At 42.4% G+C, this 144,179-nt stretch overlaps 2 protein-coding genes across 5 annotated transcripts; both read right to left on the reverse strand.

The window, feature by feature from the left end:
* Positions 1 to 17,332: 17,332 nt before the first annotated feature.
* ifih1 (interferon induced with helicase C domain 1) lies at positions 17,333 to 37,244 on the reverse strand. Of its 2 annotated transcripts, none has more exons than XM_020461263.2 (16): positions 36,630 to 37,244; positions 34,521 to 34,695; positions 34,185 to 34,361; positions 31,017 to 31,088; positions 27,985 to 28,205; positions 26,874 to 27,084; positions 25,544 to 25,761; positions 24,342 to 24,443; positions 24,095 to 24,218; positions 20,930 to 21,145; positions 20,565 to 20,821; positions 20,171 to 20,320; positions 19,752 to 19,913; positions 19,417 to 19,610; positions 19,074 to 19,167; positions 17,333 to 18,478 (listed from the first exon to the last, which is right to left on the reverse strand). In XM_020461263.2, the coding sequence occupies exons 1-16, from the start codon at positions 37,062 to 37,064 to the stop codon at positions 18,284 to 18,286; spliced, it is 3,003 nt and encodes a 1,000-aa protein (XP_020316852.1). In that variant the 5' UTR covers positions 37,065 to 37,244; the 3' UTR covers positions 17,333 to 18,283. The 2 variants fall into 2 exon arrangements, with proteins under 2 accessions (XP_020316852.1, XP_020316853.1); XM_020461264.2 differs by having other exon boundaries at positions 36,851 to 37,243.
* Positions 37,245 to 45,370: 8,126 nt separating this feature from the next.
* Positions 45,371 to 94,934, reverse strand: LOC109871161 (potassium voltage-gated channel subfamily H member 7). 3 transcript variants are annotated; one of them, XM_031806289.1, is made up of 17 exons: positions 94,548 to 94,934; positions 93,870 to 94,100; positions 83,749 to 83,904; positions 79,968 to 80,423; positions 79,733 to 79,753; positions 79,004 to 79,218; positions 75,199 to 75,624; positions 61,557 to 61,956; positions 61,220 to 61,419; positions 59,939 to 60,191; positions 52,652 to 52,857; positions 50,651 to 50,747; positions 50,276 to 50,500; positions 49,338 to 49,391; positions 48,728 to 48,884; positions 47,257 to 47,440; positions 45,371 to 47,052 (listed from the first exon to the last, which is right to left on the reverse strand). In XM_031806289.1, exons 1-17 carry the CDS (start codon positions 94,621 to 94,623, stop codon positions 46,795 to 46,797), a joined length of 3,615 nt encoding a protein of 1,204 aa, XP_031662149.1. In that variant the 5' UTR covers positions 94,624 to 94,934; the 3' UTR covers positions 45,371 to 46,794. The 3 variants fall into 3 exon arrangements, with proteins under 3 accessions (XP_031662149.1, XP_031662150.1, XP_031662151.1); XM_031806290.1 differs by lacking the exon at positions 49,338 to 49,391; XM_031806291.1 differs by lacking the exons at positions 49,338 to 49,391; positions 79,733 to 79,753 and having other exon boundaries at positions 94,548 to 94,923.
* Positions 94,935 to 144,179: the final 49,245 nt, after the last annotated feature.

Below are 144,179 nucleotides of genomic sequence, written 5' to 3' on the forward strand. Positions count from 1 at the left end.
TGCGCAATGGAAAATGCATTCTCTGGAGTGATGATTCACACTTCACCATCTGGCGTATCTGGGTTTGGCAGATGCCAGGAGCCCACTACCTGCCCCAATACATAGTGCCAACTGTAAAGTTTGGTGGTGGAGGAATAATTGTCTGTTTTTCATGGTTTGGGTTAGGCCCCTTAGTTTCAGTGAAGGAAAATCTTAACGCTACAGCATACAATGACATTCTAGACGATTCTGTGCTTCCAATTTTTGACAACAGTTTGGGGAAGACCCTTTCCTGTTTCAGCAGGACAATAACCCTGTGCACTAAGCGAGGTCCATATAGACATGGTTTGTTGAGATCGGTGTGGAAGAATGTGTCTGACCTGCAAAGATCCCTGACCTCAACCCCATTGAACACCTTTGGGATGAATTGGAACGCCGACTACGAGCCAGGCCTAATCACCCAACATCAGTGCCCGACCTCACTAATGCTCTTGTGGCTGAATGGAAGCAAGTCCCTGCAGCAATGTTCAAACATCTAGTGGAAAGCCTTCCCAGAAGCCTTCCCATATTAATGCCCATGATTTTGGAATGAGATGTTTGACGAGTAGGCGTCCACATACTTTTGGCAATGTAGCGTACCATGTGAACAATCATATACCATGTAAGCAATCATATAAAGTGTCTTCAGAAAGTGTTCACACCCCTTGACTTTTTCCACAAAATGAGGAATTCAAATTGATTTAATTGTCATTTTTTGTCAATTTGAAGAAAAATACTAACATTTGTAAATTCATGAAAAATAAAACACTAATGTATCTTGATTAGACAAGTATTCAACCCCCTGAGTCAATGCATGTTAAAATCACCTTTGTTAGTGATTACAGCTGTCAGTCTTTCTGTGTAAGTCTCTAAGAGCTTTCCACACCTGGATTGTGCAACATTTTCCCGTTATTCTTTTCAACATTCTCCAAGCTCTGTCTAATTGTTTGTTAATAGACAGCTATTTTCAAGTCTTACCATAGATTTTCAAGTCAATTTAAGTCCAAACTGTAACTAGGCCACTCAGAAACAATCACTGTCTTCTTGGTAAGCAACTCCAATGTAGATTTGGCCTTGTGTTTTAGGATATTGTTCTGCTGAAAGGTGAATTCATCTCCCAGTGTGTTGGAAAGCAGACTGAACCAGGTTTTCCTCTAGGATTTTGCCTGTGCTGAGCTCCATTCCATTTATTTTTTACCCTGAGAAACTCCTCAGTCCTTAACGATTACAAGCATACCCATAACATGATGCAGCCACCACTATGCTTGAAAATATGGAGAGTGGTACTCAGTAATGTGTTGTTTTGTATTTGCCCCAAATATAACACTTTGTATTCAGGACAAAAAGATAATTGCTTTGCAAATGGTTTTGGCAGTCTTACTTTAGTGCCTTGTTACAAACAGGATGCATGTCTTGGAATATTTTTATTCTGTACAAGCTTCCTTCTTTTCAATTAGGTTAGTATTGTGGAGTAACTACAATGTTGTTGTTCCATCCTCAGTTTTCTCCTATCACAGCCACTGTGTAACTGTTTTAAAGTCACAATAGGCCTCAATATGAAATCCCTGAGCGGTTTCCTTACTCTCCGGCAACTGAGTTAGGAAGGACTTCTGTATCTTTGTAGGGACTGGGTGCATTGATACACCACCCATAGTGTAATTAATAACTTCACCATGCTCAAAGGGGTATCCAATGTCTGCTTTCATTTTTTCAACCATCTACCAATACGTGCCCTTTTTTTTGCGAGGCATTGGAAAACCTCCCTGGTCTTTGTGATTGAATCTGTGTTTGAGATTCACTGCTTGACTGAGGGACCTTGCAGATAATTGTATGTGTGGGGTACAGAAATGAGGAAGACATTCAAAAATAAGGTTAAACACTATTTTTGCACATAGAGTGAGTCCATGCAACGTATTATGTGACTTGTTAGGCAAATTATTTCAGCTTTTCATTTGTAATTCATTTGTAAAAATGTCTGCCTTTCTAAAGGCACTTGGTACATTATACTTATACCAATGTTTAAATTACAATACAGTTGAATTACATTTCTCATACAATTGAAAATAAAAACAAGATTAACATTACACAACTAATTCAGTGCAATAAATAGTTTAACCGATACCTCTGAAATCATTTATATGAAAATACTATACAATACAAACAATGCATTGGCTTTCAGTACATACTGGCGAATTCAATGGTCACATTTTTCTTGTGATCAACAAAATCATTTAATATCAAATAGTCAATACAAGCAACACAATGTTAATTACAGCATATAACTTGTAAAATAACTTCAGAATATCAATATAACTTCAGAATATCAATAAGAACATAATTAAAGAAAAGCGGTCAAACATTTTATTGTAGCAATTATACTATTTACGGTGCATTTGGAAAATATTCAGACCCCTTGTCTTGTACCACATTTTGTTATGCTACAGCCTTATTCTAAAATGTATTAGATCGTTTTGTCCCCTCAACACAATAATGACAAAGCAAAAACAGGTTTGTAGATTTTTTTGCAAATGTATTAAAAATATAAAAACTGATATATCACATGTACATACAGTTGAAGTTGGAAGTTTACATACACTTAGGTTGGAGTCATTAAAACATGTTTTTCAACCAATCCACACATTTCTCATTAACAAACTATAGTTTTGGACATCTACTTTGTGCATGACACAAGTAATTTTTCCAACAATTGTTAACAGACAGATTATTTAACTTAACTGTATCACAATTCCAGTGGATCACAAGTTGACATAGTTGACTGTGCCTTTAAACAGCTTGGAAAATTTCAGAAAATTATGTCATGGCTTTAGAAGCTTCTGATAGGCTAATTGACATCATTTGAGTCAATTGGAGGTGGACCTGTGGATGTATTTCAAAGTCTTTCTTCAATCTCAGTGCCTCTTTGCTTGACATCATGGGAAAATCAAAAGAAATCAGCCAAGACCAAAAAAAAATATCGTAGACCTCCACAAGTCTGGTTCATCCTTGGGAGCAGATTTCCAAATGCCTGAAGGTACCACATTCATAGTACACAAGTATAAACACCATGGGACCACTCAGCCATCATACCACTCAGGAAGGAGACGCGTTCTGTCTCCTAGAGATGAACATACTTTGGTGCGAAAAGTACAAATCAATCCCAGAACAACAGCAAAGGACCTTGTGAAGATGCTGGAGGAAACAGGTAGAAAAGTATCTTTATCCACAGTAAAACAAGTCCTATATCGACATAACCTGAAACGCCGCTCAGCAAGGAAGAAGCCACTGCTCCAAAACCGTCTTAAAAAATCCAGACAACGGTTTGCAACTGCACATGGGGACAAATATGATACTTTTTGGAGAAATGTCCTCTGGTTTGATGAAACAAAAATAGAACTGTTTGGCAACATCATGTTGTGGGGGTGTTTTGCTGCAGGAGGGACTGGTGCACTTCACAAAATAGATGGCTTCATAAGGAAGTAAAATTATATGGATATATTGATGCAACATCTCAAGACATCAGTCAGGAAGTTAAAGCTTGGTCACAAATGGGTCTTCCAAATGGACAATAACCCCAAGTATACTTCCAAAGTTGTGGCAAAATGGCTTAAGGACAACGAAGTCAAGGTATTGGAGTGGCAAAGCCCTGACCTCAATCCTATAGAAAATCTGTGAGCAGAACTGAAAAAGCGTGTGCGAGCAAGGAGGCCTACAAACCTGACTCAGTTACACCAGCTCTGTCAGGAGGAATGGGACGAAATTCACCCAACTTATTGTGGGAAGCTTGTAGAAGGCATCCCAAAACTTTTGACCCAAGTTAAACAATTTAAAGGCAATGCTACCAAATACTAATTGAGTGTATGTAAACTTCTGACCCACTGAGAATGTGATGAAAGAAATAAAAGCTGAAATAAATCATTCTCTCTACTATTATTCTGACATTTCACATTCTTAAAATAAAGTGGTGATCCTAACTGACCTAAAACAGGGAATTTTTACTAGGATTAAATGTGGAAAAAAGTCAAGGGGTCTGAATACTTTCCGAAGGAACTGTATATGTTTAGTTTTTTTGCTGAATAGGTGGGGCTCAAAACAGGTGGAGCTCTGCCCCACCTAACCTGAATGACGGGTCGCCGCTGCTGGTGAACCATTCTTGATACAGAGAAACCGTAATCCATGCCTCAATTGTCTCAAGGTTTAAAAATCCTTCTTTAACCTGTCTCCTCCCCTTCATCTACACTGACTGAAGTGAATGTAACACGTGACATCAATAAGGGATCATAGCGTTCACCTGGATTCACTTTCTCCTGGATTCACCTGGTCAGTCTATGTCAATGAAAGAGCAGGTGTTCTTAATGTTTTGTACACTCAGTGAAGGGTATGCAACATATCATAGATACAGTTAGGTCATATTCAAAACCACTCAGTGAAGGGTATGCAAAATGTCTTATAAACTGTCAAATGTGTGTAATGAAAGTTGTAACATAGTTTGCATGCAACATACAGTAGTAACTCCCCCAAATATTATTACACGTACTATAGTTAGCCCTATGACTATCAAACATAGGCATACTGTAGTTCAGAACCAATGAAGAATATTTGACACTCCTCACGCGGACTCCAAGTGCAACTCATCATCCCCACCACCTTCCTCAGGTTGTCCTCCCCAAACCAATATTTACCATTGCCTCAAAGTCAACGTGCTGGTCAACCAGGGCTTTGGAGATCTGTTCAGATTGCTGGAAGTGAACATTGTCTACAAGAAAAACAAACTGTTTGTAATACCTTATTGAACAAGGAAATATATGCATCTGTCAAATACCATTAAAACCAATCAGGAGATCAGGAGCATTCACCTGTTAATGGCTATACCGAGTACTATATTCTATACATTAAAAATTAAGAATACAGCATTGTGTGTGAGTGAATGACTGAGTAGCATGTAAAATATTTAACTGAATCAAAGACACATACCATCAGCTGTCCCATGAACCAGGAGATCGTCCACTGATTTGAAATTGTTACTGTAGAATTCTGTAGAATATAATATATTTTTTAATGTAGACAGTTACAGTTGACATACAATAGATTATTTGATGACTAAGAGAGACATTGTGATGTTTCGGATGTCTTTACCTTCAGCATTCTTCTCCGGTTTACTAATATAGCATTCAGTATACACAAGTCTGGGAAAGGAATATCCAGCTAGCGACTGTACTCATATAAGGTGAAACAAACATTGCCTTTTGAACTTTTTGCATTACTAAATGCATGTTTTTATAGTATTAGACCGGTTGTATGATTATACTCCCTGATACATACCATAATATGCCCACTTAGCTACAGGGGCAACTGCTATTCGACACTTAACTCCACTTCCAGCACCCTGTAACATAGACGCTGGGAGTCGGAAAGCAAGTGCAGGTGGTGAGTTTAATAATAAACGGAACATTGAACAATGTAACAAACACAAGCAGGTATAGACATGAAACACATAAACAATACTGACTGGGGAAAGAACCTAAGGGAGTGTCAGATATAGGAGTGGTAATAAGTGAGATAATGGAGTCCAGGTGTGCCTGATGACGTGCAGGTGCGTGTAAAGCCAAGAGTTTCTAATGATGGATCCCAGGACCGGTGGTTAGTATACCGGCAACATCGAACGCCGGAGGGGGGGAGTGAGAGTAGATGTGGCAGTACCCCCCCCCCCCCCCCCCCCCCCCCCCCCCGACCAGAGGAACGGCCCCGAGGACAAGGAGAGGGTTGGTCCGGGCGGCGAAGGTGGCCATCACGGATGATGTTGAGATCCAGAATGTCTTTCACCGGAACCCAACACCTCTCCTCCGGGCCATACACCTCCCAGTCCACCAGATATTGGATATTAGTAAAGATCTGACGGCTTAGGCCGGACCCCCCTCGAAGTCCAGGATGGGTGGAGAAGTGTCGTGGGGGACAGCACCAGCTAGGGAACCAAGAAGGTGAGGTACAAAAGTCAATGGGAAGCTGAAACCTATATGTGACCTCGTTGATCCTCCGGTCAGCTTCTTGCAGGGCAGGCGGAGTGGGAGGTTCCTGATAGGAAGCCAGACACGGTCCCGAGGGTGGTACACGGGGGTTTACCTGTGGTGGAGGTCTGCCTGCTCCTTTTGACGGTGGATGACATGCTGGAGTCTCACGTGAGAGATGCTCCAAAACCCAGAATACACTGGAAGGGGGTCAACCCAGTGGAGGTGTGATGTAGCAAGTTCTGGGCATACTCCGCCCATGGTAGGAATCGAGCCCACTCTCCCTGCCGGTCCTGACAGTGACTCCTCAGGAACCTCCCCAGCTCCTGGTTCCTCCTCTCCACCTGCTCGTTGGACTGAGGCCTATACCTGGAAGTGAGGCTGACCGTGACCCCAAGATTTTCCATAAAGGCTCTACATACCTGTGATGTGAATTGGGGGTCACTGTTTGAGACAATGTCCTCCGGGAAGGCCATAATGCCAGAAGACCTGTTGGAATAGTAGTAGGGAGACCAGAAAGAGGGATTAAACAACAGGATTTTGAAAATCTATCCACAACCACCAAAATGGTGGTGAAACCGTCAGAGGAGGGGAGATCAGTAACAAAGTCAATGAATAGATGGGACCATGGACGCTGAGGCATTGGAAGGAGATTCCCTGTTGGAGTGTTCTGGGGGAATTTGGTTTGGGCACATACGGAACAGGAGTTGACGTAACCAGTGACGTCCTGCGCCAAGGTGGGCCACCAGTACTTCTCAGAGATGGATTGGGAAGTGCGAGAAATGCCTGGATGTCAAGTGACAACAGCTGTGTGTGCCCAGGACAGCAGCCGATCCCTTATCCCTTTGGGAACTTAGATGCGCTCAGGAGGACAGTTAGTGGGTGTGGGCTCCCTCTCCAGAGTTTGGCGAATGTCCACATCTACGTCCCAGACCACAGGAGCTACGACTCGGGAGGAGGGGATTATAGGTGCATTCTGGACAAGACCCTCTCCCGAATTGTAGAGACGGAACAGAGCATTGGCCTTGGTGTTTAAAAAAAATCTGGGCGATAGGTCAGCGTGAAGTCAAACCTTGTGAATCCGCGCCTTGCTTGGCGCGGATTCAGCCTCCTCGCTGTCCGTATGTACTCCAGGTTCCGATGGTCGGTAAGGATGCCGAATGGTTCCTTGGCGCCATCCAGCCAGTGTCTCCACTCCTCTAATGCCAACTTCACTGCCAGGAGTTCTCGATCACTGACGTCGTAATTCCTCTCTACAGGGGACAGTTTCTTAAGAGTTATATGCACACGGATACAATTTCTGTGGAGGACCCTGTTGTTGAGACAGAACTGCCCCCACACCCACCTCTGAAGTGTCCACCTCCACCACAAAGGAGATCGTGGGATCTGGGTGTATACGAGTCGGAAAGCAAGTTCAGGTGGTGAGTTGAATAATAATAAACGGAACAACATAACAAACACGAGTAGCGTGTAGACATGAAACACATCAACAATACTGACTGGGGAAACAACCTAAGGGAGTGCCAGATATAGGGGAGGTAATAAGTGAGGTCATGATTGATGCCAGGTGTGCGTAATGATGGATGCCAGGTGTGTGTAAATCCCAGGACCGGTGGTTAGTATTCCCAGCGACGTCGAACGCCGGAGGGCAGGAGCAGGAGTAGACGTGACACACCCAAAGCCATCCACGTGACAAAGCCACCATATGACTGAAAAGCTGATTATTTCAAACCACATCAGTTAATTGAATTGAACAAATATTTACAACAACATTTTTTTATCAGAAATATATATATAATCTAAGAGAATAGCCAATTTACGCAACCCAATATGGCTATTCGTTCATGGTCTATATAGCCCCGTCAATGAATTTCCTAGTTACAAAAAAACTAAACATATTTATTTGATCTGCTCTAGCTACAGTATTATGTCATTCAAGTGTTGATCTCATCAGAATCAAAAACCGATGAGAGCAGATTACATTAATGAGACCTTTTTCAAGAGCAACAGATAGCCCACTTTGGGGTATTCCAATTTGCATGAATTATCAGAAATGAATACATTGCTGAACTTGTAAATTGTTTTTACATACTGTTAAACAGATGTTATACTTGACACACTGAAGTCTCTGTAGTTCAATGGCATTTTACCCCACGGCCGTTATTTAATCATCCACCTTCAACGTTCCAAGACGTTGGTAGATTGAATGCATTATTTTGTCCCCTTGGTAACTGCTTCCCCATCCATCGAAACTGGCCACTATGATCCCCTCTGTACTGGAGAGGTACGAACCCCCAGTTCAGTCTGTAGCGATAATCTGCCTTCTGACTACAGGGGCCTCCATATCTGCAAGGGAAATCAGTATATAACTTGACCAATTACAATTATTGTAATATAATGTACTGGATCTGGAGGCAGTAAAGTGAAGTGGAATGGATAATCAACTCTCTGCAAATCCTGTAAGATGCTTAGGCCTCTGTCTCAGCCTCCAGTATTTATGCTGCAGTAGTTTATGTGTCGGGGGGCTGGGGTCAGTTTGTTATATCTGGAGTACTTCTCCTGTCCTATTCGGTGTCCTGTGTGAATCTAAGTGTGCGTTCTCTAATTCTCTCCTTCTCTCTTTCTTTCTCTCTCTCGGAGGACCTGAGCCCTAGGACCATGCCCCAGGACTACCTGACATGATGACTCCTTGCTGTCCCCAGTCCACCTGGCCATGCTGCTGTTCCAGTTTCAACTGACCTGAGCCCTAGGACCATGCCCCAGGACTACCTGACATGATGACTCCTTGCTGTCCCCAGTCTACCTGGCCATGCTGCTGCTCCAGTTTCAACTTCCACCTGACTGTGCTGCTGCTCTAGTTTCAACTGTTCTGCCTTATTATTATTCGACCATGCTGGTCATTTATGAACATTGAACATCTTGACCATGTTCTGTTATAATCTCCACCCGGCACAGCCAGAAGAGGACTGGCCACCCCACATAGCCTGGTTCCTCTCTAGGTTTCTTCCTAGGTATTGGCCTTTCTAGGGAGTTTTTCCTAGCCACCGTGCTTCTCCACCTGCATTGCTTGCTGTTTGGGGTTTTAGGCTGGGTTTCTGTACAGCACTTTGAGATATCAGCTGATGTACGAAGGGCTATATAAATAAATTTGATTTGATTTGATTTGATTTGATTTGTACTTACATATCAATTAGAAGAGGTTACTTTTTGTTTTTGGGGGAAATTAGGGCGTAACATAATTTTATACCAAAGATCTGTTGGCAAAAAGGTAGTGAAACATGAGGCCAATAGAGATACATTTGATTTAGCGTGGTATGATTTGATCTGCCGGTCTGTAAAACTTCAGTCCCACCAAATTCTGCTACCCTCAGGGTCCCACACTGCATGGTCGGCATTTGGAATTATTTTTATCATGTCTTCAAGATCTTTGTTGTCACGAAGAACCAGGAGCTTTAAAACAAAACTTCTTTATCAATTAAAAGTCATATCAGAAGTTGGCCCGTTTGTGGTGAAGATGCATGAACCTGAGTATTGGTCAGTTACAAAGAGTATTTTCATAATAGTGGTACTTTGTTGCATACCTTCACCTGAGCCTCTATCGTTCCTGAGTGTGAACAAAGGTGTTCCAGGTCCTGATAAGAAACAATCAGCACACACAATACACTAAAACATCACGTAGGCTAATTGTTCAGGTACTAATTGACCTGGAGGTCAGAGGTCAGAACTGAGACTGTGGCCTATAGGCCCTGGTCAAAAGTAGTGCACTGCATAGGGAATAGGGTGTTATCTAGGACACTCATTGTGTTATTCATTGATATTGACCAGCACAGTTATTTTTCTGCATTGATCACGGATGGGTTAGTGCTCAGGGTGTGAATGGGGAATGGGGTAACTGACCATAGCAGTCTATGCGGTAGTAAGAGGCATCGTAGCTGAAGTAGGCTGAGTTGTACTGACACCTGTCCTTATACAGGCCGCAAGTGAGGCACTGGGGAGCAGAGTGGCTCCTTCCGATCATAACCCTCACAAACAAACAAACACAGGTTCATATAAGTTAACATCTCCATCTGAACGATGAACAATTGAACATACTTTCATGGTTTATTTGGTATTCAGGATCATGCATTTAGAGAAACCACTTGAAATGAAATATCCATGGGGGGGTTATGAGAAACACATTAAAGACAATGTGGTCAAAGTGATAGATAAATAGTAGGTTTACTCTATTTTGTTATCTAATTAAGTGAAATGGATTTGCATCTGTACTTACATAGCGCCTTGGGTGAGTTTTGAAATGTAGATGACCTCCCATTTGCCTGAGGTATATGGGTGTTGCCTTTCCCTTTGGAATGATATACACTTTCATACTGTAGGTATTGAATTCTGATATTGCTAACATTTACAGTAGACTGGAATCAATCATTAAAATCTACACATTTGAACAAATACCACCCCTGGCAGGTAGCCTTGATGGATTTGTTGTGTCCACCACAAACAGCTTTGCCTTAGAATTTGTTGAACCAGCCTTGACAGGAGATAACACGAATAACAAAAATGATGAGCATTCTTTCAGGATACAGTACATATACAGTGGGGCAAAAAAGTATTGTGTACCTAAGTGTACCTATGATAAAAATTACAGGCCTCTCTCATCTTTTTAAGTGGGAGAACTTGCACAATTGGTGGCTGACTAAATACTTTTTGCCCCACTGTACTTCAAATAGTGTATTTACTCTGTACAATGTACAACACACACATAATGTGTGATCACGGTATACTGTATATTTGACATATTACCTGCTGTCTTTGGTATATATATCATTCTTATGACATTCATACCATGTTTTAAAAAGGGCACATATTACAACATCCCACCTTAGGGTATGGGACAACCACCGTTCTGAGGTATTGTCCATATCCATACAAAAAGAAGTTGATTGTGTCATTAAAATCAACATAAGACAGACACTTTCCAGTTGGTGACCACCATATTGCCTCAATTTATGAGAAAACTTCCTCTGAAAAAAAGTGGAAGATATCACGTTACTCAAAAGCCTTGTGTGTGATGAAACCCACCTTGTCCATTCCCTCTAACATGTGTCAATGCTACTCAGTACTCACCCTCATATGCCCAGTCAGGGCAACCGTTAAGGATCTGATGATCTTTTCCATTATGGGTGACTTGCATGGCTCCAGCAGTGGTGTTGGGTTTCAAATAAATGTTGTAATTCCAGACGTAAGCCTGGCAGAGAGACCGATAGTCAAGTTAATGTCAGCATTCCATTCTCTTTAGTTTACACTAGAGACAGCCTACTGGGACTTCCTCTTCAGTGGTTTCCTATTCCAGATTATTTTGGTTGGTGCAGCGCTAACCCCACTGTGCTTTTGCATGTTTATCACTCAGGGCCATTGCCCATACTTGAAATGGGAGAGAGAGCACATCTGGTGTTTGGGTGAAAGTTAAAGACAAGATGTGCCTTTGGCATCAGGCCTTTGGCACAATTTGATATATTGATATATGTTCTAGGGGGGAAAAAAGATGGAAACATCAGGGCCTCGTTTCCCAGAGCCTTCATTAGTAACTTTGCTCTTAAACACCTTCCCACATCTAAGAGTGATCCAGACCACCACTCATAGAGCAGCCAAAGGACATTGTTAGATGTTTTTCTTCTTCCCTTTTTTAACTACTTAATTCACAGAAGATCTCCGCTAAACATAGGATCAAGATGTTTAGGCTAGGTATCTGTTTGACCGTGACCGCAGAATCAGAATGAAGTTGACTACAGATACAAAGTTCCCAAAGCTATTTGCAAATGTTACAAACAACAACGAAACGTTTATGGGCTAAGAACTTTTGTGAAAGAGCACAGTTTGAAATATATGGAAAATAGAAATCAAACCGGATGGACATCCGAAATAGATGGGGGAGGTTGAGGGTAGAAGAAGGACAGGAGTAAAAACAAACAGAATATAACTATTGTAAAACAGACTGTGTCCATTAAATGTATATAGTATATGTATGCTGGAAGTAGAGGCCTAAGCATTGTTGTTCACTATATATATAAATTTGGCCAAAAATATATGGAGGATTGGAAATTATGCAGACAATCACATTGATGGATGCTACAATCTATCTGCAATATTAAAGCTGATCTACCACCTAAAAAAATAAGAATAACTAACATCACACAGAAATTCCCATCAAAATCCGTCTGTTGAAACTAGAGATATGTTGTTGTTTTTTGTTGTTGCATGGGCTGCGTCTCAATCCACCACATCCGCTGACATGGCCCTGAGAGGTGGCAGAGCTAGAGCAGTGTTTGTCAGATCATGAGACATCCTGAAAATCGGTCTCCTCACAAAAACGTCTGTTGCGTCCGAACGGTTTGGTCTAACAAAACTATTATGACCCCTCTATTGAAAGATGAGACACTCACTAACAGGATGATGTTCTCCGTTTGGCTTAAGGTCTCGGTGCCAGTCTATATGGAGATAGTTTAGTGCCTTAATTAAGGGGATAAATACATGCAAAAACATTTTAAAATAGTTTCCTGATCTTTCTCATGGCTCTCAGATATACAGTACCAGTCAAAAGTTTGGACACTCCTACTCATTCAAGTGTTTATTTTATTTGTACTATTTTCTACATTGTAGAATAATAGCGAAGACATCAACGAAATTACACATATGTGATCATGTAGTAACCAAAAAAGTTCTTGACAAATTAAAATATATTTTATATTTGAGATTCTTCAAAGTAGCCACCATTTGCCTTGATGACAGCTTTGCACACTCTTGGCATTCTCTCAACCAGCTTCATGAGGTAGTCACCTGGAATGCATCTCAATTAACCGGTGTGCCTTGTTAAAAGGTGTGCCTTTCCTTCTTAATGTGTTTGATGCATTTAACACGTTTGAGCCAATCAGTTATGTTGCGTTGTGACAAGTTAGGAGTTCGCTGCAGCTAGCAACTGGAATGAGCTGCAACACTCAAACTGGACAGTTGTATCTCAATCTATTCATTCAAAGAATCAATCATGGACACTCTTACTGACAGTTGTGGCTGCTTTGCGTGATAATATTGTTATCTCTAAACCTTCTTGCCCTTTGTGCTGTTGTCTGTGCCCAATAATGTTTGTACCATGTTTTGTGCTGCTACCATGTTGTGTTGCTACATTGTTGTTGTCATGTTGTGTTGCTACCATGCTGTGTTGTCATGTGTCGCTGCCTTGCTATGTTATTGTCATAGGTCTCTCTTTATGTAGTGTTGTGTTGTCTCTCTTGTCGGGATGTGTGTCTTGTCCTATACTTATATTTTATTTATGCTTTTAGCCCCCGTCCCTGCTGGAGGCCTTTTTCCTTTTGGTGCGCCGTCATTGTAAATAAGAATTTGTTCTTAACTGACTTGCCTAGTTAAATAAAGGTTAAATAAAAATAAATAAATAATTTGGTAAAAGACCATATTATGCCAAAAACAGCTCAAATATGCAGAGGGAAATAACAGTCATAAAGGTCAGTCAATACGGAACATTTCAAGAACTTTTAAGGATTCTTCAAGTGCAGCCGCAAAAACCATCAAGTGCTATGATGAAACTGGCTCTCCCGAGGACGGCCACAGCAAAGGAAGACCCAGAGTTACATCTGCTGCAGATGATAAATTCATTAGAGTTACCAGCCTCAGATTGCTACCCAAATAAATGCTTCACAAAGTTCTAGTAACAGACACATCTCAACATTAACTGTTCAGAGGAGACTGTGTGAATCAGGCCTTCATGGAAGAATTTCTGGAAAGAAACCACTACTAAAGGAAACCAATAATAATAAGAGACATGTTTGGGACAACAAACACAAGCAATGGACATTAGACCGATGGAAATCTGTCCTTTGGTCTGATGAGTCCAAATATGAGATTCTTTGTGAGACGCAGAGTAGGTGAACGGATGATCTCTGCATGTGTGGTTCCCACCGTGAAGCATGGAGGAGGAGGTGTGATGGGCTGGGGATGCTTTGCTGGTGACACTGTCTGTCTGTGATTTATTTAGAATTCAGGGCACACTTAACCAGCATGTCTACCACAGCATTCGATACATCATGCAGCGATACGCCACCTCATCTGGTTTGAGCTTAGTGGGATTATCATTTGTTTTTCAACAGGACATTTACCCAAAACACTCCTCCATGCTGTGTAAGGCATGTGTCGATACTGATAGGATCGAAAGAAAGGCAGTGCTGCTCTCGGATCAGCTTTCTCATATAAACAGGTAAACATATTGAGTATATGCTTAGTGGAGAACTTCTGTGCATAAAGTGACACTTTAGGGAAAAAAAACTAATCTAAAGATGTACTTAGCTGTTCTACGAGTGGTCTGAAGCCAGCCGGTAAATAGTGTGTGTTTTCAAGTAATACATTAGTAATTATGGTTTTGTGAAACAACTCTGAGATTTAACAATGCTCATACGAAGGTTCTAACGATGAACTTAGCCTCAATATGCTTTTGGAAAAGCCCTGGGCCCGGTTTCCCGATAGCAATGGACTTTATGCTTACGAGTGTTAACGATGCATCGTTCCTGACCAAAAGTATGTGGACACCTGCTCGTCGAACATCTCATTCCAAAATCATGGGCATTAATATGGAGTTGGTCCCCCCCTTTGATGCTATAACAGCTTCCAATATTCTGGGAAGGCTTTCCACTAGATGTTGGAACATTGCTGCGGGGGACTTGCTTCTATTCAGCTACTAAGAGCATTAGTGAGGTCGGGCACTGATGTTGGGTGATTAGGCCTGTCTCGCAGTCCATGTTCCAATTCATCCCAAAGCTGTTCGATGGGATTGAGGTCAGGGCTCTGTGCAGGCCAGTCAAGTTCTTCCATCTCAAAAAATATTTCTGTATACACCTCACTTTGTGCAGGGGGGCATTGTCATGCTGAAACAGGAAATGGTCTTCCCCAAACTGATGCCACAAAGTTAGAAGCACAGAATCGTCTAGAATATAATTGTAGGCTGTAGCGTTAAGATTTCCCTTCACTGGAACTAAGGGGACTAGCCCAAACCCTGAAAAACAACCCTAGACCACTATTTCTACTCCACCAAACTTTCCAGTTGGCACTATGCATTGGGGCAGGTAGCGTCCTCCTAGCATCTGCCAAACTCAGATTCATTCGTCGGACTGCCAGATGGTGAACTGTGATTCATCACTCCAGAGAATGCGTTTCCACTGCTCCAGAGTCCAATGGCGATGAGCTTTACACCACTCCGGCTTATTTATTTTAATGCATTCATTAATGGCTTTCATTTGAATCATAATTGTATCCTTCACTTGTTTGTAACAATTGCAAAGACTTTGGCAACTTTGTATTTGTAGTCAACTTCGGTGTGAAGTCATCGGCGGCCACAGTGAGACAGATTAATTTATTCATTCAATGTTTAGCGGAGATCTAAAGTGACGTGGAAAAGCAAAAAAGCATCTAACGACTGATTTAGCCTGTTCTATGAGTGGTCGGAGGCAGTCGCTAAATAACAAGCGTTTTCAAGTGCAACTTTAATAACGATCGTTTTGGAAAACAGCTCTGAGATTTATTGATGCTCCTACGAAAGTTCTAAAGATGAATTTAGCCTTAATATGTAGGCCTAATCATATTAATAAGGCAATATACAAACTTACCAAGATATATTGATAGCATGTCAGTGAGTTCTCCAAGACTATATTATAGGCTACTTTATAATTCACACAGAGCTTTTTGCAACGTTGTTTCGCCCTCACCTTTAATAACATTGCTGCAGCAAAGTGCTTTGGGCGGTACTGGGGGTTGCTGTTGTCATCACGTTAATAACCGTCCCCATGGCAATATATCTAAATAGTAAGTTGCTTTATCTTATCATTCATGGATGATTTCAACATTTAATTATATGAGAATGGTTTTCTATGGTGTCTATTGTGATTATTGTGCTTATTATGCTTTTTTTTGCTGACCAATGACCCTTCAAATGGATGATTATTCAACTTCACCAAGTTCAATTTAGTCAGTCATAATGAATAATCAACAGAAATATGATTTTACATTTCAAATGAGTTTGTTGATTCACTGCAACTTCCAGTATGAGCATTCATGAATTAGTCTTGTTTTTAGAATTCTAGAATTCTTTACATTTCATACATCACTAAATCCAAAGATGAGATAGGATGGGGTTTATTGAACCACCAATGTGAACATTGCAAATTCAAGTCGGCCTACTACATGCAATATAGTATACTGATAACCATGTGTTGCCACCAAGTGATTGCTATTGCCTCTGTGGATGCAGTACAATTTCCACTGATTTGTTGAAGATATGTTTATGTTAAATCTGACACACTGTAGACAGATATCCACAAGTTCATTTATTTTCATGTTAGGAAAGGACTGAAGCGCCACGAGGCCTTTTACCCTGGCAGATTATTTCAATGACACCATTAGGTATAAAATCTATAATTTGCGATTGATATCAGGTATTTACTTGTTTTGTTTATTCAATTGCTTCCAATCGAGTATGCATGCATTCCTTGTCATTGTCAGTTTTGTTTTTGAAGTGACCCCGTTTTGATCATGTGTCTCTTAAAAAGTAACATTTCTGTCTTATTCTCCTATAGATAATGAATACCTGCATAAAACGAGACAAGGCAACATGATGCTTCACAATGCTGAAACTGGATTTCTTTATATATATTATCAACAAAACATTTGTGAGGTATTTTTCAAGGTCATTTTGATGAGGCTTCCCGTTAAATGAATTTAAAAACACAATTTGTATGTATTTCTAATGTGAATTTGTTTTACTGACCGTAGTAGCACCGATTCTGTATAGGCATTCATCCGCTAGTGGAATGACAAGTCAACTTCATCGCACACTCTCTGGATGTCAAATATTTAACATAACGAAGAAAAATCCAAACTTAAGCACAAAAAAATATATATACAGTATATGTTACTCCTTCCAATTAAAGTTGCACTTGGCATCCTTTATTAATCTGGAAATTGTAAGGCATACTAGTCAGGGATGCCTCCTCGAAGTCAGCAGCCCAAATAACTTTCAAAGGGCGCTGAATTTGCCAAGATTTACGGGGTGGCTTTTCCATTCACCACATATCATAAGTAGTCCAGTTATTATCAGTGAACATGGGCAACCGTTGGAATTATATAGAATATATTCGCAAGTTGTGGAGTTCTAGTCATTTTGTGAATAAATAAACATTAATTTGTATGTCTGCAAAGTATATACAGTTTATTCCATGCAGGGGTGTGCCAAGTGACAGAGAGGCTTGAAAGCAAACACACACATTGAGGCAAATTGCCTGCTCAATTTATTGTCTCATACACTTCACACATGGCAGACATTTGTATTATGGAAATATTTTGAAAGCTATGAATTTAGGATTAAACTAAACAACGAAGAAGAAAAAAGTAATCACGTGGACACCCATATTCTTTCCTTTTATTACTCCCTGAACTATCAAGTCACAGTAGCCAGGGCAACACATCACCACATCACCACGACCCCTGGACAGGTCACACCTGTGACATTGGGCAAAGTGAATTTACCGACAATACACACACAAAAAAAACCCACACCTGTCTAGTGTGTTAGATCTAAACACAAACGTGTGCTGACCGGTGCGGACCATACAGTCCGGGAAAACACCAGCGGATCCCAAGGGAGAGGAAGTGTATCGAGAAGTTCAATTTCATCTTTAGTTTGACCCATTCATGATGTATGCGGTGTCTGACACAACAGCTCGTCTAGGAGCACAGATTAGAAATGTTTTTAAAAGAAAATGTTTGCACACAATATTCAACTAGTAATCTCTCTTCCTGCTGAACCCGTTTTCCCCAATCAGTGATTAAGCATGGAGATGTCTAGGGCACATAGTAATGTCATGTTTTCTCCACAATCTTTTTTTTCAATCAGAAAAGCACATTATTCATTTGATTCAACATTTACTGATAGCCATTGACAATAAATTGAATACAATGATTCATTCATGACAATTAAAAGCAGCAGCTTGTAAGACACCTGAACCCCCCCCCCCCGTATCATACTGCATCAATGACGGCTTTCGCAATTAAAAAGATATGAGCAAAGTCACATTGTAAAAGCTTGTGCAACTTCCAAGTGAAAATGTAAGGCTGATTTATTCAATCCAACTACCACGGATACACGGAGCTGCATGCAATTTGTTTTGATTCTTACTCTTCGAAAAAAAACAATCCTTGTCGTAACCATATTATTACATTGATTCTTCATCCTCTGAGCTTTCGGCCACAGATCGAGCGTGTTCAGCATAGTCAAAGGCAGGTAACTGGATACCCAGCTCGCTCCACTTGTTGACGTTCTTCCTCTTTTCATCATACGTCACCAGGAAGTTCTTGACGTGAAGACAGGGACACTCGATTCCACGGTAGAGCATCATTGAACCCCACCTCTGCAGGAAGAAATCGACGTGAGTGGACAGTTGGCTTTGTAACATGCACTTACAGTGGATATAGATTGAAATGTTTGAATATCTATTCAGGGATTGACATTAAGGGTTGCCCTATTTCCTTGGGCAAATGAACTAAGCAGTCACGCAAGTTGAGCCTGCTCTGAAAACAACCAAACAGAAAGAATTCTAGCAGCCTAAAACTGGGAAACTTGGGTTTCTCCCAATTGTTTAAGTGTTCTAGCAGCCTAAAACTGGGAAACTTGGGTTTCTCCCAATTGTTTAAGTGAAAGACAGACACTTTATGGCAGTCGGACAAGTTGAGCCTGCTCTGAGAATCTTTTACTGATAACAACCAAAATACAATAATTCCAGTACTGATCTTTCTGATTCCTCCCATATGTGTAGGTGTAAGCAAATGCATGTAAAAAGCAAATGTACATTTTTAGGCAAATCTTCAGGCAACCGAAGAAAAAAAATACTCCTTACTTGCTAGATTGGCAAGTGCCTTTCAAACTTTAACGTCAATTGTTGTCTATTATAGGTCAACACCAACGTCTTTCTCTCTTTACAGAATTTGGACAGGGCATAGGCCTACCTGTCCACAGTCTTTGCATGCTATGAAACAATTGGTCTCGTAGTCCAGTAGCCTTTTAACAAGTGAGGTGTTTTCTCTTTGAATGAAAAGTTCCCTGCAAAAGAGAGAGAACAGACATGGTTTCAATAATAACTGACATCTGTGGTTGAGGGGCTGTATGCAGACTCAGGGCAAGCATTTTAAAATGTGAACATAGGGGTTTGGGGTATATCTTTTAGTTTTCTAATGCTAGAACGTGTGTACTATACATCTTTACCAACAACCGTGTACTGTATAGTAGGCTACAAACTTGCACAGGTTGGGTTACTTTGACAAGAGGGAAGCTGTTTGCAGCAGAACATACTTAAATTGGGGTGTTACGTTGACTCTGTGCATATTTTCAATGATTTCAACATCTTCCCCAGAGCAGACTGGTTTGTTGCAGCTTCTACAACTGAACTTCACTTTGGACGGGCTCTCCTTTTTCATTCCTTTCTGCTTCTTCTTGGTTGTTCGCACTCTTTCCTCCATGATCGCCTGAATCTGGAATTCTTTAATCTTGCAACAAACAATTAAAACGCAATTAGTATATCATTTCTTTTTTTTTTGACGTTACTCAACTAGGTTTAAGAAATCAAAATCTTAAAATATATTTCATTTAATATCAATCTGGCAGTTAAGAGTTGAGAGGAGACTTACCCTCTTTTCATATTCCTCTTGATCTAATTTCTTGACTTTATCGATAGCTTTGCTCATCATCTTCTCACGGTACTCGTTGACACTCTCTCGTTCAGCGACCCCAGAACCCTCCCCTGCCACTAAGGTATAACTACTGTCCTCAGCTCTGCCTCTGCCTCGGGCCTACAAGACACAAACACAGTAAACATGTTCTCATTAAACCATGGCAGTGAGTGCTTGAAGTCAGGCTAACAGCATGATAACGCGGATTGAGTTATACAGTGAGTACACGTCTGCTAACCAGTGAATACTATTTATTTGGCGCATACCAAAAGAGTTAGCAGACGATACAGAATCTAAGTTCATAGTTCTCAGTTAATAATGACACTGTGGATATTGACATGTTTTTGGCAAAGCCAGTTAACCTTTAAATCACTGACCTGAATCATAGCGATCTCATTGGTCACAAGCTCATATCGTATCACAAAGTTACATGCTGCTATGTCCAGACCCTCTTCAGCCACTGTTGTTGCAATCAGCAAGTTGATCTCCGCATTCTGAAACTTGTTCAAAACATCCCTTTGTTCTGCCTGAGAAACACAAACGTGGGCAAAATATATTATTCAATACAATGTAATTAAGCACAACTTTACACAGAAGAGGATGTATGACACTGTGCATTAGTCAAACAAAGATGAACTAATTTGATGTAATACTACTGTCATCCACTTAAGTACATTTTCACAGTGAATGTTTTCAAAGTGATCTATTTAAGTATAAAAAGCAGACTTGGCTGACAGCCAGCCTTTGTAAAATGTGAAACCGTGCACTCACAGCGGTCATTGGTTTCACGACACTCTGGCCTCCTCCTCCAATCACATGGCAAGCTTTTACTCCGACCTCCTCGAACTTGGAGTTTTCCTGAACCCATTGAGCTAATGCGATGGCACTGCGACGGGTTTTCGTGAAAATGATCCCTCTAGCCTTTTCTCTAGATGTAAACTCATGCAGGATTTTGGTTCTCAGCTTAGCTAGGCTATTATTTTCATACTGGGGAAGCTTAGCCAACTCCTGCAGTTTCACTTTGCTATCTGCAAGAAAGTAGATTTTGAAGAAAGCCGTGAAAAATAAACTCCCAGATATCTATGTAGTTTAGTACATTACAAAGTACTAAAAACATTAGATGTACAATAAGCTACCTTTAAAGAGTGTGAAAAGGAATCGCTCTGTATCAGTCTTAATGATGGCCTCCTCGTCCTCTGGGGCCACTTTCTTCTTCAGCTCCTCGTCAAAGTATTTGTCCAGGAAGCTGAAGGCATCCCACATGCGGATGGTTTTGCCTAGGTACAGGGCCTCGTTGTACTGCCGTAGATGCTCAGCACAAACTCGCACCTTTTGATTCTCCTCTTTTGCAGCTGTAGGAAAACATCGATAGTTGCTTAGGAACGTACACTGAACAAAAAGACACTGCTCAAAAAAATTAAAGGGAACACTTAAACAACACAATGTAACTCCAAGTCAATCACACTTCTGTGAAATCAAACTGTCCACTTAGGAAGCAACAATGATTGACAATACATTTCACATGCTGTTGTGGAATAGACAACAGGTGGAAATTATAGGCAATTAGCAAGACACCCCCAATAAAGGAGTGGTTCTGCAGGTGGTGACCACAGACCACTTCTCAGTTCCTATGCTTCATGGCTGATGATTTGGTCACTTTTGAATGCTGGCGGTGCCTTCAATCTAGTGGTAGCATGAGACGGAGTCTTACAACCCACACAAGTGGCTCAGGTAGTGCAGCTCATCCAGGATGGCACATCAATGCGAGCTGTGGCAAGAAGGTTTGCTGTGTCTGTCAGCGTAGTGTCCAGAGCATGGAGGCGCTACCAGGAGACAGGCCAGTACATCAGGAGATGTGGAGGAGGCCGTAGGAGGGCAACAACCCAGCAGCAGGACCGCTACCTCTGCCTTTGTGCAAGGAGGAGCACTGCCAGAGCCCTGCAAAATGATCTCCAGGAGGCCACAAATGTGCATGTGTCTGCTCAAACGGTCAGAAACAGACTCCATGAGGGTGGTATGAGGGCCCGACGTCCACAGGTGGGGGTTGTGCTTACAGCCCAACACCGTGCAGGACGTTTGGCATTTGCCAGAGAACACCAAGAGTGGCAAATTCGCCACTGGGGCCCTGTGCTCTTCACAGATGAAAGCAGGTTCACACTGAGCACATGTGACAGACATGACAGAGTCTGGAGACACCGTGGAGAACGTTCTGCTGCCTGCAACATCCTCCAGCATGACCGGTTTGGCGGTGGGTCAGTCAAGGTGTGGGGTGGCATTTCTTTGGGGGGGCCGCACAGCCCTCCATGTGCTCGCCAGAGGTAGCCTGACTGCCATTAGGTACCGAGATGAGATCCTCAGACCCCTTGTGAGACCATATGCTGGTGCGGTTGGCCCTGGGTTCCTCCTAATGCAAGACAATGCTAGACCTTATGTGGCTGGAGTGTGTCAGCAGTTCCTGCAAGAGGAAGGCATTGAAGCTATGGACTGGCCCGCCCGTTCCCCAGACCTGAATCCAATTGAGCACATCTGGGACATCATGTCTCGCTCCATCCACCAACGCCACGTTGCACCACAGACTGTCCAGGAGTTGGCGGATGCTTTAGTCCAGATCTGGGAGGAGATCCCTCAGGAGACCATCCGCCACCTCATTAGGAGCATGCCCAGGTGTTGTAGGAAGGTCATACAGGCACGTGGAGGCCACACACACTACTGAGCCTCATTTTGACTTGTTTTAAGGACATTACATCAAAGTTGGATCAGCCTGTAGTGTGGTTTTCCACTTTAATTTTGAGTGTGACTCCAAATCCAGACCTCCATGGGTTGATACATTTGATTTCCATTGATAATTTGTGTGATTTTGTTGTCAGCACATTCAACTATGTAGAGAAAAAAGTATTTAATAAGAATATTTCATTCATTCAGATCTAGGATGTGTTATTTTAGTGCCCCCTAAAAAATGTTGAGCAGTGTATAAATTCAACATGCAACAAATTCAAATATTTTACTGAGTTACAGTTCATATAAGCAAATCAGTCAATTTAAATAAATAAATTAGGCCCACATCTATAGATTTCACGACTGGGAATACAGATATGTATCTGTTAGTCACAGATACCTTAAAAAAGGTTGTGGATCAGAAATCTAGTCAGTATCTGGTGTGACCACCCTTTGCCTCATGTAGTGCGACACATCTCCTTCACATAGAGTTGATCAGGCTGTTGATTGTGGCCTGTGGAATGTTGTCCCACTCCTCTTCATTGGCTGTGCGAAGTTTCTGGATATTCTGGGAACTGGAACACACTGTCGTACAAGTCGATCCAGAGCATCCCAAACACGCTCAATGTGTAACATGTCTTGTGAGCATGCTGGGCATGGAAGAACAACAACATTTTATGCTTCCAGGAATTGTGTCCTTGCGACATGGGATGTGGATTATCATGATGAAACATGAGTTATTGACGGTGGATGAATGGCACGACAATGGGCCTCAGGATCTCGTTACGACACAGAACTGCAGTCAGGTCAAGACCCTGGTGAGGACGATGAGCCAGCAGATGAGATTCCCCGAGATGGTTTCTGACAGTTTGTGCAAAAATTATTTGGTTGTACAAACTCAGTTTCATCAGCTGTCCGGGTGGCTGGTTTCAAACGCAGGTAAAGAAGCCCGCTGTGGAGGTCCTGGACTGGCATAGTTACACGTGGTCGGTGGTTGTGAGATCGGTTGGACGTACTGACAAATTCTCTAAAACAACGTTTTATGGTAGAGAAATTAACATTGAATTCTCTGGCAACAGCTCTGGTGGACATTCCTGCAGTCAACATGCCAATTGTCTTGCTCCCTCAAAACTTGAGACATCTGTGGCATTGTGTTATATGACAAAAATGCTAATTTTAAGTGACCTTTTTATTGCCCACAGCACAAGGTGCACCTGTGTAATAATCATGCTGTTTAATCCGCTTCTTGATATGCCACACCTGTCAGGTGGAAGGACTGTCTTGGCATCGGAGAAATGCTCACTAACAGGGATGTAAACAAACGAGTGCACAAAATTCGAGAGAAATACGCTTTTTGTGCGTCTGGAAAGTTTCTGGGATCTTTTATTTCAGCTCATGAAACATGGGACCAACACTTTACATGCTGCATTTATATTTTTGTTCAGTATACTGTTGGGGTATAATAGGGTGTCTATTTATTCAGCTCTGACACTTGGTATAGAGAACGGTTGAAATATATTTAGATTACGCCTCTTATTAGTAGCCCTCCAGTACAAAAGAATATGAAAATAAATGTGTTCCCTCACCATTTTGTTCTTTCTGGACCACCCACTGCTCATAGTTCTGGGTGCCTAGGTCACAGGTAGGGTTCAGTTCAGCATGGATGTGAATGGCATTCATGACTCCTTTGAGAACATCGCCAAAGGGATCCTGACAAGAGATAATTAAACAGATGTAAGCACATAAATACATTTACACACTTCAAAAACTCAGGATAATGTATATATATTATTTCATGAAAATCCACAATTTTTTTATTTTTTTAAAGAGTACCTCTTTTCTCTCTTCGGCAGTGGCAATTTTTTTGTGCGGTTCTTTTTTGTTTTCCCCAAGGTTCCCCGTCATTATTTTGTATGCGTCCAAGTTTGCGCAGATCTACAAAAGACAGAACATGAATTGAACCAATGAGCAAAAACATCAAAACAAATACCATGAGGTTTTATTAGAAACCATCTGTCCTCTGTAATACAGTCACAAAGCTTAGCAATGCAATACTGTACTTCCAAAGTAGTGTTCTATTAATCAATCACACAGTATATTCAGTGGTGGAAAAAGTACCCAATTGTCATACTTAAGTAAAAGTAAAGATACCTTAGTAGAAAAGCACATATGTTTAGTGAGTCCGCCAGATCAGAGGCAGTAGGGATGACCGGGGATGGTCTCTTAATAAGTGAATGGATTGGACCATTTTCCTGTCCTGCTAAGCGTTCAAAATGTAAAGAGTACTTTTGGCTGCCAGGGAAAATGTACGGAGTAAAAAGCACAAGAATGGAGTAGAAGTTGTCAAAAATATAAATAGTAAAGTATAGACACCCCCAAAAAACAACTTAAGTAAAAAATACTTTAAAGTACTACTTAAGTACTTTACACCACTGAGTATATTCAAATAAAATAACAATAACATTACTTTGCATCACCACTTCAGTGTGACCCATTGAGAGTTAAAACCAAAAGCTGTTTCCAATTCTTTCCTGTGTGGTGAAAAAAGGTTTTATTTATTTTTGAACGCTCGGCAAGTCATTAAGAACAAATTCTTATTTACAATGACGGCCTACCCCGACCAAACGAGGACGACGCTAGGCCAATTGCGCGCCGCGCTATGGGACTCCCAATCACGGCCTGGTTGTGATCCAGCCTGGATTCGAACCAGGGTGTCTGTAGTGACGCCTCTTGCACCGAGATGCAGTGCCTTAGACCGCTGCGCCACTCAGGAGCCCAACGTAGGCATGGTTAAAAAAGGCATGGTGAGGTTTACGGCTGCCTGGAGTGCGGAGGCCATGTGGAACATTGGAAGCAGCTTGGCTGAGCAGGGGTGAGCACTGAATGAGGGAGGGACAAAAGGCGGGTGGGGCTTGACAGGGAGGGAGGAAAGTGCCTAATGAAAAGAGGAAGGGCAAGAATGAGAATGATGAGGGTGTGTGTCTAGAGAGAGAATGAGAAAGAGGTGTAGCCTAGTAGTAGTGTATGGTATTTACTCGTAGAATGTGCTCTTCTGCTTTATCAATTTTCTTGGCTCCCCCGACGCCGGGTGAGGCGGTCAAGCCTAGGATCTGTGGGATGGCCACTGTATCCTTCTGCTCTTTCTTTAACTTAGCGTTCTTGTGCTTCTGCTTGAGGTAGCGGATCATGATGTGGTTATAGACTCCTCCCTTCTGTGTGTGGTGGCACTCATCGATCACAATCAGTGACAAATCTACACGGCGGAAACAAGGAGCAAATACACTCAATGTGATTGTTGGAAGACAAAATGAAACATATTGGTTTAACGTAAGAACGTGTCATATAATGGATATAGGAGACAGCTGGTGTACATTTCAAATTGCAAACGTTCCTGCTGTTACTCATTCAACCACCTAAAACCATCTGACCCTCATAGACCGTAGAAAAGCTTCCACCCAGGCCAGATTGGTCTGCTGATCACTTTGTCTCCTCCTCCATTACATTGTGCCGTGGGTCTGGTTACATTGCTGTAGGGCTCCTAGGAACAATAGTTGGCTGTAGCTTTACTACCTGATTTCAACATTCCCTTTGTTTGATCTCCCATAATGCTAGTGCTGTAAATATACTTAAGTGGCTTATTGACACCCACAAATTACACCCTCCCTGGTCTGGCTCTATGTCTGAGGCCCTCCCACACTAACCACTACTTTTCTAGGAAGTCTACGATGCATTTTCCACCACACTGCCTGACTGCTGTGTCGCTAGAGTCCATTTCTCAGAAAGGTTTAAATGTGTATTTCACAGCACTGGGAGACATGTGACGAGGTATGAACATCCACAAATACAACTTCAAAACAGAAGTGCTATAATTCCCTTCCCCAGAGGGCATAAGAGTCTGGAGTGGAACATTCAGTCTGATGCAGTGACAGAGGCTCTCATGTGAATTTGATCAGCCACACACTGATGGCTTGAACAGACGTGTGGCCTGGAAAGCACCAGAAGAATAAAAAAAACTAACCCTCTCAGGCGTTTCAACAAACAGCATATGTTACACCGAGGGAAATTCCACCTTGGACTGGCGAGTGCCAGCAAGAGCAAGCAGGAGAGCCGGAAGCAACTGACTGACAAGAACCTGTCAAATTAATTCTCAGAGGAGACACGTCCTGTTTACTTTCCAATTCGAAACCTCGCTAATGTCCATAGCTGTGGCCAGCAAACTGACTTTGGACTAAGGCGGAGATAAAAACCCACGGTCAAAGTTTTACATAAACATGCCCAGCTTACTGCAGATACGTTCCCCATTAACATTACTCCCATCCCAGATTTAGTGATTAGGAAACTCAATTCAAGAAAATGATGCCAAACCTGAAAGTTGAATCCCATCGTCATCTCCACTGTGAGACCTTTCCAAGTAGTTCTCCAGAAGCTGGGCTGTACAGATGACAATATCGTTTTTCTGGACAATGTCTGTGAAGGAGATTTTGAGCTGGGAGTCCCCACTGACCCTCTCAACTTTGTATTTGTTTTTAAGGAACTTCCAGAACTCTGTGGAGTAATGCTGCTCGACCAGGGGCACCTGAAGGAGAACATATCATTATTAGAAAGACTAGAGGTTACTCACATTCAATATGCGAGGGTCTGCCTCTAAAAAGAAAGCTATACTGTATTTCTCACTGTCAGTATGCACTTAGCTGGTGCATATGCACAGTTCTTTATGTTTGAAAGTACAACAACTTATGAACAGAGTTCATTTTTAAAAATGACTGACAAATTGGACGTGTGTTACAATAATGCGTGCAAACAAGATTACATATTCAGTGTTTTTGAGTTTGTGGAGGTACTCACTTTCCTGCCAAAAATAGCACTAGAAAAGTGATTTCTACTTCAATGAAGATGCATATCATGTTGTGTGTTTTATTGAATTCATTTCTCAAATTGGATCGGGATGTACATTTTAGATGCTGAGAAAAAGAACACTAAGTAACTCCATAACACAGTCACACTTGTAGGGGTGTGCGTCGTTTATATGCAGTGCTCGACTTGGGCAGGAGCTTACTGGAGCTGAGTACGGGGACCTACATTTTTCTACTGCTGGGCTTCATGCACCTCATATAATATTAGCTCAAAAGTATTGTGAAGCTCCCGCACTTAAATATTAACAGTACCGGCATCCAAAATGAGTACCAGCATACCCTACATGTGAACCGTGCTAGATGTGATATGACAATGGTCTTTCCAATATAGAAAAAGAACATGGGAATGTCTGTGCCAAACTGAAATGTTGTAAAGTGGTGTATTCTATTACTCTTAAAGGTCATTATTTGTGAAGAGTAGAGACTGTGTCATGCCCAGTACTGTACTGTGCTAGCAGCTTTCTTTGTGATCTCTATAGGCCTAGCTACAGTAGGTTACAATACACACACATACAGTACAGACAGGTTGTGTGCATGGGACATTGTATGGGAAACTGGAGTACCTTGTTCACCAAGACGACCACTTTCCCTGGTCGGCCCTCTTTCCTCCTGCTGTCCAGATGTTCTTTGGTAATATAGACAGCAACTCTGGTTTTACCACTTCCTGTCGGGAGGCATATGATGATGTTTTTTCCCTCCAAGGCGGGCCTGGCCACGTCCATCTGATAATCTCGAAGAACAATGACAGCTTTTGGGGGGCTTTCAGCAGCAGGGGCAATGCAGCCTGTTAGAGCAGAGGACCGAGGTTCATATCAAAATTGTTGTCCACATCAGCACCCTGAAAATCCTTCTTTATCTCACCTACACCAACATTGATTGAAGTGGATTTAACAAGTGACATATAAAAGGGGATCATAGCTTTCACCTGGATAGTCTATGTTATGGGAAAAGCAGGTGTGCTTCCATGTATAACTACAAGGAAAACATTTTAATCTCTCTACGCATACATTGTATGTTAGAGGTCTCGTCTCAACTAGCATTATTAAATTGGACTCCGGCAGCAACAAAAACCAACGGAGAGATATGGTGTCCTAAACTCAACAGGAAATAGGACAGTGAACGTTGTGGTCTCCTGGTCTTTTATCAGCAAATCCCAGACTTATTAGAGAGGAGATTCCACCATGGTTAATGCCATGTCAATAAGATATGAATCCCACACAGAGTGTTTTTCCGCCTGATGGAGAAAGCAGAATACAATATACTGTATTTTAATGAAGTACTCCCAATGTCTTCTTTAAGCCGCAGAACACACATGCAACTGGTTTATGGAAACGCACCAGATCCCCATATGTATTGGATCTGCTCACATCAGGCATTCTGCCCAACTTCCAGATTAGCTAAATAAATAAAAAATCCCCAACATGTGGCTGAATATGGTGACTCACGGTCTCGATAGCAGAGTAATGCAAGCAAGATTGAGAGTAACTCAAACTAAAGGCAATACAAACAGGCACACAGTGGTGTCATCAGAGGCTGGTTTGAGTGACAGGAGCTGTCCGCGTCGGTGTGTTAGGCTTCAACAGGCCGAGGCCTCCTGCTAGCTCACCTGCCACGTAACATTGACGTCCCATGACTCATCACTCCGCATCATCATCATGATGTCACAGACCCCTTGTGGCGGAATCATGGCATAAATATCAATTGGCTGATTTATAAAAAGCCTATTAAAGTGAACTAATCAGTCACCTTTTTTTATGTGAGGTGAGAAAACTAAAAGTGTTGCCTCTAAAAGGGCAAATTCCTTCATACTTAAATTGATTTCAAGCGTGTGAAACATGTGGCAACCCAAGGCATCACTGTCTAACATACAGTACCAGTACCTACTCATTCCAGGGTTTTTCTTTATTTGACCATTTCTTACATTGTAGAATAATAGTGATGACATCAAAACTATGAAATAAATATGGAACCAAAAAAAGTGTTAAATCAAAATATATTTTAGATTATTCAAAGTAGCCACCCTTTGCCTTGATGATATTGCCTTGGCATATTACTGAATCATAACCATGTAACAACATCCAACTCTTCCTTTAGTCCCTATATGGACTCTAAATAGCATGTGTTTGCAATTGGGAGCTTTGGCTATGCTCCGTCCTCTTTAACCTGTGTGGCTTGTCATGATACACGTGGAACATACTCTCTGAGCCAAAAAGGATAGGCTCTAGGGAACTCTTCCATTCAAACTTGTCTCTCATTCCATTTCTCTCTCACCCAAACTATGGATTCTCCTCCAAATGGAAAAACCAATAGAAAGTTCCTTTCATTCTATCATATTCAAAAGGTTAACTAAATTACAAGCAACAATGCTTATTATACCTTTACTAGAATTACAAATGAATCTAATTATTTTTAGGGATCTGTATTATTCATCAGCGCAGCACCTGGTTCTGAAATGCGATTGGTCGAGGTCCTGACAGATATTATGGAATGTTTTAAACCCATAAAACGATGAAGAGAGCTTTCAGAGAATGTCACGAGGACATGATGCAACATAAGACTAACATCACAGCAGGTTGAGAAGAAACAACAACTTTTCAGGAAATTTGACTGAGTGAGGAACTTGAGGTAAACGTATGAACGAAATAGCAGACCGGATTTCATTGCACATTTGGCCTTCATTTGAGCAAGCTTTGCAAGCGCCCTCTCCTTCTCCTATATAGTTCCAGCATTCAATCACTCATTCCCAAAAGTGTTCAACTGATTCCACCATTATCATTTCAAGATTAATGCTAAAGGACAAAGTACAAGTGCTGCTAACTTAGTCCAAAACTGCAGACTAGAGTGAGGGATGGCCCTTCAAGTGTGACTTTGATGGTTCCCCATTTTGTACATGGTGGAGGAGTACAGTAGGACAATATTTGTGATTGACTGATGACTCGCAATAGTTCAAACTGTTTTAAAAAGAGCTTATGCTATGAATCTAACATGTAATCCAACTGCATTATTTTCTAAGGTAATGTCAGATACAGTTTCTAACTTTTGGTCAAAGAATGATTAGGGGTTGAGCTATTTTCCAAAAATTGCTGCATATGTGTCACGCCCTGGTCTTAGTATTTTGTGTTTATATATTTATTTGGTCAGGCCAGGGTGTGACATGGGTTTATTTTGTGTTGTGTTTTTGTATTGGGGTTTTAGTAGGTGTTGGGATTGTGGCTGAGTAGGGTTGTCTATGGCTGCCTGAGGCGGTTCTCAATCAGAGTCAGGTGATTATCGTTGTCTCTGATTGGGAACCATATTTAGGTAGCCCGGGTTTCACTGTGTGTGTGTGTGTGTGTGTGTGTGTGTGTGTGTGTGTGTGTGTGTGTGTGTGTGTGTGTGTGTGTGTGTGTGTGTGTGTGTGTGTGTGTGTGTGTGTGTGTGTTAGCACAAGATAACCTAAACAGTCTTTCACGTTTGTTGTTTTGTTTGTTTGTTTTTTCTTCTTCATTAAATATGTATCTAACTTACCACGCTGCATTTTGGTCTGACTCTCTTTCAACGGAAGAAAGCCGTAACAATATGAAACAGAACAGGACAAGGGTGAATTAAATATTACCTGACATTGAGAGATCCAAGCTATTTTCCGGTTTCCCATTTTCCATTGGTTCTTCTGTGCCACTATATAGGTCTAAAAATATCAAACAATAATTATTTACACAACTGGCGTGTTAATAATTTTCAAAGGTTAAAGTCATCCATCTCAATGTGAAAATTTCAGCTTAATGTGTTAACATTTGTTTACCCAGATTTTGTACTGCACAAAATATAAATGCAACATGTAAAGTATTGGTCACATGTTTAATGAGCTGAAATAAAAGATCCCAGATATTTTCTATACGCACAAAAAGCTTATTTGTCTCTAATTTTGTTCACAAATTGGTTTACATCCCTGTTAATAAGCATTTCTCCTTTACCAAGATAATCTATCCACCTGACAGATGCGGCATATCAAGAAGCTGATTAAACAGTATGATGATTACACAGGTGCACATTGTGCTGGGGACAATAAAAGGCCACTCTAAAATGTGCAGTTTTGTCACACAACACAATGACACGGATGTCTCAAGTTGAGGGAGCATGCTGACTGCAGGAATGTCCACCAGAGCTGTTTCCAGAGAATTTAATGTTAATTTCTCTAACATAAGCCGCCTCCAACATCATTTTAGAGAATTTGGCAGTATGTCCAACTGGCCTCACAAGCACATGTAACCATGCCAGCCCAGGACCGCCACATCTGGCTTCTTCACCTGCAGTATCGTCTGAGACCAGCAACCTGGACAGCTGATGAAACTGAGAAGTATTTCTGTCTGTAATAAAGCCCTTTTGTGGGGAAAAATCTCTTTCTGATTGGCTGGGCCTGGCTCCCAAGTGGGTGGGCCTATGCCCTTGCAGGCACACCCATGGCTGCACCCTAGCCCAGTCATGTGAAATCCATAAATTAGGGCATAATTTATTTATTTCAATTGATTGATTTCCTTCTATGAACTATAACTCAGTAAAATTGTTGCATGTTGTGTTTATATTTTTGTTCAGTATAAATACTGTACAGTTGAAGTCGGAAGTTTACATACACCGTAGCCAAATACATCTGAACTCAAGTTTTTCACAATTCCTGACACTTAATCCTAGTAAAAATTCCCCGTCTTAGGTCAGTTAGGATCACCACTTTATTTTAAGAATGTGAAATGTTAGAATAATAGTAGTTTGTAAAACAAGAAATGTGTGGAGTGGTTGAAAAACGAGTTTTAATGACTCCAACCTAAGCGTATGTACAGTGCCTTGCGAAAGTATTCGGCCCCCTTGAACTTTGCGACCTTTTGCCACATTTCAGGCTTCAAACATGAAGATATAAAACTGTATTTTTTGTGTGAAGAATCAACAACAAGTGGGACACAATCATGAAGTGGAACGACATTTATTGGATATTTCAAACTTTTTTAACAAATCAAAAACTGAAAAATTGGGCGTGCAAAATTATTCAGCCCACTTAAGTTAATACTTTGTAGCGCCACCTTTTGCTGCGATTACAGCTGTAAGTCGCTTGGGGTATGTCTCTATCAGTTTTGCACATCGAGAGACCAATTTTTTTTCCCATTCCTCCTTGCAAAACAGCTCGAGCTCAGTGAGGTTGGATGGAGAGCATTTGTGAACAGCAGTTTTCAGTTCTTTCCACAGATTCTCGATTGGATTCAGGTCTGGACTTTGACTTGGCCATTCTAACACCTGGATATGTTTATTTTTGAACCATTCCATTGTAGATTTTGCTTTATATTTTGGATCATTGTCTTGTTGGAAGACAAATCTCCGTCCCAGTCTCAGGACTTTTGCAGACTCCATCAGGTTTTCTTCCAGAATGGTCCTGTATTTGGCTCCATCCATCTTCCCATCAATTTTAACCATCTTCCCTGTCCCTGCTGAAGAAAAGCAGGCCCAAACCATGATGCTGCCACCACCACCATGTATGACAGTGGGGATAGTGTGTTCAGGGTGATGAGCTGTGTTGCTTTTACGCCAAACATAACGTTTTGCATTGTTGCCAAAAAGTTCAATTTTGGTTTCATCTGACCAGAGCACCTTCTTCCACATGTTTGCTGTGTCTCCCAGGTGGCTTGTGGCAAACTTTAAACGACACTTTTTATGGATATCTTTAAGAAATGGCTTTCTTCTTGCCACTCTTCCATAAAGGCCAGATTTGTACAATATACGACTGATTGTTGTCCTATGGACAGAGTCTCCCACCTCAGCTGTAGATCTCTGCAGTTCATCCAGAGTGATCATGGGCCTCTTGGCTGCATCTCTGATCAGTCTTCTCCTTGTATGAGCTGAAAGTTTAGAGGGACGGCCAGGTCTTGGTAGATTTGCAGTGGTCTGATACTCCTTCCATTTCAATATTATCGCTTGCACAGTGCTCCTTGGGATGTTTAAAGCTTGGGAAATCTTTTTGTATCCAAATCCGGCTTTAAACTTCTTCACAACAGTATCTCGGACCTGCCTGGTGTGTTCCTTGTTCTTCATGATGCTCTCTGCGCTTTTAACGGACCTCTGAGACTATCACAGTGCAGGTGCATTTATACGGAGACTTGATTACACACAGGTGGATTGTATTTATCATCATTAGTCATTTAGGTCAACATTGGATCATTCAGAGATCCTCACTGAACTTCTGGAGAGTTTGCTGCACTGACACACAATTTTTCAGTTTTTGATTTGTTAAAAAAGTTTGAAATATCCAATAAATGTCATTCCACTTCATGATTGTGTCCCACTTGTTGTTGATTCTTCACAAAAAAATACAGTTTTATATCTTTATGTTTGAAGCCTGAAATGTGGCAAAAGGTCGCAAAGTTCAAGGGGGCCGAATACTTTCGCACGGCACTGTAAACTTCCGACTTCAACTGAATTTAATGCTTTGAACTAGTACTGCTTCAGTGTTTCAAAAATGTGTCTCCAATGCACCTTCCTCTAGCACTCTACTTATTTATCCTTAAAGGTTGAATATCCAACCGGGGCCCATGTTCATAAAGCGTCTCAGAGGAGGAGTGCTGACCTATGAACAGGCGTGTCGCCCGTGTCCATTAATTACAATCTAAAATGCAAAACTGACCCCAGATCAGCACTCCTACTATGAGACGCTTTATGAACAAAAGGCCCAGCACTACAACCTTGACTCTCATGATCAATGCTGTAAAGGTCAGTAAAAGGGTATGACTGTGTTATATTGCACCTGCAATTTCTGAGTCAGCCTCTGAAGGTTCATCCAGATGTATGCTGGTCACACTGCTATCCAATGTCTCCTGCTCTGGGAGAAAAGATTTCCCCACTGCTTCTACAGGACCCTCCTCCACCATGGGATCCACATTCCCTGGAGCTTCATTCACAGCCATCAGGACACCTGGCTCATCTGGTGTATTGGTCATGTTATAAATTATAACATGATGAGAAAAAGACGTGGATAGGCTAGTCAATATTTACAACTTATTCAAAGCTACTATTCAAGTTCAAAGGAGCATGGCTTAGGCTAGCATGAAGGACAATGTATGGGCAATCTATACATTCTTACCTATAAAGTTATCACCAGGTGACTCCCCTGTCAATTCTTTATACAGGTCCTTGTGTTCAGTGTCCTGTAAGGCCTTCAAGAAGGTGGAGAACCATCCGGGCGGGAATCTCACGATTCTCCTGAGCAGTTCACGAGCACCACCCATATTTCCTCGGTTTTGACATTCAGCTAAAATCTAAAACAGAAATAGAATGGGTTAAAAATAGGCTAATGTAAGCGTTATGTACTCACATCAAAGCTGCAGTGCAGTTAGTGGTATTAGTCTGCCCTCATCTGGTCCAGAGATATATTACATAAATACACTAAGCGGACAGTTTATTAGGTACACCCATCTAGTACCGGGATGTATTCCCCTTTGCCCCCAGAACAGCGTTAATTCTTCGGGACAGTAAAACATTGCTGAATTGTCATCAAGGGATGTAACGTGTGCTAGGAAAACATTCCCCACACCATTACGCCACCAGTCTGTACCATTGACACCAGGCAGGATGGGGCCATGGACTCCTGCTGCTTAGGCCAAATCCTGACTGCCATCAGCATGACGCAACAGGAACCGGGTTTCCTTGGACCAGGCAATCTTTTTCCACTCCTCAACTGTCCAGTGTTGGTGATAGCTGCCCACGCTTCTTGTTTTTAGTCGACTCCGGTGTGGTCGTCTGCTGCAATAGCCCACCCGTGATAAGGCCCGAAGCGTTGTGCATTCAGAGATGCCGTTCTGTACACCGTTGTACACTGCACCATTATTTGCCTGTTTGGGGCCCGCATGTCATCTTGACGATTTTTTGCCATTCTCTTTCTGGCACTGACAAATATACCACGCTCAAAAAGGATTTTCTCTGATTGTCTATGCTATTAAAATGTGGGTGAAAATGGAAACAAATAATACATTCTGAGTTTTTGGGAGGCGAAGGACACGGTCTATCAGTGTCCTAGCTAGCTGTGTACCAGTGTCCTCCTGGTGGGAGCGAAGGACACTGTGTGTTAGCTAGCTAGATAGTTATCTCTAGAAGGACACTGGTACACAGCAGGAGGGTAGTGGGGGCAACACCGGTAGCTCAACAAGGTCTCACTGCAGAATTAGACATTCATCCACATTCTCCAAAAGTCAAATTTCGAAGTGTTTTTCTTGCTCCTGCTCCTCTGTATCATTTAATTTCTCCCAAAGGTCAAATAGATTTAAAAAAAATACCAAAACACTAATATAAAAATTAAAACCAGTGTCCACGACTGGGATCGAACACGAAACCTTCTGATCCAGAGTAATGGGATTGTTGCTCCTGCTGCACTCTATCGTTTCCATTTCTCAAAATGTAAAATTTTAAGGGTTAAATTGAGGCACTCATTCCGAATGGTTAAGGTAAGGGTCAAGGTCTGGGATAGGGTTAAAATATTCAGTTTCGGGCACTCATTCCAAATGGTTAAGATATGGGGTTGGGATAGGGTTAAAACAAACCTTTGGACCAGAGCCATGGGATTATGTCCATCCACCACCCCCAGCCATAACACTCTTGTTACAGAATCCCCCTGCATGTTTTGCTGTTGTTTATGTGTGACTGGAGCTGCGCTGACTGACTCCCACCAAACCTCACCCTTTCTCGCCTTCACATGAGAGATTAATATCACCTCCAGCTCATGGCTTCAGCCAGTCAGACCAATAGCCATATGTCTCACCCCTGTGCACGCTCTAGCCATGCAGTCTCTCTAGGCCCGGATTGGCTTTGCAGATCATACTTTACAAATATCTATTCGGGCCTGTGTATTTATCTCGTGTATAGCATATTTATTATATATCTGTTTCTGTTCATTCTGTTCACAGCTAGTTAAAAACGCAGATCATACTGTTATTTCCTTTTTGACCCACATTTTAAATCGCACAGACAATCAGGGGATATCCAGAATATTGCCATGCAGGAATGCCCTGATTGCGAGCCGAAATTGCACCCTTCTTGTACATTTAGGTCATCATTAATAATCTGATTTAATAAGAGTTAAAAAATAAATTAAAAAACGTTTTTTTATTTAACCAGGCAAGTCAGTTATGAACAAATTCCTATTTACAATGACGGCCTACCCCGGCCAAACCCGGATGACGCACATACAACTACTTACAATTTCACGGTCCTCTATGGTGAGAATACCTTTCGAAAAACAGTCCCAGCAAACATCAGTAGTCTTCATCCCCAAAAGACTTGGCGACAGAAGTTCAATTAGTCTGACGCAGTTGTCATTCTCTGCCTCCAGAGCAGGACATGGAGGGCTATCCTCCACGTAGGTGGCAGCATGTTTACAACCCCCAGCTGACAGTGCATCCACAAACTCCCTGAACCAACCTTTCGGAAGTGGCCGGATCCTGATGATTGTATCAATAAGTAGATCCACTGCCTTTAGATTGCTCTCTTTTCTCGCCTTAGTTCGGATCAAGTCCTTGTTGTCATTGTCTAAGAAGTTCAGGTGATCCAGTACAAACTCGATTTCAATGAGTTTCCGCAGCCTAGGCCTGAGGTCCTCAATCAGACTGATGTTGGCATCTTTGTCAGCGGCCATCGATGAGGTTGATCAGAGATATGCACGAAATGCCTGGTCACATCGAAGTCCCGAGTCACGTAGAAAAGCACACGGAAGAGTACAGTGCAAATAGTTAAATCAACATGAGTCAATCGAGATTCTATTCCCGTCAATGCAAGCACTTTCAGTTTCGTTTCTCCCTCTTCAATCTGGTTTCCACCAGTTACCACAGCCACAAAGTCTAAATATTAATGAAAACTAAAATTAGCTATTTGGTCTTATTTTAAGGTTAGAGTTAGGCATAAGTTATGCAGTGTGGTTAGGTTTAAAATAACATTTTAAGAAGATACATTGTAGAAATAGGCGAGGTTTATTTAATTTTTTAAATATATTTTTTATTAACAACAAATCAATACAGGAAGTACATGTGGGAGCACAAGTATATATGAATAATATACAATGGACAATTGGGCTAGGAGCGGGGCTAGGGGGTACAATATCACATTACACCTTAAGGGACATACATACACTTATAATTGTAACCGTTTTTTTGTTAGTAGAGTATTTAATTGTCTTAAAATACAGTTCAATTTCTTTTTGTAAGGTACGAATTTTTTTTTTGTAAGGTAAGAAAATGTGTTTTTTTGTTTGTAAATTTACACTTGTGAATATGAAATTTGGCCAAAAGAATTATGAAATTAATTACATAAAAATGTTTCAGCTTATTTCTATCGTAGGTAAAGATTCCAAGCAGTACATCCCTCCATAGGCGAGGTTTATTACTTTGTGGCTGTGGAAACAAGTGACGACACTGCAGTCTCGAGGAAGCACTGCCATATAATTGCCTAACACTAGAGCAATGTATTGATAAAAAAACGAGCTGTTGACTACTAAACTTCCAATAAATGGAACGATTGAGGAACACCGGTGTGAATCCACCTATGGATTCAGGGACCAATCAAAATACAAAACAAACCAGCCCGGTCTCAGAGCGTTTCGTATTATTCTATTCATAAATCTCAGACACTCGATTTAGTATGATATGTTTGGTATGGTTAAGTAAAAATGATGGGTGGGTGTATATCGCAAACATCTAGCAACCCAAAGGTTTTGAGTTACATTTTATCATGGACAACTTTAGAATTTTAGCTAATTCAACTACTTACTACTTTTTAGCTACTTTGTGCCTACTTAGCATGTTAGCTAACCCTAACCCTAACCTTAACCCTTCCCCTAACCTTAACTCTTTAACCTAACTCCTAAACCCCTAGCCTAGCTAATGTTAGCGAGCTAACTAACGTTAGCCACCTAGCTAGAATTTGTAACATATCATACGTTTTGCAAATTCTTAACATATTGTACGTTTTGCAAATTCATAACATATCATACAAATTGTCATTTGTAACACATCATAAGAAACGGGTGATGAACATCGTCGAGCACAGTGAATGTCTCCAGGGCTCGGTCTCCGTTGTGAAGTAAGACCTTCATGAACTTTAGCATTACTTTCTGTGATCGGTTGGGACTCTCCAAGTATACCTTGGTCTTAGGGACACTCACCATGAGCCTGCTTTTCTGGTTTTCCTGTATGGTGTCATGAAAGATCGTTAGGTGCTGCTCTTTACATGTCTTGCAAGGTCGTCTGAGGGTGCAAGCATCAGCTTTGTGGGATCGTTCAGCTTTTTTTTCTCCATTCTTTACTTCTCCACTTGAAAATCTGTCCTGTGTTACGCTTCTTGAACTCTTTACATGAGTTGAGAAAGGGTTCTTGGGGACAGTATGGCTTGGGTTTGGATTTCTCCTTGGATTGAGCAGGCTCCTTGGTGTTTGGATCTCCACTTGCGTTGAAAAAGATTTAAGCAGATTTCTCCTTCTGTCTCGTGAAGTCATGGTGGTCTTTCTTGAATGGCTTAAGCATATCACATTGATAGAGGGCTGCGGCTCTGCTTAATATGCGCCTAGCCTGGGATTTCTTCTGCAACCAGGCTGACAAGTTGTGCTGGGTGTACGTCTGGTCCGTGCCAGTCCTGAGGATGCCACGATCGAAGCAGTACTCAATGAATTCATCCTGGTAGCTCTGTGGCTTCTTGCTCAAGAGCCGGTCGATGTTGGATCCACATCTGAGCTCATAGCCGTTCTGCCCCTCAAGGGTCCTGAGCATGCCTACCAGAGTGGATAGACAGTACTGACCATACTTGTCCTGTAGGTCTCGTGTTGTCCATGTAGGCCTTAGTGAGCTGGACTGCACTCTGTAATTTCAGGTGGGCCATGAGTACTTGATACTTATATATGATGAGGCAATCAGCTTATCCATGCCAGGTGGTGGAGCAGGCTCCGGGGAGGGTGCCATCTGTCCCGGGGCAGGATAATGTGCATCTGGACTGGGATACGGCTAAACCTGGATGGAAGCCTGGTGTTGCTGGAACTGGATACGGCATGCTTTGTCCCGCAGGTAAGTAGGGTTTACCTGGAACAGGGTATGGTGTAAAACCTGGTGCAGGATGTGTCGATGGTGCTGACGGAGTTGGCAGCATCGCGGACTAGCTCTTAGAAAACTTTGCGGTATTTTGTTTTTTTATGTACTATTTTTTACATTATTAGTCCAGAAAATGTTTTGTGTCATTAAATACAGCTGGGAAGAACTATTGGATATTAGAGCGGCGGTAACTCCCAGGACTACCAGCATTATGACCGGGAATACGACTTCCCTGGAGCAGATCCTTTGTTCACTCTTCCGAGAGCAATTGAACTCATTCAGGAGGCCGACCCAAAACATCACCGGTGGAGGAGAGGCACTCGTGGCGGCCTGCTGGTTCGAATTATTTGGCGCGTACACCACCCACCGCTTCCGAGTATATTACTCGCTAATGTTCATTCTTTGGATAAGAAAGCTGATGACCTTAGAGCAAGGATTTCTTTCCAGAGAGATATTGAGGCTTGTAACATACTTTGTTTCACGGAAACATGGCTCTCTCGGGATACTCTGTCAGAGTCAGTAAAGCCAGCAGGACTCTCAGTACTTCGCGCAGACAGGAATAAATATCTCTCCGGGAAGCAGAAGGGTGGGGGGGTGTGGTTCAAGATGAACAACTCATGGTATAATTCTAGGAACAAACCGGAACTAAAGTCATTTTGTTCACCCAACCTAGAATACCTCACAATTAAATGCCGACCATATTATCTCCCAAGAGAATTCTCCTCCTCCTCGCGCTACTAAGACTCTCGACCATTGTTATTCAAACTTCCGGGATGCTAACAAGGCCCTCCCCCGCCCTCCTTTCAGCAAACCTAAACACGACTCCATCTTGCTCCTCCAGTCCTATAGGCAGAAACTCAAAACAGGAAGTGCCTGTGCTTTGTACGTTTCAACGCTGGTCTGACCAATCGGAATCCACGCTTCAGAATTGTTTTGATCACGTGGATTGGGATATGTTGCGGGTAGCGTGCAAAATGTATCTAGATGCATACATGGATACGGTGACTGAGTTCATAAGGAAGTGTATAAAACCTACCCTAACCTGAAACCGTGGATAGATGGTAGCATTCGCGCGAAACTGAAAGCGTGAACCACCGCATTTAACAATGGCAAGGCGACTGGTAATATGGCAGAATATAAACAGTGTAGTTATTCACTCCGCAAGGCAATCAAACAAGCTAAACGTCAGTATAGAGATAAAGTGATCTCGCAATTCAACGGCTTAGACACAAGACATATGTGGCAGGGACTACAGACGATCACAAACTACAAAAGGAAAACCAGTCACGTCGCTGAGACTGACGTCTTGCTTCTGGACAGGATAAATACATTCTTTGCACACTTTGAGTATAACACAGTGCCACCGACGCGGCCCGCTACCAAGGACTGTGGGCTCTCCTTCTCCATGGCTAACATGAGTAAAACTTTTAAACGTGTTAACCCTCGCAAGGCTGCCAGTCCAGACGGCATCCCTAGCCGCATGCGCAGACCAGGTGGCTGGTGTGGTTACAGGCATATTCAGTCTCTCCCTATCCCGGTCTGCTGTCCCCACATGTTTCAAGATGGCCACCATTGTTCCTGTACCCAGGAAGGCAAAGGTAACTGAACTTAATGACTATCGCCCCGTAGCACTCACCTCTGTCATCGTAAAGTGCTTTGAGAAACTAGTCAAGGATCATATCACCTCTACCTTACCTGCCACCCTAGACCCACTTCAATTTGCTTACTGCCCCAATAAATCCACAGATGATGCAATCACCATCACTTTGCACACTGTCCTCTCTCATCTGGACGGGAGGAATACCTATGTAAGAATGCTGTTTATTGACTATAGCTCAGCATTCGACACCATAGTACCCTCCAAGCTCCACTCAAAAACATTATTTTGGTATTTTTTAAATTAATCCCAGAGATGTGGACTCGAGTCATGTGACTTGGTCCCGAGTCGCTAATTTTGCAACTTGAGACTTAACATGGCAAAAAGAAAGATACTTAAGTCGACTTCGACTTGTGAAAAACACTTGATTCTAACTGGATATTTCACAATGTCAGTCGAACGGTAGCTGATTATCAACACTAGCTGTAAATCATCATTTGGATGGCATTTGTATGAGTAATGATGATTCAAAAACTTGGGGACTTGACTTGATACACTAAAGTTAGGACTTGGCCCCATCTCTGATTAGTCCATGGTTGAGGGAAGGGAAAACCTAGTTCACGTGACGGGCCATAGTCCGGTGCTCCGGGGCTCAGCATAATCGAATCTGCCAATTCCCATCTGTAAAACCATGATGGAGGGGGAAAAGGGGAAAAAATAAGCATTTCTATAAACTTTGACTGTCCTCCAAGCAGGCTCAGTCCTGGCCATTCTATTTCCCTAGGCGAGACAAAATAAATACCCCCCTCTAGGGGCGCCACCCGGCATCCCACCTGGGCGAGCCTGAAGGGCCGGCCAGGGCATGGGCGCTGGACGAGCCGGCTGGGGCGTAGAAGCCCGACGAGCTGGCAGAGGTGTGGGAGCCTGGCGAGCCTGCTGAGGCGTGAAAGCCTGACAATCCGGCTGAGGCTTGAAAGCCTGACGATGAGGCGGGGGAGCCTGACGAGCCAGCTGAGGTGTGGGAGCCCGATGGGCCGGCTGAGGCATGACGTGGGATGGGAGCCCGATGAGCCTGCTGAGGCGTAGGAGCCCAACGAGCTGGCTGAGGCATGACGTGGTATGGGAGCCTGCCGACCCAACCGGGGAAAGGAAAACTCTCGAGCCAGCTAAGCCTTGAAAGCCTGATGAGCCAGCTGAGGTGTGCGTAATGAAAGACAACCTGGCGCCCTTGAGCGCCAGAGAGGGAGAGCGGGAGCAGGCGTAACAGAATAGTCTCAATAAGCAAAATGAGCTGCATTCAATCGAAATATGTCTTCCGCATTTAGCCCAACCCCTCTGAATCAGAGGGGTCTGCCTTAATCGACAAGTGACACTTAATCGATGTGGCAAGTGACACTTTTGGGACTGAATCAAACAGTGGATAGATTTTGGTTGAATTTTTCCTTTGTCATTTCCACTTTACTTTACCGACTTTACTGTTCCCGTTGGAAAATGTTGTTGCAGTATCATGTACACGTTTAAAGTGGTGTTTAAATACAATAGACAACAATTTGACAATACAAAATTAATAACAGTTACAGTAGATAGATACATTATACACCGATGAAAGAAGATCAGCCTGCTGGCCTTACTGGGTGGATAGAATCATTAACCTGAGCTGTTTAGGAGGGATATCACATCTGGCTCAAATTGTTGTCTAGTTCTGTTTTTTTCCTGCCGGGGGGTGCCCTATACCTGCACCCAAAGGGGAGTAGTTCAAAGTCCAGGTACAGGGGGTGGCTTAGGTCTAAGAGGATTTTGTGAGCCTGATGAGGGCACTGTCCTTAAAGATCTCATCCAAGCCTGCCCGTTTGACTCCAAGTGGCTTGCTTGCTGTGGTGATAAACCTTCTCAGCATATTTTTCTGGCTGACAGTGGCATTGCCAAAACAACAAACAATACAAAAAGTTCAAATTCTCTCATTGAAAGATTTCTACAACAGAGTCAGTGTAGTACAGTCAACATTAAAAGATCCCAGCTTTTTGAGAAAGTACAGTCTCTGCTGACCCTTTTTGTAGATCCGGTTTGTACATTTACTCCACCGAAGCTTATTGTCCAAGAGGACACCCAGATATCTCTATGTTCTGACCTTTAATAGATATTCAGTCAGTATAGTACAGTATAGTCAACATTAAAAGATCCCTTTAAGTAAAAACAGCTCTTAATTGCCATTTCCACTCTAGTCAGTCAAGCTCATAGAGTGTGGGCACGAGATAAAGGGCGTTGAAGTGCAGGCATGGAATCGATATTGAGCTCAGCACTACAAAGCGTACCTTTAATTGTTTTCTTGTGTTAATTGTGCAGTGGGATTGTCTGAGGAAGTGCTATGACGCGAAGGCGAAACAATAGTGTTAAGTATAAACCTATGTCCCCGGAATACAAGCAAATTGGGATTACTTACGAATCGACTTTATCGCTTGAGAACCTTGCAAACCATGAAATGCAGGCAGATAGTGGGAGTTCAGAGATAGAATCTGACAAAAGTGAAGAGGAAGAACCTGTGTTGACAGGTGTGGAGAAGGCTTCTGAGCCTTACCCCAATGATCAAGAAAATGCCTGAGATGACTCTGGCCCAGTGGGAGTGCATTTTGTGGAGAAAGTGGAGTCATGTCTTTTGGCCGACCCATTTGTGGCATCTGGCGGAGTGGAAACGCAGTTGGCTGTTAACACACTGAAAGTATCCAGAAGTGGATATTCTGTATATCTTCCACCCTGAAGGAGCGGGCGCTCTGCCTCACGCCCTCAGGACAAGAGCTGTATATTGCTTTGCTCTCAGGAGCAGAGTACCACTGAAATGAATGATTTCCGTGGTGGCTTTGAGTGGGAAGATGGATCAACTGAAGTTGAGGATCAATGGAGTCTGTGATGCATGCAGTTTGGTGAGACGCAGACCTGGTGGAGAGCGCGACACCGAGGAGACCACGTCTATCCTTTAGAGTTTTGATATTGAGTGCCTGATAAAGTCATGCTATGATATATGGAGTTATCCATTGAGAGCGTTTGTTCCAAATCCACTACGATGTTCCAAGGCTATGGTCATGTAGCAGCAGTGTGTAGGATGAAGATGCTGAGGTGTGAGAAGTGTGCAGGAGGGCATCGGACAAAGGAGTGTGTAGTTTTGGAGGAAAAAGTAGTGTTTCAATTGTGGGAGGAGCCCATGTCGCTGGGGATCAGAAATGTCCTGTGTGAGTGAGACAGGTTGAGGTTGCCAGGGTTCGAGAAGGGCAGAAAGTGTCATATGTTGAGGCAGTGAGGAAGTAGAGGATGATGGGCAAAGGGTGAGGGATCATGAGCAGATACCACAAAGTAGTAGGCCAGGACTTAATGACCCGAACAGTTTGTGTTTTATTGGTTTCTTGGCATTCATTGCTATGGTAATTAACTGTACTGCAAAGTGTGGAAAGGAAGTCACAGAATCTAAAAGTAGTAGCAGCAGCAGAAAAGTTATTGGGAGAGAAAGATTTTAAGCCAGAAGAGTTACAGGAGATGTTGAAGGAAGGAGTCCCGTCCCCCCAGGCTGGTGGCCAGGAGAAGGTTAGGTCAAAGTAGTGGGATAAGGGAGGTGTTTAGCAGTTTTGGTTTTATAGTTGCAGGGTTATGTGTGGCGCAATTTTTCTTTTTTGTTTTGTTACAATGTGGAATGTACATTCCGAACTGAGAAAGGCAGCAATTCGCCAAAAAACGTCTAGTCTGCTGAAAATTCACACGAAGAAGAATGATTTTGCAGGTATTTTTAGTTGATTAGCCATACACCTGTTCTTGATTGTTTGAACTCCTGGAGCTTGGAAGTTCAGACTGGGGAATATTGTGTTTGAAGAGGAAGGTATGAATGCTGTCCATCTTTGGTAGACAAGTGTTTAGCATTTTAAACCTTTATCATTCGGTTTGTTTTTACCTGTCTTCTGAAAATATCCTAAACTTTTGATATCTTGGTCCTTTTGATTTTAAACTTCTGAAGTGCACTGAGCGACTTCAGTCTCCAATCCCCTGACTGTGTTAAAACATCTGTCCAGGCCAATAAACAGTTCCATGGCTTTTATGTTGCAGGCTTTTTGTTGTCTTGCCAAATAGGGCCTACCTGTGAGTTCCTTGAAAAACATTGCATTATGTTCTGAATTCCTGTGCATTAGCGCCATCAATATGAAGAGTTAATGCTTTACCCAGGATGGTTGATGTGCATTGATGATGACCATCCATGAAAAAATGATAATATAAAAGACTTGGTACACTTGACATTGTATTAAATATACTTTTTATTTCTTGAAATAGGCAAGGTAATTAGCTAAATCAATTGTACTCTTTACATTGTGTCTGTAATCACTTCAGCGCAGAAACATTCCAATTATTTGTAGTGGAGTGTAAAAAGCATGACATGTTGAAAATGCATCAAAAACATAATTTAAAAAATAGACCAACTAATTGTTTCTTTATCCCCCTAGTTTGTGTGAATCAGGCCAAATTTATGCAAAAGATTACTAAGGACTTTACCACGCATTTACTTTCCATGCAATACCTAGGCTACTCATTTCAGGAAATGTAAAAATAAACATTCATTAGTTGGAATATTGTGATTATACGTTTACTGTCTGCTACTTTGTTATACGTGTCCTTGGAAATGGACTTAATGTGACACACTCATTCTATAATTATAATACAGTAATCATGGAACCCAAATCCTTCCATCGCTTGAACGTTTTAGTGCTTTGGACATGCAAGTATACTGTCTTGTCTTCATTCATTTATATTGAAGAGAGAGCAATGGCATTTGTTATCCCCTGCTGTAAATACTACAGTACACCACTGAACATGGATTGTATAAATGCATGCACAAAATAATTGCATTGCTGAATATTCAAGCAGCTTTTAGTGCAAAATACATTTCCCCCACGAAAAGATATGGTGGACCAAATCTTTAGAAGAAAAAAAAAGGTCAACCAATTGGAAGTTCTTCAAAAGTAAATGCTTCAGTTTCATTTTATTGCTCCCATAGCTTCAGGACAAACATACGCTACCACTAACATTTCAATTGCACCCCATCCTTGAATGTATTCCTTAATAAATAAAAATAAATGTACATATTTGTACATGTCTTTCCTATAAGATTGTATTCATGTGCATTTACTATGAGAGCAGAATACATTGGAAAACAATGTGATTGAGTTTATGTTGAGAATGAGCAGAGTGAGGCTACATAAAGCTACTGATTTGATTTTTGGATTTAGTTATAGGCACAATATACCATCTATATTTCCTGGGCCTATTGATAAGCTAACATTAGCTCCATGTGCTACGTAACATGTAATACTATGTATGCATAATCATTTAGTAAAATAAACTGCAATCTAAAACAAAGTCTGAAGTATATGGACAATGCCTTTATCATACAGCTACTTGTGGTTCAAATAAGCCGTGCAAAAAAAAAAGAAGAAACATACTACGGTGAAAATAAATGTACTACCTTGTAAACCTACCAAAATCACACTTGCCTGTCAGAGGTCTGAATCAAAGCTACCATGCAACGAAAACAATCTGTCATGCAAATCATTTCAGGAGGAAAACTACAAGATACTTCACATATTGCAATGCAATTAAGAGAGAATGAAACCCTGAGTCACACTTCAGAGAAGACAGGCAAAATGAAAATAAGAGATCTTGCTCTATGGCCTTGGAGGTCCTGGGTCTGAGACTGGCCTATGGAGTCCTGTGTTGGGAGATGAGTCTGATAGTGGAGAGGAGTCCTCAATAGGAAGAAAGAGAGATTTGGAATGCTGATGCCCTGCATGTTTGTTCTGTGTGTTTCTTTGTACAAGCAGTACTGTAAGGCTGTCCTCTATGGGTGAATCATCCATGTAAGCCAGGCCTGACAGCGAGTCTTTGGATTCCTGATGACTCCTTTCCAAGTTGAATTCAGGACTCTGATAATGTAAAAGAAATAACAGCAAACACACACACACACACATTTCATCGTAAGTGTGTGCTTTGACCATTAGAAAGTGCCTCAGAATCCTTGGAGCTGGTCATCACTTTTCAAAAATGATATCCATTCCGTGTTTAAAAAGTCTGAGTCCTTGATTTCCATTGTCTGTTTGTTCTGTGGAAATCAACAGTTCAGTACGTACTTGTGATGATGAATGGCTGAAGCAATGGCTGCTGGTCAAAGCAGCGATTGGCTGGACCATAACAGCTGGCCTTTGATAGTCTGGACTAGCAGTCACAGTGCTGTAGGCAGGAGGTCCCAGTGTGGACTGCCTCTGCAGGAGCTGCAGGATGGTCTGAATATCTGATGTCATCTGGGACTCCAGCCTGCAAACACAGAATGCAGAAAATGAACGGCTACTCTTGGTTATAGGGACTGGAGGCTAATGGAAGACAAGTTCAACACCAATCAATAACCATACTGCCTCTAGGCTATCGTTGTTTTGTTTTTATTGTACAGTTGTTGTATGTGTCAAATTCTAGCACTAGGGGGCGCTTGTGATCTATGTTGACACTACAGGATCGTCATGGTTGTCAATTCAATCAAAAGGCTTGGGAACATGTTCTATCCGCTCTCTATGTCTAATAGTCCTACCGATTCTCTCTCTAGGAGTCATAATGAATATTCAGTAAGGGTGGGGTAACAATGTCTGGCTAACTCACATTCACACATTACCGGTAGTCATAATGGATGCATATCCTCCTGCTGCTATATATAGAGCATTATCTGTGGTAATGCTGATTAATCACTTTAATTGCCCTTAGCAGCCATCCGTCAATCAGAAATAGTGCCATTATGCACATGCTTAGTAAAATGCCTTCATCATTTGTTCAGCAGGCCGTCACTCTTGACACATACGGTAAGACGGATTCTCTGCCATTCAAATAACAGACAACCTTGTTTCGTTTAGTGTAATATAATGGCTGTGTTGAGGAGACCAGCAATTGGCAATTATTTCAGCGCTGCTCCCCCCTTAGAACGATGGTCATTAGGCTACCGCTGAAATAGAGCCTAAATGGTGGAGACATGTTGCTAAAACCACACAAACGGTAGCTGCTAATGGTTGGGTAAAACCCAGGGTCAGAAAGAGTGCACTGGATAATGTGAGTCTTTTTGGAGACAGAAAAATGGTCCAACCGGATGCAGGAGCCCTCCAATGCGTTGTCTCCTATTCTGTGATAATTCCTGCTAAAAATACTGTACCACCTGCTGTTTGACTGTCTACTCTTGGCAGCCTGCTGGCTGCAGGTGTGTTATCTCTCCACTCAACCTGTTTGTCTGCCTCAGGAAATAAAGGGGGTTCAAATGTACTGTATTAATGCACATGGAACAAGTAGTCAGACCAGGCTAGTAGAAAATGCGGTCTACTAGTGCACAAAATACTTAAAGGAAAATTATACTCAAACTATATTTTGGCATTTGTTTCATTAGTCCACTGTTGATACAGCCCCAATATGTTTTGCATGTCAACAATCAAGATTTCAAGATCCCTTCTGTCTCTCACATCTTTTTATTGGTCTTTATAGCTGGAGTGAAGTTAGATGTTCATGAATGTTTGACATTACATTGTAGATGTCAGAGATAGCCAACGGAGTGCAGTACAGTAGGCCTACCTGTTCAAGTGCTCTTCGAGCTGATCTAAGCGTTGCTCCACCTCTCCGTATGTGATTTCACTGGCATCGCCGTCCTCGCCCCTCAGGTCCTGCAATTGTGCTGACTCATCCAGGTAGTCTCGGGGCTTCTCGCAGACCCATTTGTCATTGCACAGATCTGGCAAGGGAGGGAAACACACATCCTTTATAAGCTCACATGTGGGTCAGAGCACAGGTGCCTGGTAATCACTAAACCATCCAACCATTGAAAATAGAACAACACTATTCTATTCATCTTTGGGTGAAAAGCTTCTGTGGGTTGTTCCTTGTTTGAAATTTATTAGCCCAGCTAGTGTTTCAGGAGACAATGGCTTTCTATGCCGTGGTGGGACATTCGGGCTAACTCTGGTGTTATCTCTGCTAAACACACTGCTAATACGTGCGGTATACACTGATTAATGCTGGTGTGGGTAAGAGCAGCCTTTTTTTAATGATTTGAAACAACTGACAGGCTGATAATGAACTTTAATCAGGTTTATCTGTTGTAGCAGGAGCCTTTGGGATGCCCAGACTGAAATACACACTCCTTTTTCTGTGGTCTCTATTGTAAGAAATAGGCCAACAGCATTACCTGAGGTGACTGTAGATGACTGTCTGTAGGAGAACAGCAATTGATTTCCATGCTCTGATGGAGAAAAATCAATGTTACCCACGTGCCTTTACAACACACAGAACCGTGTGTCACTGACTAAGTCATACATAGAATTTGCGATGATGACTTTTCCAATTGGCTCACATTGTTCTATGAATGGCCTAATGTTTATAAGGTATTCACCTTCCGGGATGAGAACTAACTAGGACGTACCGTGCACATTTGGAGGGCGAGCATCTGTGCGAAAGCAGTGCAGGATGCCTGTGACTTAAGCTGGTGAAAGAAACTGCTCCACTGAGACTCGTTTTGGTACACATTTCAGCTCCACGTACATGGCTCTACTCAGGGATTTACAGTGGGGTAGGATTTGATTGATAGGCCTACATTGTCTTTGTGTCTTCGCTCTTAGCCTCCTACACAGGTGCATTTACTGCCTCACTGTTTCTGGATACTCTGTCTTAGACCCACCCACTTTACATCGTGGGGCGTTTTTGTCTGTACGGTAACGTGGTACTTTTCGTCACCATGTAGCCGAGGCAATGACCACATGGGAGGCCTATCTTAACAGTATGCCTGTGACAAGACACTGATGGGGGGGGGGGGGGTAAGTGGATGAGGTTCTATGATCCTCTTAAAAGGGATTTTTTACAGCGGTGGCCATCTCCCAACTGATATGAAGTCATCCCTCTTAGAACTCAGGGGCCCAATCATTGACCCTAACAGCACGTGGCAAAGGGACCGTACAGGCCGTACCGTACAGCTCATTTGAAATCCGCTAATGAACTGTAGATCATTCTAGAAAGTAGTATGAGTAGAAAAATCTGACGATGCGGGGACATTTAGTTCCCGTGCTCCAACAATAGACTTGGGCGTTACTGTGTGAGCACAGAAAGGGTTACGATTGTATTGCTGCTCACCAATGTTATCGTCATAAGAGGGAGTTCTCTCCATGATGTCCCCAGGGGGATTGGAGTCGAGCCCCAGTGCAAGGTCTTCCACCGAGGGACACCCCTGGATGGCCGTGCCCATGGACATCTGCTCCTCCTTCCCTGAGTGTTTCAGGTCAACTGAAGTTCTCTTTAGGCACAAGTAGGACTCCCTCTCCCTCCCGGAGTCATTTTCTGTTTCCTTGTTGCTTCCCCCTGTGGAATTGTAATCAAGACGAGGCAGTGGAACACACCGTGCTCTAATATTACAGAGAGAAAGCACTGAACTCCTCTGGGACTGAGAGAGCTGCTCAGTGAAAAATGACAAGAGGAAGTGCTCGTGCAACGTGTGGATACAGAACTCACCTTTAGTTGGATGCGGTGTGAAGGAGATCCTTCTTGTGATCTTTGTGCTCTTAACGTCTTCCTCTGGATCTGAGTCACTAGCGTGAGAATACGCAGCCTGCAACGATGGGAACATCGCTAATGTAATATCATACAAACAAATATGACATCATTTGCTCCAGCAACATCTAATTAAAGCCACAATGTAATATCTCTATTTAATAGCGATGGCCGTGAGCATAGTAAATGAATACAAAGTTATGTCAATGTAGTCACATACCCTCAACATATACATGAACATAACGTCAGAACGCATAATTGTCATCGTCATGCAATGACCTTTCTGAACATATAGTTAAGAAATACCTAAGAATACAGGGAGTGGGCTTTTAAAATATTATTATAGATTATATAACGTTTTGTTTAACACAATCTCATATGGTAAATCTTATATTTTTCTGTTATAGTCAGGCCTATTTTCATTGTCAGAATATGCTACAGAATACTGTATGTTTATTGACCATACAGTTTCGACAGAGGACCCAACAGGATAGTGTTATGACCATGTGCACCGTCTGACGTACAAAAACATAAGCGCAACATGTAAAGTGTTGGTCCCATGTTTCATGAGCTGAAATAAATTATTTTCCATATGCACAAAAAGCTTATTTCTCTCAAAATTTTTGCACAAATTAGTTTTTCTCCTTTGCCAAGATAATCCATCCACCTAACAGATGTGGCATATCAGGAAGCTGATTAAACAGTATGATCATTACACAGGTGTCCCTTGTGCTGGGGACAATAAAAAGCCACTCTAAAATGTGCAGTTTTCTCACACAACACAATGCAAAAGATGTCTGAAGTTTTGAAGGAGCGTGCAATTGGCATGCTGACTGCAGGAATGTCCACCACAGCTGGTGCCAGATCATTTTATGTTTATTTCTCTAGCATAAGCTGCCTCAACATTGTTTTAGAGAATTTGGCAGTACGTCCAGCATGCCTCACAACCCGCAGACCAAGTGTAACCACGCCAGCCCAGGACCTCCACATCCGGCTTCTTCACCTGCAGAGCCACCCGGACAGCTGATGAAACGGTGGGTTTTTGCATAAACAAAGAATTTCTGCACAGAAACCATCTCAGGGAAGCTCATCTGAGGGCTCATTGTCCTCATCAGGGTCTTGACCTGACTGCAGTTTGGCGTCGTAACTGGCTTCAATGGGAAAATGTTCACTTTCAATGGCCACTGCACTGGCACGCTGGAGAAGTGTGCTCTTCACGAATTAATCCCGGTTTCAACTCTACCGGGCAGATGGCAGACAAGGTGTATGGTGTCGTGTGGGCGAGCGGTTTGCTGATGTCAACGTTGGGAACAGGGTGCCCCATGTTGGTGGTGGGATTATGGTTAGGGCAGGCATAAACTACGGACAACTAACACAATTGCATTTTATTGATGGCAATTAGAATGCGCAGAGATACCGTGAGGAGATCCTGAGGCCCCTTGTCGTGCCATTCATCCACCACCATCACCTCATGTTTCAGCATGATAATGCACGGCCTGTACACAGTTCCTGGAAGCTGAAAATGTCCCAGTTCTTCCATGGCCTGCATACACACCAGACCTGTCACCCATTGAGCATGTTTGGGATGCTCTGGATCGACAGCGTGTTCCAGTTCCCGCCAATATCCAGCAACTTCGCACAGCCATTGAAGAGGAATTGGACAACATTCCACAGGCCACAATCAACAGCCTGATCAACTCTTTGCGAAGGAGATGTCACGCTGCATGAGGCACATGGTGGGCCCACCAGGTACTGACTGGTTTTCTGATCCAAGCTCCTACCTTTGTTTAAGGTATCTGTGACCAACAGATGTTGGACTGTGTTCTCAGACATTTGAAATCCATAGATTAGGGCCTAAATAATTCATTTAAATTGACTGATTTCCTTATATGAACTGTTACTCAGTAAAACCGTTGAAATTGTTGCATGTCGTGTTTATGTTTTTGGTCAGCGTCGATATACCTTGCCATTCTCATCTCGGAGGTTGAACGTCAGCTCCAGATTTGTCAGGAAGAAATCGGCAAACTCAGGGTACATGTCAAGCACCTCTAAGAGATCATCTCTCTGTATGGTATGCAGGTCACAGTAACTCAGGGCTCTGACGTCCGCATTGGACTTTCCAGGTTTGGCATACAGATGGATCATTTCTCCAAAGATGTCATTCTTTCCTGGTGAGTAGAGAGAGACAGAGAGAGAGAGAGAGAGAGAGAGAGATTGTAGATGAGGTTAGGTTCTTCTTAGAGAGAATTATCAGGAGAATACACCAGACATCAGGAGAGCTGGTTGTAGTCTCAGCGAATAAAGGATGGTCATATAATCTCAGAAGATTAGGAGAATTGCTCTGTGTCTGTCTGTGTGTAGACTAATGGATTGGACTGGTATACGAGAAGGACGTTCTGTCTGGGTTTGCCTTTTGAGGATACGAAAAGTAGAGTGCCTATTCTGTCTGTCCAACCCAACCGTCTGTTGTATATTTTTGTTAGTGTATCATTCTACCTTCACCAAATGTCATAATGTAAACACTTTTAAATGGACACACATCCATCATTTGAAAGCTCCTTACATTGAATTCACGTATCATTTAAAAAGCTCATTTCATAGAGAATGTTAAAAATGGGACTATATGTCGTAACATGTGTAAGTCCGGTCCTGGAGTGTCTTAATAACAAAATTAAACCCAAAAATATTTAGGCCTATTAGGGTGTGGTGCCTGGCCTTAAAGGGCATTTTAAGAGACCTTTCAGTGGTGTCAATTCTTAATAAATGTCAACCCCTGTGCAGCATTTTATGTGAATGAGATGCAATAGGTTGGACTGCTGTGTGGCTTTAAGTGACTTATGAGGAGTGGTCTCGAGCCTTAGTGTTCCAACTCAGCAGGGACCAGACACCTCCAACATGGAAGCCTACACATAGCTCTCACACCAGGGCTTTGCACCGGGGTTACAATGGAACAATAGTCTTCAATGGAATATTAGCATACAAACAATCGTCATTTTTGGAGGGTTTTGGTTCTCAAAAGCATACATTATGCATACAAATTGATTTCCCTATGGCTCATTGCCGTTTTACTATCTTAAAAGTGTTCCCTACGCAGATATGCTCTAGTGGCAGAATTCATTTCATTTGGCTTTTGGAAGGTTGCTGTGATATATCAATGTATTGTTTCCAAATATGCGGATCTTTGAGATATGCATCTTCCAGTGTAATTCATATTATTGGTTTTGTATTACACAGCAGCTTTGGCCTGGTTCTGACCTTATTATGTCACGTCTTTCATGTGATGAAAGATGCTCAATTTAATCTAGGCTTAGCCTGCAAAACCTGGTAGTCAGTGGGTTTCAAGTGTGATATTACTGTATGGAAAACAATTCCTTACTACTCTCATGTGTAGGCCATTGTAATAACTACTAACCAATATTACCTCAGTGCTTCCCCCTAAGATTTTGTTTTTAGCAATGGTAGCTAATTTCCAATTGTACACATTTTGCCCTGGCTTATGCCTGTGTTCTTATGCTCTCTGAGTGACTCAAACATTATAACAAAATCGATGGGGGCCACATGCCATGACATTTTTGTAAATTTAGATTCTCCCTGACTGTTTAGTTTTGATTTTGGTGATTGTCGGTTCTCAAAGATGGTCTGATTTTAAATGATATTACTCCATTATATTTTGTAAATACTTTATATCTGGTTATAGTCGGTTAGATTAACACCAACGTTTTACCATCACAAATTTTTAATATTTTATTTGTCCTTTTAAGCGGCGGCCACTGACAAATGCATTTAGGTGAAACACTATACCTATAAGACAATACTGCTAAGAACTGTTGACAATCAGATAACAGAAGATAACATCTCCTCCTTGTTTGGTTTCTTATGCCTCTCCTATGCCTCTGTTGTGTCCCTTCCCTTTTGCAGCTATTAAAAGAGCAGTGGTGCTATGCAATGACAGCTGTTTCACTTTGCTCTTTGAAGTTGCCAAACAGTCTCACGCGGAGCCACTTAATATAAATGTCAGAGCCTCCATTCTGTCAGATGAACAACTCTAATGCAATAACACTGTACCTACATATACAGAGCGCATGTGTAAAAGAGACCGAGGTCCCGTTAAAATAAAAGGTTCAAATAAAATAAAATAAAAAACAAGACAAGACCTTCGGAATGGAGGTTTACGTAACTTCTCTAGTCACTATTATTGTTTAAGAATAATAAGAGAATATGATAAGGCAGCTGGTATGAAATTACAATCAGGTGTTCACGCTTACGAGTCCGGGTAGATCAGACAGAACACATTGTTGCAGTCAGTTGTCAGATTTGGACAAGAGAACTCCCACTGCAGGTCTGCTGCAGTGGATCGGTGTTTAAATAACCAGCCATCTTTCCTCTGGGAGGTGACACTGTGTATCTCTGCCTGAGTTGACATCTAGCTCTACACATTGCCAAATATCATATGAGCACGAAACCCTACACTGGCTAGGATGGAATAATTCAAATCAATAATTCAATTCAACCCATCCAGCAAACATGCCAAAACATGCTTTTAAAAAAGCTAGCAATCAGCATTAGCTGTCTTCCAATCAGCATGTGTAGAGCCTGGAGTTTTTCCTGCTCAGATCACATGGTCAGAAAACCCCACCCCCCTGGCCCTAACAGGGCTCCTAAACTAACCATTCCCCTGGTGGCACCAGCCCATGATAAAATCATTCACAGTGACACTTAAATAGTTTGATTCAAGAAATAAGTTGTTTCATCTAACACACAGGTGTCAAACTCGGTCCACGGAGGGCCATGTGCTGCGTGTTTTCACTCCCACCGTTGTACTTGATGGATCAAGTCAAGTTCACTGATTAGTTAGGAACTCCCCTCATCTGGTTGTCTAGGTCTCAATTGAACACATATTGAAAGCAAATAACAGAAAAACAGGAGACACTCGGCTCTCCATAAAATGCATTTGACACCTGTGATTTACAGGACAAGACATGTCCCAGCAGCAGGAATGCATAATTCAAGATATTGTATTGATCCCTCGCTATATGAGCCACGTTACGATTCCCACTTCATGGGTTAACCCAATCGGTGCGATGCGTAGGGCGTTTGCCTTTCATGCCAGCGATATGGGTTTGCTTTTCCGAACCCACCTTTTGCTGCATTGATGTAAGAAGGGAAATGGTGGGCATGAGTCATAGGGAGGCACAGCCCCGACTGTACGTGTGAGGGGGTTGAGTATTCAAAGCAGGATTACTTGCTTTCCTGTTTGGAGGGGACAGTGTATATACAGTATGCCACCTTACAATTCCCACCAAGTGAGTTGACCCTATTGGCGTGATGATGTGTAGGGTGTTTACCTGTCATGCCAGCGATGTGGGTTCGCTTCCTTCCTCCACTATGGCTACATTATTTTGATGAGCAACCAGTGATTTTCATGAATTTTGGGGATGACAATTAGGCCACTGTTGCCATTTCAAAATAGGGCTCCTTTGTTCAATAGATTAATTTGCTTATATCTTTCTTTGTGTACTCACATCACATAGGCTAATTATTTAGGGAAAATTCACCATCTGAGGAAGTGGAAACCCAACTCATTAACTAGATCGCTAAATATAATATGCTCCTCATTAGCTGTGTAATTGATTAATCTAACAGTAAATTGAATGGGTGGCGCAGTAGTCTGTCGCAGCCGGCCGCGACTATGAGACTCATGGGGCAGCGCACAATTGGCCCAGCGCCGTCCGGGTTAGGGGAGGGTTTGGCCGGCAGAGACGTTCTTGTCCCAACGCGCACTAGCGGCTCCTGTGGCGGACCAGGCGCCTGACAATGCACGCTGACACGGTCGCCAGGTGTACGGTGTTTCCTCCAACATGTTGGTGCGGCTGGATTCCGGGCTAAGCGGACATTGTGTCAAGAAGCAGTGCGGCTGGGCTGGGTTGTGTTTCGGAGGACGCACGGCTCTCAACCTTCGCCTCTCCAGAGTCCATAAGGGAGTTGCAGCGATGGGACAAGACTGCAACTACCAATTAGATACCACGAAATTTGGGAGAAAAAGGGGTAAAAAAAAAAAAAGAAAGAAAAAAAGGTTACTTTATTTTAAAAATTAAGATTTTAGGGGGTAGATCAGCTTTAATATTGCAGATAGATTGTAGCTTCCATCAATGTAATTGTCTGCATCACGTCCAATCCCCATGTATTTTGTTGCTTGTATATATATACACACACACACACACACACACACACACACACACACACTACCATTCAAAAGTTTGGGGTCTCTTAGAAATGTCCTTGTTTTTGAAAGAAAAGCACATTTTTGGTCCATTAAAATAACATCAAATTGATCAGAAATACAGTGTAGACATTGTTAATGTTGTAAATGACTATTGTAGCTGGAAACGGCTGATTTTTTATGGAATATCTACATAGGCGTACAGAGGCCCATTATCAGCAACCATCACTCCTGTGTTCCAATGGCACGTTGTGTTAGCTAATCAAAGTTGATAATTTCAAAAAACAAATTGATCATTAGAAAATAATTTTGCAATTATGTTAGCACAGCTGAAAACTGTTGTCCTGATTGAAGAAGCAATAAAACGCCTCACAAGTCCTCAGCTGGCAGCTTCATTAAATAGTATCCGCAAAACACCAGTCTCAACGTCAACAGAAAAGAGGCGACTCTGGGATGCTGGCCTTCTAGGAATAGTTGCAAAGAAAAAGCCATATCTCAGACTGCTCAGTTGGGCCTCCCACTCCTCTTTCTGTTCTGGTGAGAGACAGTTTGCGCTGTTCTGTGAATGGAGTAGTACACAGCTGGAATTGTGATACAGTGAATTATAAGTGAAATAATCTGTCTGTAAACAATTATCGGAAAAATTACTTGTGTCATGTACAAAGTAGATGTCCTAACTTACTTGCCAAAACTATAGTTTGTTAACAAGAAATTGTGGATATGGTTGAAAAATGAGTTTTAATGACTCCAACCTAAGTGTATGTAAACTTCCAACTTCAACTATATACAGTGCCTTGCGAAAGTATTCGGCCCCCTTGAACTTTGCGACCTTTTGCCACATTTCAGGCTTCAAACATAAAGATATAAAACTGTATTTTTTTGTGAAGAATCAACAACAAGTGGGACACAATCATGAAGTGGAACGACATTTATTGGATATTTCAAACTTTTTTTGAAAAAAAAAAAACTGAAAAATTGGCCGTGCAAAATTATTCAGCCCCTTTACTTTCAGTGCAGCAAACTCTCTCCAGAAGTTCAGTGAGGATCTCTGAATGATCCAATGTTGACCTAAATGACTAATGATGATAAATACAATACACCTGTGTGTAATCAAGTCTCCGTATAAATGCACCTGCACTGTGATAGTCTCAGAGGTCCGTTAAAAGCGCAGAGAGCATCATGAAGAACAAGGAACACACCAGGCAGGTCCGAGATACTGTTGTGAAGAAGTTTAAAGCCGGATTTGGATACAAAAAGATTTCCCAAGCTTTAAACATCCCAAGGAGCACTGTGCAAGCGATAATATTGAAATGGAAGGAGTATCAGACCACTGCAAATCTACCAAGACCTGGCCGTCCCTCTAAACTTTCAGCTCATACAAGGAGAAGACTGATCAGAGATGCAGCCAAGAGGCCCATGATCACTCTGGATGAACTGCAGAGATCTACAGCTGAGGTGGGAGACTCTGTCCATAGGACAACAATAAGTCGTATATTGCACAAATCTGGCCTTTATGGAAGAGTGGCAAGAAGAAAGCCATTTCTTAAAGATATCCATGAAAAGTGTAGTTTAAAGTTTGCCACATGCCACCTGGGAGACACAGCAAACATGTGGAAGAAGGTGCTCTGGTCAGATGAAACCAAAATTGAACTTTTTGGCAACAATGCAAAACGTTATGTTTGGCGTAAAAGCAACACAGCTCATCACCCTGAACACACCATCCCCACTGTCAAACATGGTGGTGGCAGCATCATGGTTTGGGCCTGCTTTTCTTCAGCAGGGACAGGGAAGATGGTTAAAATTGATGGGAAGATGGATGGAGCCAAATACAGGACCATTCTGGAAGAAACCCTGATGGAGTCTGCAAAAGACCTGAGACTGGGACGGAGATTTGTCTTCCAACAAGACAATGATCCAAAACATAAAGCAAAATCTACAATGGAATGGTTCAAAAATAAACATATCCAGGTGTTAGAATGGCCAAGTCAAAGTCCAGACCTGAATCCAATCGAGAATCTGTGGAAAGAACTGAAAACTGCTGTTCACAAATGCTCTCCATCCAACCTCACTGAGCTCGAGCTGTTTTGCAAGGAGGAATGCGAAAAAATGTCAGTCTCTTGATGTGCAAAACTGATAGAGACATACCCCAAGCGACTTACAGCTGTAATCGCAGCAAAAGATGGCGCTACAAAGTATTAATTTAAGGGGGCTGAATAATTTTGCACGCCCAATTTTTCAGTTTTTGATTTGTTAAAAAAGTTTGAAATATCCAATAAATGTCGTTCCACTTCATGATTGTGTCCCACTTGTTGTTGATTCTTCACAAAAAAATACAGTTTTATATCTTTATGTTTGAAGCCTGAAATGTGGCAAAAGGTCGCAAAGTTCAAGGGGGGCGAATACTTTCGCAAGGCACTGTATATAAAACATTCTATTGGTTGGAAGAGTTTTGTATAATAATTGAAATTGAAATTGAAGTTTTGAATCCGGCGTTGTCTTGCATAACAGTTCATAAACAACGTGCCATAGAATCAGTACATCAAAAATATATTTTGCCATCTAAATGGCACAGCTTTCAATTTGTTGGTCCTTAAATGAAACGGCTTTGTTTAAAATGTATTTTTTTATTTAGCCTTTATTTAACTAGGTAAGTCAGTTCAGAACAAATTCTTATTTACAATGACGGCCTACACCAGCCAAACCTGGACGACGCTGGACCAATTGTGCACCGACCGCCCTACGGGACTCCCAATCACGGCCGGTTGTGATACAGAAAGCTGAGGCCCTCCTCACTTCAACGGTTAAAAATAAATAAAAAAACAGAACATTTTGAGTGAACAGATAGAATTTGCAGCTCGTACCAATGCAACCAATTAAGAATTGTACTCTCATAGTCAAGTCAAAGGGTCGCAAAATGCGACTAAATGGTCGCAGTCTGGAGCCCTGCCTAATAATAGCATATCATTTCATTTCTCCTGACCACATGACCAGGAAAAAAACACCAGTTTCTATAGTTCACATGCATTTACCCAGAATGGCTACCACAATGTCATCTTTCAGGATCTCTATGGAGCCCCGAGACAGGAAGTAAAGTGCGGTGAGGACGTCTCCGCTGTGGACCAGGGTGTCCCCTGGGGGGGCGTGGGTGGTCTGGAAGCGCATGGCCAGGGCTCTCAGGCAGCCCTTGGTGGCTCCGTGGAAGGCCTTACAGCTCTCCAACAGGGCCTGGTTGAGGTGGAGGCAGATATCTGCCTGCAGACACTCAGGGAAGCCTTTTAACACCTAGAGTATTTGTAGAAAAATTAGACAATTATAGAACGCAATCACCATGGGTTCACCTCAGGAGTAAGGAAACAGTGTTTCACATGTACAGTATGTTGTCATTGTTATTATCACCCTTCTCACATGGTTAGTATTTCAATATGTTTTTATCTCCTGGAATTTAAAATAGGCTACCGGTTGTGACAAAAACAATAACAGAATATACTTACCTCTTCAATACATGCAAATGATTCTGGGCTAAACTATTCCCCTGTTCCCCACAACAGTGTTTCAGTGATGCAAATGCAAATATTATAAAACACAGGCAGTTAGGACCTTTTTCACAATGAAAGATGCAGTAAGTTGTCCGAAGTTTTTCTACAGTATGCTGTACTTGAAAAGGAAAAAGCATTACTGTATCCTTCAAGCAAGCTCATGCATCCACATGCAGACTTTTTAGTATTATTCTTATTCTTTTTTTGTCTGTATATCGTTGTGTTTGTGTGACTGTCCTTGTCTACTTGTCATGTTTGGTGTTTTTTATGGACCCCAGGATGAGTAGCTGTTGCTTCTGTAAAAGCTAATGGGGACACAAATAAGGCCAATCTGTGACATATGCCCTTGGCCTCAGCTCAAAGCACTCGGGTAATTGTAATCTGGCATGCATGTGGAAGCTCAGCGTTGGGCTGTTGCTACACAGGAGATGTTATGGAAACTCAAACACCTCACTCAAAAACTGAATAGAAAAGTGATGATGATGGATTATGGTGTTGATGGTTGTCTACTGTCTACACATGGGCAAGTATGATATATTTTGCGAGATTTAAAAGCCAAACAAAAATGTAAAGCGATTAAGCTCAACATGGAAATGGTTACAATTCATACTTTCACTTATGTACCTCCTGCTCTTACCAGTGTAGATGTTATTCCATTTGAAAAGCAGAAATGAAAGAAAGTTGTATTTTAAAAAACATTTTGCATGAGGATCACATTGCAAGAAAGAGGATTGAACTATGTCGGTATGATTGAATTGAGGTTTTTCTGTTTACCGTGTTCATGTCGATGCCATTCGTGTAGGTCCAGGAGTGTTGGAAATACTCCTCCAGCCGCTGCTTTAGTGGGTTGGGGATCTGGTGGAAGCGGATAAACTCTCGAACCCGGAGCATCTGGGTGTGGTACCTGGCCGTGCCCGAGTACAGCCGCTGGATGATAGCTGACACGTTACCGAAGATGCTGGCATACATGAGGGCTGCACAACACACAGACAAAAGTAAAAAGTCACCAGTCCTTTGTGCTATCTATAAGCACAATGAATCTTGTGAATGTTAGTTCATTCTAAACATTCCGAGCAGCTAAGTAAAAGGAAATAGGAAGTATCAGACTCACAGCCGATCAGCATGACACAGATAGAGAAGATCTTTTCTGAGTTGGTATTTGGGGAGACATTCCCAAAGCCCACGCTTGTTAGACTGCTGAAAGTGAAGTAAAGTGCTGTGACGTATTTGTCCTTGATGGAGGGCCCAGAGTTAGGGTCACTGAAGTTATACCTCTTGCCAATGGATACCCCAAGATTGTCGAGCCAACCAATGTTGTGCTCCAGGTAAGGCTTCTCCACATTGCCAATGGCGTACCATATGCAAGCTAGCCAGTGAGCGATGAGTGCAAAGATGCACATGAGTAGGATGAGTACAGCCGCTCCGTACTCAGAGTAACGGTCCAGTTTCCTGGCAACACGCACCAATCGCAGAAGTCGGGCTGTCTTCAATAGGCCAATCAGAGTGGTGGTCTAAAGAGACAAGAGATGGTGCATAATTAGCAAGGTCTCCAGTAATAAGAGTGACATGATCAGATGTTGTGAAACATGTTCCTTGCCAAATATGAATAATACATTTTATGCAAAGTTGGTAGTGATTTACTGTATTTGATATCACAAAGGTGCATTGGAAATATATTTCAGCGCTCAGCCATTACCAACAGATGTTTGACCAAAAAAAGAGTCAACGTCACTTCATCAACATTAGTAGTGAGTTCTCTCTAGACTCCTCTCAACAGTACAATTAAAAGATTCTTAATCTTGCCGACTTTCTATGTAATGGCTCTGGTCAATGTCGTACTAACACGGAACTGTGAAACAAAGAGCACGCAGATAAAATCTGCTATATTGATGTCTGGGCAGGAGGAAAGTAACACAATGAACGAGTCCCAGGGAGGTCGCTGCTCGCTCTGTCTCATCAACAATGGCTCTAGCAACATTTTACAATTGTCACCTCCAAGGAGATCATTTATTTACCTGACAATTATAATATGGCCCTGGAAAGTGAGGCTAGTAGCTGCGTTTGGTTATTTTCAGAGGCTCTTTAACGGATAAAACTGACAGTGATTCTTATGTACAGTAGTCAAAAGGGTGGACCCACTTACTCATTCAAGGGTTTTTATTTTTACTATTTTCTACATTGTATAATAATAGTGAAAACATAAACTATTAAATAACACAATACACAGTTGAAGTCGGAAGTTTAAATACTCGGCCTTGTCTCAGGAGTCATTAAAACTCGTTTTTCAACCACTCTACACATTTCTTGTTAACAAACTATAGTTTTGGCAAGTCAGTTAGGACATCTACTTTGTGCATGACACAAGTACATTTTCCAACAATTGTTTAGAGACAGATTATTTCACTTATAATTCACTGTATCACAATTCCAGTGGGTCAGAAGTTTACATCTGATACATTAAGTTGACTGTGCCTTTAAACAGCTTGGAATATTCCAGAAAATGATGTCATGGCTTTAGAAGCTTGATAGGCTAATTGACATCATTTGAGTCAATTGGAGGTGTACCTGTGGATGTATTTCATGGCCTACCTTCAAACTCAGTGCTTATTGGCTTGACATCATGGGAAAATCAAAAGAAATCATCCAAAACCTCAGATTTTTTTTGGAGACCTCCATAAGTCTGGTTCATCCTTGGGAGCAATTTCCAAACGCCTGAATGTGCCACGTTCATCTGTACAAACAATAGTACACAAGTTTGAACACCATGGGACCACGCAGCAATCATACCGCTCAGGAAGGAGATGCATTCTGTCTCCTAGAGATTAACCAACTTTGGTGCGAAAAGTGCAAATCAATCCGAGAACAACAGCAAAGGACCTTGTGAAGATGCTGGAGGAAAGAGGTACAAAAGAATCTATATCCACAGTAAAAACGAGTCCTATATCAACATAGCTTGAAAGGCCGCTCAGCAAGGAAGAAGCCATTGCTCCAAAACCGCCATAAAAAGCCAGATGGTTTTCAACTGCACATGGGAACAAAGATCGTACTTTTTGGAGAAATGTCCTCTGGTCTGATGAAACAAAAATAGAACTGTTGGGCCATAATGACCATCGTTATGTTTGGAAGTAAATGGGGGAGGCCTGCAAGTCGAAGAACACCATCCCAACCGTGAAGCACGGGGGTGGCAGCATCATGTTGTGGGGGTGCTTTTCTGCAGGAGGGACTGGTGCACTTCTCAAAATTGATGGCATCATGAGGCAGGAAAATGATGTGGATATATTAAAGCAACATTTCAAGACATCAGTTAAAGCTTGGTCGCAAATGGACAATGACCCCAAGCATACTACCAAACTTTGTGGCAAAATGGTTTAAGGATAACATAGTCAAGGTATTGCAGTGGCCATCACAAAGCCCTGACCTCAATCCTATAGAAAAGTTGTGGGCAGAACTGAAAAAGCTTGTGTGAGCAAGGAGGCCTACAAACTTGACTCAGTTACACCAGCTCTGTCAGGAGGAATGGGCCAAAATTCACCCAAATTATTGTGGGAAGCTTGTAGAAGGCTACCCAAAACGTTTGACCCAAGTTAAATAATTTAAAGGCAATACTACCAAATACTAATTGAGTGTATGTAAACTTCTGACCCACTGGGAATGTGATGAAAGAAAGAAAAGCTGAAATAAATAATTCTCTCTACTATTATTCTGACATTTCACATTCTTAAAATAAAGTGGTGATCCGGGTTGGTGCCTCCCCTTGGGTTGTGCCGTGGCGGAGATCTTTGTGGTCTATACTCGGCCTTGTCTCAGGATGGTGAGTTGGTGGTTGAAGATATCCCTCTAGTGGTGTGGGGGCTGTGCTTTGGCAAAGTGGGTGGGGTTATATCCTGCCTGTTTGGCCCTGTCCGGGGGTATCGTCGGACAGGACCACAGTGTCTCCCGACCCCTCCTGTCGCAGCCTCCAGTATTTATGCTGCAGTAGTTTATGTCGGGGGGCTAGGGTCAGTCTGTTATATCTGGAATATTTCTCCTGTCTTATCCGGTGTCCTGTGTGAATTTAAGTATGCTCTCTCTAATTCTTTCTTTCTTTCTCGGAGGACCTGAGCCCTAGGACCATGCCTCAGTACTACCTGGCCTGATGACTCCTTGCTGTCCTCAGTCCACCTGGCCGTGCTGCTGCTCCAGTTTCAACTGTTCTGCCTGTGGCTATGGAACCCTGACCTGTTCACCGGATGTGCTACCTGTCCCAGACCTGCTGTTTTCAAATCTCTAGAGACAGCAGGAGCAGTAGAGATACTCTGAGTGATCGGCTATGAAAAGCCAACTGACATTTACTCCAGAGGTGCTGACCTGTTGCACCCTTGACAACCACTGTGATTATTATTATTTGACCCTGCTGGTCATCTATGAACATTTGTACATCTTGGCCATGTTCTGTTATAATCTCCATCCGGGCACAGCCAGAAGAGGACTGGCCACCCCTCATAGCGTGGTTTTTCTAGCCACCTACACCTGCATTGTTGCTGTTTGGTGTTTTAGGCTGGGTTTCTGTATAGCACTTTGACATCAGCTGATGTAAGAAGGGAGTTATAAATACATTTTATTGATTGATCCTAACCGACCTAAGACAGGGAATTTTTACTAGGATTAAATGTCAGGAATGATGAAAAACTGAGTTTAAATATATTTGGCTATGGTGTATGTAAACTTCCGACTTCAACTGTATAGAACCATGTAGAAACCAAAAAAGTGCTAAAGAAATCAAAATATATTTGACATTCTTCTAAGTAGCCACCCTTTGCCTTGATGACAGCTTTGCACACTCTTGGCATTCTCTCAACCAGCTTCATGAGGTAGTCACCTGTAATGCATTTCAATTAACAGGTATGCCTTGTTAAACGTACGTTCTTCTCTTCTTAATGCGTTTGAGCCAATCAGTTGTGTTGTGACAAGGTATGGGTGTTATACAGAAGTCCATAATATTTTCAGAACAGCTCAAATAAGCAAAGAGAAACGACATTCCCATCATTACTTTAAGACATGAAGGTCAGTCAATCTGGAAAATTTCAAGAACTTTGAACATTTCTTCAAGTGCTGTCGCAAAAACCATCAAGCGCTATGATGAAACTGCCTCTCATGAGGACTGCCACGGGAAAGGAAGACCCAGACTTACCTCTGCTGCAGAGGATAAGTTCATCAGAGTTACCAGCCTCAGAAATTGCAGCCCAAATAAATGCTTCACAGAGTTGAAGTAACAGACATCTCAACATCAACTGTCCAGAGGAGACAATGTGAATTAGGCCTTCTTGGTCGATTTGCTGCAAAGAAACCATTACTAAAGGATACCAATAATAAGAAGAGATTTTCTTGGGCCAAGATATATGAGCAATGGGACATTAGACCAAAGGAAACCTGTTCTTTGGTGTGATGACTCCAAATTCAAGATTTTTGGTTCCAACCACTGTGTCTTTGCTAGAAGCAGAGTAGGTGAACGGATGATCTCCGCATGTGTGGTTCCCACCATGACGCATGGAGGAGGTGTGATGGTGCTTTTCTGGTGACACTGTCTGTGATTTATTTAGAATTCAAGGCACACTTAACCAGCATGGCTACCACAGCATTCTGCAGTGATACGCCATCCTATCTGGTTTGCACTTAATGTGACTATCATTTGTTTTTCAACAGGACAATGACCCAACATATCTCCAGGCTGTGTAAGGGCTATTTGACCAAGAAGGAGAGTGATGGAGTGCTGCATCAGATGACCTGGCCTCCACAATCACCTGAACTCAACCCAATTGAGATGGTTAGGGATGAGTTGAAACACAGAGTGATGGAAAGGCAGCCAACAAGTGCTCAGCATATGCGGGAACTCTTTCAAGACTGTTGGAAAAGCATTCCAGGTGAAGCTGGTTGAGAGAATGCCAAGAGTGTGCAAAGCTGTCATCAAGGTAAAGGGTGGCTACTTTGAAGAATGTAAAATAGAATTAATACATTTATGGTTACTACACGATTCCATATGTGTTATTTCATAGTTTTGATGTATTCACTGTTATTCTATGATGTAGAAAATAGTCTAAATAAATAAAAACCCTTGAATAAGTAGGTGTGTCCAAGTGTTTGACTAGTGCTCTGTGTGTGGCTGAGCCCGTGGTGTGGCTGAGGGAGTATGTTTGCTGAATGGCCTTAGATTTCAGAGTTGAAGCTGCAGTGAGACATGGCTACAGGGCAATATGTGAAACAGGTACAATTGAAAACATTGATAATTTCCTCCAATTCTATGCATTTTGCCATGTTCTTTTGCTGAAACTTAATAACAAAATGTTTTTGGAATTTTCAGTTCCACTCACTGTCTAGCTGATTACATTATTTAAAATGATATTGGTCCATTATCTTTTCTACAGACTATACATCTGTTTTTTACACTGAAAGCTTTTTGGCCGCTAGACTAATTTACCAATCTACATTTTGTTTATCTGACATGGGCTAATTTCATGGCTATCAATTACTGACATAAAGAGGAAAAACTGCTGATGCACTTGCAACAAGTTATTTTTTGGGGGGGAGGGGCTTCAAAAGGGGTGCAGCCCGCAGGCCGCCAGTTGCCCATCCCCGATCTAGCTCCACATAGGGCTTATATAATCAACGTGGTCTGAGGTAACGTTAACTAGCACTAGGGGGTAAGGTTAGGTTTAAGGTTAAGGAGTTAGGTTAAAGGGTTAAAGTTAGGGTTAGGGGGAAGGGTTAGGGGAAAAGATAGCTAACATGCTAAATAGTTGCAAAGTAGCTATTTAAGTAGTAAGTAGCCGAGTTGAAAATTTGTTTTCAAATGCTAAAGTTGTCTGTGATGAGATTCAAACGTGCAACCTTTGGTTTGCTATAGACCCATCCATCCACCCTCCTTTTGCCTTAAGTAACCTTCTATCTTATGTAACCACATAACATATAATATTAATTTGAGTGTCCTGGATTTAAGTTGACTATGTTACGTCTAATCCACAAGACCACTCTGATGTAATAGCACAACAAGTCCTTTACCAACATAAAATAGACTCCATATTAACATGCCCTCTAAAGCCCAATTGTAATAACTCGTCAAGGAGTGCAAGTCAGGCCAAAACACACAATGCAACATGCAACAATATCAAAGATTTGACTGAGTTACAGTTCATATGAGGAAATCAGTAAATTCAAATAAATGAATTAGGCCCTAGTATATAGATTTCACATGACTGGGCAGGGGCGCAGCCATGGGTGGGCCTGGGAGGGCATCGGCCCACCCACACAGCCAATCAGAATGAGCTTTTCCCCACAAAAGGGCTTTATTACAGAGATAAATACTCCACAGATTCATCAGCTTTCTGGGTGGCTGGTCTCAGACGATCCCGCAGGTGAAGAAGCTGGATTGTGGAGGTCCTGGGCTGTTGTGTTTAAACGTGGTCTGCGGTTGTGAAGCCAGTTGGACGTACTGCCAAATTCTCTAAAGGGACATTATCTTTAATAAATTAGCAAAACATTCTAAAAACCTGTTTTAACTTTGTCATTATGGGGTATTGCGTGTAGATGTATTTATTTAATCGATTTTAGAATAAGGCTGTAACGTAACAAAATGTGGAATTAGTGAAGGGCTCTGAATACCTCCGAATGCACAGTGTGTGGATATATATACACTACCGTTCAAAAGTTTGGGGTCACTTAGAAATGTCCTTGTTTTTTAATGAAAAGCTGCTTTTTTTGTCCATTAAAATAACATCAAATTGATCAGAAATACAATGTAGACATTGCTAATGTTGTAAATGACTATTGTAGCTGGAAACGGCAGATTTTTTATGGAATATCTACATAGAGGCCCATTATCAAAAACCATCACTCTGTGTTCCAATCGAACATTGTGTTAGCTAATCCAAGTTTATAATTTTAAAAGGCTAATTGATCATTAAACCCCTTTTGCAATTATGTTAGCACAGCTGAAAACTTTTGTCCTGATTAAAGAAGCAATAAAACTGGCCTTCTTTAGACTAGTTGAGTATCTGGAGCATCAGAATTTGTGGGTTTGATTACAGGCTCAAAATGGCCAGAAACAAAGAACTTTCTTCTGAAACACATCAGTCTATTCTTGTTCTGAGAAATGAAGGCTATTCCATGTGAGAAATGGCCAAGAAACTGAAGATCTGGTACAACACTGTGTACTACTCCCTTCACAGAACAGCGCAAACTGGCTTTAACCAGAATAGAAAGAGAAATGGGAGGCCTCGGTGCACAACAAAGCAAGAGGACAAGTACATTATAGTGTCTAGTTTGAGAAACAGACGCCTCATAAGATCTCAACTATCAGCTTCATTAAATAGTACCCACAAAACACCAGTCTCAACGTCAACAGTGAAGAGGCGACTCCGGGATGAGAGTTCCTCTGTCCAGTACCTGTGTTATTTTGCCGATCTTAATCTTTTCTTTTTTTTTGCCTTGAATGCCAGCATCCCGGAGTCGCCTCTTCACTGTTGACATTGAGATATATATATATATATATGTATATTTAAAACCAAATACTTTCACTCAAGTAGTATTTTACTGGGTGACTTTCACTTTTACTTGAGTAACTTTCTATTAAAAGGTATCTATACTTTTACTCAATTATGACAATTGGATACGTTTTCCACCACTGCATATTGACATGGTATAAGTTATGGCAAAATGTGTATAAAAGCAGGAAATTAGCTTTAAATTGCAAAAATAATATCCACCTCATGCCAAAATGGATAGAATTATCTGTAAGACTGCTACTTTTTTCTCTCTGCCCCATGGCAAAATGTATAGAATTGCATTATATTTGTTATAAAATTGTTAAATTTACTCTACGCCCGATGACAAAATGTGTAGAATAGCTATGTCACAATGGGATGCTGGACTACTGCTTCTCAGCTGTGGACTATGATTTACGCTTAAGCAGCTAAAGCATGAGAGAGACCTTAAACACAGCGCGGGAGCCTGCTGGCTTGGTTATGAAGCTCCCTGATCATTCTGTTAGACACCAACTGTGCTTCGAAAGGGCAAAGATGTGAATCCATTAACACTTGCAGGTTGTGATAAAATAGCTCAACAAAGCAAACTGATAAAAATGGTCACCAATTACCCCTAAACACAGGCTGTAGGTCTACTGAACAACCTGTTTCATAGGCATGGTGCAGTTTCATCCAACACATACAGTACATGAAAACATCTGCTTCTTTAAATCAGGAGAAAAAAAATGTACATTTTGAAAGGAAAAAGTGAGACAAACCTTGGTAGCATAGAAGACAATGGGGCTAAACTGAACATTGAACGATTTTATATTAAATTCAATTGTGACATGCTGAAATTAAACAATGACTCGGCACCGGTTTTTATTTAGATTTGTTGTCAATATTCACTGACTGACATATATATATATTTATATATATATACACACTTAACCTTTATATAAATAGGCAAGTCAGTTAAGAACAAATTCTTATTTACAATGACGGCTTACCCCGGCCAAAACCTAACCCAGACGACGCTGGGCCAATTGTGCACCGCCCTATGGGACTCCCAATACCGGCCGGTTGTGATACAGCCTGGAATCGAACCAGGATCTGTAGTGACACCTCTAGCACTGAAATGCAGTGCCTTAGACCACTGCACCACTCGGGAGCTGACTCAGTAGTAGGAGGTGGAATAGGTGATTATGCTTTAGAAATGAATCACAAGCTGTCTCTCTCTCTCGTGTTCTGGTGAACCCATAGAAATAAGACTTATTAGAACGGGCTTGGAACCTCTAACCCTCGAAATTTGACTGGTAAACTCATAGGTACACTCGCAATGGCTGTCTGGCATTGTGATGTAATAATTCCGATGGTAATGTAGAATGTTCATTCAAATTCTGTTAAGTGATGTGGCTCATGCAATGGAATGCATTTTTTGTAATGTCATTTGAGTTGATTCAATATAGTTAAGACAATATAATAATTCCATGCGAAAGCGTTAGAAAATAACTAACTAGCAACGCTGGTCTCATGAATTGCAAAGGGTTAGGGGAAATTAGGACCTTGTTGTCTTAACATTGTAATCTTCAACCTAGGATTCAACAAATCACAGCACAGATTGATGGGTACACTTCCTGCTTTTACTTTCTGCTTTGCTCCAATGGGTAGACTCACATGGCCACCAATCCACCCATTATGCCATCATTGACTTGAATGGGAACGCCTGTTCTATTCATTCTTATTTTTATGGGTGTGCCAACAGAGCATGATAAAGCACTGAAAGGATATTCCCTCATTAACAAACAGGCAAACATGCCGGCCTGCCCAGGGCTGGATTAATGCAGGGGCTTACAGGGAAGCCCCTGGACCAAAGCCCACAGGAGCCCACTCTCAATGTTCAAAATACACCAGAAAGCATAATTTAGCCACAGAGAATCAATAGTTTCAAAAAACAACTGTGAATTAAGTTATCACAATCACATACATGTAACTGCTAAAATAAAGGAAACACCAACATAATGTGTTTTAATAGGGTGTTGGGCCACTATGAGCTGCCAGAACAGTTTCAATGTGCCCTGGCACAGACTCTAGAAGTGGACCTAAACCATGGCAGGAAAATGCACCCCCACACCATAACATATACTTTGTATCCCTCATTTACTTATTTATTTTATTTTGGCAGTTACCAGTATGCCTACCGTCAGTAAGGCAGCAATTTGGGCAGAATGCCAGCCAAATATAGAACAGCTTGTTGCGTTGTGGCCATAGACATATCATCCATAGAAGGGTTTTGGAACTTCTTACCCTGGCATTTTGTTAAACTCATGGGTACACTACAGTAGCAATGGCTGCCATTCCTGACTTGAATGGGAACTGCTATCTGTGGACTATATTTCTATGGTTGGTTTCAGCTGTCAGTTTTCCTTTAAAAAATGTCTAATTAAATACATGAACATTTTAGTAATTTAACAGACACTCTTATCTAAAAGGATTTGCTGGGACAACGTCAGATTATCACCTCGTCGACTCAGGAATTCGATCCAACGACCTTTTGGTTATTGGCCCAACACTCTTAACCTCTAGGCTACAATCACCAGGAGAAAAGCACAGTTTGTAAAGCAAATGCCTACTGCTGAAAAGAGAAGACTAATCTGTCTGTAGAACCAATAACAGAACAAAAGTCCTCAAAACAACTCCCAATTTTGAGCGAACAACAGCACTGTTTTTTAAAGTAGCTCATCTTGAGAAAAGCTATTGCCACGAGGAGTGCAGCGACCATCACCGGTGAGTAGCCTATGGCTTCATCTTCATCATTGGGTGAGTCAGTGTGGCACTGAGAAGTTTATTTAGTAGCTTACGTATGTATATACAGTGCATTCGGAAACTATTCAGACCCCTTGACCTTTTCCACATTTTGTTACGTTATAGCCTTATTCTAAAATGGATTCAATTGTTTTTTTTCCCCTACGCGCAATACCCCATAATGACAAAGCAAAAACAGGTTAGCACATTTATAAAAAAAGAGACTGAAATATCACATTTACATTAGTATTCAAACCCTTTACTTAGTACTCTGTTGAAGCACTTATTGCTGAAATGACAGCTTCGAGTCTTCTTGGGATGACGCTACAAGCTTGGCACACCTGTATTTAGGGAGTTTCTCCCATTCTTCTCTGCAGATCCTCCCAAGCTCTGTCAGTTTGGATGGAGAGCATCGCTGCACAGCTATTTTCAGGTCTCTCCAGAGATATTCGATTGGGTTCAAGTCTGGGCTCTAACTGGGCCACTCAAGGACTTTCAGAGACTTGTCCCGAAGCCACTCCTGCGTTGTCTTGGCTGTGTGTTTAGGGTCGTTGTCCTGTCTGAGGTCCTGAGCACTCTGGAGCAGGTTTTCATCAAGGATCTCTCTGTACGTGCATCCGTTCATCTTTCCCTTGATCCTGACTAGTCTCCCAGTCCCTGTCGCTGAAAAATATCCCCACAGCATGATGCTGTCACCACCATGCTTCACTGTAGGGATGGTGCCAGGTTCTCTAGATGTGACGCTTGGTATTCAGGCCATAAAGTTAAATCTTGGTTTCATCAGACCAGAGAATCTTGTTTCTCATGGTCGGAGTCCTTTAGGTGCCTTTAGGCAAACTCCAAGCAAGCTGTTGTGCCTTTTACTAAGGAGTGGCTTCTGTCTGGCCACTACCATAAAGGCCTGATTGGTGGAGTACTGCACTGATGGTTGTCCTTCTGGAAGGTTCTCCCATCTCCACAGAGGAACTATGGAGATCTGTCAGTGTGAGCATCGGGTTCTTGGTCACCTTCCTGACCAAGGCCCTTCTCCCGATTGCCAGGTTTGGTTGGGCAGCCAGCTCCAGGAAGAGTCTTGGTGGTTCCAAACTTCTTCCATTTAAGAAGGAAGGAGGCCAATGTGTTCTTGGGGACCTTCAATGGTGAAAACATTTTTGGTACCCTTCCCCAGATCTGTGCCTCCAAATTTCAAAAAAAACTGTTTTCACTTTGTCATTATGGGGTATTGCGTGTAGGAAAAGATTGATTGTATCCATTTTAGAATAAGGCTGTAATGTAACAAAATGTGGAAAAGGGGAAGGGGTCTGAATACTTTCCGATGCACTGTATATATACTGAACAAAAATATAAGTGCAACATGTAAAGTGCTGGTCCTCTGTTTCATGAGCCAAAATAAAAGATTCCAGAAATGTTCCATACGCACAAATAGCTTAGTTCTCTCAAATGTTATGCACAAATTTGTTCACATCCCTGTTAGTGAGTATTTCTCCTTTGCCAAGATAATCCATCCACCTGACAGATGTAGCATATCAAGAAGCTGATTAAACAGCATGATCATTACACAGGTGCATCTTGTGCTGGGGACAATAAAAGGCCACTCTAAAATGTGCCGTTTTGTCTCACAACCCAATGCCACAGATGTCTGAAGTTTTGAGAGAGCATGCAATTGGCGAGTTCATTTCTCTACCATAAGCTGCCTGAAATGTCATTTTAGAGAATTTGGCAGTACATCCAACTGGCTTCACAACCGCAGACCACGTGTAATCATGCCAACCCAGGACCTTCACATCCAGCTTCTTCACCTGCAGTATCATCTGAGACCAGCCACTCGGACAGCTAATGAATCTGCGGGTTTGCACAACCTTAGAATTTCTGCACAAACGTTCAGAAACCGTCTCAAGGAAGCTCATCTGCTTGCTTGTTGTCCTTACCAGGGTCTTAACCTGTCTGCAGTTCGCCGTCGTAACCGACTTCAGTGGGCAAATGCTCACCTTTGTTGGCCAGTGGCATGCTGAAGAAGTGTGCTCTTCACGGATGAATCCCGGTTTCAACTCTACAGGGCAGATGGCACACAGCATGTATGACGTTGTGTGGGCGAGCGGCTTGCTGACGTCAACGTTGTGAACAGAGTGCCCCACGGTGGGGTTATGGGTTGGGCAGGCATAAGCTATGGACAATAAACACAATTGCATTTTATCAATGGCAATTTGAATGCACAGAGATACCGTGACGAGATCCTGATGCCCATTGTCGTGCCATTCATCTGCCACCATCACCTCATGTTTCAGCATGATAATGCACGGCCCCATGTCGCAAGGATCTGTACACAATTCCTGGAAGCTGAAAATGTCCCAGTTCTTCCATGGCCTGCATACTCACAAGACAATGTCACCCATTGAGCATGTTTGTGATGCTCTGGATCGATGCGTACGACAGCGTGTTCCAGTTCCCGCCAATATCCAGCAACTTCTCACAGCCATTGAAAAGGACTGGGACAACATCCCACAGGCCACAATCAATAGCCTGATCAATGCAAAGGAGATGCTGCATGAGGAAAATGGTGGTCACACCAGATACTGAGTGGTTTTCTTATCCACGTCCCTACCTATTTTTTTGCTTTTCCACGGCCCTACCTTTATATATATATTCATTCATTTATTTCCTCCTAATATTGTAAAATCTGTGTGTCCCTTCATTGGCCTGGGCTATTGTTTTAATTCAAGACCAGATCGTTTTTATTGATCTCAGTTTGTCAGTGTCAGAGTAGCCACTCATTTCATTCATTTGTGTGGTATAAGAAAGTATTCTACTAATGTCTTCTGCCATGTAAATGAAATGCATTTATAAAAAGCCACAAAAAAAATCCCAACTCTCCTACAATTTTTTCCCCCCATGTCTAGAAATCCTAAAAACGCCTCTGCTCAACAGTAGCCTGTGCCACATCGCAAATGTTACGGCTTTACTATAAAGGGGCTTCATCTTCAACCGTAAATTTACCACGCAACTTTGTGCGCAGATTTGTTTACAGAAAATTAGGGTGTGTCGGGGGTGGTGGGGGGCATAAAAATCCAAAGCCCTGGGGCCTATGATTGCTTAATCCTGCCCTGTGGGCCTGCCTGCCAATGGGCCTTTCACATCTGTATGTCAGCTGTGCACACAGCACTGCTGGGCTCTGCTGGCTCGCTCCTCATTTAAATGCATCATTGAAGCCATTAATCCACGTAAATGGATTTTGAAACGACGGCCATTCAAAAAAAAACAACAACAACAACATGCAATTTAATACAGTAATCCTTTCAGGGCCGAGACAGAAAAATTCAGCCTTTAAGAAGTAGCCCACGGGCATAAGTCTGAGCTTAATAAATGGGAAAAGAGTGGAAGCACTGCTGAAGTGATATGCAATAAACCTCCCAGAGAGAAAAACACAGGGAAAGACATGCATTAGGGATGACTTACTTCATCTGATCCTGAACCGAAGATAAGCAGGTCAAAGGGGATCGCAGCCACCATGTCTATAAGGAACCAGCCTTTGAAATAGTGAATGGCGATCTTCCCTGGTTGGCTGACGACTTCCTCGTTTAGGTTCACATATGTGGTCCGGAAGTTGATAACGATGTCAACGATGAACATGATGTCCACCATGAAATCCACCACGTTCAGGGGATTGCAGGAGTATCCACACTCGCGCCTCATTTGCTCCTCGCGGTCATTGAGTAGGAAAGCAGCAGAGTAGGGTGTGAGGATGGCTGTATAGATGACCAACAGCAGGATGAGCCAGTCCCACATAGCTTTGAAGGGACTGTAGTGGAGGATGGTGAATCTGTCCATGCGTGGAGTCTGGAGCTTGTATTCTGGAAGGACATCAGCACCCAGTGACAGTACCTGTAGTAGCAGAGAGGAGGGGACAGCAATCACCAAGAGCACTAATTTAAACAAATTCGGGCAAAAAGTTTTACTCTGTAGATTTGAGTGTCAAATATTTCTCTAAGTGGAAATATAATAATCTATCCGAGGCAGCTTTTAACTCCCTTATCTCAGTAGCTGGCTATTGCCGGAGCAATCGAGGTAATGTACCTGGCTCAAGGACTTGACAGCCGCTATGATTCAGCTGAGAGTAAGTGAGGCACAGTCCAACTCTATTAGGACAAGTCCTCTCCTCTCATTTGACAGACAGGATGATTGCCACCGTCTTGGGAAGGAATAATAGGATTCCCAATATCAAATGTGTTCCACAGAATCCCAAGTCTGGGTAACAGTCTTTTTAGCTAACATTCCACTCCTGTCTTTGGCAAATTACAAGGAGTGGATTGTAATTGCTGAACAGCGAAGGCAACCAGGCTACTGAATCACTGCCTCACCTTCTAACATTCCGGTAGTAAATTCACATATATATTTTTTAGGGGTAGATCATTTTGAAAATGCAATTTAATTTAATGATAGAATTGAGGGAGGATAATCAGGTTACATATCATAGCAATAAATCTTTTGAAAATAGTAGCTTTTACAAAAGCTTTCGCAGTGCTCTGTTAATAACAATGGTAGAGATACAACAGACAGTGTCCATTGCTCAACAGCTTCTGGGTTAGCTTCTCTCCATGGTTGGACTCTGACTCTGGGGCTTATTTTGGCTATCTAATTAAGCAATAATGCCTGAGAGGATGTGGTATATGGCCAATATACCACGGCTAAGGACTGTTCTTAAGCACGACGCAACGCAGAGTGCTTGGACACAGCCCTTAGCTGAGATATATTGGCCATATATCACAACCCACCGAAGTGCTTTATTTTTATTATAAACTGGTTACCAACATAATTAGAGCAGTAAAAATAAAGATTTTGACATTCCCGTGGTATACTGTGATGACTGTTTGATAACGCTCTCCGTAGCCAATTTGAGCAAGACCTTTATACAGGTCAACATTCACAAAGCCGCGGGGCCAGATGGATTACCAGGACGTGTACTCAAAGCATGCGCAGACCAACTGTCTTCACCTACATTTTCAACTTCTCCCTGAATGAGTCTGTAATACCTACATGTACATGTTTCAAGCAGACCACCATAGTCCCTGTGCCCAAGGAAGCGAAGGTAACCTGCCTAAATGATTACCGCCCTGTAGCACTCACGTCGGTAGCTATATGATGTGCTTTGAAAGGCTGGTCATGGCTCACATCAACGGCATCCTCCCGGATACCCTAGACCCACTCCAATTCGCATACCTCCCCAACAGATCCACAGATGACGCAATCTTAATTCCACTCCACACTGCCCTTTCCCACCTGGACAAAAGGAACACCTATGTGAGAATGCTGTGCATTGACTACAACTCAGCGTTCAACACCATAGTTCACACGAAGCTCATCACTAAGCTAAGGACTCTGGGACTAAACACCTCCCTCTGCAACTGAATCCTGGACATCCTGACGGTCCACCTCCAGGTGGTAAGGGTAGGCAACACGCTGATCCTCAACACCGGGGCCCCTCAGGGGTGTGTACTTAGTCCACTCCTGTACTCCCTGTTCACCGACTGCGTGGCCAAACACGACATCAACACCATCAAGTTTGCTGACGACACAACAGCGATAGGCCTGATCACTGACAACGATGAGACAGCCTATAGGGGAAGGTCAGAGAACTGGCAGTGTGGTGCCAGGACCCTAACCTCTCCCTCAATGTGAGCAAGACAAAGGAGCTGATCGTGGACCATTAACATCAATAGGGCTGTAGTGGGGCGAGAGTTTCCACATCACCAATGAACTATCATGGTCCAAACACACCAAGACAGTCGTGAAGAGGGCACGACAAAACCTTTTCCCCTCAGGAGACTGAAAAGATTTGGCATGGGTCCCCAGATCCCCGAAAAGTTCTACAGCTGCACTATCAAGAGCATCCTGATCGGTTGCATCACCGCCTGGTATGGCAACTGCTCAGCATCTGACCGTAAGGCGCTACAGAGGGTAGTGCGTACGGCCCAGTACATCACTGGGGCCAAGCTTCCTGCCATCCAGGACCTTATAATAGGTGGTGTCAGAGGAAAGCCCATAAAATTGTCAGAGACTCCAGTCACCCAAATCATAGACTGTTTTCTCTGGTACCGCACGGCAAGCAATACCGGAGCGCCAAGTCTAGGACCAAAAGGCTCCTTAATAGCTTCTACCCCCAACAATTAATCAAATGGCCACCGGACTATTACATTGACCCCCCCCCCCCCCATTTGTTTTGTACACTGCTGCTACTCGCTGTTTATTATCTATGCATAGTCACTTCACCCCTACCTACATGTACAAATTACCTCAACTAATCTGTACCCCTGCATACTGACTCGGTACCCCACAATTTTTGACTTTAGTTTATTTGGTAAATATTTTCTTAACTCTTCTTGAACTGCACTGTTGGTTAAGTGCTTGTAAGTAAGCATTTCACGGTAAGGTCAACACTTGTTGTATTTGGCGCATGTGACAAATAAAGTTTGATTTGATTTGATACGGTCTGATATACCATGGCTGTCAGCCAATCAGCATTCAGGGCTCAAACCACCCAGTTTATAATGTTCAGTTAGTATGTGGCTTTCCTCTCCTTTGGATCTTAATGAGCTCTGACAGGCTGCAAAGAGAGACCTTCTATCTGATGATAGTGCTGGAGAAATGATGAGGACAGAGGCCTTTGTTTTATGTTGCCTCAGTACAAGATGAATTATGGATTCTCCCATGCATCTCGACATCTACCGTATCTAATGTGAAAAACCCACCCACCGAATGGCCAATTCAAGGTAGTGCAACCCAGAGAATTCAGAGAGTTCAGTCGGATGATGGCTGTACTTATGAGTGAGAATGGCTCGTCTCTTCTATAGAATGTCATTGTCAGGAGGAGTGCTCTGTTTTCGCCTGTCAAAGAAGGTCTGGTTGTACGGGAAAGCTTGGTGCTCTACCCTACAGCCTGTGCTGACGGTTTGACACTGACGGTAATGAGAGGACAGTCACTATACAGCGCTTACTTGTTGAGGGAACAAGCAGGAGCGATTCTACTGCATACTGTGTTAAACTGCTGGACTTGTTTTTCCACAGAGCAAATGTCACACCTGCTATTCATTGATGAGATTGTTTCTCCAATTCATTGCATTAACAAACATAATGAATAATATAGGCAGCAATGTGTCTGGCATTCATTTGGTAAATGGCTTATTTTGTGGCTCGTACATGTAACATGAAAGTTGTACGGGAAAAAAAGAGTCAAATGTGCTTTCCAGACAGCCAATTGTCTCACCTGTGTGACTTTCTCAGTGACGTTGTGCGTTCTGTCCTTAACCTTGGGTGCTATGATAGTGTTTTCTGACGATGGGGGAGAGTGTGCCTTATTTTCGTTATTCCGCTCCGTGAAGTTGAGCGCAATCAGCGGGATCTTGTTGATGGTGCTGTACTTGTTGATGTTGGATTCAGAGGTGGAGCCCAGCAAACTGGACTTGAGATGATTGAACGGACCTGGAACGTAAAGACAACCCAAAGAAATTGACTGTAGAGAGGTGGTAATACAGTATAGCACAGCTCTAGTAAAGGACATTGAGTAGTACCTGGACAGAGGTCAAAACTGTAGCAGTGAGCCAAACATCACACATTTGATGATGGTTGGTGATCAGGGAAACTGATGGGAAGCAGACAGAGCATAGTGACCACTGATTCCCCCCCCCCCCCCCAAAAATAGCTTTCTTTCATGCAGGTGTTGGGTTGGGTGGGGATGGCAATATTAGCAATCAGTGGAGGCAGCAGGCTTTCATTCAGGAGATGTTGATCAATCATTTAAAGACATTTAAAAAAGCATGACATGACAAAAAAACACTCAACTGTCTAAGTCACAACACATTCTCAAGTGCAGCGCTTCGTTGAGGGTAGAATTTCAGGGAGAAATCATCATCACTCGTGGTTAATTGGCTTGATTAGGACACATGCTTCAAACAGTCCAATGCACAACAAGCATGGTCAGTGAACACATCGTTACCTCTGATATAGCGACCATTGTCTAAAAGCAGCATCAAAGTGGCGAGAGGAAGAGAGAAGATAGAAATAGTACTGTGGATGCAGATATTGTTGGCATGGATCCGTAATAGTATGCTGTAATACACAATTCCTGAGCAAGGAGTACTCACAAGACACAAAGATGACAATAGCTCTGTCCCCATTCGAAATCTAGGGACCACAAAGCTTTCGCTAGACATTTCATCATCCTACTTTACCTTCACTCGCGTGTCGGTCCCTGAACATGCTCTTGGAGTTGCTGAAGCCTTCTATGTCGTGGACGGAGGACGCTCGCCTCATGCTGCTCCCGCTGATGCTGCCTCTGGAGATGGTGTGTGCGAGGCAGGTGGTGGACTGGTGCGCCTCCGTCTGGTACAGCCTGTCCCACGGGTGCTGCTTGGGAGAGGAGTGGTCCACGGGTCCGGGTCCATGCACGCTGGCCTGGGAGGAGTGGTGGCTGGAGCTGATGAGGGCCCGTGTGTCGTTGGCATCGGTGGGGCTGCAGTTGTCCTCGGTCGGGGGTGACTGGAAGTTGGTCAGAGCAACAGAGTCCTCGTTCTGTTTGGGGGAGGGGGAGTCCACCACGACGGCATCTGGGTCCTCTTGTGGAAGAGACTGTTTGTTGGAGACCAGGCTCAAGGCAGCCTGGCGGAATCGGAAGAATCGTCCCTTTCCTAAACAGAAAATGTTGGACGTGTTTATTCCTGCACCAAACAATCAAATGATTAAATTGTGAGAAAGTATGATGTTGAACTGTATACCATAACATGTCAAAGATCTAAAGCATAAGCAATAGCAACGATTATTTCGTCAATTCAGTCACATTTTCAATGAATGCCAATCTCATTATAGTTCTTTGAGCTGGAAGGTGCACTTTCATTTCTCTGATTGTGTGGAATTCTATAATTGGATTACCTTATGTGTTCATGATCAAGAGGAAGCAGAAAGCCGGAGAATCAACCTCTAATCCAATGGCATTCAATGGTACGTGACTGGATAACCTTGATCGGCCCTTTACCCATAGTGCATAGCGTGTATACTGCTGTAATGCCTGTCATGGTGTTCTTTCTTATTTGAGGATTAATGAATTAAAAGTGTTGATACGTGGACACTATGTATTGGCATACACCGCAGGGTATCACAATGTATCATACCGCGTTCAAGGTCATAAGTGAAAACACTTAGCGGAAAGTTAATCTCCTTCCTTAATTTAACAGAGATGGTCTGTCCAGTATCTCATGTGTGCCTCATGTGTGTCCACTGTGCAGTAACGTCTTCAGAGTGACACACAGGCACATATAAACCAGTGAGGGAACTGTAGTTTGGGTTCATTAACAATAGAAGTGGTGAAAGTGAGCCCCAGGCTCACTCATAAATATGAGGCAGCCATCGTTCAGCACCCTTCTTGCATCGTGTCACTGCCATCTGTTTCCATTCCCCAACCACACGTACTTATGTTACAACCCTAATACACAATAAAGCCATCACTCTCAACAGGGCCCCTGGACAGGCCTATGAAATAGCCCCCAATTGCAGGAAGTCTGCAATTTAGACCTGTTTTTTTTTTTTAAATGGACATAGGATAACCTGCCTCAGCATCTCTACTGTAGGTGTTTTGATTTACACTCATATGAGATGCCAGAGGAATGTAGAGGGGCTGCATATTTCAGGTGAACTTCGAATTCCAGTAGTATAGAGTTAGGGTTGCAAAGTTCTGGTAGCTTTTCCAAAATTCTCAGGTCTTCAGGAAATCCCAGATGGAAGATTTCCGGAATCAGAAGGAAATTAGAAGGAAATCCGGAAACTACAACCAGGATATTGGGGGAAAAATGTGCAAAAGTAACTTGAATTTGGCAAGCCTACGTAGTAGCCTACTGGATTCATTACTGCTTTTCTCCTCTCACTTATTTCATCTGTATATAAATGACATCGATCTGTAAACCCAGCATCACCAGACATGGCCTCCTTCACCAGCTGACACACACTTTGTTTTCATCCCCCTGCAATGGCTTGGTATGAATGCAGGTAGAAGCTGTTGATTTATGAATGGTAGGGCAGAGAGCACTTGATCCTCACGGAGCCTTCTGAATTAATAATGGCTGTTTTAGTGTTTTACTCCCTGCTTATGTCAAAATGTACATATGTAGAACACAGTTCCTGTGTGTTTTGTAGAAATGTCAAAGAAACAGGATATAGAAGCAATACAGAAGCAAGAAGACAGGGAATTCAATTTAGAATATGCTTTCTCGTTTCAGCCCCACTACTGTAGAGTATTTATTTCCATTGGGAAGAAAGAGAGAGCATGTGGAGGTCTTTCTCTTTTATACCTTTTAAGCCTTCTAGGCGTCATTTACTCTAAACACATTCATTTTCTATTCCATACAGCAGCTATTAATCCGTCGCAATAACTCAGTATGAAATTAGAATGAAATGGTTCAGAGAGGCAGAACAGCTATTGGTTGCACCCAGTGAATTTAGCTGACAATGAAGTCCTGAATTCAAAAAAATGTATTGTAGTTTATGTGAATCTATACCGCCGTCATTTCCCTATAAATAGCACGGAGGAAAGATTCATTTTCATATGGTCCAATGCATCTCTTTTCTCTGTAATTTTGTACTTCTATTTTTGCTGAGAAGGGAGTTCTGTGTGCAGACTGTGAAGAAGGGATTATTCTTGCCTTCGCTCATACTATTGTGCTAGTTGCTATGATACCTGGAGACAGTATGCACGGGTTCATAATTAGTCCCCCATTGCCCCCAAAATCACTTTGCAAGGGAAGCATATTTGTATGAGGCCAATAACAGCAAGCCGATGCCTGTCGGTGAGGAAGCTACTGATCGATCCCCCAACATGCTTATCTTTTCCTTCTTTCTGTGGCGTTTGATCCCCTCAGTAAAGACCTTTAGTATGAAAATCAAGCAATCCACTCTGATCAGTGGTGCTATGAACACACACACACAAAGATAATGCACACACAGATGACACACACAACACACACACGACACACACAGAGGACACGTGCACCCCCCCCCCTCTCCCCACCGCCTTGGGTGCAGTGCAGTGTTCAGGATTCCTACTGAACCGTGCGGATGGCTCTGCCTTGCTCAGTGAGAGGAGAGCGGCACCTCCAGAATCAGGAGCAAGCAGAGATGTCTTGTTGACATTTACACCCTCTGACACACAGCAGTGGAGGAGATGGTAAAGAGACACAGCCCCCAGTTCAAATACCACTGCTTTGTTCCCTATCTAAAAATAAGCACAGACGAAGCAAAATAAAGAGATGGCAAAATTCCACAATGACAGAGTCCAAATAAAATAGTGAAATAAAAATCTATTCAGTTTACTTGTGAAGAGAAACACAATCTAGTGTGCTGTCCTCCAGATGATAAAATAACTGTCCCGTAAACATCACTTTTAAAAGTTCATATTCTGTTAACTCATACCCAAATAATGGAAATGCCTCATCCTATATTCATACTCGCAGCCAAAGCATAAAAACACTTAAAAACCCCACCTCAAACTTGTCAAACAAATCTGGAAACATTGGACATTTACTTTAAGCTACATTTGTTCCAGGAACCTGGGTTGAATTTCTACAACTTGCCTAATTAGCCTCTTGGTAGATGAGGATGAGCATGAATAATTGCAATTAGTAGTATCCATATGTGTAATTGCCCTTCGATAGAAGAGGAGTGTGTCTTTGGGAACTGGAAGGAAGGCACTTCTATTAGTGGACTGCAAAGTCAGTTAGGGCTCCCTATGTGATGAGCTCCCCCTGATCTAGCTGCGGTCTTACATCATTACATAGGTAGTCTCCTAAATGACACCCTATTCCCTTTATAGTGCACTACTTTTGACCAGGGTCAAAAGTAATGCATTTTATAGGAAATAGGGTTCAATTTTGGGTGAAACATGACATTTCATTACAAAACAAAAGGGTAATACTGCATATCCACATTACCAGTAGACATACACAGGGCAGGAATCCGGATACTCACTGGAGTCAGTTCTTTCCGGGGATGAGTGATTCAGCTTCTCTGTCGAGTCGCTGCTTCCTTCCTCAAGTACGTAATCAAAGTTTAGAATGAACAACATCACTACGCCTTCCTCGTTCTTCACCGGGATTATGTGAGTGTAGCACTGGAAGTCCGTCCCTGTAAGAAATAATACACCTGTCATGTCTAAAAGCGAATGCTCCTCATCTTCTCCTTCCACAGTTGAGCTTCACAACAGCATAACTTCTAATCCATTCTAAGATGGATGCCTGCTACTCTACCTGAGAACGCTCCTATTTAATAATAATAATATAGTGTTGCAACCCATGAAATCCTCCGCTCTCTGAGCAGAGAGGAAAATCATGTCCTGCAAAAAAAGAATTTCGACCCCTAGATGGCAATACTTAGAGAGATGATTATTATTCCAATTATTATTTTTCCTCTAGCAATATTGATATCGTAATGCCACGATGCTAGCACCTCTCTTAGTGCTAAGTGTTCATCATGAATTCCCTAGTTCATCATGAATTCATCATGAATTCCCTGCCTTACTATCCCTTTATGATAGTAAGGCAGTTTGCTGATTCGTCATGGACACAGACTGGTCAAGAGGGCACCTTACAAGTAGTGTGCTTTATCCTGGACTCAGCACACAGGCCAGAGCTTGACATTGCGCATACAATGTGCCCAAATGGCACCATATACCCTTTATAGTGCACTACTTTTGACTAGGATTCATTGGGCTCTGGTCAAAAGCAGTGCACTACTGTATACAGCGAAAAAGGGTATCATTTACAATAGACACATAGGAGGACAGGACTACGCTTGGAACAGAGTCAACTCCCAGGGTTTCTACTGGGTCATGCCAGACCCACTACCGCTGAGCTGCCTCCTCAAGAGGAGGAAAAATCCACTATCAAGATCTTGGCTGCGTTCCCCGGTCAAAAGTAGCGCACTAGGGAATAGGCCGCCATTTGAGACAAAAAGTATCTTTCTTGTGCCCATAAGATGGCAAATATCTGGAATGCACTGACTGGATTATAGAAGGATCAGTACCTTGGGATGAATTTCTCCAGGCAGAATGGAGCAAGAAAAAGAAACCGACCCCCACCCAGTGAATATGTGTTCTACGGAAACGGAAACATTTAGGCTACCTCATAGTATATGCAAAACATGGAATGCAACATTTCATCAAAGCTTAAATCATCTCATCAGCAAATCAGTATTATGTTCGGTAATAGTAGTACTAAATATGTTGTACTTCAATTATCGCGCAAACCCCTAAAAACCACTAGGATATCCACACCAGAACTTAATAGGGTCAAGAGAGTTTTAAACAGATTGCAAATGACTTCAGCACTGCTGGAGACACTACATCAAAACAACAACAGTCTGCCAGCCTGAATGCTTGTCATGCTATAGCTGAGCCATGCTGTAATAATATAGGAAGAAAAACTTGACAACGCCATCAGCACCTTTTTACGTGAGATTGACTGTTCTCTTCCAGTTACCTCAACTCGGCTGAAGTCTGTGTCAATTAGTTATATCACATATGCTAAAGCTGCACTACTATCTAATTACCAACAAAAATGGTGATACAGGAAAAATGGGTTTTGGTTCCTTAGGGTCTTCCAATCTATTTAGAGCCGGTGCAATATGTTAGGCCAGCTTCCCCGAGGCCTCGGTAGGGCATCAATGTCAGGAAAATTGTGTTGCTCGCTTATTTCAAAGGATACCAAACAAGCTTCTCAGAAAGCATCGTAAACAGAAATACATACTGAAATGTTAAGGGTCCTTCCATATAAGCACGTAGAAACTATATATGTTTGTTTGGCTATATCATTTGAATAGGAGGCATTCCTTCAAAAAGAAAGGAGGGCCAAGGCACTCTCCATAGAATTCATTAAAAGGCCTTTATTTCTATGGCATGTTCAATGGAAACAAAGATTAAAAACGCTGGCGTGTTTCAGCTGCAGGGCCTTCGTCAGGGAGTACAAAGACACGATAATGCAAAGTCCTCTTTTTGAACAGCTTTTTCTAAATCAACCCTGATTTGAAGAGGGAGTGGTTGCAGAATTCATTGGACAACACCTAGTATGCAATACTCTACACATTAAAAAGTGAAATACTGTAGATATGTTATCAAAATGCAAATCAAGGTGAGACCCATCAGAAACCCATAGGCACCTTGAATATGACTGGGCAAGGTGGTAAGAATAGGAGAGACATCTTTTTTTATAGTACACTAGATCACAGCAAACATGGACCACCGCAGTCCTTATTGCAAACAAAATCATTTCATAAGCGCACATTGTCGTCAGCAAATGGAGGGCCAGGAGGTTGAGGGTGGTCTCCTGTTGCCTATACATGGTTTAAAAATTAATATAGCCTTGGTACTGATGATGCCGATTTATCTGATGGCTAAATCTGTCATTAGATCAACTGATGATTTTCCAGCCCTAATCTCTTAGTGCAGCCTCCATAACCCTATATCTCCATAACCCTATATCTCCCACTGCATTATAATGCCATCAGCATTATCATTGAATTGTAAAAAGCGGGTTCAGACTAATTCAGAGTCATGCAGAGTAGAAGCACCAATGCCAGAGAGAAATAAATCCTCTCATCAGTGGGACTCCATTTCTCCCAGAGTCTCAATGCCCTCGTAAAACAAGCCGCACATCTGCTGCCCTTCTAGGAAGAGCACCCGATGTGCAGTAATAAGCAATATGCAAAGAAGATCAAAAGATGCCCATCCGCCCCTATGCAAATGTGTCTCTCACCGTCTACCAGCCAGGCCAGCAGAGGACACGTTACCAGTGTTCACAGTAATCTCCTCAGAGCTGGATCTCACATCCACACTGCCAGTCACATTCATCGGCAGTAGGCTGTCTGTCTGATTAAACATAACAATCCTCTGTTGGTCTGCATTTACATGTCCGGATTTAATAGGAGCCCCCATGGCATGGCCATTCTTCACAACAATATTTTATGTCCAAAACTGTGAAAAACATTTACATTTCTATTGGATTTGTATTTTGTACATTTAGCAGACACTCCTTATCCAGAACGACTTAAAAGTCCGTGCATTCAACTTACAGTAGCTCGGTAAGGCAACCACGTAACCACAATTCTTGTAATTGTGGTGAACTGGTGATAAGGGAAGTGCCTTCATCTGGTGTGGGGTTTATAATGTCCGTTGTATGAAACTCCTCACTCATCTCCTCTGCTATCAATACTGCTCATTGTCATTGCTTTTAATCATTAATCATTCATCGATTTTAGTTAACTGCATTTAGGTCCCCCCCCCCCCCACAATTACACGGCGGAAATGACCCCTATTCATCTCCTTGGACATCTATCTCAGCAATAAATGATTCAGTGCATACACGGATCTTGTGTCTGTTATTTGGCATACATTAATGTTTCACACTGCGTCACGTTTTAGATCTGTGGAAACTAGCTACTGTGTGAGGAGAGTAAAAAAAATGCGGCAAGGAAGAGGAGACCCAGAATGATTCTGTGGCAGCATATTTGGGAATTGATTTAACTTACCAGATGGGAAAAACAATACCCCGCTAAAAGGCTGAGATATTTGGGTGTCTCCTCACCCTGTCTCCTGCTGAAAGTCACCTACGCAGGTGTATAATAGCCAACATCCTCTTTTTTTTTTTTTATACCTCCCCCGGGTTGATGAATATAAGAATCCGAATCATCATGTTAGATACTTCTGATGACATATCCGGCCTAGTCATGTGATCTCAAGATTATTCTGTCACAATACAAGATGGTTTAACGTTATAATATGATGTTAACATACACACAAATGCACACACACACACACACACACACACACATGCTTACTCTAGAAATAAGGTACAAGCAAATAGAACTCGGGAGTGAAACAGGCCAATCATTTCCTAGTCCTGGTTTCATGTGGTCAGGGGACTATTCACACCTTTCATTGTCATTAGGAAGGATTGTTATGGCAGACAGACTCTGGTGTGTTGATTGAATGGAGAATTCCCCAGTTCATTCCCTCTGCCAGTACACGGATCACATCAGACCACGTGCATGATTGTGGAAAGCGGCCAGGATAAACAGTGTTGCGTACACTATGTGCACCTCTCAGGTTGGTGGTAAATCACACTGAGAAGCACTGGGAAATGTGCAATAAGAGCATTTAGTGGTGCATTTGACCTATGGTTCAAGACGTGTTATTCAGTGCTATACATATCCTAAACAATTGCGTTATTAGTTGCGTACCAGGTTGTATTCACTAGGTACCAAATGGCAAACAACGGAATGAAACAAGGAGGGACTAACTTGTCCAACACGAAATATTGTGTACACTAATGAATAAGACCCAGTTACCACCTCCTCCCTGTGTGAGTTGGTAATCATTTGCAGGCAGGTTGGGATAATTGAAAGTGGCAGGTTCAGGAGAATACAAAGGTCTAATAGTGTACATTAGTGTCTCTCCTAGTGATTGGATGTCTATCATTAATTTCAGTAGGTGGGTTCAAGTTTCCCTTCAAGTGTCAATCTAGCAGCCCCTTCAGTCCCTAAGGAGCTGCCTCAGCCCCGAAGCATGATCACGGTCTTCAGACTGGCAGAAGGTCAAATGAGATTTCCAGCGCTTTTACCTTCTGGTCCCATTGAATGTCAGATTCCAGGCCACAGAGAAATGCAGATCATACTGATATTGTGGCCTTTAAGGATAATACACCTGTCATGGAAAAAGCTTTTATCAAGCTGACGATGAATGCATAAGCTCAGCGGGCAAAGCAATTGTGTGATTCCTAAGATGCACAGATATGAGGCTTCGGAAAATAATGTGGTAACTGAAAGATTTGATAGTCTTAGAATTTCACATTTTTTTCCAAAAGTCTGCAGAGACATAACTGATAACAGAAATGGATTCTTAATTAACTATATATTCAATGTGTTGACAATAGTGAAGTCTAAATTGTAGACTGTAGAAATTGTATATCTGAATTTGTGTTACTTTGCATACTATACACATGATGACCGTACATCACCTTGGCATTGCAAACTATAATTTTCCTTTCAATGCTTTTCAAGTATGGATAAAAATAGATGTCATTCCTTACCAATGACTGCACAAGGTCAATGTCTTGCCAGTCCCATAGAAGTATTGGGCCCGTGTGAATACATAGATACAAGTGCTGTATGGATATCAGTTCCCATTTCAAGATGATGGAAATTACATTCGATTCTATTTCCACCATCAATAATTGAAAAGATGGCTGCACATCGAGCCATTATTGATTGCTAAAGGTCTACAGCTGTGTTGATCTCTTCATCTTGGAAATACTTCTCTGTACGGAAGCACTCTGGCGAGAAAGAGAAGTCTAAAGGTACTTTTTAGAAGGGCGGGGCCCTAGGACAGTTAGTTACGAGCAGTACTTCCCACCCCTTAAACACAGGACCTTAAGCACTCACCCATACTGTTTCGGATCTTTATGGGCACGTCGCATTAGTCGAAACTAAATTGATATAGGCACACGTTATTTTGTTCAGCAGACGCGTCTTAAGGTTAAATGCTATGCTAGTGCAACGAGGGGAGAAACATTCCCATATTAAAAAAACATTTAACACGGATCTTCATTTTTTGGGGGTTCGCTATGAATCCCAACATGTAGAGAGAGAAAAACAGCAGTTCCAGACGGAGCAGGCGATACATGAGTCATGACACTCTCTGCGGTTATCGTGCTAATACAATGTGACGTGGTTGTTGCAGGGCTGTGTTGCGGAGGCCATACACAACCACACAAGGGGCACAGCCAAACGAGAGGGGAATGTGTAAGGGGAGGGAAGGCATACTAACCCTTTGTTTGGAGTCTGTTGGCCATGTGGCCATATCTCGCCTCCGTTGAGACTGCCCTAAGCTAGTCATCATGGCCTACTTTCATCTTTAATCAGTGTCCTCTAAGTCATCAAGATGAACACCAATTTCAAGTGCATCTTACTGTATGTGTTTTGCTAGCTAGCCAGCTAGCTGATATTTGTCATCCAATGGGCTGAAATAGCTAATTGCTGGCAAAAGCTAATTGGAAGTAAAACAGATGGTTTGGTGGCCGTTGGATTGGATTCAAGAGGGTCCCCCATGAAATGGAGATATGAATTCATATGTGGATATGTAGGGCGACTGGCCAAGGCGTGTGTTTGTGATGTTCAATACTCCATCTGCTACCCACTGTACTCTGTGTTAATTCGCTTTTTGTCAGATGATAATTACAGAGAGCCTGTCTAGAACAGCATTTATATCAGGCCCATTTTATCGAAGATTTCTGCGAAATCTACTAATCTAATTCAAACCTGATATGTTTTAATTCAATCCAATCTTTATTCTGATAGAATGGGTTCTTTCTAATAAACGTCTGACCTTGGCAAACACTAAATGTGCTTTGCAACATACTGGGAGTAACCAAAGAGGCTAAGATCAATAAAAAATGCGTGCACCTCTTTTTGAGCGCAGCCATCCAGGTCTCCCGAAGCAGCCAACTGTGAGTGCCCTGTGTCGTCCCCCCCTGTCGTCCCCACCCTCCCCATCACCCTCCAGCTCCTCAAAGGGGAGTCACCTTTGAAACCCTGCACCCACGCATACCTCAGCAGCATGGCTAGCTATGCTGGGACTGTTATGTATTTAACTTCAGCGTGCTGCTCAGTGTCAGCTTCCCTTTGTACTCACTCATTCAGTTCCAAGGTACTATTACACCCCTCGGAATAGGGCCGTTTTTACAAAGCCCAGCAAAGGAAGGTATTTATCTCGTTGATTATGAATCTTCTTTGAGGGGGAAGGCGTTGTGATTTCGGATTTATCTCCTCTCACAACTATTTACTGTTCAACACCGAGATGAACGATAATGTGCCTGTGGCGACGGTTTTGGATGTGTATCTCACTGTGGTCTTGATTGTCCTTTTCGAAGCATACGCATGAACAGCTTCACTTTTCAGCTTTTTGCAGGGCAAAGAGCTAGCGATGTGTTGCTGATGATGTCGTCACCCCCCCCCCCCTCCACAATGGGAACATGACACAGTATGAAAACCAAATTAGAGATGCTTATATTAAGAATGACTATTCCCATCTGCAGTTTTATACTAACATGTCTGCATGACTATGATTCATTTGATAGTATCGCACTCCTGTAGACTGAGAGTGAGCAAGCAAGAGGGAGCACCTGAGGTCTAACACCATCGAGTTGTGAGTCATGATTTAATATTGGCCAGACACACTTCCCCTATTTCCTATGCCGTGACACTATCGCCTATCCATCCTTATGCTCAACTATTCCTCTATGTTGTCAACACTGGTTCAGCCCTATTGTGTCTAATGTCATTACCACTCGGTGAAATGTGATAGGCTTTAGCTAAATGCTTTAGCAAAATGGGGTCGACAAACAACTCGCGTCGATAGGCCCATTGCTCGCAAGGATGTCATGAATCTTGCATTTGTGTTTCCATCTACGGGAGCCTGTGGATTGTGCCCTTCCATAGCCCTGTAATGCATTTACGCGGTAAGCTGCTCACTCCCAGTCACCGCAGTGTCATCCTTGACATCTTTATTCATGAGCTCTGCGCCTCACTCTAGACTCATCTGAGGAGTATTAAGAGTCCTGTCTCGAGGCACGGGAGGGAGGGAGAGCGAGTGTAATGATTAAGTTTGAATGTGTCGTATGGCTTTTACTCTGCTCCCATTCCTTATTAACCATGATTGACACATTGAGTTTATACAGAACTACACGGAGACTAAAGTGACCTTAAAACCCTGCTCTTCAGAGAGGTACTCCTCACCAATGGCTCCCTAGGTTACTTTGTGTTGTTGTCTTTCTCCAGGATTCTAAAACAATCTATTCGACTTACTCGAGGAGCATCTGGCTCTGATTCCCACGTGATTAGCAGAAATATGTCAAGGCTAATGACTGCTGCTGCTGGAAGGTAAAAAAAATTGAACTATTTGGATTTTCCAGTGAATCTACTGTCATTTTTCACTATGTACATATATAGTGAACGGCAGAGAAAAAGTTGGGTTAAACGCTCTTTATTGCCGTGAGAACAAAAAATACGACCTGCCTGCCTGTCATCATATACCATCCCTTGAAAAGAGGAGCGACACTGCAATGCCTTTGAGGGGTGAATTATACTGACCAAAAAGCGCACTGCCTGACAATGGCAGGAGGTGGCATTAAATTTTTTGATGTATGTAATTGAGCAGCAACTTCCTTTTAATTCACTGTGAATTCACAACATTGCTGCCTGCACTGAATACGGTTCATACCATGTCTGGAGTCAAGCTAAGAAAGCACTAAACCCATGTGGAGATAGTGGCTCAAGAAAATGGAACCCAAAGAGGACCGAAGGTCCACATCTGCTTTTCGGATTACATCTAGAGGAGTCAAGGACCTTGAACATATGCTGGAATAACAATGCCTCATAGACATAATGCACAGTACAGTTAGAATGAAACCTGGTGTCACCCCTCACAGGGATGAAGCTCAATACAGTAGCTCACATGTACTTTTCTTGCTCAGTTCATGTGCTCAGGAAAAGCCATAGAATTAGGAATTAGAATGGGATCTCTATGGGGAAAAACTCGGAACCGACAGTTAAATCTAATTGAGAGGAAAACATAAAGGCCCACCTTTTGAAGCTGGTGCGGCATCCCAAAAGGCACCCTATTCCCATAAGGGGAATGTGTAAGGGGAGGGAAGGCATACTAACCCTTTGTTTGGAGTCTGTAGTGCAGTATGTAGGGAATAGGGTCCTATTTGGGATTCAGCCCCTGGTTCCAGTCTGATGATGGTACATTGATTACTGGATGAATTGTTTTGTTCAGACTCTCATAGATTTCTCTATGAGGGTTGTGACTGGGCATGGCCCGTCTCGCCACTGTTGAGAGATTACACAGGACGGCATGCAAATACTGCAGTCACTCATTGATTTATTGTCATTGTGAAACAAGACGACATTGATTCGCTGTTAGCTACTTGTGTCGTCATTACAATCGTCTGGAACAGCCTTGGAGGAAGGCAGGTGAGTCGCAGCATATTGTGCTCTAGACCAGAGTGAACTGAGACAGCACTTTCCTTTCCTCTGTCAGTCACAGACAACACACTACTCCCTACTGTGCCACGGCAGCTGACCAATCCCCATTGACCTTGTCAGAGTCAAGATCCACTCGCTCTGCTGCATGTGTCTTAGTGACGACTAGGACCAAGAGAAGGTACAAACTACCCTATTGCCACGGACAGTCTCTACTATACATACAATTGGAAATTGATAATATGCTGGTTCATGCTCCTAGATGCTGTATATCACATGATACCTCTCCAATGCCAAGGTCTTCAATAAATTGGAATGTTCAGCCTTCTGGCATTGTCTGCCAAGCCACTGATTACACCTCCATTACGCAATGGCAATTTAAAAAAGAAATCAAGCCAGATATCATTGTCAAAGGTTATCTTGCTTCCTCGCTTAGAATATAATAACATTTACTGAAACTCTCACATCACACCTCATCAAAACAATGATATCCATAATGGTTTAAGACCTAAATTGTTATTGTTGGTAGTTAAATACAATATTTTCCATAAGTAGCACTGTTCAGTAAATGCAAAGGAAGATCCGCATTCTACATAGACAGGAAATATGGATATTGGTAGTGCTTTCCTATAAATGCTAATTGCATATAAATGCTGTTTGCTCCATCCACATGAATAGCGACATTTATCGCACAGGTCAATGGAGACACTTTCTTAATTGAAGGAAAATCTCTCATTACTTCTCATTGTCAAGTGCACTGTCAAAACTGCATAACCTCATCTCTGCTGTGTTCACCGATTCTCTCGAGTAGGATATCAGCACATATAATCAAAACAAGGCTGCATCTCAAATGGCACCATATTCCCTTTATAGTGCACTAAAACCCAAAGGGCTCTAGTCCAAAGTAGTGCACTATTAAGAGAATATAGTGCCATTTGGGACTCACATTGAGGTGGACATCTTGTGGTGGGACTGTAGCTTATGATTTCTCAGAGACAGCGTGTCACACCTAGTGTATAAGGCCACCTCTCTGTCGCTGGCCCGGTTGACTGACTCACCATCTTTGCGATGATATGTGATTTCCACCTTGCGCTCCTCTGAGCCCATCAGAGCCTGGTCCACCTGGCTGATGGCATGTGTGTCAGTGTGCTCGCCGTGGAGGAATTCACAGGTGCACGGCTTCTGCATGACGTCCGGTCTGGAGTAGCCAGTCATCTCACAGAAGCCATCGTTACAGTAGATGATTGCACAGTTCTGCACCCGGGCATTGGCTATGACAAATTTCCTATCTGCAAGAAAAAGGAAACAAAAAAACACAATGCTATCAAACCAATTGGTTTTTGTGGTGTCTATATTTGAGGTTTATGAACATTTTAAGAGTATTTGTAAATTGAAGACAGTCCATTATTTGATATCATTAATACAAATACAAACTGTCGAGAAGTTGTAAAATATCACTTGATTTCTGAGAACATCTATTGACTAAGACTAGAGCATAACAGAATACATTCTTGACACTGCTTGATGTGTTCCTCTAACGCATTCTTTAAATGAACAAACCCATTCTTAATTGGAGAAATATGAACGTTAATTCATACGACCCAACAGCTTTTAAAAACCTAACTTTATGCCCACTCTATACCCACTTTTACAAACAGACTAATAAAACACACGAGCCACAAAGCCAAGAACAACACTTTAGATTAGCACGAGGATACCAGGGATGTTATACTTACTCTGTCCCTCGAATTTCCGTATTATTATCCCAAGAAATGTATTTTGTGGCGCAACATGACCTCTTCGTACAGGCATGATTATTCCGTGCTCTTGTGTAAAGGCGCGTTTGCAATGAGACCCTGAAGTTACTGTTGTTGCCTCTTGCTGATATTTCCTTTGTCACAAATCATTCTCGGCGCACTCACCTTGCACTTTAAATGACCTTTCCCAAATTCACTAGAATACACTTCAGCCAGCATGCATACCAGAGCATAGGAATGACTCCTTGCCGATGCGTACGGAATCGGGGAGGATTTCTGCTTTGGTCAGATATAGTTTGTAAACCATTTCTAGTTGAAGATGGATGCGATGTTGACGTTCACTGTGGCGTTGTGGTGGACAAGAATAGAGGACAGAGGCTGATATGCCAGGGGGAGTGACGTTACCCCCCTAAGGGTTTAGTGCACAGCGCTGCCACCTCGGGTAAGGTTAATTTGCAGTGCTGAGAAACTACAGTCAAGCAATCTCGACCTGCACATACAGTATGTCGTGTTCAGTGCGTAGGTAATATGTGCGCTATGAGTTACATATTTTGTCCTTGCTATCTGTGATCATTGGGACGTCGTCCCTGCCAATTTTGAAGTTGAAATGTAAAATGGTTAAGGTTAGGATTAGGGTTCAGTTAGGGTAAGAGTAAGGTTTAGGATAAGGACGTCCTAAAGATCCCTGATAGCGCTAACCTTGGCATCTTTGAGCCACGTGGTTTTTATTTACGTAGACTATATATGTTATATCATCCATGGACAGTATAGGCTATATATTCATGAAAATGGCTTTGCTCGGTGAGTTCATAAGTACAAAAATAATGAAGCCACAACGAGAAATGAAAGATGTACTTTATCCACAGTATTTGTTATGCCATTACTGGGCAGCTTGAGCTTTACCATTTCGAAATGACAACATGAAAGCGTTCTGTAACAGCTCGTGAGAAGCCTATGCTGTTATAGCACACGATGACTTGTCCATGGTGCTGAAGTTTCAGACGCTAGATTTCCTTATACAAAATACTCTTTAACGCTGTTTTTGACGTTTTTTTTAAACTTGCATTGTTGTGTCTTAATGTGTAGCAAAACAATTCAAATGTACTCAATGAGTGTTATATTTGAACTCGTGAAATCCCTAAATGACCAATCGGCAGCTCTGCTAATCTCTGTGTAAACAAATGCAAATGTGTGCAGAATGAAAAGCCCTTCTTACTGTCCTGCAACATCTGTTCATATATTTCAGTAGGAGCGCACCACCCATCTTCTCCAATAAAACAACCTATTCAATAGATGGCATGTGTACTGCACTGTCCCCTTCTTTTTTTTATGCCTCCTTTCATTTTAAGCGTTTACTTGTGGTGTGTAAAATCTTGCATCATATTTTGTCTTCCAGCGTTCTTTTTTAGAGAGCTATTTTAATCTCATTCTGTCATTATATCAGAGTATTTGAACTGCATGCAAATGCACAACATAGCACATGCAAGACACCTACAAGTAGCCGACAAAATCACGTCAACACTTGCTTCCACACAGGTGTTGATCCTGCGTTAATGAAGCAATTAACATCCCATCATGCTTAGGGTCATGTTTAAAAAATAATAATGGGCAGGCCATTATTTTGGCTAGCATGGCAATGCCCCCCTATAGGATGACAATCCCTCCATCCACAGGGCCCGAGTGGTCACTGAATGGTTTGATGAGCATGAACATGATGTAAACCAAATGCCCTGGCTGTCTCAGTAACCAGTCAATCCAATTGAACACTTATGGGAGATTCTGGAGCGGCGCTTGAGACTGAGTTTTCCACCACCATCAACAAAACACCAAATTATGTAATTTCTCGTGGAAGAATGCTGTTGTATCCCTGCAATAGAGTTCCAGACACTTGTAGAATCTATGCCAATGTGCATTGAAGCTGTTCTGGCTCGTGGTGGCCCAACGCCCTATTTAAGCCACTTTATGTTGGTGTTTCCTTTATTTTGTCTGTTACCTGTATATTATCCTGTAAACGATATGCAGCTGCGTACACTATTAGTTATTGTAATGCTATTGGTCACGTTAACAGCTGAGCACTCCTTTTTCCCAAGACCAGTAAATGGCACAGCTTCTTTGTCAAACTTAGTTTCTCAGGGATTTAAAAAAAAAAAAAAAAGCTGTGAGAGTTCTTCACAAGTCTCAATTAAGCCATATTTTGGGTTCTGGCAAAATATATTTATAGACCTAGAGTGAATAAAAATGTGTATTTTTGATTTGACCTGATGTGTTGTGATCTCTGCAAGGCGTGGTGGTTCCACCGTGGCTAAGCAGAGCTGTTGGTGTGGGTTACAGGAAAACACAGCCTTCCTCTGCCTTTAAAGCTGTATCTGTGGGCTTTTATTCAATCACAGTTGCATTAAGGGAATCGCAAGGCCTCACCCATTACTCATTCTACAGTTACACGGGGACCCTGCAGATATGTACCAGGCCTGGTCATCATTCACCCACAATCAAGTTATGAGTTATAAAATAAAATAAAAAAGAACCATGGCGTGTGTTTTGATGTCATCCGTACTGTTGTACAATTAAAGCTGAATTTGTTATGTTGAAACGGATTCATTCTTAGAACAGTACAAGACACTTACAAAACAACTTGTATTTACTCTAGAGATGGTGCAAGAATATGACTAATGCACATATCTTAGTCACGGGTGTGTTTGATTTATATGATCAAATATGCTGAGTGTTCACGGCAGAGGAGAACCGACGGGTGGGTGAGGGGTGATATTTACTGATCTCGTTTGAGTGTTCCACACAAGGTAAGCAGTCTCCCACCGAGGCCCTTAGTGCCCTTGGGTATGGACATTACAGATCCTCCAATCTGGTCCCTCACCTCTCAGCAGTCAGCATCCTGAGTGTGAAAGACTGGAAATAGCTCCAGCAGTGCCTATGACGGCTGGCGCTCACTTTGATTGCAAACCATGACATGGTAAGAGCACCTACATACCAGCGGTGGTTTGATGTCTCTAATGACTGCTGGTTACTGAAGTCCTAATTAGTCGTATATAAATGGGGTAATCTGGGATTGGTACATGCATATATTTTTTTTAAATCCCAGATTGCCCCATTAACTAAGTAACTGTCATTAAAAGGATATGATGCATATGATGCATTGCAGAAGAAAATGTACTGTCTGTACTGTCTATACTGCTTGAGAGATGTCAGAGACTAACAGTACTACGGGAGTAGAGGTATTGGGGCTTCTAACATTGACAAACGGATACTGCCAGTAAGCGAAATGACATAACTATTCTCCCTTGTGTGATGCTGCACACACATCCCTAGGTCCTCGACTATGACATTGCAGGGTTGTGGTTACTCTGATCTATTGTTCCCATGTGGTTCGCTATGCAGTCTGGAGTAGTCTGACATTAAGACTGGCATTAAAAGTCCCACTAACAGCCTGTAGTGGAAGGCTGCATAGGAATATGGTTGGGCATCATTCAGCTAAGGACATTGATCGTCAGCCCAAAGGGTGCTCTTTAAACCTTGAAAGTGAGCAAAGCAATGTAAACCTCCTGATAATAAAGTAAAGGCTGTACCCAGCACTGTTCATGCTTGTTGCATTTATATTTGTAGATCTTCAAACAGGATCCCATGTATACGGTATATTGGTTTTTATGGATGTGTTCTGGACATTGCATGGCTGCTTTGATATTAAGCATTTTCCCCCCATGACAGACTGTCACTGTTCATTCATTTTTCCCCCTTAATCTCAGAGAATTTAGAGCAATTTGAAAACAGCAGCCAGTGCCTAATCCAGCTCTCACGGCAGGCAGGGACTGCATCTCTGTCCCCTGCAGTGCCCGCCCCTGCTGCTCTCCTGTCTCTCTCTCACACACACACACACACACAATCTCCACTGATTAGGGCGACCCTGGTAACACAGTGCAGCAGAGGGCTTACTCATTGTCCATATAAACCATTACTGTCCCATCTTGGAGAATAATCCACCGGCGCAAAACACAAAATAGAGTGCAGTGCTTATACCCCGCATCCTGCAAGCAGCCAAAACCATCTGCAATGAATGAGATAAAAAGAAAAACAGAATGAACAACAAGAGCTGACTCACACCTGTGGCCATTTTCATGTGACTAAAAGCATCCTCTAATCTCCTAGAGGTTGAGGTTGAGCGTGTAACGCGTAGCAGGGTTTACACAAAATACTATTCCTGTAGCTGATACTATGTCAGTTGTAACAAAGGATTCTTGTCGGAAAGAGCAGTGTCAACCAGGACTACAACTAGATACAAGGCCATGGAAACAGATCACACTAAACAGAGTTAAAAATATATATAGTTTATTACAGTGTTTTAAATGAGTGATTACAGTTTCAATGACTCAATCCCGGGTTAGGTGTTGAAGGCCGTACCGCAAATTGTTGCCTGTTGCACAAGAATCTTGCTGAGAGAAGCCAAGTTGCGGCTAGGTAAAGTTTCAAAGTTTAGCCACCTGCGCAGGATACAATAGGTGTAACACAGTACAGTGACATTCTTACCTTGAGAGCTCTTTCCCAGCAATGCCGTGACAATTACAATAAAGATAATAGAATAATTTTTTTAAAAACGAACAAGAACTATGATGCGAGTTAGAAACATGAGAATGCAAGCACATTTGAAGTCGGAAGTTTACATACACCTTAGCCAAATACATTTAAACTCTGTTTTTCACAATTCCTGACATTTAATCAGAGTAAAAAGTCCCTCTCTTAGGTCAGATAGAATCACCACTTTATTTTAAGAATGTGAAATGTCAAAATAATAGTAGAGAGAATGATTTCTTTCAGCTTTTATTTATTTCATCACATTCTTAAAATAAAATTGTACCCGTTTCCTCCAGCGTCTTCACAAGGTCCTTTGCTGTTGTTCTGGGATTGATTTGCATTTCTCGCACCAAAGTGCGTTCATCTCTTGGAGACAGAACGCGTCTCCTTCCTGAGCGGTATAACGGCTGCATGGTCCCATGGTGTTTATATTTGTGTACTACCATATAAATATGGTACATTCAGGCATTTGGAAATTGCTCCCAACGATGAACCAGACTTGTAGAGGTCTACAATTTTTTTTGTTAAGAGTCTGGTAGCAGCAGTTGTGAATGTGTACGTGGGTGTGTGCATGTGTTCTAAGGTGCAGAGAATCAGAGCAGGTGGTCAGTCCAGTTCAGGTGTTCAACCGTCTGATGGCTTGTAGATAGAAACTGTCACTGAGCCTGTTGGTATCAGACCTCATGCTCCGATACGTCTGCCCGCCAGTAAGGGAGAGAATAGCTTGTGGCTGGGGTGTGTGGGGTCCTTGATCAAATCAAATCAAATCAAATTTATTTATATAGCCCTTCGTACATCAGCTGATATCTCAAAGTGCTGCACAGAAACCCAGCCTAAAACCCCAAACAGCAAGCAATGCAGGTGTAGAAGCACGGTGGCTAGGAAAAACTCACTAGAAAGGCCAATACCTAGGAAGAAACCTAGAGAGGAACCAGGCTATGTGGGGTGGCCAGTCCTCTTCTGGCTGTGCCGTGTGGAGATTATAACAGAACATGGCCAAGATGTTCAAATGTTCATAAATGACCAGCATGGTCGAATAATAATAAGGCAGAACAGTTGAAACTGGAGCAGCAGCACAGTCAGGTGGAAGTTGAAACTGGAGCAGCATGGCCAGCTGGACTGGGGACAGCAAGGAGTCATCATGTCAGGTAGTCCTGGGGCATGGTCCTAGGGCTCAGGTCCTCCGAGAGAGAGAAAGAAAGAGAGAAGGAGAGAATTAGAGAACGCACACTTAGATTCACACAGGACACCGAATAGGACAGGAGAAGTACTCCAGATATAACAAACTGACCCCAGCCCCCCGACACATAAACTACTACAGCATAAATATGCTGCGGGCCTTCATCAGGCACCGGTTCGAGTAGATGTCTTGGATGGGTGGGAGCCCGGTGACGTACTCGGCCGGCACTACCTGCTGAATGGCATTGCAGTCGTGGATGGAGCAGTTCCCGTACCAGGCCATGATGCAAGCGGTCAGGATGCTCTCGATGGTGCAGCGGTAGTGTTTGGAGAGGACCCGGGGTGGTATGCCAAATTTCTTCAGCTGCCTTAGGAAGTAGCGACCCTGTTGAGCCCTCTTGAGACGAGTGGTGGTGTTGTTGTTCCATGTCAAGTCCTCTGATGTGGACGCAGAGGAACTTAAAACTGCTGACTCTCTCGATTGCAGTCCCGTTGATGTGGATTGGGCATGTTCCCTCCTCTGCTTCCTGAAATCAAGAATCAACTCATTTGTTTGCTGACATTGAGGGAGATGTTGTCCTGGCACCACAATGACAGTACATCTACGTCCTCCCTATAGAGAATTATTGTACCATCTAAACTGCTGTGAAATATATTTTCCATAATGAAAAATATTGTATTTTCAGCTGTTATACAAAACTGAAAGTAAAACACCCGAACAGAAACTTAAGAACGGGAAGCATAGACATAACTCAAATAGAACAGATCTACCCATTCTTAGACTGATGACAGTATATAACACACATTTCTCTGTGAATTTGATCAGGTCATTCAAAAGTTATATACAGTATTATAGCTTTGGCCATCAACAATACAACTCAACCTTACAGCAACTGGCATTGCAACTTGATATGGCTCGACTTTCGCCCAACGCGCACCGTTAAGCTCCTCAATTATAGGGAGGGGAACAGGTGTGCTCAATCAGCTCATTACCTGAAGCAAGCAGACAAACACAAATCAAACCCAGAGCACATTCAACACAAGAGAAAACACTGAAGAACTCTACCAGTCACAGGGAATATCCACCCTGTTAGAAACATATTGGGCAACATTTTAAAGTGATATACTGTGTGAACGGAGTTTTAAGGACATATCTGCTTTCAAAAAGAAAACGATGAGCTCATTCATCGATTGTCAAGTCCTAATTGAGTTAGATTGAGGTGGTACAGTAGTAGATGATGCATCACTAAGGCATAATGAGAATGCATGCTGCGGTGAAAACCTCCCAATTATCCTGCTCAGTCCACAGCTTGCTTTGAGACCTCGCCTCACTTCCTATTTTTCCATTAATTTGCAGGGTGATAAATGTGGCACCATGTGTCCCTAGTGCCTCTATCTGTAGGAAACTGCTGCTGGGTCCCGTGAGAATAGAGCAGTACGCAGGCAGGCAGGGTACACTGTAGGCCAAGAGTGATAATTCACCCTGATGTCAACCAACAAATAGGGCAATGCCCTACGGTGAACTGCTGGCGTTGTCTACTGTCACTGTCCACGCTGGGACTGCAGGCCCCTCACTCTAAGCTACACATCCTTCTATTATCTCCAGTGTAACACTATGTAACAACATTAGTTGGCTGGTGGCACCCATCCAGGACTCACACCCTAGAAATACACAGCACTTAGAAAACATAAGCAGGAATTTAAATGCTTGGTGACAGCCAATAGAATTCAGTTTGAACAATATTTTGGTTTTTAGATATATATATATTTTTACATGATTCAGATGGATGACCATTCAGCAAATGAAGAATGTAATATTAAAGAAAGAGTATCACGATGAAACGAAAGGCACGTGCTTACGTAGGACGTCTCGCTTCTGTCTGCATCACTGGCTTAATTGGACTCCAGCAAATAATCCACGGAACAGATGTGAATCCTTCTAGTTTGAGAATTCACTTTAAAACCTTTTATCAATTTCCAAATGGTCTTGTAATAGTTTCACACTGAGCTGATCCAGTTATAAGTGCCCCTATTTATCAGATGGAAATCGCTTTCCAGGCCTCTAATAACACCAGATTGTTGATCATTTACCCAGGGGCATAGCTCCGCCATTTTCAATGGAATGCTAAAGGTACCATCCTTGAGCTGTTTTCCAAAGTACCAATTTTCCTACATAAATAATTAACTTGTTTTGCACAATGAAAATCTTGCCTCAAAACCATTACGGTAGGAGACAAAGAGAAGACAAAAAGGGCATATGATCAGAGAGAAAGAGAGGTGGAGCAAGGAAGTGTTTTACATGGAAAATATTCAGAATATAATATTTAAACTGTATTCATATGAAACCACTTATAAAGGCACCACCTATAAAAACACACGGATTGTTATTTATCTACAGTAGCATTAGAACACATTCGATAGAACAGGTATGACGTTACACAGACAGGTTAGGAGTATTATTTCATGCTGCCACTCACTAAACCAGCCATTATAAAAACCAGCTGGACATACTCATTGTGGATGAAAGCAACTGTTAGTTTTCTGTCTTTTTCTCTTTGGGAGATTTCTTGATACGGCTGTCACAGAATATGGAATAGCTCAAAACTTACGGTTAGCGTAAGCGGTTAGCATCCTTTTGGGATGTTTAGAAGGGAACCCAGTCATTACCACTGTTGTCAAACTGTTGGCAGGCCTCAATGGAGTGATTACCTCATTGCTGCTAGATCCATCCGGTCTGCTTGATCAGACGTTTCCATGGAAACTGCTGTACCCCAATGGATCCCTGCCTGCCTTTTTTTCCCTATGTAAATTGACTTCCCATAGTTCTAAAGCATCTCTTCATAACACATTGGCCAGACTTCACATCGTTCCTGCAAATATGGAGGCTTGGGATCAGAATGAAACAACTGTAATGCCAACTATTTTCAAGTCATTTGAACTGCGGGAAACTCAGCGGCTGGCAGCATTGAAATGTAGCTTGTTATTGCAGTTTGATACAATAGGAAGCAACAACCAGGTGAAAGTGTACCCCCTTACATCATACAGCTCTCTTTGTGTCTTTATCACGTATGTGCATTACACTGTCTTCGGCAGGCACAGACAAGCCCCTCTCCTCCAGCTCTGTCTGCTTGACACGGCCCACACCGGGGGTCTCCTCTTTGTGGGTTGTCTGTCTGCACAGCAGAGCTTCTCTGGAGGACTGCCAACACATAAAGCCCTCTCTACCCTCTCAAATTATGTTATGCTTCAATTAAGCAGCCACATTTACGTCAGTCTCTTTCCTTAAGCTATCTTTCCACATTCACCAAAAAATGTGATTATGTGAAACCCATCTTTTAACTGACATTATCTTGAACTTGAGTAGAATATGTTGAGGGGAAACGACATCAGCTTACAGCTACAGTACACTGTATGTACAGAGGGGAAACTGCTACACCTCAAATAACAGTAATTGAACATTTATGGTCAAACATATCCTGGCGAGGGCCATTCATTTGCAAGGGGAAAATACTGTAATTGTTCAGTAATATGGCTAGCCTACAGTAAGCGTCTTTAATCAACACCCTGGATTCATTTGGAGTTTTCCTCTACTGTAAATTGTCCCCTAAGATACTGTAATATCAGACCTCAGCATGGCATTCGTTACAGAAAGGTCATCCATACTGATTGGAAATTCATGCTGCATCATTTAAGGTGTTCCAGGAATGGTGAGGAACTCTCATTTGACGCAATCTAATTCACCAGGTACCCTTTATTGAATGAAAATGAGCTGCGTAATTACTTAATAACTCATATTCCAAGACCAGATAAAAGATCTGTTTGTTAAAATGTGCACAGCCCCTATTCAGACATCAGTTGTTGGAATAGCCCCTATTCAGACATCAGTTGTTGGAACAGCCCCTATTCAGACATCAGTTGTTGGAACAGCCCCTATTCAGACATCAGTTGTTGGAACAGCCCCTATTCAGACATCAGTTGTTGGAACAGCCCACTGGAAGCTCTGTTATCGTTTTAATTTTAGCTGCCTCATATCCATTCACTCCTGGCACGGTGATCAAATTGTAATTCAACCTGATTTCGTTATAAAAAAAAAAGGAATTTTGCCTCAGAGAACAATTTATTATTGCTATCTTTAAAAGAATGTTACCTCACACTCCAACGTTCTCAACCTACTTACCTAAATGCATAACTGGTTCTATGTCCCTTATAATGTCGATATATGCTTGTTTTTGTTTATGTTTAGATAGCTCTAGTTTTTTGATAAGCATAAGTAAGTAAGTTAGTAAGTAAGCCCTTGTCCAAGCCAGAATGGCCCAGAGGGCAGGAGCCTGTAGGTGCCTTGAGGCAGCTTGATGTTCAAGTACACACTCTGTCACAGCTACTTGTTTTTGTGTGATTCTGTTTCATTTTTAAGGCATAATTTTAACCTATTTAGTTGGGTTTTATAATATTTAGTTGGGTTTTTTGATTCAACAATATTCATATATGACAATCTTACCGTTTGGCGTGTCTGAACAGTAAGGTTAGATTGGATGAAGACGCTCTTTCAAATGTTAACTTTTTTGTAATGCAACATGTTATACTCTTTTGGAGAGTTCAGAATAGACTATCAATGTTGAACGTCCTGATTTATGAAAAGTTGTATGCTGCCCTCTTGTGGAAAATATGAGCATATACATTTAGAATTATTAAGATCAGGTACTCTGTTCATGGACATATTCACATGGCGGCAACAATGATTTAAAATCCAGACTGAACTGAAAGAACTAGCTGATTTATAGAATATAACTTTGCTCAAACATCATTGTATAGATTTTTAGTCAGCTCATATCCATGAGTATACACGTGTGCATGTACATTTTACATGTTTAAAGATGAAATTTCACAATAATTGATCATAGCATCTTCAGAAATTAGCAATTTGGACCGCTTTTCGGGCACATTCTTACCACAATTCTCCTCTTTATATATCTGGCACACCTGGCTTCTTTGGTTGTGTATTCTACAGTGCCTTGAGAAAGTATTCACACCCCTTTAGTTTTTCTGCATTTTGTGTTACAGCCTGAATTGAAATTTGGATTAAATAGAGATATTTTTTTGGTCACTGACTTACCCAATAAAGTCAAAGTGGAATTATGTTTTTTGAAATGTTTACAAATGGATTAAAAATGAAAAGCTGAAATGTCTTGAGTCAATACGAATTTAACCCCTTTGTTATGGCAAGCCTAAATAAGTTCAGGAGTAAAAATGTGCTTGACAAGTCACATAATAAGTTGCATAGACTCACTCTGTTTGCAATCGTAGTGTTTAACATGATTTCTCCATGACTACCTCATCTCTCTACCCCACACATACAATTATCTGTAAGGTCCCTCAGTTGAGGTACCTTATAGATAATTGTATTCAACTACAAAGACGAGAGAGGTTCTCCAACGCCTCGAAAAGGTCACCTATTGGTAGATCCGTATTTTTTTTTTTTTTTAAAGACATTGAATATCCCTTTGAGTATGGTGAAGTTATTAATTACATTTTAGTTGGTGTATCAACAAATCGAGTTACTACAAAGATACAGGCATTCTTCCTAGCTCAGTTGCTGTAGAGGAAGGAAACTGCTTAGAGATTTCACCATGAGGCCAATGGTGACTTTAAAACAGTTTCAGAGTTTAATGGCTGTGATAGAAACTGAGGATGGATCAACAACATAGTAGTTACTCCACAATACTAACCTAATTGACAGAGCGAAAAGAAGTAAGCCTGTACAGAGTAAAAATATTCCAAAACATGCATCCTGTTTGCAACATGGCAGTAATACTGCAAAAAATCTGGCAAAGAAATTAACTTTCTGTCCTGAATATAAATGTTATGTTTGTGACAAATCCAACACATTACTGCCCCACCTATCCTGAATGACAGGTTGCCACTGACTGTACGTCACTATGAAAATTTTTGTAAGGACAGACGCTTGGAGACGAGAAGCAAGTACAGGGAGCAAACATTTCATTAATAAATAGACATGAAATAGGACAGGACAGCGATGAAAAACATGACATTCATGCTGACACGGGGAAGAAACAAGGGAACAGACAGATATAGGGAAGGTAATCAAAAAGTGAAGGAGTACAGGTGAGTTCAATTAAGCGCTGATGCGCGTAATGAATGTGACAAGTGTATGTAATGATGGGCAGCCTGGCAGGGAGAGGGAGCGGGAGCGGGAGCGGGCGTGACAGTACCCCCCCCCCCCCTCTCTAGGGTCACCATCCGGCATCCCACCTAGCGTAGAAGCCCATCGAGCCGACTGAGGCATAGGAGCCTTTCATTTTATCCGCTATTGAACACGGTTTATTCCGTCTTAAATTTTATCGATTATTTACGGTATAAAATACCTAATGTTGTATTAGGAATGTTGTTTGAAATGTTTGGACCAAGATTGCAGGTAACTTATTAGATAATGTGCTGTCATGTTGTGCAAGTTGGAACCAGTGTTTTTCTGAATCAAACAAGCCAAATAAATTGACATTTTGGGGATATACCGACGGAATTAATCGAACAAAAGGACCATTTGTGATGTTTATGGGACATATTGGAGTGCCAACAGAAGAAGCTCTTCAAAGGTAAGGCATGAATTATATTGTTATTTCTTAGTTTTCTGTAGCGCCTGGCGGGTTGAAATATGATTGTCATGTGTTTGATGGGGTGCTGTCCTCAGATAATCGCGTGGTTTGATTTCGCCGTAAAGCCTTTTTGAAATATGACATTAACGGGATTTGATCCACAATAAATTTTAAGGACAGATTCTTGGATACGAGAAGCAAGTACAGGGAGTGAACATTTAATTAATAAACATACATGAAACAGGGCAGGGAAGCATCTGGACATGAAAAACAATGACATTAATGCTGACATGGGGAAGAAAACGAAAAAGTATTAAAAAAACATATTTGAAAGTAGTCAAAGTAGCCACCCTTTGCCTTGATGACAGCTTTGCACCCTCAAGGCATTCTCTCAACTAGGTTCATGAGGTAGTCACCTGGAGTGCATTTCAGTTAACAAGTGTGCCTTGTTAAAAGTTAATTTGTGGAATTTCTTACCTTCTTAATGCGTTTGAGCAAATCAGTTGTGTTGTGACAAGGTAGGGGTGGTATAAAGAAGATAGCCCTATTTGGTAAAATACCAAGTCCATATTAAGGCAAGAACAGCTCAAATAAGCAAAGAGAAACAACAGTCCATCATTACTTTAAGACATGAAGGTCAGTCAATGCGGAAAATGTCAGTCGCAAAAACCATTAAGCTCTACGATGACACTAGCTCTCATGAGGATTGCTACAGGAAAGGAAGCCCCAGAGGTACCTCTGCTGTAGAGTTACCAGCCTCAGAAATTGCAGCCCAAATAAATGCTTCACAGAGTTCACGAGTAACAGACACATCTCAACATCAACTGTTCAGAGGAGACTGCATGAATCAGGCCTTCATGGTCGAATTGCTGCAAAGAAACCACTACTAAAGGACACCAATAATAAGAAGACTTGCTTGGGCCAAGAAACACAAGCAATGGACATTATACCGGTGGAAATCTGTCCTTTGGTCTGATGAGTCCAAATGTGAGATGTTTGGTTCCAACCAGCGTATCTTGGTGAGACAGAGTAGGTGAACGGATGATTTCTGCATGTGTGTTTCCCACTGTGAATCATGGAGGAGGAGGTGTGGTGGTGCTTTGCTGGTGACACTCTCTGTGATTTATTTAGAATTCAAGGCACACTTAACCAGCATGGCTACCAAACCATTCTGCAGCAGACTTGGTTACGTGCCGCTGTGTGTTATGTTGCTAACCTTACTTTGCTACCTGACAACTTTACGGTTTTTACTTTTTATTTACGTTTATATTTTTAGTTTTCCCCTCACTCAACTTTTTTTCATTCAACTTTTTCACTCCTGATGCTTTGTCTGGACATGGTTCATCATGACCTCCAACAGCCGAAGCTAAGTAGTAACATTAACATGATGCCTTCTAATTGCAGTCTCTGTACTCATAATATACAGGAGAACGATCGACTTACGGCGAGGATAGCTGTGCTGCAAGCCCAGCTTCAGATGCAATCGTTAGGCAATGGTCATTTCAGTGTAGGAAAGGATGAAACAGCGTCTGTGCCACCAGTAAGTACAGATAGTAGAATAAATCCCGTCGCACGGTCCCCGCAGCCGGACAACGTTCTCATGGCTTCTGGAGGGAAATCCGGTAGGAATGCTCAACCGATGTCGCTCATTCATGACAGAAACTTTCAACCGGTTCTCCCCATTGGGCAGCGAGTCAGAGGCCGAGCCTTCTCTGGTCTCTACTCCTCCCGTTACGGGGTCTGAGATGCCGAAGCCTCCCACCATTAGCTCTGACAAATTGAAAACCCTAGTCATTGGCGACTCCATTACCTGCAGTATTAGACTTAAAACGAATCATCCAGCGATCATACACTGTTTACCAGGGGGCAGCGCTACCGACGTTAAGGCTAATCTGAAGATGGTGCTGGCTAAAGCTAAAACTGGCGAGTGTAGAGAGTATAGGGAGATTGTTATCCACGTCGGCACCAACAATGTTAGGATGAAACAGTCAGAGGTCACCAAGCTCAACATAGCTTCAGCCTGTAAATCAGCTAGAAAGATGTGTTGGCATCGAGTAATTGTCTCTGGCCCCCTCCAAGTTAGGGGGAGTGATGAGCTCTACAGCAGAGTCTCACACCTCAATCGCTGGTTGAAAACTGTTTTCTGTCCCTCCCAAAAGATAGAATTTGAAGATAATTGGCCCTCTTTCTGGGACTCACCCACAAACAGGACCAAGCCTGGCCTGTTGAGGATTGACGGACTCCATCCTAGCTGGAGGGGTGCTCTCATCTTATCTACGAACATAGACAGGGCTCTAACTTCCCTAGCTCCACAATGAAATAGGGTGCAGGCCAGGCAGCAAGCTGTTAGCCAGCCTGCCAGGTTAGTGGAGTCTGCCACTAGCACAGTTAGTGCAGTCAGCTCAGCTCAGCTATCCCTATTGAGACCGTGTCTGTGCCTCAACCTAGGTTGGGCAAAACTAAACATGGCGGTGTTCGACTTAGCAATCTCACTAGAATAAAGACCTCCTCCATTCCTGCCATTATTGAAAGAGATCGTGATACCTCACATCTCAAAACAGGGCTACTTAATGTTAGATCCCTCACTTCCTAGGCAGTTACAGTCAATTAACTAATCACTGATCATAATCTTGATGTGATTGGCCTGACTGAAACATGGCTTAAGCCTGATGAATTTACTGTGTTAAATGAGGCCTCACCTCCTGGTTACACTAGTAACCATATCCCCTGCGCATCCCGCAAAGGTGGAGGTGTTGCTAACATTTACGATAGCAAATTTCAATTTACAAAAAAAAACCGGACGTTTTTGTCTTTTGAGCTTCTAGTCATGAAATCTATGCAGCCTACTCATTCACTTTTTATAGCTACTGTATACAGGCCTCCTGGGCCATATACAGTGTTCCTCACTGAGTTCCCTGAATTCCTGTCAGACCTTGTCAGCAGATAATATTCAAATTTTTTGTGACTTTAATATTCACATGGAAAAGTCCACAGACCCACTCCAAAAGGCTTTCGGAGCCATCATTGACTCTGTGGGTTTTGTCCAACATGTCTCCGGACCTACTGCCACAGTCATACTCTGGACCTCGTTTTGTCCCACGGAATAAATGTTGTGGATCTTAATGTTTTTCCTCATAATCCTGGACTATCGGACCACCATTTTATTACGTCTGCAATCGCAACAAATAATCTGCTCAGACCCCAGCCAAGAAGCATCAAAAGTCATGCTATAAATTCTCAGACAACCCAAAGATTCCTTGATGCCCTTCCAGACCCCCACTGCCTACCCAAGGACATCAGAGGAAAAAAATCAGTTAACCATCTAACTGAGGAACTCAATTTAACCTTGTGCAATACCCTAGATGCAGTTGCACCCCTAAAAACTAAAAACATTTGTCATAAGAAACTAGCTTTCTGGTATACAGAAAATACCCGAGCTCTGAAGCAAGCTTCAAGAAAATTGGAATGGAAATGGCGCAACACCAAACTGGATGTTTTCCGACTAGCGTGGAAAGACAGTACCGTGCAGTATCGAAGAGCCCTCACTGCTGCTCGATCATCCTATTTTTCCAACTTAATTGAGGAAAATAAGAACAATCCGAAATAGATTTTTGATACTGTCGCAAAGCTAACTAAAAAGCAGCATTCCCCAAGAGAGGATGGCTTTCACTTCAGCAGTAATACATTCATGAACTTCTTTGAGGAAAAGATCATAATCATTAGAAAGCAAATTACAGACTCTTCTTTAAATCTGTGTATTCCTCCGAAGCTCAGTTGTCCCGAGTCTGCACAACTCTGTCAGGACCTAGGATCAAGGGAGCCACTCAAGTGTTTTAGTACTCTATCTCTTGACACAATGATGAAAATAATCATGGCCTCTAAACCTTCAAGCTGCATACTGGACCCTATTCCAACTAAACTACTGAAAGAGCTGCTTCCTGTGCTTGGCCCTCCTTTGTTGAACATAATAAATGGCTCTCTATCCACCGGATGTGTAGCAAACCCACTAAAATTGGCAGTAATAAAGCCTCTCTTGAAAAAGCCAAACCCTGACCCAGAAAATATAAAAAACTATCGGCCGATATCGAATCTCCCATTTCTCTCAAAAGTTGAAGAAAAATCTGTTGCGCAGCAACTCACTGCCTTCCTGAAGACAAACAATGTATACGAAATGCTTCAGTCTGGTTTTAGACCCCATGATAGCACTGAGACTGCACTTGTGAAGGTGGTAAATTACCTTTTAATGGCGTCAGACCGAGGCTCTGCATCTGTCCTCGTGCTCCTAGACCTTAGTGCTGCTTTTGATACCATCGATCACCACATTCTTTTGGAGAGATTGCAAACCCAAATTGGTCTACACGGGCAAGTTCTGGCCTGGTTTAGATCTTATCTGCCGGAAAGATATCAGTTTGTCTCTGTGGATGGTTTGTCCTCTGACAAATCAACTGTACATTTTGGTGTTCCTCAAGGTTCCATTTCAGGACCACTATTGTTTTCACTATATATTTGACCTCTTAGGGATGTAATTCAAAAACATAATGTTAACGAAAAATTAATCCATGCTTTTGTTACTTCTAGGTTAGACTACTGCAATGCTCTATTTTCTGGCTACCCGGATAAAGCACTAAATAAACTTCAGTTAGTGCTAAATACTGCTAGAATCTTGACTAGAACCAAAACATTTGATCATATTACTCCAGTGCTAGACTCCCTACACTGGCTTCCTGTTAAGGCAAGGGCTGATTTCAAGGTTTTACTGCTAAACTACAAAGCATTACATTGGCTTGCTCCTACCTATCTTTCCCATTTGGTCCTTCCGTACATACCTACACATATGCTACGGTCACAAGACGCAGGCCTCCTAATTGTCCCTAGAATTTCTAAGCAAACAGCTGGAGGCAGGGCTTTCTCCTATAGAGCTAAATTTTTACGGAATGGTCTACCTACCCATGTGAGAGACGCAGACTCGGTCTCAATCTTTAAGTCTTTATTGAAGACTCATCTCTTCAGTAGGTCCCATAATTGAGTGTAGTCTGGCCCAGGAGTGTGAAGGTGAACGGAAAGGCACTGGAGCAACGAACCGCACTTGCTGTCTCTGCCTGGCCGGTTCCCCTCTCCCCTGGGATTCTCTGCCTCTAACCCTATTACAGGGGCTGAGTCACTGCCTTACTGGTGCTCTTCCATGCCGTCCCTAGGAGGGGTGCATCACTTGAGTGGGTTGAGTCACTGACGTGATCTTCCTGACTGGGTTGGCGCCCCCCCCCTTGGGTTGTGCCGTGGAGGAGATCTTTGTGGGCTATACTCGGCCTTGTCTCAGGATGGTAAGTTGGTGGTTGATGATATCCCTCTTGTGGTGTGGGGGCTGTGCTTTGGCAAAGTGGGTGGGGTTATATCCTGCCTGTTTGGCCCTGTCTGGGGGTATCAGGGTGGGACCACAGTGTCTCCCTCCCTGTTATATCTGGAGTATTTCTCCTGTCTTATCTGGTGTCCTGTGTGAATTTAAGTATGCTCTCTCTAACTCTCTCTATCTCTCGGAGGACCTGAGCCCTAAGACCATGCCTCAGGACTACCTGGCATGATGACTCCCTGTTGTCCCCAGTCCACCTGGCCGTGCTACTGCTCCAGTTTCAACTGTTCTGCCTGTGGCTATGGAACCCTCACCTGTTCACTGTGATTACTACTATTTGACCCTGCTGGTCATTTATGAACATTTGAACATCTTGGCAATGTTCTGTTATAATCTCCACTCTGCACAGCCAGAAGAGGACTGGCCACCCCTCATAGCCTGGTTCCTCTCTAGGTTTTTTCCTAGGTTTTGGCCTTTCTATGGAGTTTTTCCTAGCCACCGTGCTTCTACACCTGCATTGCTTGCTGTTTGGGGTTTTAGGCTGGGTTTCTGTACAGCACTTTGATATATCAGGCGATGTAAGAAGGGCTATATAAATACATTTGATTTGATTTATGCCATCCCATCTGGTTTGCACTTAGTGGGACTATCATCTATTTTTCAACAGGACAATGGCCCAACACACCTACAGCCTGTATAAGGGCTATTTGACCAAGAAGGGGAGTGATTGAGTGCTGCATCAGATGACCTGGCCTCCAATATCACCTGACCTCAACCCAATTGAGATGGTTTGGGATGAGTTGGACCACAGAGTGAAGGAAAAACCGCCAACAAGTGTTCAGCATATGTGGTAACTCCTTCAAGACTATTGGAAAAGCATTCCAGGTGAAGCTGGTTGAGAGAATGCCAAGAGTGTGCAAAGCTGTCATCAAGGCAAAGGTTGGCTACTTTGAAGAATCTCAAATATAAAATATATTTGGGTTGTTTAACAATGTTTTGGTTACTACATGATTCCATATGTGTTATTTCATGGTTTTGGTGTCTTCACTATTATTCTACTCTACAATTTAGAAAATAGTCAAAAGAAAGAAAAACCCTTGAACGAGTGTGTACAAACTTTTGACTGGTACCTTATATATAAAACTATATAGACTTCCCTTTAAATTTGTGGTTTTGGCTATTTCAGCCACACCCGTTGCTGACAGGTGTATAAAATTGAGATCACAGCCATCCAATCTCCATAGACAAGCATTGGCAGTAGAATGGCCTTAATGAAGAGCTCAGTGACTTCCAACGTGGCACCGTCATAGGATCCCACCATTCCAAGTCAATTTGTCACATTTCTCCCCTGCTAGATCTGCCCCGGTCAACTGTAAATGCTGTTATTGGGAAGTGGAAACGACTAGGAGCAACAACGGCTCAGCCGCGAAGTGGTAGGCCACACACAAGCTCACAGAACAGGACCGCCGAGTGCTAAAAATGATCTGTCCACTGTTGCAACTAACTACCGAGTTCCAAAATGCCTCTGGAAGCAACGGCAGCACAATAACTGTTTGTCGGGATTTTCGTGAAATCGGTTTCCATGGCGCAATGACAAGCATCGGGTGGGTTGTTGTAAAGCTTGCCGCCATTAGACTCTGGAGCAGTGGAAACACATTCTCAGGAGTGATGAATCTCGCTTTACCATCAGTCAGTCCTGCGGACAAATCTAGGTTTGGCGGATGCCAGGAGAACATTACCTGCCCAATGCATAGTGCCAACTGTAAAGTTTGGTGGATGATGAATAATGGCCTGGGGCTATTTTTCATTGTTCGGGCTAGGCCCCTTAGTTCCAGTGAAGGGAAATCTTAATGCTACAGTATACAATGACATTCTAGACAATTCTGTGCATCCAACATTGTGGCAAGAGTTAGGGGAAGGCCCTTTTTTGTTTCAGCATGACAATGCCCGTGTGAAACAAAGTGAGGTCCATACAGAAATGGTGTGTAGAGATTGTGTGGAAGAACTTGAGTGGTCTGCACAGAGTCCTGACCTCAACCCCATCAAACACCTTTGGGATGAATTGGAACCCCGACTGTGAGCCAGGCCTAATTGCCTAACATCCGTGCCGACCTCACGAAGGCACTTGTGGCTGAATGGAAGGAAGTCCCCGCAGCAATATTCCAACATCTAGTGGAAATCCTTCCCAGAAGAGTGGAGGCTGTTAGCAGCAAAGGGAAGACCAATTCCATATTAATGAGCAGATGTCCACATACTTTTGATAATGTAGTGTATAATAACGCCAGATAGATATGTGCACCACGAGACATACAGTGGGGCAAAAAAGTATTTTGTCAGCCCCCAATTGTGCAAGTTCTCCCACTTAAAAAGATGAGAGAGGCCTGTAATTTTCATCATAGGAACAAATCAAATCAAATGTATTTATATAGCCCTTCGTACATCAGCTGATATCTCAAAGTGGTGCACAGAAACCCAGCCTAAAACCCCAAACAGCAAGCAATGCAGGTGTAGAAGCACGGTGGCTAGGAAAAACTCCCTAGAAAGGCCAAAACCTAGGAAGAAACCTAGAGAGGAACCAGGCTATGTGGGGTGGCCAGTCCTCTTCTGGCTGTGCCGGGTGGAGATTATAACAGAACATGGCCAAGATGTTCAAATGTTCATAAATGACCAGCATGGTCGTATAATAATAAGGCAGAACAGTTGAAACTGGAGCAGCAGCACGGTCAGGTGGACTGGGGACAGCAAGGAGTCATCATGTCAGGTAGTCCTGGGGCATGGTCCTAGGGCTCAGGTCCTCCAAGAGAGAGAAAGAAAGAGAGAATTAGAGAGAGCATATGTGGGGTGGCCAGTCCTCTTCTGGCTGTGCCGGGTGGAGATTATAACAGAACATGGCCAAGATGTTCAAATGTTCATAAATGACCAGCATGGTCGAATAATAATAAGGCAGAACAGTTGAAACTGGAGCAGCAGCACGGCCAGGTGGACTGGGGACAGCAAGGAGTCATCATGTCAGGTAGTCCTGGGGCATGGTCCTAGGGCTCAGGTCCTCCTCCGAGAGAGAAAGAGAGAATTAGAGAACGCACACTTAGATTCACACAGGACACCGAATAGGACAGGAGAGGTACTCCAGATATAACAAACTGACCCTAGCCCCCCGACACATTAACTACTGCAGCATAAATACTGGAGGCTGAGACAGGAGGGGTCAGGAGACACTGTGGCCCCATCCGAGGACACCCCCAGACAGGGCCAAACAGGAAGGATATAACCCCACCCACTTTGCCAAAGCACAGCCCCCACACCACTAGAGGGATATCTTCAACCACCAACTTACCATCCTGAGACAAGGCTGAGTATAGCCCACAAAGATCTCCGCCATGGCACAACCCAAGGGGGACACTTCAACTATGACAGACAAAATGAGAAAAAAAATCCAGAAAATCACATTGTATGATTTTTTATGAATTTATTTGCAAATGAAGGTGGAAAATAAGTATTTGGTCACCTACAAACAAGCAAGATTTCTGGCTCTCACAGACCTGTAATTTCTTCTTTAAGAGGCTCCTCTGTCCTCCACTCGTTACCTGTATTAATGGCACCTGTTTGAACTTGTTATCAGTATAAAAGACACCTGTCCACAACATCAAACAGTCACACTCCAAACTCCACTATGGCCAAGACCAAAGACCTGTCAAAGGACACCAGAAACAAAATTGTAGACCTGCACCAGGCTGGGAAGACTGAATCTGCAATAGGTAAGCAGCTTGGTTTGAAGAAATCAACTGTGGGAGCAATTATTAGGAAATGGAAGACATACAAGACCACTGATAATCTCCCTCGATCTGGGGCTCCACGCAAGATCTCACCCCGTGGGGTCAAAATGATCACAAGAACGGTGAGCAAAAATCCCAGAACAACACGGGGGGGACCTAGTGAATGACCTGCAGAGAGCTGGGACCAAAGTAACAAAGCCTACCATCAGTAACACACTACGCCGCCAGGGACTCAAATCCTGCAGTGCCAGACGTGACCCCTGCTTAAGCCAGTACATGTCCAGGCCCGTCTGAAGTTTGCTAGAGAGCATTTGGATGATCCAGATGAAGATTGGGAGAATGTCATATGGTCAGATGAAACCAAAATATAACTTTTTGGTAAAAACTCAACTCGTCGTGTTTGGAGGACAAAGAATGCTGGTTTGCATCCAAACCATACCTACTGTGGAGCATGGGGGTGGAAACATCATGCTTTGGGGCTGTTTTTATGCAAAGGGACCAGGACGACTGATCCGTGTAAAGGAAAGAATGAATGGGGCCATGTATCGTGAGATTTTGAGTGAAAACCTCCTTCCATCAGCAAGGGCATTGAAGATGAAATGTGGCTGGGTCTTTCAGCATGACAATGATCCCAAACACACCGACCGGGCAACAAAGGAGTGACTTCGTAAGAAGCATTTCAAGGTCCTGGAGTGGCCTAGCCAGTCTCCAGATCTCAACCCCATAGAAAATCTTTGGAGGGAGTTGAAAGTCCGTGTTGCCCAGCAACTGCCCCAAAACATCACTGCTCTAGAGGAGATCTGCATGGAGGAATGGGCCAAATGTAACAATGTAATGTAACAAAATGTGGAAAAAGTCAAGGGGTCTGTATACTTTCCCGAATGCACTGTATGTGTAGGCCATCTATCTGATGCTGTCCTAGCTAATATGACATTGTTGCCGCCAGTTGCATTGAATGCAAGGGAAGCCAGCAAGCATTTGGCCTCCCTTGATAAAAAAAAGGGTAAAATTATAGCCAATCAGTGTTGAGCTAAACTGAGTGAGCTCCACTAGGAATGGTCCTGGCGCACCAAAAAAGCTGTCAAGGGAAGGCAGTTTGGATTTGGAATCACTCCTATCAAATTGCATCAAGAGCATACTGTACATCATTGACAGAAACAACTTTAATTGTTGCATCTCGTTGTGTCGTTGTCCTCCGGTGGCTAGCTAGAAAGCTAAAATTGTCCGTTTACTAAATTAGCCATGGAAGGAGATGAGATTTGGACTTAATTCTCCGTACTGGCCAATGATTATAACTGCGTTTCTGATCTAACCATTCATTTATACATTGTTGTGCCCCTGCCCTGAGAGGATGGAAGTCCAATATGTAGCAAGATGTAGAAGGCTAATGTTAACTAGCTAACGTTGCCCATGAATGGAAGTTAGGCTAGCAAGCAAGCATTTTTATCCAGGTAGCGTAGGAAAACAAAAAATAAACGTGTGTACTGTATGACAGAGTGATAGACTGTTTCATCAGCATGAAAGAAAGGAGGATGGCATTGGGAGTCCAGATTCTTTTCCCAGTTGCACGAACGTGCGCGCACACACAGACACACACACAGAAGTTAGAACCATGGACAGCCACATCATATTTAGTTTACGATGATTGGACTATAATGGTTTTTGATTTCTTTTTGTTGCCACTGTATTAGACTAAGCAGAGGTGATTTGATGATGTTGAAATGTTGAAGTTGAAATGGTGCTGGAACAGTGGAGGCAGCTCCTGTTTTCTTTGTGACATGCGATAACTCTCTGTGGTTCTAAAATCAATAGTTGTTTAGTGGTCCGAAAATGTTGGAAACATTAACTTGCTTGACCACGCTGTAGGTCATGTAACTGTCTGTTACATGCAATATGCTGTGTGGACTTCAACAGACAGAGGCTGCTCTCCGGTTTTGTGATGAAACTAAGGTGTGGTTGAATTTCTTCTGCCACTGTGTCTTCTTATTGTCTTGGCCTTAGGCCTGTATATCACTTTGTCAAGGCATATGAACTAACAGGTTATAGAGCAAACAAGACAATTATCACAACACAGGTTGTAATATGGCCTTTTTTTCTGGCTTCCCTAGTCCATAAGCTACATTTCTGTCCAATGTTTGACACTCCTTAATGAGCGTAACCTACAGTACGCCAAGCCACCACTTCTCCAGGTGTGCAATATTTTCTGTGGGAAACTTTCAGAAAAGGAAACAATCAAACTAAGTGCATATTCTATGTCCTACATGACCAATTTGAATCTGTTGCGAATGAAAGAAAATTACCATTCGTAGAGCAACGCACGCACGCCACACACGCACGTACATGCACACACACAATAGTAAGAGAGCAGGGAGGGGCCCAAAAAGTAGGCTGTGTAATTTTCATAGTATTGACATCACATGACTGTGTGTGAATGCAAATGAATGATAAGAATAGTAGGCTACACATTGTATTGGTCCGATACTACTGCGACATACAGAATGTACAAAAATGTAGGCCAATTTGAAACGCAGTCATATACACAACTGTCATTATATGCACAAAAAAGCACACAACGTTGAAGAGAAGCTCCACGAAGAAGGCCAAGCCGTAACCATCGAAGAACAATGAGTGGGGTCCATGTGTTGTTGCGATTCCGTTTGCAAGCCACAATGAACGCCTGCTTCCCCTGGTTATGTTTTGGGTAGATCCAACAATGACTTAACCTTGTTCACATCCCAAAAAGTTTGGTCTCTCGGGGTCCATGGCACACAGAGCTTCCCCCAGTTTATTATTTCCTTCGCTAAATTGTGATAACATTTCCCCAGTGTCGCATCTAAAGTGCTGAAAAACGTGTTTACACTCCCTCTCAGTGTCCACCATCATGCTGACCCACTGTGCTTTCAACTAGGCTACATACTCTTGCATTTGGGCTGGTATGCTCGTGGCCTAGCTCCTGACATGCCTCCCAAAGCTTTTCGAATTCAGCATCACTTATAACAGTTTTTCAACACACCAATACATACTGCAGACAACTTTGACATTGGTGTGCAGATCAGTAGCTTCAGACTGTAGTAAATTGTTAGGATGGTCAAGGAGCCCCAGGATTTTGTGAGTCAGGTTAGCAATAAAAACTTAAAGCTCAGCTCTGTCACTGCTTTCAATAAACCTGTGACCTCAAGTCTCACATCTGTGCCTTATGCTCGAGTAGATTTGACCCCGTCCTGGGATCCAATGAGCATCCGAAACAAGGTAATGAAGATGATACCTTATGACTTTGTATGACTATGTGCCCAATCAGAATGCATTTATGGATGCTGCTACCGTAGACTTGACAACATGATCCACATGGCCATGGGATGTTAGCACACTGTGTTTTCTCTCAGATATAGGGCATCGTTGGCAAGAGCGGGCACATAAGTAATCCATACCTAAGCCCCCAGGAAAACTTTGGCGGCTTAACATTCACTCGTGACATATCCTTTTGTCCTAATCATCTCGCAAATCTCAATTCTAACTTTATGACCAAAATGATCCTATTTACACTTTGCAGTAAATTTTTACACTAGAATAAATGTTTCTGACTCATATCGATTGAACATAGTCCATTTTCAAAAAGAGATGTTGCTTTTTTTGGTTCAGTTACTGTTTCAAAAAGGATGTGGTTGAAGAGCCAGTTCAGTCAAAAACGGGATTTTGCTGTGTTTTATGTATATTTCCGCACTATGAGGTTGGAATAATACTGTGAAATTGTGACATCACCAGGCTCTAAATCAGTTAATAGACCAATAAGAAAGACAGTTTCAAACCACTTTGCCATTTTAACAGCAATTCTTCAGTTTTTCCCTCACTCCTCAGACCACTCCCAGACAGTCCTGGCAAAATTCTTGCTTGAGAAATTGCTCTTTGCGAAGAAGCCATTTTTGTTTCTTCTTGAACCATTTGAATTGAAAACAATCACAGTAAAGCTACTCAATTCTTACCCAAAAATGATTTGTTATTGAGATAAAAACTGCTGCAATGGACCTTCAAATAAAATAATCATGTTTATTTTTTTATTGTATCGTGTCTTGTTAACAATATGTACAGTATGTTTAAAGTAGACAATATGACCATATGTTTGACAACATGTTCTATTTTATGACAAAATGGTATATCGATATACCGTACCAGTCAAAAGTTTGGACACACCTACTCATTCCAGGGTTTTTCTTTATTTTTACTATTTTCTACATTGAAGAATAATAGTGAAGACATCAAAACTACAAAATAACATATATGGAATCATGTAGTAAGCAAAAAAGTGTTAAACAAATCAAAATATATTTTATATTTGAGATTCCTCAAAGTAGCCACCCTTTGCCTTGACGACAGCTTTGCACACTCTTGGCATTCTCTCAACCAGCTTCATGAAGTTATCACCTGGAATGCATTTCAATTAACAGGTGAGCCTTGTTAAATTGTGGAATTTCTTCCCTTCTTAATGCGTTTGGAGTCAAACAGTTGTGTTGTGACAAGGTAGGGGTGGTATACAGAAGACAGTCCTATTTGGTAAAAAACCAAGTCCATATTATGGCAAAAACAGCTCAAATAAGCAAAGAGAAACAACAGTCCATCATTACTTTAAGACATGAAGGTCAGTCTATCTGGAAAATATAAATTACATTGAAAGTTTATTCAAGTTCTGTCACAAAAACCATCAAGCGCTATGATGAAACTGGCTTTCATGAGGACCTCCACAGGAAAGGAAGACCCAGAATTATCTCTGCTGCAGAGGAAAGGTTAATTAGAGTTAACTGTAGATCAGATTGCAGCCCAAATAAATGTTTCACAGAGTTCAAGTAACAGACATATCTCAACATCAACTGTTCAGAGGAGACTGCGTGAATCAGGCCTTCGTGGTCGATTTGCTGTGAAGAAACCACTACTAAAGGACACCAATAAGAAGAAGAGACTTGCTTGGGCCAAGAAACACAAGCAATGGACATTAGACTGGTGGAAATTTGTCCTTCGGTCTGATGAGTCCAAATGTTAGATTTTGGATTCCAACCGCCGTGTCTTTGTGAGATGCGGAGTACGTGAACGGATGATCTCTGCATGTGTGGTTCCCACCGTGACATATGGAGGAGGAGGTGTGATAGTGTGGGGGTGCTTTGCTGGTGACACTGTGATTTATTTAGAATTCAAGGCACACTTAACCAGCATGGCTACCACAGCATTCTGCAGCGATACGCCATCCCATCTGGTTTGTGCTTATTTGGACTATCATTTGTTTTTTCACAGGACAATGACCCAAAACACACCTCCAGGCTGTGTCAGGGCTATTTAACCAAGTAGGGTGATGGGGTGCTTTATCAGATGACCTGGCCTCCACAATCACCCGACCTCAACCCAATTGAGATGGTTTGGGATGAGTTGGATCGCAGAGTGAAGGAAAAGCAGCTAACAAGAGCTCAGCATATGTGGGAACTCCTTCAAGCCCGTTGGAAAAGCATTCCTCATGAAGCTGGTTGAGAGAATGCCAATAGTGTGCAAAGCTGTCATCAAGGCAAAGGGTGGCTACTTCGAAGAATGTAAAATCTAAAATATATTTTGATTTGTTTTAACAATGTTTTGCTTACTACATGATTCCATGTGTTATTTCATAGTTTTGATGTCTTCACTATTATTCTACAGTGTAGAAGATAATCAAAATAAAGAAAAACCCTGGAATGAGTAGGTGAGTCCAACCTTTTGACTGGTACTGTATATCAATGCTTGTGGTTGATATGTTAGTCCTTAGGAAATTGATCAGCTGACCATTTAAAAAAAATATATATACACAAGATTGATTAGCTCAGAGTTCAGAATTATATAAAGTTTAGAGTTCATATGGGTCTTAGATTTATACTTCAGACATGGCTTCACTAACTTGCTATCTGAGCAATGCCTTGGGGTATAAGGAAAAGTGGGACATCGTACTCATTTTTCGTAAACAATGTTATTTTGGGAATTGTGACTTTGCAGAAATTAAAGCAAATCCCTTCACACTATTGATTTACTCACTGACTTGTGAAGTGAACACAATCCATATGGGTTTCAAACAGTGACTAGAATGTATTTTCCCCACTTCTAAAGCCTATCGGATCCAATTTCCTAAAGGCAGACGGACTGTATGGGAACTGCATCGAAAGAGGCCGGCCACATTACCTCTGTAGAGGAATAGAAAATAAAACCAGTTCACATTAAAATAGAAAACATTCTAGTTGTAAGGAAAATAGCCCATAGGATGAATTTCCATGTGCAACGGCTATTAAGTTTCAGCCACTGGAAAGCAATTTACTCTCGTAAACAATTACGGTCATGGCTGGGCAATTTACCAGGTTGTTTTACAGACATCTAAAATAAATACTGAGACCCAATGATGCAGAAAACAGATCCAAGGTCTTTATTTCAGCACAGGGAGGTTTTGGCTAATCGGGTGAAAGCAGTCTGGAAACATTATGGTTTAAAGATGGGTTCATATTTGTGGATAGCAAGTACCACACTCCTAACAAATGCTTCACATCACTTAAGACATTCTTTATCAGGCTTATGTTTGAGATCCAAATGTTGACCCAATACATAGATAATTATTATGAAGTTAGATTGACTTTTAGATTTGATTAGATTGCTCAACAGCAATGAAAAATTTGACCAACATTGACCTACCTCAAATACTTATCTTCGGTAGGTCAAAGACACTTGAAATCTTATAGTGGGGAGAGTGGAAGCCTTATATGCCCCTACAGTTAGTTTCTCAGTGTTGCTTTTCCTAATGGTAATTTGTCTAGTGTTCATCTTAACCATCCACACCAGTTAACCATCCACACCACACCAGTGTTTTGTTCAATTTCACTCCGACTTTAAGATGCTGCAGTAGCTGGAGAACTGTTTTTCATCTGTTTGGTATAATAAAGAAGTATAGCGTACTATATTTTTATATCCTTGTACACAATTTTTAATAACTGCACCCCTATATTCACAATAGCATTATATCCGTGCTCTTTAACCTGTGCCAGTAGGCCAGAGAGATAGCATAGCATGGCCATAGAAGTGTGGTGCAAGGGAAAATAACCTCTCACTCAACATCAACAAAACAAAGGAGCTTGGACTTCATGAAACAGCAGAAGGTTCACCCCTCTATCCACATCGACGGGGCCACAGTGTTCAATACCATAGTGCCTTCAAAGCTCATCACTAGCTAAGGACCCTGGGACTAAACACCTCCCTCTGCAACTGGATCCTGGACTTCCTGATGGGCCGCCCCCAGGTGGTAAGGGTAGGTAACAACACATCCATCACGCTGATCCTCAACAAGTGGGGCCCATCAGGGGTGCGTGCTTAGTCCCGTCCTGTACTCCCTGTTCACTCATATGACTGCACGACTAGGCACAACTCTATCACCATCATTAAATTTGCTGATGACACAACAGTAGTAGGCCTGATCACCAACAGCGATGAGACAGCCTATAGGGAGGAGGTCAGAGACCTGACCATGTGGTGCCAGGACAACAATGTCTCCTTCAATGTGATCAAGATAAAGGAGATGATTGTGGACTACAGGAAAAGGAGGACCAAGAACGCCCCCATTCTCATCGTCGGGGCTGTAGTGGAGCAGGTTGAGAGCTTCAATTTCCTTGGCATCCACATCACCAACAAACTAACATGGTCCAAGCACACCAAGACAGTCGTGAAGAGGGCAAGACAAAACATATTCCTCCTCAGGAGACTGAAAAGATTTGCCATGGGTCCTCAGATCCTTAAAAGGTTTTACAGCTGCACCATCGAGAGCATCCTGACCGGTTGCATCTCAGCCTCCGAGCGCAAGGCATTACAGAGGGTAGTGCGTACGGCACAGTACATCACCGGGGCCAACCTCCATGCCATCCAGGACCTCCAAGTCTAGGTCCAAGAGGCTTCTAAATAGTTTCTACCCCCAAGCCATATGACTTCTGAACAGCTAATCAAATGTCTACTCTCTGTTATTATCTATGCATAGTCACTTTAATAACTCTACCTACACGTACATAATTACCTAAATTTCTTCGACACCGGTGCCCCCCACACATTGACACATTGATTCTGTACCGGTACCCCCTGTATATAGCCCCGCTATTGTTATTTACTGTTATTCTTATCTCTTACTTTTTGGGGGATTTTCTTAAAACTGCATTGTTGGTTTTAAGGGTTTGTAAGTAAAGCATTTCACTGTACAGTCTACATGTGTTGTATTCGGGACATGTGACAAATAAAATGTGATCTGATTTGATTTGAAGGCGAGGTCAGTACAGGTGCTTCAAAGCTGGGACCGAGAGACTGAAAAACAGCTTCCATCTCAAGGCCATCAGACTGTTAAATAGCCACCACCAGCACATTAGAGGCTGCTGCCCTATATACATAGACTTGAAATCACTGGACATTTTATTAATAGAACACTAGTCACTTTAATAATGTTTACATATTTTTCATTACTCATCTCATATGTATATATTGTATTCTATTCTACTGTATTTTATTTTATACCGCTCTGACATTGCTCATCCAAATATTTGTATAATTTCAATTCCATTCCGTTACCTTAGATTTGCGTGTATTGTGTGTATTGTTAGATATTACTGCACTGTTGGAGCTAGAAACACACCCATTTCACTACACCCACAATAACATCTGTTAAACATGTGCATGTGACCAATACAATTTGATTTGATTTGGAACGGACTATGATAGTGATACCTTTTCTTACCAGCAGAGTGCAGGATTGACCATCATAGCTATAAAGCCCAGCACAATTTGACATTACTCTCCAAAGAATGTACATAATTGCTGGTGATCCAAAATATGAAACATTGACACTGTAATTATTTCGGGTTGGTTTGTAATGGTCACATTAATGTAATTTCTCATGGCACCAATGGCCAGCAAATAGCAGCAGTCGTTGTACTTAAGGTACAGGTGCTTGAAGTAAATAACGATGTTCAAGAACTCTGGGCAATCTATTTGAATTCATCACTAAACATTTGGGTTAGGGGTTAGAATCCAGCGAATGGAGGGCCTCGTTCTTTGCGTTAGATTTGAACACAAAATATGTTAAATAAATTTGATCTTGTTACGGGATGACACGTTTGCAGCAGCGTTCGTCCCAACCTGTGCTAATTATCCATTCTCAAACAGAGGAAAACAACTGGATGTTTTCAGACCGATGCTCCTATAGTGACCTCTGTGGGACATAAGTGTGTGTGTGTGTGACTGGTGATATGAAGAAGTGATGCTCCGGCCACGCGTGACGGTGTCAGAATACCATACTGTATGTAGTCAGACGAGCAGAGCTGGGCTAAAAACCCACCATATGGGCTCCTGTAGTTGAGCCAGGGATTGTTGAGGAGAGGAGAGCATCCCTCCCCCAACACATTATGGCTCCAATGGCTGTTTACAGTTGACACCATGGCTGTATGGCTGCTTACAGTTGACAAATGGCTGTGTGCTCACCGTCTGGGAAGTTTTGGAAACTGAGAGACAGACGGAGTAAACTTTGAAGTTCTCTTTCCCCTCCCATGAAGCAGGAAGATGGAGAGAGTTTTTCAAAAGTCTGGCTATTATAATAGCGTAATGGAAGCGGCTCTATTGAGTGCCGAAATGCCGCCGTACTGTACCTATGTAACATTCATATCATTTGAATTATAAATCAGAGTGAGGAGAAGTCTGTGTTCTAATTTGATGCATATTTAATGGGTTGAGTATACAGATCAGCATATTGACAATGGGAGAATACTAATTTCCTCCCTCTGTTTCTGATGAGAGGTTAAACAGAATGCCAACTGCATAATTTAGTTTGGTTTTTGCATTATCCTACCTTTTGATAGGTCTTTTTTTTGGTTGAATAACTTCTGTTTTTTATTTCCTATAAAAAAAAAGGATTTTCCCTGAAAAATGTATGTATGGCAAGATGCTGCATGCAAATGAGAGAGCACATAGGTGATGTCTGTGTTTTACATTACAGAGAAGGTAAAGGTACTCACTCCTCTACCACTCAAACATATTAAACACACCAATTGAACAACTGTTATACATTTAACATCGTTATATTTAATATCTTGCTTTAAGGGCCTTAGATGAGCAGAACGACATCAACTGTGTGCCTACATGTCTACAGGCCCCTAGTTGACATGTAAAGAGCACAGTAGTCTGACTAGAGCAAAGATGGTTAAATTTAAAGTTACATTTAACTTGCTTGGAACCTGGGCAGAGAAACACGGTTTCTCTAATAACGTTATAATTCCTCTCTCTGGTAGGAATGTGCTTCTTTGTGAAAGAGTGAGCCGATGCAGGTGAGAGTGTCTTAACAGTAAGGAAATCAATATGATGTGAATTATTAAGAGCTCAGGAATGCGTCTGACCCCCGCTGTCTTGCACCGGGCTGGGCTCTCAAGGCTGGCAGGTGGACGCCTGGCTTGGACTTTCCCTCTAACACTCATTAGTGGCTGGGAGCTCGGGCTCCCTGTGAGTGGGAAGGCAGGGATCACAGCGGGAAAGTGATGGCCCAGGCCTCTCACATCCCGACTCAGCCTTCGCTCCCGGCTCCTTCAGCCTCTCCCTGGAAGCTCATTAGTAAGTGCACTGATGCATAAGAGCTAGTCATTAGCTGAGCATTTTTTTCTCGTTTTCATCTCTCTCCCCGACACCATGTCTGATCCCGGAGACCAGTGGCAGCGGCAGGTTTAAAAGACAGGCGAGGTCCACATGACTGCCGGTAGATGAGGAATAAAGAGTGGCTAGCAGTGGTAGCTAGCTAGCAGTGGAAGGGCTATAAGCGATTTGAAGGGAGCTCTTCAAATGTAGTCCATCCAAAAGCCTTCCAAACCAAAGAGTAAACATTAGCGCTTGACAAGGACCTTGGCTGTGCGTTCCTCTCTTCCTCTGCGGTTGGTTTTGATCTGGGGTATTTGCTTTAGCTGCTGGTCAGATCCCCTCAGCACCTGATAGCTGGCCAGGCTCTGAGTAAATAAGATCTCAGGTCCAGTCCTCTCCAGGGCTGCTGGGTAAATAAGGGCTCTGGTGTGTATAGCGTGCCTGGCAGCAGGGTGAACGCTGGTCCAGGGGCCTCCAGAGGCCCTCCATCCTCCCTTTTCTATATCTAGCACTTTAACTCTCACTAGCTATCTCTCTCTAGCTATCTTTTTATCTATCTCTTACAGACACACACGCACACAAACGGACGGAAACAAAAATACAACAGGGTTGGTTGTTTACCGACAAAACTGAGGTGTGAGCAACTATGGGGAAAAAAATACGGTTTGGCTTAGATTGCTGACAACATGTAATCTATAATTATTTAGTCTACAATGTTTATTGAAATAATTCATGAATTTGCACAATGGGCACTTATTGTCACTCAAATACATCGTTACTGTTGTTGTCAGCTAGTGAATTTGAGCCCTATTAGCATCGACATGAAATCAGTCAAAACACCTCAAAATAAGACATGGTATCAAGAACAAGATGAAACGAGCCGAAACGAGCCATTTACGATTCACCACATGGCAGCTTCTTGTCATTCCTGCTCTCAAACTGGCCGTCCAGAATCACAACAGCACGCTGACTTCTGCCTCATGGGAAGCGCCACACTGTTTTCATGACGTTGCCAGTTAACCCATCTATACACACTCGAGATAATCAGCTGTTCATGATAAAATATCAGCATTGCCTCATACTCAGTATCTTGAACTCTTACAGACGACTGTAAATGTGATGAAATGTATCATATGCCATAGAAATATTGCAGACAGTATTAATAACACATCCTATTTTGTGTTTCCTTTTCATGTTGCCCAAATCACTGTCTTACATGAATACATGCCTGTAGGACAAATCTAAGGTATAATCCCAGAACGGAATGTAATGCAAATAACAACAATAACCGTCATTTACTTACACATTTGGCTTTTCGATTGTGGTCCCCACTATAGAGCGCAAGACGGCAAACGCGTTCACACACGTACACACACCTCTCAGCAGATCAGCTGATCACTTTCACTCATGAACTTTTATGGCTTCCAAAGCACTAATAATAGGTGCCCATTTGTATACTGCAACAAACAACCGCAGCTATGGAATTGATTTGTTCATTTATTTAAGGCATTATGTACAGGTTGGTCCAGTAAGACAGATGAACTTATGTGTTTATTTCTACAGTAGTAGACCTAGATATCTCCCTCACGTCCCTTGGAGAGTTCTACAATGCCGTTTATCTCAATGCGCCCAAAGGATATTCTCAATGGTAGCACATACCGTAGCATCATTATATGCCACGTATGACTTTCAGCAGCGTAACCCGAACAGCATCTGCTTCTTTTAGAATTGGTATAATTATGTTCAGTCATATGAACGTGGCATACCAGCAGTTTCAAAATCCAAACATCTAAATACAGTGAGCAAAAATATAAAGGCAACATGCAACAATTTCTAAGATTTTACTGAGTTACAGTTCATATAAGGAAATCAATACATTGAAATAAAACATTAGGCCCTAATCTATGGATTTCACAGGACTGGGAATACCGATATGCATTTGTTGGTCATAGATACCTTTAAAAAAGTAGGGGTGTGATCAGAATACCATGAAGTATCTGGTGTGACCACCATTTGCCTCATGCAGCGGGACACATCTCCTTTACATACAGTAGAGTTGATCAGGCTGTTGATTGTGGCTTGTGGCTGTGCAAAGTTTCTGGATATTGGCGGGAACTGGAACACACTGTTGTACATGTCGATCTAGAGCATCCAAAACGTGCTCAATGGGTGAGATGGGGCCGTGCATTATCATGCTGAAACATGAGGTGATGGCGGCAGACGAGTGGCACGACAATCGGCCTCAGGATTTCGTCACTGTATCCCTGTGCATTCAAATTCCCATCGATAAAATGCAAATGTGTTTATTTTCCTAGCTTATACCTGCTTAACCACACCGCCACCATGGGGCACTCTGTTCACAGAGTTGACATCAGCAAACCGCTCGCCCACACAACACCCTACACGCTGCCTGCCATCTGCCTGGTACAGTTGAAACCGGGATTACTGCAGTCAGATCAAGACCCTGGTGAGGACGACGAGCATGCAGATGAGCTTCCCTGCGATTGTTTCTAACATTTTGTGCAGAAATTTGTCCGTTGTGCAAACCAACAGTTTCATCAGCTGTCCAGGTGGCTGGTCTCAGAGGATCCCGCAGGTGGAAAAGCCATATGTGGAGGTCCTGGGCTGGCGTGGTTACACATGGTCTGCGAGTTGTGAGGCTGGTTGGGTTTCCTGCCAAATTCTCTAAAACAACATTGGAAGCGGCTTATGGTAGAGACATGAAAATGGAATTATCTGGCAACAGCTCTGGTGGACATTCCTGCAGTCAGCGTCCCAATTGCATGCTCCCTCAAAACTTGAGACATCTGTGGTATTGTGTATTTTGGAGGAGCCTTTTATTGTCCCCAGCAAAAGGTGCACCTGTGTAATGATCATGCTGTTTCTTTCAACCTTCTTAATATACCACACCTGTCAGGTGGATTGATTATCTTTTGTGCACAAAATATGAGAGAAAAAAGCTTTTTGGGTGTATGAAACATTAAGGGGATCTTTTATTTCTGCTCATGAAACATGGGAACAACACTTTACATGTTGCGTTTATATTTTTGTTCAGTGTATAATCAAGCATTGCTCTCAAAGGAATCCTGTGGCATTTAGTGAGACAGAATGTCATAAAGATTTATGATGAATGACACCTGCAGATATTGTCATTACTGTTGCCATTGTAATCTCCTAAACCACAAACAAATGTATTAGATATCCTGCAAAAAGATGAAACCATTTAAATCACATTCAATGTATTTTTCAATGATTGTAAAACATTACGTAACCATCCAAACACATAGGATCAAGTTTAACACTGCTACATTTCCACATCCTCCTCAACTCTTAATGCACTGCATAGGCTCTCCGCTAGTGATAATACGCCACAAAATGGTTTTTGTTCAATTAATATTCTGACACAAATAAGAGTTAAATGTACTCTGTATGGGAGAGTAATGGCCAAATAAGTGGCTAATTCACAGTTATGTGCTATGGTATCATTCAGTGGGTAAAGGAGGGATTTGCTGTTGTAGAAATTTACAGAGTCAAATCAACATCATCTTAATGTGATCTGGCGCTGACTATGTTGGAAACTTTAATGCCAATTAATCCAGGTTGTAACTGGGAGAGACTCATGCCGACTTATTCACATCCATTGTTGATTGTTTTTGGCTACAGGAGCTCAAAGTCCTTGTTAGTGCCATAACTGGAGGAGCCCACTCCTCTCCTTCAGCCCCTTCGCATGGCGTGTCGATTGCCAGCAATTAGTAAAGCTATGGAGGCAAAGAAGTGACAAGATGGGACATGGCTATTGCAATGCACGGCCGCTGTTGGCTCACACGCCAGCTGAAAGGCTCTACAATGTTTGTTAACCCCTGGGGTCATCCCTGATTCACTACTAAAGACAGAAAACAAGATTTATGTAACACAAATCAATACCCCGGCCAGACTTTGACCATTGTGGACGGGCAATTGAGGCAGCACTCTTTATCAGCCTAACATGACACTAATAGTTGTTATCCCTGTTTAACCCAGGCTGTGATGAATCTGTTGGTAGGCTAAGACAGAGACGGTGAGAGGCAAGCTGCCCTTAATTTGTTTGGGAATACATGCCAACACGCAGACAGAGGCTGATGCACTCGCTTGTTGTCGAGGCGATGGCCTATCAGTCTTCTAGTTCCAGCCGGGTCCTTTATCTCATGTTTGTCGCTGTCTGCCATTGTGAGAAGAATCAGCAATTTGCATCCTCCAGCCAGACAGTGTATCAAGAGGACTAATGATAGTGTGGCTTCGCCGTGATCCCACTCAACGCTGTCTGAAGTAATTCGAATAAGTGCAGTTCCCAGAGCTCATCCACATGGAGAGTGTTTTCACAGGATCTCACAGGTCCCCTTTATTCACCGGCCTGTCGCCTGTGATTTCATTAACACTGCTTGTCAGCCAAACACAATAGGGCACACACCTGGCGGCAAAGCACTCAAGCAAACGGACACATGCGCACACACTGCACTGTAGATTACCCGAAAAAAATGGAACACTGCTCTCACAAGCGGGCCGGCACAGTGCAATACAATAATGTACAATTTGTTTAATTTCCTCCCCGCTTAGTGTGGAGGAAAATTGGAAAGCAACATGACTGACATGTGGTATTCTCTGCGCATTGAGCAGGAGCCACAATGGGAGGACAGAGCTCAGTGCCAAGTTCCAATCCGATGGGCCGCATTCCAATTGATTAGGAGGCTTGTGAAACAAACGCTTGTGACAGAGGAGAGAGCAACGGTCCTGGTAACAGTCGGGCACATTGCCAGGCCAGGCCTACAGACTCCCATCAGCCCCCCCCCCCCGCTCTCTGCAGTCTGCAGCACAAGTTACACTCACTGATGTGATGACAGCCACTGTAGGACCAGTGAGATGCTTAGGATCATTATCATCTCAACCTGAATGGAATTACTGTAATACATTTCTACAAGTTATAGATAGTGTTTTGTAGCCATTACTTGAATTCCCTATAAATGCATGCCTTCAAAGTGATTTCATTTATATTCATGTATGTTCAGTTTACCCATCATGATGATATACTTAGAATAATTTAAGTGTACAGCTCCCAATACTGTATAAAATCTTAGCTTTGAGGGGAAATTGTAGCTGAAAGATGACTTAAACTGACAAATAGGATCAATGGGACCATTCTCTCACTCGGTCAAATGAATACTGTTGAAGCAGATGTCAGTTTGCCATCAGTGATCAGTGAGCACATCAAGTGTGTATGTGTTTTGAGCAGCAACTCCTCTAAGTATCAACCTCTCTTTATTGGGAGTTGAGTAAAGTTGATGATTGGATAAAGAGTGCGGATTAATGTGCTGGAAAATAAAAGTATAATGCACAAATTGCATTTAATGAGCTAGTGAGGATTATAAAACAAATGATCCCAGAAACACAACCCACTCACTTAAAAACAAAGGGTAGACTGGAGCTTTTTGTATTACAATAGAATTTTCACAAGGATACGTTTAACTTCTATTTGTAGATATAATGTGAAATAATAGCATGAATATGTGCTATGTACTCATTCACGAAGGACTCCATCTTGATAAAGATTCATTTGATTTTGCTTGTACAATATTAATTCTATATAGCCTACTGTACTTGACCTACAGTAATTAAATACATGCCACGTTATTTCAACACTGTCGCATCCTACATTTGACCAATCCGCTTTGACTGTGACACGTATCAACGATCCATGCATGAAATTTATGCATGGCAAATGAGAGGTTCGGTATGCCTAACAAAATGTTGTTCAATTAAAGGAAAAGTAATAGCATCCCATACAACAAAGAAAATCAGTGGATACAAGTGACAGAAAACCATGATGGCTAGTTCTCCCCCCTTCATGCTATGTAATTCAGCTAATGCATTTCCCCTTGCTCTTTAAAACACTTGCACATTTAAATTTGCCATCATAATCTCTATGACAGAGGACATTAATTATGGTCGTCAGTCGATCGTTGTTTCTTCACAACATCTCTGATTAAAATTTCACACATTGTAATGATGTACTTCAGAGCTAGAAGCTGTGAAATGTACTAAGCAGTCAATGAGTCTGAATTTTTTTTTAATTGGGAGATTCGTTTGGCATAAAAAAAAGAAGATGACTTACGATCCATGGCAGCACAAATCAAAGGCATAAGTGCCCAAGGAAAAGCATTATTTACATGCAAATGGTAATATATCTTCGCAACATGTTCATTAAAATATTGTGCAAATGAGGGAACAGCAAAGCGTTAACTTCTCTCCTGATATGTGGGTTCAGATTTCATATTTGGGAAGTTTAATTAAGCAATAGATTATGTTTTGAAGGGAGTGTTCAGTTTAATGAATCCCCTGGGATCGCCGATAAACATTGCAGTAGTATCAACACATTCATCTCTTTAATGGATGTGAAAATTAGCCATGTAAATGATCTAGAGCCTTTCTTTTCAACACTCGTGGGAATGTTTACCAGATAAAGATGACACTTATGTACCCTGCATTATACAAGCTGTTTTTGTAAAGTGTCTGAATGCGATTTTAGGTATGCTCTTATTAAGGACAAATAGACAAACACTAAAATCTTCTAATGCATCCTTATCAGACACGACTCATCAACAGTGAGAATGGATGTAGAGTGGTTTCCATGTCAATACCCATTCAAATCAGAATAGTATGCCTTGGAAAGCCAGACAAATATAATTGATCAATAATCTGTTACTAATCTACTGCATATATGAGCTCTTTGTTCTACAGGAGTACACCATGAGTGAATTGGTGGTCATTTAAGCTGTTGGTTTTTCAATACGATCTACCTCAGTGTGGGTCTATGCTGCAATTGTGAAACAGAACAAAGTCTGTGAACCCCAGTACACTGTGTGATGGAAGAGTGTTACGTGCCTAACATTCACCTCTGGTAGGCATCCTGTTGTTTAGCCCTGTAATGTCCATTTTATTGGGAATCTCAGCGAGCCTTCACACTACCTGCTGTGCTCAGCAGTGTGGAGAAGCCAGGGCCAGTTGAGTGGTGGTCAGTGGCTGTCCATCACAATCTCAGGGATTAGTTGGCAGACATCAGTCTCAAGCTCTGGCCTGGTGTTGGTTGTCTTATGTCTTTTGATGGTATAGAGGAAGGAGGAATGCCACAAAGGGTTGTTAACATAGTAGAGTAATTACATTGTAAATTTGTTTGGTTCAGACTTTGTATCATTTTGTGGGATTTCTTTATATAAATATATATATATATAAATATATATAAATATATATACATTTAAAAAATCATATAGATAGCCAGGAGGAGTCCCATTAACCCTCTGCCCCCCCCCCCTCCCCATTATGTACCTCATAATACTGTGCTGAGTTGAGCATGTTATGCCAGTATAGCATGAATAGTGTTTTATGATCCTTTGTGGTATGTATAGATATAGGTAAATTCTGTGAGGAAAACCAGTTGTCAAAATAGGCCAGAGTGAAGAAACAAGAAACCTTAGCTTGGAAAAGTGAACAGTCAGAGCCAATCCTACCTCCACCTCTCTCCTGAGGGGAACAGGGCTGTCTGTAGTCTCTTAGCTGCTGAAAAGCATCCAGAGATCATTGATAATCTCATCTTTACCGAGACAACAAAACCCTCTGGCCGCTGTTCGTATGACAAGAAGTAAACAACAGCCCCGTCGACAGTCGGCGGCAGAATTCCTCTTCTCGGCGTTTCATTTGCCGCTCTGCCCTTTTCCGTCTCCATCCCTGACCTTGTTCCCATCCCTAATTTCTCCCATCACATTCAGATCAGAGCTGCCAACGGTCAGCTTCATTACAGCCAATGTTTTAAATCACCTCGCCTGTGTTTCTCTGCAGTTTGGTACTGGGTCTCTTCTGAATCACCATCATTTACATTTTCCAACAGTGATTGCGGTTGCAGGTGGTAATACATTAAGGGACTGAGACAGCCAGTGGCAGTAGACTGAAAGACCTTTCTCCATTTCCACTAAGTTTCTCCTTACATTCTTGGGCATGTAGCCCTAATTAGGGGCAATGGTTTTGACTGTGGTCATATTCACATGGGACAACTCACTTTAAGTTCTACAACAAGGTGACGCTTCATTACATATATTGTGCTGGGCCAATAGATTATGCCAGGGGTCTGGGGGAATTTCAAGTAGAAATTCTAGGTTAATCAAAGCATAAAAAGACTGTCTGGAAATACAGTTGAAGTCCGAAGTTTACATACACCTCAGCCAAATACATTTAAACTCAGTCTTTCACAATTCCTGACATTTAATCTGAGTAAAAATTCCATGTCTTAGGTCAGTTAGGATCACCATTTTATTTTAAGATTGTGAAATGTCAGAATAATAGTAGAGAGAATGATTTATTTAAGCTTTTATTTCTTTCATCACATTCCCAGTGGGTCAGACGTTCACATACACTCAATTAGTATTTGGTAGCATTAACTTTAAATTGTTTAACTTGGGTCAAACATTTCGGATAGCCTTCCGCAAGCTTCCCACAATAAGTTGGGTGAATTCTGGCCCATTCCTCCTGACAGAGCTGGTGTAACTGAGTCAGGTTTGTCGGCCTCCTTGCTCACACACACTTTTTCAGTTCTGCCCACACAATTTCTATAGGATTGAGGTCAGGGCTTTGTGATGGCCAATACCTTGACTTTATTGTCCTTAAGCCATTTTGCCACAGTGTTCTTCGGCTTGCAAGCCTCCCCCGTTTTCCTCCAAACATAACAATGGTCATTATGGCCAAACATATCTATTTTTGTTTCATCAGGCCAGAGGACATTTTTCCAAAAAGTATGATATTTGTCCCCAAGTGCAGTTGCAAACCGTAGTCTGGCATTTTTATGGCGGTTTTGGAGCAGTGGCTTCTTCCTTGCTGAGCGGCCTTTCAGGTTAGGTCAGTATAGGACTCATTTTACTGTGGATATACATAATTTTGTACCTGTTTCCTCCAGCATCTTCACATGATCCTCTGCTGTTGTTCTGGGATTGATTTGCACTTTTCGCAGTAGTATGTTCATCTCTAGGACACAGAACGCGTCTCCTTCCTGAGCGGTATGACGGCTGCGTGGTCCCTTGGTGTTTATTGCATACTATTGTACAGATGAACGTGGTACCTTCAGGCGTTTGGAAATTGCTCCCAAGGATGAACCAGACTTGTGGAGGTCTACAATGTTTTTTCTGAGGTATTGGCTGATTTCTTTTGATTTTCCCATGATGTCACGCCAAGATGCACTGAGTTTGAAGGTAGGCTTTGAAATACATCCACAGGGACACCTCCAATTGAGTCAAATGATATCAGTTAGCCTATCAGAAGCTTCTGAATCCATGACATAATTTTCTGGAATTGTCCAAGATGTTTAAAGGCACAGTCAACTTAGTGTATGTAAACTTCTGACCCACTGGAATTGTGATACAGTGAATTATAAGTGAAATAATCTGTCTGGAAACAATTGTTGGAAAAATGACTTGCATCATGCAGAAAGTAGATGTCCTAACTGACCTAACTGTAGTTTGTTAGCAAGGAATTAGTGGAGTGGTTGAAAAACTAGTTTTAATGACTCCAACCTATGTCCATGTAAACGTCTGACTTTAACTGTAGCGTATTGCTCATTTTATCTCTGCCTTACAATTTCATAGGGCATAATGTTCTCTAGATCTGGGGTAGGCAACTCTGTTCCTTGAGTTCCTTGAGGATCTTGTTCCAACCAGGCACCACACCAGACCAACTGATCTAATGGATCAGTTCAGTGATTGCCTACATTCAACACATGGCCTTCCAGGTCTGTTAAATCAAAACCATGAAGTGTCTGCTGCACCACATGACAAGGGTTGTTGCCTACCCCTGCTATAGATGATGTTGCATGTGCTCTTTTCTGTTTCGTTTAAGATGTCACATCGTTAACCTAATGAATCCATGACTTTTGTAACAAGAGGAAGGTAGATATTATATTGTGGAGACCTTGATATACTGTACCATATTAGACATTCGATCAAATGAATTGGCACACATTGTCGTAGACAATGACTTGATAGATCCCGGCGCAGTATTTGACACAAGGTATTCTTCGTGGTGAGTCTCCTCGAACAGGTAAACCCCCCAGAAGCCCTCAGTCCATTTCCATGTAGCCTCCAGCTGCTTGAGTGCTATGACATCCTCTTGGGGCAGGGGGATTATTGAGAGCAAGCCTCCCCTAGCTCGGTGCCTCTGGCTGGGCCCAGCCAGCCCCCCCTCTAGTGCCTCACAGTGCCTCACAGCACAGCCCACCAAGCACAGAGAGCAAAGAGGCACTGGGGACCCCTCTAATTGTTCATGCTTTGGGCGCCTCTCCTTTAGCCCAGCATGAAGACAGCCTGCTCCAGTCCCAGGGCCGTCCCGCTGCTCCCCACTCAGCCCCTACACAGGGAGTCTGAAGGCAGAGTTTGGTTTGAGCTTCTAACATACTGACTGTGGCAGAATTCCATCTGGAAATGCTGAGAATATTTCTGCAGTTCTGCAGTCGACATGGCTGACTGACAGTGCCATTTCCGTATGACATGGTTATACCATCGTCACAGGCGTTATCAAGTTTATACCATCCACACACTTCTCAGTGAATAAAATACTATCAATATGCAGTATTGTACGATCCTACATTCTGAGCCTCAGTCATAACATTTACATTAAATGTCAAGCAATTTGTAATTACTATACCAGTTGGGCAGATGAGTCCCTAGATTTGTAGAATTGATTACATAAACAATACCCACGTAAAATCCTACACTCTATTCTGACTGGCTTTTTTTGTAGATATTTCTATGTGCCTTGGTAGGGCTCCAGTTCTTCAAAGGCTCCAGTGAGAGGCTGTCGGGAAAATAGACTGTGCGGAGCCTGAGGAGCTGGGGGAGACAGTGGGGAGGCTACTGGGAGCTGATGAGAACTGACAAGGCCACCCAAAAAAAATTAAGGAAAAGGCAGCACAAAGCCATCCAGCGGAGGAGGGGAGAGCACGTATTCATTCACAACACACCACTGCAATGACTATAAGTACCTTTGATATGTCCCAGCTCCTCGAAAATCACTCCATATTTCTCCCTGTGAGAGTCAAAGGGAACTTAGGCGAAGCATGTATGAATCGCATTTTTGTTTCTTTCGTATCCGGCTGCTGTTACAGGTAAGCACTGATGTGGCTGTGCTAAAACATCCCAGATGGTTGGAAGGATGAGGAGAGACAGCTGCAATGAGTAGTTACAGATCAAATCAAATCAAATTTGATTAGTCACATGCGCCGTGTACAACAGGTGTAGACGTTACAGTGAAATGCTCACTTACGAGCCCCTAACCGACAGTGCAGTTTAAAAAAATATAGATAAGAATAAGAGATAAAAGTAACAAGTAATTAAAGCAGTAAAAAAAATAACAATACATACAGGGGGTGCGGGTACAGAGTCAATGTGCGGGGAACCGGTTGGTTGAGGTATTATGTTATGATATTATATTAGATATTATGTACATGTAGGTAGAGTTAATTAAAGTGACTATGTGTGGAGGGGGGGGGGGGGGGGCTAGACATTCAGGAGTCTTACGGCTTGGGGTAGAAGCTGTTTAGAAGCCTCTTGGACCTAAACTTGGAGCTCCGGTACCGCTTGCCATGTGGTAGCAGAGAGAACATGTCACATCTGCTCCTGTCACGCCCTCTAGTGCTCATCCGGTGTCTCCTTGACCTGCCGCCACTCCCCCAGTGCTCTCTCCCTCTCCCTCTCTCTCTGTGTGTGTGATTGTGTGGCTGGAGACAGGTGTGCTGGAGTCAGAGCAGATCCCAACCAGCTGCAATCTGTTCCATAATAAAGACCTCTACAAATACTCAGTCCTGCCACATCCACACTGCCAGATTGTAGTTTGTTCCTGTTTTCCCTTGCCTGATGCTGTTTCCTCTCCGCTACAGATCTACCCGCTCTGACTCTTGTCCCTGTCTCCAGTTTGACTTCTCGTCAGTCCTGCTACTCTGTCCTGGATTTCACACGTCTGGTTGTTGTCCTGGCACCACACAGCCAGGTCTTTGACCTCCTCCCTATAGGCTGTCTCGTGGTTGTCGGTGATCAGGCCTGTGTCATCTGCAAATTTAATGATGGTGTTGGAGTAGTGCCTGGCCGCACAGTCATGAGTGAACAGGGAGTACAGGAGGGGGCTGAGCACGCATCAGGATCCAGGATGATGGTGTTGATGTGAGCCATGACCAGCCTTTCAAAGCACTTCATTGCTACAGATGTGAGTGCTACGGGTCGGTAGTCATTTAGGAAGGTTACCTTAGTGTCCGACTCTAATCGGCTGCGGAGAGCGTGATCACACAGTCTTCCGGTACAGCTGGTGCTCTCATGCATGTTTCAGTGTTATTTGACTCGAAGCGAGCATAGAAGTAGTTTAGCTCGTCCGGTAGGCTTGTGTCACTGGGCAGCTCTTGGTTGTGCTTCCCTTTGTAGTCTGTAATGGTTTGCAGGCCCTGCCACATCCGACGAGCATCAGAGCCGGTGTAGTACAACTCGATCTTAGTCCTGTAATGATGCTTTGCCTGTTTGATGGTTCGTCAGAGGGCATAGCAGGATTTCTTGTAAGCTTCCAGGTAAGAGTCCCGCTCATTGAAAGTGGCAGTTCTAGCCTTTAGCTCAGTGTGGATGATGCCTGTAATCCATGGCTTCTGGTTGGGGTATGTACGTACGGTCACCGTGGGGCTGACGTCATTGATGCACTTATTGATGAAGCCAATGACAGATGTGGTGTACTCCTCAATGCCATTGGAGGAATCCCAGAACATATTCCAGTCTATGCTAGCAAACAGTCCTGTAGCTTAGCATCTGCTTCATCTGACCACTTTTTTATTGATCTAGTCACTGGTGCGTCATGCTTTAATGTTTGCCTGTAAGCAGAAATCAGGAGGATGGAGTTATGGTCAGATTTGCCAAATGGAGGGTGAGGGAGAGCTTTGTATGCATCTCTGTGTGTGGAGTGTAGGTGGTTCAGAGTTCTTTTCCCTCTGGTTGCACATTTAACATGCTGATAGAAATTTGGTAAAACTGATTTACGTTTCCCTACATTAAAGTCGCTGGCTACTATGAGCGCCGCCTCTGGGTGACCGTTTTCCTGTTTGCTTATGGCTGAATACAGCTCATTCATTGCTATTTTAGTGCCAGCCTCTGACTGTGGTGGTATGTAAACAGCTCAGTGTGGATGAAGAAGAATATAGATGAAAACTCTCTCGTAGGTAATGTGGTCTGCAGCTTATTATGAGAAACTCTACCTCAGGCAAGCAATGGCTCGAGACTCCCTTAGATATCGTGCACCAGCTGTTGTTTACAAAAATGCATAGACCGCCGCCCCTTGTCTTACCAGACGCCGCTGTTCTATTCTGCCGGTACCTCGTATAACCAGCCAGCTGTATGTTGATATTGTCGTCGTTCAGCCACGACTCCGAGAAGCATTAAATATTACAGTTTTTAATGTCCCGTTGGTAGTTTAATCTTCCCAATAACTTGTCCATTTTATTGTACAACAGATGTACAACGCATTCTGTTTCAACCACTAACACAGACCCAAGAGCAGTCACACAACACCTCATGGATGTTCACTAGGCTTGTTTCCTCATGGGTTTTCACACTGATTCTGGATCAGAAGTTATATCATAAAATATACACCTACAGTACTGTAAACTACAATACTGTACCTTTTATGTGTGGTGTATCTTCTCTGTTGGTTGCTTGTTTTTTAAACTGGGTTAACTCTTAATTCATGAGTTTCAATGACGTCATGGATTATATGGGCACAATTACAAAACAAGCTCCTGAAATCACTTTCAGGGATTATGTATTGTAAATTGTGTTGCTTTCTAATGGCATGATCAACCAATCAGAACTAAAAGTAATTATACATGAGTTGGTATTGACGTTTTAGACATTAAAATGACCAATCTTTATTTTCTTCACAATGAATCTATCTACATACAGTATATTAGTGACATATGTCAGAATGTCATTTATCTGGCCACATAACTACCATGCGTTGATCATGTACATTTTAATATCCCTGTCTTTCCAATAAGGAGCAGTCTCATTGTTAGTAGTTGACAGATCCTCAATTCTTGCGTCACAATTCCAAGGCCAGTATGGGAAGGAAAAATTCCCTGTTAAAATGGAAGGACAAAAATGAATTCTCCAATGGGAGTAAATATCCATTCAAGGACGAAACTTCAGATCAGACAACAGTCTTTTTGATATCTCAAAAATATTCAGTAACCATTTCAATCAATACTTTTAAGGGTTGAGGCACACACACACACACACACACACGCACTGACACAAGCACACACTCTTTGAAATCACAGGACACATACACACAGATGATTGACTTATCTATGTCTCACCATGTTTCAGCAAGCAGCGAAAACAGTAACTTCAGATGAACTGTCAGTGAAGTTCTAGATATGAGTTCTATTGTTAAGGATTCTCCCCAGAGTTTGTCCTCCCCGTGACTCCAAATGGACAAATTAGACATCCCAAATGTGCTTGTGCTGAATATATTGTATTACTATTCAAAAAGTTACGAGAGCAATGAATACGTACTTTGGAATGTTGGCCATGCCAGGAATAGCAATGAAAAGGATAACTAGACAATAGCCCCTAACTGAATTGTGACAGGCTAATTATTGTGCCTCAATAATAAAACTCTCTTTACATAGGTCACTTGGAAAGTGTAATTAAAAATGCATTATAGATTATTTTTTTATTGAAGCAATTAAACCCCCCCAAAAAAACAAAAGTAATTAAGTGCTGAGGTAATAATAGTGTTGGTCAACAGCATTTGTTTTAGAAAAGGATTTGTCTGACTTGTCTCTCTAATGAAGCCCAGGGCACATCCCTATTCATGGTGTGTGGTTTTATAAATGCATCAGTAGCTTTGACTGCGACAGCCAATTATATTTATAATGCCACATTCGAGCAGAATTTAGTTAAACTATTATCACGTGTGGTAATTGCAAGCAAAATGCTAAGATTATTTAAATGACCTATCTACCTATGTATATTAAATGTCTGAAGATCCTAACCATTCCCACTAGCCGGTTTATAATTATGTTAAATTGGTTGTCTTATCAGTACTTAAAGAGTTGGGATTATCAGCGTCTTGACTGTATGGACTGTGCCAAATTCCTGGCGGATGTACGTCCGTTTCCCGCACAAAGAGAAAAGATAATATTTGGAGGTTAAACTCCACACTTTCCTCTTTTAAAGTAAGGAAAGAGGAGCCATTGCACAAATATGCTCCCTCTTTGTGAAGTAAATCGGACTGACAGGTCTGTGCGGCATTAACATCCACTTGACTTTGAGTGCAGCAGATTTTCTAAGGCAACACATACATGTAGCTGACACATAAACTGTGTTGATCTCTGCAATTGTCAAGTAACTGAATTCAGATGATATGTTAATGTGAAAGGGAAATATGTTACCCTAGTTAGCATATGGACCAATTGCATTCCTGATGCTTATTATCATTCTGCTTGCACATCTTCCTAACAGCACAATAATCTAATTGTCAGGTAGAAAAACATGTTTGCATAATTGTATTAGGTAAAAGATAGTTTGTTAAAGAATAAAAAATTATCTCAACCAAGATAAACGGTTTCTATTTTCAAAGTAGGCTCATGTAAATTGTTAAGTAAAGTCTTTTTTGACTCAGACAGGTTAGACTTTGAAATAAACTAATGTTAAGATTTTTAAAGACATGATGATGCTGTATGAACAGGAAGTTGGTTCCTGAATATCCTGGTGATACATCCTTGGAACCTATTTTGCAGTACAGTATCAGCCCATCAAACCAGGAACATTCCCAGAACATTAGCTAAGATTCCCATTCAATTCTACGTAGTTAAGATTTTATCAAACATTGGGATGTTTTTGATAACAAATAATATATATATAGTAAGTGTATGTATGTATGTATGTATGTATGTATGTATGTATGTATGTATGTATGTATGTATTGTGAGCGGACCAAGTAATTGGGTGTCACTCTAAAGCGGGAAGGTGGAATAAACGAGTCAGGAGTAGGTTTTCTTGATTGAACACAGTTCTCTATTGAGGGCATTTGGTCAACACAAACACTCCAACATAATCAATGAAAATCTTCTAAGGAAAAAACATACATCTTCTTCTCCAGATGAAACAGGAACACAATAGGATTATCTTTAAACTACAACAAAAAGTCACGGGATTGTCACCGTCTTAGTGGTTCTTCATGGATAGCTCCTCTCTCTCGGTGGCCATCTTCCAGAGATAGTTTCCCCCCTCTCTCTGCTGGTTCCATTCTCTCTCTTATAGGGGAAGGAGTCATTAGTACCGTCAGCTGTGCTTAATTGCCTCTGGTTACCTTGTCTCCCATGCCTTGTTGGGCTACTATCCATGAGCCCAGCCTGCCCTCTGGTGGTCCTTCCACATACCTTCCCCCCCAGGACCGAACCGGAGGGTCGGGCACCGTCTTGGTCGCTTCGGGACAGCGCGTCTGCATTCCCGTTCCTCGATCCGGCCCTGTGGATGACATGGAAAGAGAACGGTTGTAAAGACAAAAACCATCTGGCTATTCTGTTGTTATTGTTTCTCTTACCAGCCATCCACGTGAGGGGCGCATGGTCAGTAACTAATGCAAACCTCCGACCCAGTAGGTAGTACCGGAGATAATCGAGGGCCCACTTGATGGCTAAGGCCTCTTTCTCTACGGTCGCATACCTCTGTTCCCGATCGCTGAGCTTCCTACTAATGAAGAGAATCGGCTTCTCTGCTTCCCCTTTACCCTGAGCTAGTACGGCCCGAGCCCTGTATCCGAGGCGTCGACCTGCACAATGAACTCTTGTGAGAAGTCCGGAGCCTGTAGAACGGGATCAGAACACAGGCCATCTTTTAGCAATTGAAAGGCCTCTTCCGTCTCGTCTTTCCACTCTACCTGGTTTGGCAGGTTTTTCCTGATGAGGTTTGTGAGGGGGTTGGCAATGGTTGCATATCCCGGGATAAAACGGCGATAATATCCTGTTATCCCTAAGAAGGCCCGAACGTCTCGCTTGGTCCGGGGTCGAGGCCAGTCACGAATTGCCCTGGTCTTCTCTGCCTGTGGGCGTATTTTCCCATTCCCCACGGTGTACCCCAGGTATTCCGCTTCGGACAGTCCCAGGCAGCATTTATTTGGATTGGCTGTCAACCCGGTGGCTTCCAAACTCACGAGCACCGCCCGTAATCGCAGGAGGTGACCATCCCAGTCCTCGCTGTGGATGACCACATCGTCTATGTACGCCGCTGCATACTCTTGATGGGGCCGTAGAATGGCATCCATGAGGCGTTGGAAAGTTGCAGCGGCACCGTGCAGTCCGAAGGGCATCCTCACATACTGGAAAAGCCTCTCTGGGGTGGCGAAGGCAGTCTTTGGGCGATCCTCCGGAGCC

This window comes from Oncorhynchus kisutch, linkage group LG26, assembly GCF_002021735.2.
Source record: "Oncorhynchus kisutch isolate 150728-3 linkage group LG26, Okis_V2, whole genome shotgun sequence".
In the NCBI taxonomy this organism is placed as follows: Eukaryota; Metazoa; Chordata; class Actinopteri; order Salmoniformes; family Salmonidae; genus Oncorhynchus; species Oncorhynchus kisutch.

What these genes read in the sequence shown, in the direction of transcription:
- ifih1 (XM_020461263.2), bottom strand. Translation starts at nt 37,064, where the DNA reads ATGGCCGCTGACAAAGATGCCAACATCAGTCTGATTGAGGACCTCAGG. An exon ending in GGTCCAGAAAGAACAAAATG is followed by an intron (nt 21,146 to 24,094) that starts GTGAGGGAACAC and finishes GTTTTCCTACAG; the next exon opens with CTGCAAAAGAGGAGAATCAA. An exon ending in CCTTTTCACACTCTTTAAAG is followed by an intron (nt 20,822 to 20,929) that starts GTAGCTTATTGT and finishes ACTTTCTTGCAG; the next exon opens with ATAGCAAAGTGAAACTGCAG.
- LOC109871161 (XM_031806289.1), bottom strand. Translation starts at nt 94,623, where the DNA reads ATGCCTGTACGAAGAGGTCATGTTGCGCCACAAAATACATTTCTTGGG. An exon ending in CTCTTATGACGATAACATTG is followed by an intron (nt 49,392 to 50,275) that starts GTGAGCAGCAAT and finishes TTTCTCCATCAG; the next exon opens with AGCATGGAAATCAATTGCTG. An exon ending in GTCATCTACAGTCACCTCAG is followed by an intron (nt 48,885 to 49,337) that starts GTAATGCTGTTG and finishes CTCCCTTGCCAG; the next exon opens with ATCTGTGCAATGACAAATGG.